The 130,030-nt window shown below is 40.4% G+C and overlaps 2 protein-coding genes across 2 annotated transcripts; both read right to left on the bottom strand.

Annotated features, from left to right (window-relative positions):
- Nucleotides 1–4,757: 4,757 nt before the first annotated feature.
- Nucleotides 4,758–56,119, bottom strand: RBL1 (RB transcriptional corepressor like 1; the record flags this gene model as incomplete). Its single annotated transcript, XM_084246479.1, has 22 exons — nt 4,758–4,928; nt 7,344–7,508; nt 9,530–9,681; nt 13,951–14,038; nt 15,514–15,585; nt 17,598–17,774; nt 21,515–21,726; nt 22,494–22,760; nt 27,043–27,175; nt 29,424–29,588; nt 31,249–31,386; nt 33,792–33,895; nt 34,079–34,191; nt 37,346–37,512; nt 38,235–38,421; nt 39,617–39,666; nt 42,473–42,633; nt 42,749–42,877; nt 42,966–43,030; nt 44,311–44,511; nt 51,119–51,252; nt 55,964–56,119. 22 exons carry the CDS (start codon nt 56,117–56,119, stop codon nt 4,758–4,760), a joined length of 3,207 nt encoding a protein of 1,068 aa, XP_084102605.1.
- Nucleotides 56,120–68,235: 12,116 nt separating this feature from the next.
- On the bottom strand, nt 68,236–122,876 carry MROH8 (maestro heat like repeat family member 8; the record flags this gene model as incomplete). The annotated part of the gene is made up of 23 exons (XM_084246669.1): nt 68,236–68,557; nt 71,188–71,253; nt 71,496–71,595; nt 72,843–72,965; nt 74,107–74,262; nt 75,373–75,537; nt 76,816–76,956; nt 77,285–77,399; nt 77,671–77,808; nt 78,774–78,964; nt 80,972–81,107; nt 84,975–85,135; nt 88,158–88,310; nt 89,088–89,206; nt 90,583–90,718; nt 93,258–93,362; nt 95,048–95,143; nt 96,338–96,482; nt 97,491–97,570; nt 109,432–109,554; nt 115,028–115,173; nt 116,966–117,087; nt 122,590–122,876. The coding sequence occupies 23 exons, from the start codon at nt 122,874–122,876 to the stop codon at nt 68,328–68,330; spliced, it is 3,234 nt and encodes a 1,077-aa protein (XP_084102795.1). The 3' UTR covers nt 68,236–68,327.
- Nucleotides 122,877–130,030: the final 7,154 nt, after the last annotated feature.

A 130,030-nucleotide genomic window follows, 5' to 3' on the forward strand; every position in this document is an offset into this window, starting at 1 on the left:
GTGCTGCAGTGGCTGTTGATAGCTTCATAGTGCTAAGACTTTGTTGGCAGCTAAATGGAGCTGGAGTTTTCTGACGGTACCTGTTTACTCTGCATATGGAGTTCCAGGGTGTTAGAAGTTCCAGTTTCCAGGCCTCCCCTGTGGCACGGCGGTTGAGTGTTGGGTTGCAAAGCTACCTGCAGCCTCTGCAGCACTGGTTCAATCCCCGGCTGCTCCCCTGCCACCGGAGGAGGGTCCCACATGGCGTGCAGACCTCTCCTGCCCGCTGCTCCCCTCAGCAGTGTACTTTGGTCCTTCTGCCTGCTCTGCTCCCCGCTCTGGCTCTGGTGAATTCTCTCACCCTCTCGTGCTTCTGACTGTACCCAGTGCTTGTATAAATAAATAAATAAATCTTTTAAAAAAAAAAAAAAGAAATTCTGGTTTCCAGAATTGACTCCTGTTCTCTGAGGAAGTACTGGCTTAGGTGCATGTTCCCTATTAACCAGAAAAAACTTGTTTTCAGCAATAACTTTTAATCTGTATAAGCAAAAACACAATTTCATGCTATTTTCTTGTTCCTTTGTTCATATCTTTAATAAAAGCTTGGGCTGGAAGAGTGGAAGGCAGAGCTGCTCTCGATGGCACTCTCCCAGCCTCCTCCCTGTTGCAAATTCATTTAGACTCCAAGTCTTCATTAATGGCAAAGAACTTCTTAGGCTGTTCTGACTGCGGCAGTAGCATCCAACAGGGTCATGAACCCTGGAAGCTCAAGGAAGGTATGTGTGGTAGGTGCGTTCTCTGGCTAACCTCTATAGTCATTGGTTGCAACTCAGGGGATTTTTTCCAAGATGGGGTAACAAATGGGGAAGAATTTGGCACATCATAATTATGTAACCCTTTCAAAATGCCTATTAGAACAGAGTGGAGCCACTGTCTCCACGGACAGCTTAAATCAGCTGTTAGAGTGGGTCATTCAGACCTCTCCCTAGTTCCCGGATGAAGGTATTTTGGGCGTAGAAACTTGGAAACAAATTGGTGAAACTGAAAAGGCATCATAAACAAGGTATAAAAATCCCTATTGTATGGGCCTCCCCAGTGGCGCAGCGGTTGAGCACTGGGTTGCGAAGCTGCCCGCAGCCTCTGCGGCGCCGGTTCAATCCCCGGCTGCTCCCCGGCCACCAGAGGAGGGTCCCACATGGCGCGCAGACCTCTCCTGCCACCCACTGCTCCCCTCAGCAGTGTACTTTGGTCCTTCTGCCTGCTCTGCTCCCCGCTCTGGCTCTGGTGAATTCTCTCACCCTCCCGCGCTTCTGACTGTACCCAGTGCATGTATAAACAAAACAAACAAATAAATAAATAAAACATGCCTCTAAAAAAAAAATATAAAAAAAAAAATCCCTATTGTAGATTTTTCAACATGGGCTTTGGTACAAATGGCTCTGGAACCCTTTTGGGAAACTTCAAAAAAGGAAACTAAACATAAATATGAGGTACTTAATATTCCCCAGCCTTCAATACCTTCAGCGCCACTAAATGAAAGGGAAAATTACCCTGAAAGTAAAAGCCCTAAAAATAAATGTTCTCATAATAATCCTTTTCAAAAGGAATTATCCTTTTCATAGCTTTAGCCAAAGCTATGAAAGAACAAAAGACAATTTTTACAGATGATCCAAAAATGGCAACTGTACGATGGCTTTCTGGTTAAAAAAAAAAAAAAAAAGGCAACTTTTAGAGACTATGCACAAGAACAAACCAGGATTAATCAGCAAAATAACATCAATATTCCTTTTAAACAACTTACAGGCAGTGGTGTATAGTCAGATTTAAACCAACAAGTTCTATATGACCAAATTCTATATGACCAGGGGAGCAGTAGGGGAGGCAGGAGAGGTCTGCTGCACCATGTGAGTTAGCTTCCCTAGTAGAGGATCGAATTTGTGCTGCAGTGGCTGATAGCTTCACAGTGCTAAGACTGTTAGCAGAATACCAGCAGGTCGCTTTAGCAGCACGTAGAGCCTGATAGAGCTTGCCTCAACCCGGGAAAACCAGATCATCCCTTCTTGAGTATGTTGTAGGAGCCCAGGCAGTTCCCTTGGTAGATCCAGGCTGAAATTTTAATGATAAAACTCACACGTTCTTACAAATTCACTTTGTGAAATACATGGCTAGGGGTTTGAAGACAGCCAAACAAAAGACACTTAAGTATACTCAAGTTTCTAAATTCACCCCTGCCCCGACCCCGACAAAAAAAGGGGGATGAGAGTCCCGTGGTGTTCTTGGATTGACTCAGGGAGACACTGCGTAAATATACAAAGGTAGACCCAGAGTCCTATGAGGGCCAGACTTTACTAAACGATAAATTCATGCTACAGACAGCCCCTGATATCAGGAAAAAATTACAAAAATTGGCTGTAGGCCCTCAACAATCATTGGAAAATCTCCAAAAGGCCAGTATCAAGGTAGAGGCTCTGGCGGCTGCTCTTACAATTTCAGGGATGGTTTCACGAGAGAGGCAAGGAGATGTCACTGTGGCTGTGGTGCTGCAGTGGCTGCTGATGGCTTCATAGTTCTGAGACTTAACTCCTTGTGCCACCAGGGAGGCCCTTATATCTAGGGCATTTTTAAAAACTGAGGTGAAATTAACCTAAAATCCAACATTTTAAAGTATACAATTTAGTCTCCTTTAGTGTATTTAAGCAACTACCATTTATGTCAACTTTCAAAATAATCTCATCATCCTAAAATGTACCCATTAGGTACTCATTCTCTTCCTAGCTCTTGGGAACCATGAGGAACATTCACTTTCAAGTAACATTAAGGTATTTAAAAGATATAAAGCAGATATTTAAAGAAATATAGATTCTAGATGGCTGTACAATTACAATTGCTTCTAGTCACACAGAAAAAAGCACAAGCAATTTTTCAATCTCAAAAATAACATTTTATTAACCATTTTATGTACATTGATATTTAGTACTGAAAACTATTAAAACATATTCAGAATTCTCATATAGTCAGTGTTCAAATGCTCATTTATGACAGATGAAAGTGACATAATAATAGTTATAGCTACATAAAAATATGTACAAAGATTCAAGACATGTTATTTGGCTTATAATGTGTAGATACTACACAAAAAAGAGTATGCAATTTTCAGAAAAGTAAAATATTACCAAAGTAATTTTTCTTAAAATTAAAAAATAAAATTCCTGATAATAGTAATTACCAATTTACAGTCAAAATTTAGACTAATTCAATATAGCCATGGTTAGACATAGGTTAAATTAAATATTTTGCATTTTAAAAATGTTTACAGTTAAATATACATTTGAGAACATTTTCTCAAAATTAAGAATGGCTTCTCATGTCCTTCCAGTTTCTGGAAACACACTAGAAAAAGTGAATATTGAACACCTGATTGTTTGGAAAGCTATATCCCTAATACTGGGAAATTTCCTAAGGCCCCTCTCCCCCCAGTGATTAAACCATAATGGGAACTTCACAATGTACCAATATAATTAAGAACAAATAGGGGGAAGTAATAAGCAGCTGTTTTACTGAAGGATATTACAATTACAAAGGATGAGGTGATGTTAATGTGATTATAAAAAAGTTTTTTAACTATTCTTAGGGAATCAATTAGCCACTGATAATGACTGACCTTATGACCTCAAAAATAGTATCTCGCACATTATCATGGTGCTACCTCACAAGAAAATTTAGTTTCTTTTTTTTTTTTTTTAAAGATTTATTTATTTATACAAGCACTGTGTACAGTCAGAAGCGCGGGAGGGTGAGAGAACCCAATAGAGCCAGAGCAGGGAGCAGAGCAGGCAGAAGGACCGAAGCACACTGCTGAGGGGAGCAGCGGGCGGCAGGAGAGGTCTGCGCGCCATGTGGGACCCTCCTCCGGTGGCCAGGGAGCAGCCGGGGATCGAACCGGTGCTGCAGAGGCTGCGGGCAGCTTCGCAACCCAGCGCTCAACCACTGCGCCACTAGGGAGGCCCGAAAATTTAGTTTCTTACAACTTTGATTTTATTTCCTTGACTTGAGAAGCAGCTTCCAATTCTGAGAATTACATTATATAATCATACATAGTTAAACATGCATTTGGAAAACAGTGATTGTAGTTTAAAGTAGAAGCAAGCATCCCATTTACTGAGACGTGTAACCAGGCTAAGAGAGCTTAGGGGTTGGCAAGCAAAGAGTGGGGGCAGTGCAAAGGCTCAGGCACAAATCTACTTATGCTCAATGAGAGGAAGGGCATGAGAAGTTGGGTCTAGACAACCCAGAATGGTAATGGCATCTGGATGTGGAATTACTACAGTGGGTCAGAGACAGGCTTGTGCATCACCTTTGGTGCAGGTGCTATGGGAACCAACCTGCAATATTAAATTAAGGACACAAATATCTCAAAGCACACATACTTACCCTCATATTAACAAAGCACAAGAGAGAGATTTGATTCTTTTAAAAAGTAAGCTAAAAAATTACAAGGTTTCTTCTTTCTTCATCTTAAAAACTAACCCAAGGAACAAATACTTAAAAATTCTAAGATTATCAATACATTTAAAAGGCACTTAAAACATTCCTCTCCAATCCAATTCAAAATACATTTCTGTCAACTAGATTCTGGGCTAGTTGCTAAAAAAAAAAGCACTTAATTTTGGTGCAATTTTTCTTATAACCCAGTGATGTTTACCATCTACAGGGCTGAAAGAGCCCCGACTTCCTGCCAACAACTTGAAAGTGCTTTTATTATAGAGACAGGAAGAGCACTAGTGATTTGCTCTTTCACTGACCACATCCTGTAATCGCTTAAGTAAAACATCATCATTTTCTTGACAGAGGCGTTTGGAAGGTGACTCTGTATCACCATCGATGGCTATTGCTCGCTTCTTGGTTCTCTGCTCACCCTGCCTTATCATGTTGTTGATATCTTTCAAACTCTGCAAAAATAGAGGACATGTATAGGTAAAAAGGGAGACAGAGGAAATAACAAATAACTAAGAGGTTTTCTTCTGCCCTATATACTCCATCTAGAGCTAAACACTGAAGGAAAGATTATTTTTTGAATGTATTCCAACCTAAAAAGGGTGATTAGACCTAATCTATTCAGGTGGTTTTAAAATTTGGATCTACCTATGACAGTAATTCTCAAGTGTGGCCATCAGACCAAATGCAGCAGACATCTAGGAACTCATCAGGTATGTAAACTCTTAAGCTTCACCCTACTCCTACTGAATTAGACACTTTGGGGATGGGATCCAATAATCTATGTTTTAATAATTTTTTAAAAGATTTATTTATTTATTTAAAATAGAGGCATGTTTTATTTATTTGTTTGTTTGTTTTTGTTTATACAAGCACTGGGTACAGTCAGAAGCGCGGGAGGGTGAGAGAATTCACCAGAGCCAGGCAGAAGGACCGAAGTACACTGCTGAGGGGAGCTGCGGGCGGCAGGAGAGGTCTTCGCGCCATGTGGGACCCTCCTCCGGTGGCTGGGGAGCAGCCGGGATCGAACCGGCGCCGCAGAGGCCGCGGGCAGCTTCGCAACCCAGCACTCAACCGCTGTGCCACCGGGGAGGCCCAAGATTTATTTATTAATGCATACAAGAGCTGGGGTACAGGCCAGAGATGTGGGGGACAGGGGTGTGTGTGTGTGAGAGGATTCACCAGGACAGAGTGGAGAGCAGAACAGGCAGACTGACTAAAATACACTGCTAAGGGGAGCAGCAGGAGAGATAGGAATGGTCTGCTTCACCATGTGGGTTGCTCTCTGGCCGGCTGGGGATAAAACTCGTGCTGCGGAGGCTGCTTAACCCCTTTCACCACCAGGGAGGCCCTGTTTTATTAATTCTTCAAGATGATTCTGATGCTCCCTTAAGTGTGAGATCTTCCTCCTTGAGCACTATTTTTTGAACTGTAATGTGCTCAATATGATCTAAGATCTTGTTAAAATGCAGATTCAGAGGCAATGGTGTGAAGTCTGACATTCTACATTTCTAGCATGTTCCCAGGTGATGCTGACATTGCTGGTTTATAAATCACTTTCTGAATAGCAAGGCCTTAGAGAAGTGGTTCCTGAGAGCCACGTATCACATCTGTCGAGGGAACTTGGCTACAGAGCTTTGTGATTCAGTAGGTCTGTGAGACAGGTATCTATGTTCAACAAGTCCCCCAGGGCCTCCCTGGTGGCGCAGCGGTTGAGAGCTGGGTTGCGAAGCTGCCCGCGGCCTCTGCGGCGCCGGTTCAATCCCCAGCTGCTCCCCGGCCACCGGAGGAGGGTCCCGCATGGCGCGCAGACCTCTCCTGCCACCCGCTGCTCCCCTCAGCAGTGTACTTAGGTCCTTCTGCCTGCTCTGCTCCCCGCTCTGGCTCTGGTGAATTCTCTCACCCTCCCGTGCTTCTGACTGTACCCAGTGCATGTATAAACAAAACAAACAAACAAACAAACAAATAAATAAATAAAAAACATGCTTCTATAACAAACAAACAAAACAAAACAAAAACAAAACAAAAACAAAACAAAACAAAAAAAACAAGTCCCCCAGATGGTTCTGACCTATGGTTTCAAGATCACTGCCTTAGAAGTCAGTTGGTCCCACCTTAGATTTTATGTGAGAATCTATTCTAAACATCCTTTTAGGAAATCATCTATGAAGAGGAAATACAAATCTGTGAGGTAATGTATTAGTCAACTTTGTTTTCTAAGTGTACAGTGGAGACTTAACAGATGATTGTGGAATTTTATGAGGAACTAATGAGTTTAGGTGCTGCCACTGCCTTTGGTCTGAACTATAATCTGTCTCACTGCATTTTCTTCTAGTTGGTACTGTATCTGGAGCTATACTGAACAGCTCTGCTTGACAGCCCTTGAAATATCTGAAAATAGCAATCATGTCCCTGTCAGAGCATTGTTCTACGGGAATAAAAATGGAGATAACTAGTGCTACCTCTGTAAATAAGGGCAGGCCTTTGTTTTCCAATTTTTCGCTATTATGGTTGCCATCTACCAAATGAATTTTTACTTCCGAGGCCTTTCTTCAAACTTGGTATCTCCTATGTCTGACCACTTGCAGGTAGTGCCTTACTAGTCCCTTTTCAAGATCATGCTTGAGCAAGAAAACACATTGTTCTCTTGCAGAGAACTCCCCAGTACTATGTCAACAGTAGCAATTAACTAGCTCAAATGAACACACTGCTCTTGATCACAGGAAACTTGCCATAGTAATTGTTCATATCTATTAGTGGTAACTTTTCAAAAAAAGAGCAAGAATAAAGATTACTAATTGGTAATATGAAATCCAATTTTTAACATATGTACATATGTTGTTATGGAGTGAAGTTTGTGTGTACGTTACCTTAGAAGGGCTGCCACTGAACTTGTACAGGAGCGCACTCTTTGGTGTAAGACCCGACCCGTTCTTGTGTGGAGAGACATAAATGGAGTGCTGCTGGGAAATGCGACGTGGTGAGCTTGGCTGTTGCTTAATATGTGGAAAAGGAGAGAGTGGTGGAGCTTCCATCTGAAATAACCGAAAGTTTTTTTAAGATAAAACATTTTCTTGCTTTTTTTGAATCCCACCATATTTTTATTCTTATTGGCATTTCCTACTTAGGAGGAGTCAGTTATATTGGAAGAGTTTATTTATTGCTCAAAGAAAAAAAAAAAAAAAGAAATGGTCTACTACCCCTCCTGTTGCTACAGTTGTTTAGAGGTAAACTATTTTCCTGGATATCTTTCAAGAAATCCTTTATAAAGTACTAAGAATTCTGGGCAAGATGCCAGGAATAAGTCCGCAACATAGGAACATTATGTCCATGTTCAGAAAATAAAGAATAATCAATGTTCTAACACATGTAGTAAGACTTTTTCTACACACAAATACCCACAACCAAAGCAGTAGCAGAGAGACAGAGAATTCTATGAGCCAGTAGGAATAGTCCAATATAAAATTAGTCTGTTAATAAAATGGTTAAGACTAATACAAAAGATTCAGAAATAGATGAGCAGGGACTGCACTTTTCTACACTATTTTGTACAATGTTTTTAGTCCAAGAATAAATAAAGATGGCTTTTTAATATTCATCAATTTCACTTAAAGATAACTTCAATTTGTTAATGATAGAGATATTCACAATATAGCACATGATAGGGGGGAGGTGGAACTGATGGAGTAGGATGAGCAGTCATGGCCCCTGAGGATACTCACAGACTATATTCCTTGAGCGAGACAAGGACAGAAATCCAGAGACAAACAGATGCACAGACATGGTTACTGGCTGGATGCAACTTATACTAAGTCCTTCTCTCTTTTTTAAGGTCCCTTTTTCTTATAAATAAAGTCTTGTATCCTGTGAACCAATCTCAGGTTATGTGCTGGTAATACTTTCACAGGCCTGCTGGTACTACCAGTTTTAGGGCCTGCATAAAAGTTTCTTAGTGTTGGGTCTCCCTGGTGGTACAAGGGGTTGAATTTCAGCACTATGAAGCTATCAGCAACCACTGCAGCAGAAGTTCGACCCCTAGCTAGGGAGCTGACCCACAGGTGCAGCAGACCTCGCCTGTCTTGTCCGCTGTTCCCCTCAGCAGTGTGTTTCAGTCAGTCCACCTGTTCTGCTCCCCACTCTGTCTCTGGTGAATCCTTTCACCCCACCCCGTACCTCTGGCCTATACCCCAGCTCTTGGATGCATAAATAAATTAAAAAAAAATTTCTTAATGTTGCCTCTATTAATGATTATTTCCTTTTTTCTTTATCTTAGACAATATAAATCTGAAACAAAAAAAATTACCAGAATAAATTATTTTCATTTTTCCATGTTCTTACACATATGAATACATAGTTTCTAGCAACATAATCATAGTATGGATAAAATTTCGATGATTTGGGCCTCCCCACTGGCGCAGCGGTTGAGCGCTGGGTTGCGAAGCTGCCCGCGGCCTCTGCGGCGCCGGTTCGATCCCCGGCTGCTCCCCGGCCACCAGAGGAGGGTCCCACATGGCGCGCAGACCTCTCCTGCCGCCCGCTGCTCCCCTCAGCAGTGTACTTCGGTCCTTCTGCCTGCTCTGCTCCCCGCTCTGCCTCTGGTGAATTCTCTCACCCTCCCACGCTTCTGACTGTACCCAGTGCTTGTATAAATAAATAAATAAATAATAAAAATTAATCTTAAAAAAAAAAAAATTTCGATGATTTCCTCTAGTCTCGGTTGTATCATATCCTTAATCACTCTGATTACGTGATTTTTTTTTTTAAAGATTTATTTATTTATTTATACAAGCACTGGGTACAGTCAGAAGCATGGGAGGTCTGCGCACCATGTGGGACCCTCGCCTGGCGGCCGGGGATCGAACCAGCGCTGCAGAGGCTGCAGGCGCTCAACCGCTGCGCCACTGGGGAGGCCCAATCACTCTGATTAATTACGAGTATATTTTCTTCTATATAAATCATCCATTAGGTTTTAAATCTGAAGCATTTATCTAGCAAAATAGACCCATAATAATCCAACTAAGACTAAAATATTAATAAAGTAAAACATAAAACATACCACATGGTCCTGATTTGACAAATCGTATTTCAATGCAAATGACTTCACTCTTCCTACATATACTGTATTGTAAAATTTGATAAGATCACCTCTTTCCTCTTTCACTGGTCCACTGGAACATTCAGGTGTCTTTGCAGCATCTTCCAAGTTTGCTGAAAGAATTCAGAGTTATATGTTTTAATATTTAAGTTGGTGATTTGAATTATGACTCTAAAATATAAAAAATTGCTTTATGTAAAACAATTTATGTTTTTATTTATTTTTTAAAGATTTATTTATTTATGCATATAAGAGCTGGGGTGTAGGCCAGAGATGCAGGGGTGGGGAGGTGAGAGGATTGACCAGAGACAGAGTGGGGAGCAGAACAGGCGGACTGACTGAAATACACAGCTGAGGGTAGCAGCTGGTGAGAGAGGAGAGATCTGCTGTGCCATGTAGGTCAGCTCTCTGGCCAGGGATCGAACTCAAGTGGCAGTGGCTGCTGATAGCTTCACAGTGCTGACACTTAACCCCTTGTGCCATTAGGGAGGCCCCAATTTATGTTTTTTGAAGATTCAGAAATTCACCTATATTACATATAATTAAATTGAAATCTAGAGAAATGCAGACATTAAATTTAAGGTAGGTGCCCCATTTCTCTAGATATTACGGCAGCAAGATTTTTTTGCAATTGTACCTTTTGAGCTCACTGTGACTGGTGGCCCTTAGAGGATTACAGTTTAGCTAAACTGAGCTCCAGATATGATTGGCAGAGGCAAACCTTGAGCTTCAGATAACAAAAGGGCCTGCAAATAATCATACTGATTTTTTGTGAAAGTTGGAAAGACTCTAAAAGGTAAAGCTTATCTTCATACGTGGAAAGGAAGAAGAATGATGAATTGCTTGTGTTTATTTTCTGCAAATACTTGGCAGGTGACAGGTATTCAAAGAGTTTTATTTTCCCATGTACAAGAATCCTAATGTTCAGTTTATAGCTAGTGTCTCCCCTCTGGGCCTACATCCTAGTTCTTCTATGCATAAAAAATTTTAAAAAAATAAAAAATAAAAAAAAAAAAGGGCAAGAACTTATTTATAAATCAAAGAGTTATGTTGAGATATTATGGGCTTGACCAGTACAGCAATACTAAAACTTCAGAATTTTTAGACCATTCCAATAACACTTAGGCAGTTTCTCATGACCTCAAAAAGGCAACACTATAAAAATGTGCTCAATTTTTGTCCACTGAGAGAATTTAACTGTTTTTGTGTTGTATGTTATGACCTAGCTTTCAATAATTGAAGAATTTTAAGGAATAAAGTCTTAGACAAATGAGTTTAGAAAAGGTCATTAGGGCTTCCCTGGTGGCGCAAGAGGTTTAGACGCGACCTATGAAGCTATTTGCAGCCACTGCAGCATGAGTTCGATCCCTGGCCAGGGAGCTACACACATAGCACAGCAGACCTTTCCGGACTAGCCTGCTGCTCCCCTCAGCAGTGTATTTCAATCTGACTGCTTTGCTCCCCACTCTGGTAAATGCTCTCACCCCACCTCTGGCCTGTACCCCAGTTCTTGTATGCATAAATAAATAAATCTTTAAAAAAAGAACATTAAAAAATTACTAATTAATAATACCTTTTGGCGCCTTAATTAATAAGGGCCTTTTGGCGCAAGGGTTGTTAAGTCTCAGCACTAACAAGCTATCAGCAGCCACGGCAGCACAAGTTCTATCCCTGGCCAGGGAGCTAGCCCACATGGTGCAGCAGACCTCTCCTGTCTCACCTGCTGCTCCCCTCAGCAGTATATTTCAGTCAGTCTGCCTGTTCTGCTCCCCACTCTGTCTCTGGTCAATCCTCTAGCCTATACCCTAGCTCTCTCTCTTTTTTTCTTTTTAAAGATTAATTTATTTATGCATATAAGAACTGGGGTACAGGGCAGCGGTGCGGGGGGTGGTGTGAAAGGATTTACCCAGAAACAGAGTGAGGAACAGAACAGGAAGACTGACTGAAATACACTGCTGAGAGAAGCAGCAGGTGAGACAGGAGAGGTCTGCTGTGCCATGTGGGCAGCTCCCTGGCCGCCCGGGGATTGAACTTGTGCTGCAGAGGCTGCGAACAGCTTTACAGTGCTGTGCTTAACCTCTTGCGCTACCAGGGAGGCCCCAACCTAGCTCTTGTATGTATAAATAAATCTTTGAAAAAAATGAATGCCAATGTGGGGTGTCTACTAACACAACAATGAACAATGTATTGTCCATGAGTAGTGAGCTGGGTTTTAATCAGAAAGCTCATTCTCTACAGGCTACTGTAAGGGTTACTGTTAGGCAGATCTCAATGACCAATGCTGTGCTAATTAACATACTCAAAGTCAGAAATGATTTTTTATCAATGAAAATAGCGACCATTTATTAATTATACATAATGCTAAAAATTGGCTTATGTTGGAGAAATTAGAAGAATTTAAAATATGATTTTGGTTAAAATATCTGAGACTAACTAACCATAACAGCATAAAAGAGATGAGAGATCCAATGAGGTCTTTGGGGCTTACTATCATGGAAGATGCCCAGCCCTAAACTCTGATGCATATTGTTTGATCCTGGCTTTAAGGTTAAGATAATCCTATATATAGAAATCTTGGAATCTGCCTTGAGTGAACCTTTATGTTAGGTTGGAAAGACTACTAGGATTTTGAGCTACCTGCTCAGGGTCCATAAACTGTGCAGTTTTTAAAATAGTATTGTTTTATACATTGTTTATCTATTTTCTATAAAACCAGAATTGTTCTTCTCAAGGTGACTGTCTTAGGTGTGTACATATCTGGGTTAGAGCAACTAGCTATAGCTCCAGGAACCAGAATATGTGTTATCTGAACAGACTTTTAAAAGAATTGAATTTGGCCTATATATCCTTAAATGAGGTCAGACTCTAGAAGATTATTATTATTATTTTAAAACAATGTTTTTTTTTTTTTTTTTAAGATTTATTTATGTCTACAAGAACTAGAGTACAGGCCAGAGGTGTGGGGGTTGAGAGAAAGTACCAGAGACAGAGTAGGGAGCATAACAAGTAGATCAACTGAGATACACAGCTGAGGGGGGCAGTGGGCGAGACAGGAGATGTCTGCTGTGCCATGTGGGTTAGTTCCCTGGCCAAGGATAGAACTTGTGCTACAGTGGCTGTAGACAGCTTCATAGAATTAACCCCTTGTGCCATCAAGGAGGCCATCTAGGAGATTATTATTAAAGGATTTTGGGGGTAAGATCTTAAGTTCAGGTCCCAATGGATACCATAATGATAATGGATATTTATGTAATTTTATAATGTCTTTGAACAGGGGCGGAACTAGCATAAGGGACAATGGCAATGGCTCATGGGTGAGGTGCTGATGGGAGATTTATGGGGACTACACCTGAGGCGAGAAATCAAATATTGTACAAAAATGAACAACAATGTTAGAAAATTAAAAAAAACAAATTAAAAAAATGACTTTGATACAGTCAGTTTTCCCTAGGAATTTATCCTAATTATGTGGACCAAAGATTACGCTACATGGATGTTCCTCACAAAGTTGTGTATAATTGGAAGCAGCCAAAGTGTCCCACACTGTGGAATTAAGTAAAACATGGTACATACATACATACATACTGAGTAACAGAAAGATGAGATAAGAACAAGAGGAGGAGATAGGCAGAAGAGGCATTTTCAGGCCTCCCTGGTGGCACAGGGGTTAAAGTCTCAGTGCTATCAAGTTATCACCAACCATTGAGGCACGAGTTCAATACCAGGCCAGGGAGCTAACATGGTACGCAGACCTCTGTCTCATCCACTGCTCCCCTCAGCAGTGGATTTCAGTCAGTCTACCTGTTCTGTTCCCGACTCTTTCTCTGGTGGATCCTCTCACCTCTCCTCCCTGCACCACTGGCCTACGCTCCAGTGCTTGTATGCATAAATAAATAAAAATAAATCATTAAAAAAAAAAAGAGGCATTTTCAAAACTTACCAACATAAGAATACTATTTGGTTTTTCTTTCTTCAAAAAATAATTATTAGTGCCTAAACTTTTAGTATGATGGTAGCAACTGGGTGGCAGCCTTGCTGGTAGTGACAGAATTGTTATAGAATAGTTTCATAATTGTCTCCCCAAGCAGATCACTGACTACCTTACTTTCCCTGTCATTCAGATTTATGTGTTTTATTAATGTAAGTAGACCAGGAAATTGCTAAAACACAGTTAAACGGGACAAATTAATTACTGCAGTACAGAATTTCTTTGGAGGGAGGTACTGACCCATACTTTTCTCCAACTTACTTCTTTCCAAAATACAAATGTATTATCCAACCTTACCTACCTCTCTGACTTCATATTACCTGGTAGCCACTTTGTTTGTACAGTATAATCAAAGTTATGTTACACATGATTGTTAAATTGGGCAACTTACCACAATCTGTCATGTCAAAATTACTATGTGTGTTTTTATTGTATGCCATAACTTCTCTTGGAATGCTTTTCAATAGCACACTTCTATAGACCTAAAGGACAGTGAGGGAAATAAAGAACTGCTGAGTACGAAGAGGCATAGGTAAAGAAAACCCAAATAGGGAGACTAAACTATCAAGTCAATTAAAAAGCATTTGTATGGGTGATATCAAGGGTAAAATGTTACTGGCCTGGGAAATGCAGAAGAGGGATACACAAACAGGACTAACTATCTAAAATACGCCATTGTTGAAGTCTGTAGAATAGAAGAATTAAGTATATAAGTAGCATCAAACTTTGATGAGCAGGTTTTACCAAATAAAAGCAACTTCAAAGGTCTGAATCTGTTCTTCCTTCCTTTTATTTCCTTACATGAAGAGTCATTTAATGTCATTGGGGTTTATTTTCCTGCTCCTATCCTATCCTCATCTCCTTTCAGGTGACCACATGAAAATCTGTCACCCTCTCTATTCCTAAATGTTCTCCTACTTCCAAGATAGCTCAAAGCATAATCCATTCACCCTCATTCTATAGGTATTCATACTGAGAAGATATTTAAGAAGTTGTCAGTTGGCTCATTTTTGACCCATATTAATTTTATTTTAATCATCTTTAGGAACAATGTGGACATCTCTAGGCTCTGCTTTTGAGGGTTTTTCTGAAGAGGCCCTGATATTCTTTGATGGATATAACAAACATCTAACCTGGCTTTTCTAATATCTCTAGATCACTATTAGTGAATTTTAGGGCTTAAGTAAAGAAATGAAAACTATTTGGGGGGCTCTCTTAGAAGGGCATATAACTGTCCGTACTGGGCCTGGTATCTGAGCCAATACATCTCTTCTTGTCTACGATGGCATATCACTGGAGCCAGAGAAGAGCCCATTATGCTCCCTTGGAGCAGAGCAGCCAGGCTCTTGAATGGCCAAAGTCTTAAGATAACCTAATCCTGTGTTCTTCAGCTACGGCAGTAACAATAACATAGAGTTAGCAGTCATTAATTCACACTTTATGTCCTGTCATTATACTAACATTTTGCACTTCCATTACTAAAAGACTGTACAGGATTCTCATTATGGCTATTATAACATTATCAGAAATGCTTGACACCTATTCAAAAATGTAGACAATTAAGGTTTTCAGCAGATGGCAAAAGAAGCTGTACTTAAGTTGACAAATCCTCAGATTTTACTGGATTTAAGCATCATCAGCGAATCAAAACTTATATAATCAAAAAAATATTATCATAGGTATTTTTCACTAGACTTTCTAATGAAAAATGATCCACTTAACAAATGAATAAATGGGAGAATTATATGCAAATATATGTGTGAGTCAGATGGCCATATTTCCTGGCTTCTACTCATTCTATCATTTAATGAAATTGTCCAGAGTTTAAAGGCATCCATTAAGCAAAAAAATCTAAAGTACACTAACACTATGAAAGAAGTTTACCTTTTATATGGCTTGTCAGCAGAAAAATAATACAAATCTATTTTTGGACAGGAGGAAAAATAATGTAACTCACATGACTGTTAGCTTGAGGCTGGTTCCTATAACTTTTCATTATTTCTTGAAAAGTTCTTTCTTCTTTTGTTACCTAGGGAAAATAAAAACTGCATTTATAAAATGCTTTTAACAGAAAAATTGTTCTGAATGAAAACTTCAATTTAAGTTAGCATTGAGAGCAGTCTTGCAGAGAGCCATTAACCCCAGGCCAGTTCATGACTAAAAACCACTACCATTTATGATTTTCACTACCTTTAAAGTTCAGGTTTTATGGCCTATGGGGACTCAGCTAATAGTTTCATTAATCAAAAAGCACTGACATTGCTATGGCAGAACTCAACTGAAAATGCATTTCCTTATAAAAAGAATGATTCATGAACTCAAGATCTGCTAAATCCCCTGCAAGTCTCAGGTTTTATTAGTTTTTAAATACTTATTTAAAAGTAAAGTAAATTGGGCCTCCCTGGTGGCGCAGCGGTTGAGCGCTGGGTTGCGAAGCTGCCCGCAGCCCATGCAGCGCCCGTTCGATCCCTGGCTGCTCCCTGGCCACTGGAGGAGGGTCCCACATGGCGCGCAGACCTCTCCTGCCGCCCGCTGCTCCCCTCAGCAGTGTACTTCGGTCCTCTGCCTGCTCTGCTCCCTGCTCTGGCTCTGGTGAATTCTCTCACCCTCCCGCGCTTCTAACTGTACCCAGTGCTTGTATAAATAAACAAACAAATAAACAAATAGATAAATCTTTAAAAAACAATAAAAGTAAGGAGAGAAAATAATGTCTTGTGGTGATTCACAATAAAACTGAGCAGTTATTATAGGATTATGCTTTTAACACTTCAAATGCTTAGATAAAAAGTCACAGTTGTGGCCAAAAGGGAGAAAATGAATTAGAGATCCATAAAGGAATTCCTTCTGGTTTATTTGTTTTAATAAAGTTCACTTTAATTAATCCTTTCCTCTGTTTCACTGTCCATTAGCACTAAACATGTTTTCCATAATGATGAACTAGAAATGACAAAGCCTGAAGTCTCACAGTTCTCTGGAAAATATAGAAGATATTATTACCTATTTTGTTTTGTAATTTTTTTTTTTTTTTAAATAGAGGCATGTTTTATTTATTTATTTATTTGTTTGTTTTGTTTTGTTTTATACATGCACTGGGTACAGTCAGAAGCGCGGGAGGGTGAGAGAATTCACCAGAGCCAGAGAGGAGAGGAGAGCAGGCAGAAGGACCGAAGTACACTGCTGAGGGGAGCAGCGGGCGGCAGGAGAGGTCTGTGCACCATATGGGACCCTCCTCCGGTGGCCGGGGAGCAGCCGGGAATCGAACCGGCGCCGCAGAGGCCGCGGGCAGCTTTGCAACCCAGCGCTCAACCGCTGCGCCACCGGGGAGGCCCTGTTTTGTAATTTTAAAGAAATATTTTAAGAGAAGAGTCACAAAGGAGTTTGAAAACATGTTCTCTGTCTCAAAGAGTTTTAAAAGTTAGGTTTTAATAACTGTATGTCTATTAGGACAGCCAATGTGGCAATATAATCCCAGATGATGTCAGATATCAGTTTTAAAAAACAAATTTAGCAATTAAAACATGTTATAGCAATTAGATAGTAAAATGTTCTTCTAAGAGCAATAAGTCACTGGAAATCAGTCTAGATGTCATTTTATATCAGATTATGAATCAGAAGATTCTAGATTTCCACTTATTATGCAACTTTGGCCAAGTTACTTTTACCTCTGAGCCTCAGGTATTCACCTACAATGCAATGACAATTTTATTTTAAATTACCAGACTAGAGGTGTCGCAGGGGTCAGGGTGGAACTGTTGTTATTAACATTATGTGTTGAGCTATTTTACTACAAATAGTCTCTAAGATCTTTTCTGTATTTTTATAGCCAATGTATTATTCTTATGAAGTGGGAAAACTGATCATTACAAATGGAGAATCTAGTGAATAGATACAGTTGCTGGAATTTACTAGTTAACTAACAATGGTGGGCATAGCTGGCTGTTGACATTTAAAGTAAATTAACAATCAAGTGCAACATATTCTTCACCTCCTATTTCAAATATAATCAACTAGGACAAAGACCTTCTCCCAACTTATACATACCTTTGCCATAATGTAAAAGGCACAAAGAAGTAGCTGATCCAAATGTCTGTCTTTCATTAGATCAGAGCAGTGAACTAAAGTGAATTCAAAACATGTCCATATCTTCCTTCGTAACTCATTTGAAACATCCAGTTTTAAACATAAGTCACGTAAGCGTACACTTGCCAAATGATAGACCTAAGATGGAAGACAGCACAATGATGCAAAAAACTGATACTTGATTTCTCAAATTTGTTTTAATGTGGGTTTCCAGGCCAACATTAACAAACATTTAGGCTGTTGATATACTAAATTACATAAAAATTTCTATTCTGTAGTACTAGAGAACTATACTGTTATAGCAAAATATAGATTAAGATATAAATAGATATAATCTATTAAAATTATTTAATAGATATTAAATTATTTAATAGATATAATCTATTAAAATATAGATTTAAAAAATTAAGGCATTTTTTTAAAAAGATTTATTTATTTATGCATACAAGAGCTGGGGTATAGGCCAGAGATGCAGGGGGTGACAGGATTCACCAGAGACAGAGTAGGGAACAGAACAGGCAGAATGACTGAAATACACTGCTGAGGGGAGCAGCGGGCGAGATAGGAGAGGTCTGCTGCGCCATGTGGGTTGCTCCCTGGCAGGCCAGGAATCGAACTAGTGCTGCAGAGGCTGCAGATTGCTTCACAGTATGGTGCTTAACCCCTTGCGCCACCAGGGAGACCCAAAGCAATTTTTTTTTTTGACAAACCACCTCAAAACTTCTTTTTTTTTATAGATTTTTTTTTTTTTTAAAATAGAGGCATGTTTTATTTGTTTGTTTTGTTTATACATGCACTGGGTACAGTCAGAAGCGCCGGAGGGTGAGAGAATTCACCAGAGCCAGAGCAGAGAGCAGAGCAGGCAGAAGGACCTAAGTACACTGCTGAGGGGAGCAGCGGGCGGCAGGAGAGGTCTGCGCGCCATGTGGGACCCTCCTCCGGTGGCCGGGGAGCAGCTGGGGAATCGAACTGGCGTCGCAAAGGCCGCGGGCCGCTTCACAACCCAGCGCTCAACTGCTGTGCCACCGGGAGGCCCACCTCAAAACTTCTTTATAAAAAGATGTTATCTGCTATTCTGTACTGCCAATTGTGCAATGTAAGAAACAGTAAAAAACAGGATTTAGCTACATCAACACCATTATGAATACATAATTTTTCAAATGTTCAGAAGTTTTTGTTTTAGCTCAGGTAAGAGTGCCCAAAAGGCTAAAATTTCAGGTAATAAAGAACTAAAATGTCTGACTCCAAAAATGACTCAGTAAGTGAAATTACTTAAACAATTTCCCTTATATTCTACATTGTTTTTAAGAGTACATGAAAAATTAAAGTAAATGATACTTAAGTTTTTGTTTTGGTTGTTTTGAAGTACATCAGAGTAAACTCTGATCAATGTCCTGAAACTTTTACATATACACAAATATATGAATTACTACTAATGCAAATGCCCCAAAGGTCCTGCAAAATTTTAAAAGGTTTTTTAACTATTCAAGGACTACTGCATTTTACTGTTTTAAGAACTGGTAACCCTGGTGTGGTAATACTAACCCAGACTATGCTGTTTAAGTCTGTAAATTTAAATGTTCAGGAGGAAAAATTAAAAAGGCATCACTTACAGAAAAGTATCTTTGGCAGGGAAAAAAAGTCCACAAATTAGGTATAAAAACAAGTGTAAGCTATTCAGTAGCTTATATTGGCTAGAGAGACACGTGGTTGACTCTAAAACCACCAGTGATTCATTTTACAGTGAACCAATTTTCTACATCCAATTCTTTGTTTCAGGTCTAGCTGGCCAAACGATAAACAGGAAACAGTGGGAAAGATGCTAAAACTTTACATTTGTGATGAAAGATAAAAGATACAGGTCTAGTTAGAAAGATTAAAAATGTGTAAATAATATTTATATAATGTAATTAAGTAATACATGTTAATTGTTGTTTACAGAGCTAATCTAACACCTTAAAGATACACATACTCTGGAAAACTTTTGACTCTAACAAGAAATTCATTAGACCATTAACTCACTATTATAAAATTATAGTAAATTCTATTCAGGCAAAGAATGCTACTATCACACTAAATACAGAATGGATAATAGCTGCACTGATTCAAGGCATGGCTATATGAAATTTTTATAGACTTTACAATTCTCTTAACATAAAATTTTTTCTACCTTCTAATCTATCTATCAATTCTTTGTTGATATATGGGCTACAATTAAATGGAAGGAAAAGGACAAAATAGATTCTGAAATAGAGAATTGAAAATTCAGAAATACTTATCTTTATCAATCTTAGAATCATTATCAAATGTAGTACACTTTGCCATTTTTTTTAAAAAAAAAAGATTTATTTATTTATACATACAAGCACTGGGTACAGTCAGAAGCGCGGGAGAGTGAGAGAATTCACCAGAGCCAGAGTGGGGAACAGAACAGGCAGACCGATGAAATACACTGCTGAGGGGAGCAGCGGGTGCGGCAGGAGAGGGTGTGCGCCATGTGGGACCCTTGCCAGTGGCCGGGGATCAAACCGGCGCTGCAGAGGCTGCGGGCAGCTTTGCAGCCCAGCTCTCAACCACTACGCCACCAGGGGAGGCCCACGCTTTGCCATTTTGAAAGTTAAAATAGGAAATAAATGGGGAAGATGCTACATTTTGGAGTTGACTTAAAACAGTCCTTAGGCATAAGAGGTGGGCAGAGTTGGGGAACAGAGTAAAGAAGGCAACGGGAAGTGAAAGAAAATGCAAGGTCTCTCAAGAATTGTCATGAAAGAGGTGAGAGGAAGTAAATTTGCATATTGGAATGGACAATGATTTCTTGCATATGAGCCCAAAAATACAAAGCAAGAAAGCCGAGCATACACAAATTGGTTTTCATCAAATTAAAAACTTGTTCCCACAAAGGAAGCTATCAAAATAGTGAAAAGTCGATCCATAGAAGGGGAGAAAATATTTGCAAATCATGTGTCTGATAAGTAATAGAATAAATAAAGGACTTCTACAACTCAGCAACAAAAGCAACTGAAAAATGGGCAACGGACTTGAATAAGCATTTCTTTGAGGAAGATACACATACAAATGGCCAACAAGCACTTGAAAAGATGCTCAAAATCACCATTAGAGAAACGCAAATCAAAGCTTTAAGATATCACTTCATACTTATTAGGATGTCAATTATAAAAAATATAAAATATTACAAATAACACCAAGGATGTAGAGAACTTGGAAACCCTGTGCATTGCTGATGAGAATGTAGAATGGTGTGGCCACTGTGGAAAATGATGTGACAGTATCTCAAAAAATTAAATTTAGAACTACTACTCCGTTTCTGATAATATAGACCCAAAAGAACTGAAAGCACAGACATGTATAGGTAAGTACCCACCAATGTTCATAGCAGCATTATTCACAGTAACAAAAAGGTAGATACAAAATAAATGTCCCTTTTACAGATGAGGGGATAGACAAAGGATAAAGGAAATTCTGACACAAGCTACAAGATGGGTAAACCTTAAAGACATTATGCCAAGTGGAATAAGCCTGTCACAAATATTGTATGATTTTATTTATGAGGTTCTCAGAGCAGTCATATTCATATAGACAGAAAATAGAATGGCTGTTACCAAGCACCCACAGGAAGGAGAGGAATGGGAGTTGTTCAATGGGTAGTTTTAGTTTAGAAAGATGACAGATGGTGGTGAAAGCTGCACAACAATGTAAATGTACTTAATGACATACCTGTACAAAAACTGGTTAAAATGACTAACCTTTTTTTATATATTTTGCCACACACACACAGAGCAGCTAAAGCTGCCCTTTGTTACTCAATCTTTCTTGCACTGATCAAATGGGATTTTTTAAGATACTATAAAAATACATACCTTTCTATAAAACAGTGCTAAGGACCCAGTTCTCTTTGGTTTGTTTATACCTGCTGGATATACGTCTTGTGCCTTAGTCAGATGGGTATGTTTTGGAGAAACATCAATTAACGATTCAGCTGTAAGTGATACAGGACTGTTGACTTTGGGATCCTGAGTTGTATTCATAGAAAGCGGTATCAGTGTGATCTCTCCAGCATCATTTGCAATACCTGAATGTACAAGCAAGATTCTTACTCTTAGAAATAAACTGCATGTGCTCCAGAAAAGCAGCAATTATTTCTTTCTCTGTGTATATGCGTAGGAATATATTAGAAAAGGAAAGAAGAACCACAAACACAGTAATTCTAGGCTGTGATATTCTTTTTCTATTTCTGTAGTGGAAACAACAATATTGTCTTTTCTTGAGTTCTTAAAGAGAGGTTTTTAATCAACAAACAAGAATTTTGCCCAAAACACTTATAAGGTCAGATATAAAATAAATTCTAACAAAGAGGTCAGTAAGTACATAAAACATGAAAATTCAAAAACCAGCATAGATTAAAAAAAAAATCTATAGATTTATAGAATCCAGAGGATTTTAGGGAAGTGAAACTATTTTGTGCAATACTTTATGTACAATACATTAATGGTGGATATGTATCATCAGATATCTGTAGAATCTGTAGACTGTACAATAACAGTAGTCAACTTTAATGCAAACTATGGACTTGGAGTTATAATGCCATATCAATGTAGGTTCATCAACTGTAACAAATATACCAATTCTCATGTTAATGATGCAGGGGGCTGTGTGTCTGGGCAAAGGGTACATGGGAAATCTCTGTACCTTCCATTCAATTTGCTGTGAACCTATAACTGCTCTAAAAAATAAATTTTATAGGTTGAAGAAAGACAACATGATCCAGTCTAGTAAGACATTTCTTAAATTTTCTTATCCAACTCAAAAAATATATAGAAAAATGCATTAAAATGTTACCGTGCAATGGGACTGTAACTTTATGTTCTGTTGTCCCTGTTACTATGGCTGTGGCCATTGTTAGAAGACTCTGCCCGGGTGAAATTGATATATTTTCCGCAGTAATGCTTGAAGAAGGAGCAATTTTCAATTTTGTTCCTTCTGTTATAAATTTATCCAAAAGCATTTCCTTTGGAGGGTCTTCCCCAAAAAGTCTTCTTTTAGCACTTCCTGCAGTAGGAGAACTGTAACGTTCATGGACAGAAATTGGAGACAGTGGCTGCATATCTAATAAAAAGAAAAATAAATTTAAAAGTTTGCTGTATATTACAATAAAGCAGGCTTCTCATTCATTTAACAGATAAGATATTATGCTAGGCACTAGGCATCCTGCAGTGAATAATATGGCCTCTGTCCTCATAGCATATCAAGTCTAGTAAAAAAAAGAGACATGAAATTAATTCATTACAATAAAATGTGAAAATTATGATAGCTCACTTTTCTGGTTCTTGAACCTCTGCCTATGTTAATGGAGCAAAATATCAAGGTAAAATAGAAAATGAGAGATAGAATGAAATCATCACTACATTTAATAAGTACTCCAGTTAGCTTGTTTCCCCATCTTATCTAATAAATAACAGCTCAGAAGGGAAAAAAAAAAAATCAGTGATCTGGTTCATAATTTTGCTTCCTCCACCCCTTCTTATCCCCCTTCAAGAAGGTTAAGGTGGTAGCTATGGTTTTCTGATTTAGTAGATATGGGATTATCTTTTATAAGTCTACTAGACGAAGATGAGCAAAGGTGATATGACTCTGCTTAATTTGCTTTAATATGAGAGTAGACAGTAGTGTGTTGATTAAAAAAAAATAAAAGGGGCCTCCCCGGTGGCGCAGCGATTGAGCGCTGGGCTGCAAAGCTGTCTGCAGCCTCTGCAGCACTGGTTCGATCCCCGGCTGCTGGTGAGGGTCCCACATGGAGCACAGACCTCGCCTGCCGCCCGCTGATCCCCTCAGCAGTGTATTTCATCAGTCTGCCTGTTCTGTTCCCCACTCTGGCTCTGGTGAATCCTCTCACCCTCCCGCGCTTCTGACTGTACCCAGTGCTTGTATAAATAAATTAAAAAAAAAAAAAGGTATGAATAATGTTTTCTTATAGAGCTATCCATCTGCTAGAGCTGACCTCTTTTCCCTCTCCACTAAGTACAAGAATTCCCCTGGACTCTTGCAACCCTCTATCTTTACCCACAATTCTTCCTCACTTGCATTCTGTCTTTTTATTTTTAAGATTTATTTTATGTATTTATACATACAAGAGCTGGGTTATAGGCCAGAGGGTGGGGGGTGTGGTGGTGAGAGGATTCACCAGAGATAGAGCAGGGAGCATAACAGGCGGGTTGAATGAAATACACTGCTGAGGGGAGCAGCAGGTGAGACAGGAAAAGTCTGCTGTGCCAGGGATCAAACTCTTGCTGCAGTGGCTGCTGATAGCTTTGAGTGCTAAGACTTAACCCCTTGCACCAACAGGGAGGCCCACACACATATCTTAACATATCTATATTTGTGTGTGTGTGTGTGGGGGGGCTGTGTGAGTGTGTATGTATGCTTTCAAAGTTAAAGCATTTCACTATTTTTACATTTGCTAGATAATTACAGTCATGTAGTATGTTTTCAAAACATGCTTAAATAGTACAAAATTTACCTCTGGCAATCATTTTAGAGTTCTCTGTATTACTGAGGTAACAGTCATGGTATAAGAAAAATCTCCAGAATTCTGGGGGTTATTAAAACAGCTATCTTCCCATTTTCACTAAAAAAAAAAAAAAAAAAGTAAATTACTTCAGTAGCTTCTGTTACCCCTTAACAGGCATCTACCTGGATGCTTTTTATCTAAAAATGCAAGGCAGTTCTTGAATCTGTCTGTGATGGATGTTCAAACATTCCAAGTAAGGACTGATATTACAGCCATGAAGTTAGCTGCAAACACCCTGGAATGATCTTTTCCTACCAGAGTATTGGAAAATCTACACTGGAACTCAATAAAAATTTAATAAATATACAAATTAATAAATTGTATTTTTTTTGCCAGAGTAAAAGTTTAATACTATTGTTTTCTAAGGATTTTCTATTATTTGCCTCTCTTGCCTGAACTCCTACAAGAAAATAACATTTTCTTCTTTAAAAAAAACAAAACAAAACATATGCCCTGAAAATTCACAGCAGCATTATTTGTAATAGCTAACAAGTGGAAGTAATCCAAATGTCCATAGACTAATGAATGAAAAAGCAGTATGTGGCATATGCATATAATGAAATAATAATCAAGAATGAAATGCTGATACACACTACAATACACAGATGTACCTTGAAAATAAGCTAACTGAAAGAAGCCAATCACAAATGCCATATAATATGATTCCATTTTCAAGCAATGTCCACAAATAGGCAAATCCATAGACAGGAAGTAGATTAGCAATTCAGATACTTGGGGAGGGGTAAAACAGACAGTGAACTACTGCTATAAGATTGGGTTTCCTTTTGGGGTGATAAAAATGTCCTGGAATTATGGGATCTCCCTGGTGGTGCAAGGGGTTGAGACACAGCACTGTGAAGCTATACACAGCCACTGCACCAAGAGTTTGATCCCAGGCCAGGGAAGTGACCCACGCCCTTTTCTGGAATTAGGTAACAGTGATAGTTGTATTGCCTTGTGAATATACTTAAAACCACTAAATTGTACACTTCAGAGTGAATCTAATGATATGTGAATTATACCCTAATTAAAAAAGAAAATGTAAACTATACCAAAAGAAATATAACGAGGAAAGTAACACTCATTCAAAATCCAACCACCGGGAGAGAATTACCTTTTATTTTTATTTTTTAAAGATTTATTTATTTATGCATACAAGAGCTGGGGTGTAGGCCAGAGGTGCAGAGGGTAAGAGGATTCACCAGAGACAGAGTGGGGAGCAGAACAGGCAGTTTGATTGAAAAACACTGCTGAGGGGAGCAGGGGGGAGGCAGGAGAGGTCTGCTAACCATGTGGGTCATCTCCCTGGCTGGGATAAAACTGGTGCTGCAGCAGCTGCGGAGAGCTTAATCCCTTGCACCACTAGGGAGGTCTGAGAGTTCCCTTTTTGTAATCATTCTTCATGATCTCAGTTCTCTTGCTAGGCATATACACATATATATGCAATAGATACATAGAAATTATAGTCACTGACATGCACACAGAGTTCACACTTTGTGCAGTTCCAATATGCATGAATTTCAGTAACTGCAATTTAAATTAAACAGCCCTAACAAATCAGTTCAAATTTCAATTGCTATGGTATATAAACCAAGTAACTACAAAAACTACAAACTTTAGTTCTCAAATCATTATCTGCACCATAATGTGAATCACGATCAGTGATCAATCAATCATGTCATTTCTTTTAAAGTCTGGACAGTGAAACCCAAAGTTGGTCAGGATACATCAATTATTCAATTCATGCAGACAGCAAAGCATATTGTTATGTTGCCTCCTGTCTCTGTGATAAATCCATGTGACATTTCACAAAACCAGATAAATGAGGAAATTGTCAATAAAAAAAATGAAAGTGCAACAAAGAAATGGAAAGTAATAATGTTAAAAGTGAAATTAAATGTGTCAATGAAGTTCTAGAATAAACAGGTTACCATAGGAATACTGAAAATGCTGCTATTAAAGAAATTAAATACGCAGTCAGGTGAAGTTCAAGAAAATGAAACTTGACTACACTATGTAAGTTGTTACGATGAAAAGGATGAAGATGACCAACATGAAAAAGCTTAACATTAAAGGAACTTTCTGAGATACTTTAAAGCACTGAGAGCACAAAGGATAAAATGTTGGAAATTGATCTAGACTTGGAAAGGAACACAACAAAAAAGATACTCACTCAGTATTATAAATCACACAAGAAGGCAACAAGCAGCGTAAGCTATTTGTAAGTTTTTAAAAAAATGAAACATCTTCATTCTTGGTCCTCCCTGGTGGGGCAAGGGTTAAAGTCTCAGCACTACCAAGCTACTGCCAGCCTCTGAGACATGTGTTCAATCCCAGGCCAGGGAGCTGACCCACATGGCGCAGCAGACCTCCCTGTCGCTTGCCTGCTGCTCCCCTCAGCATTGTATTTTGGTGGATCCGCCTGTTCTGCTCCCCACTCTTTCTCTGATAGATCCTCTCACCCCCACACCTCTGGCCTGTACCCCAGTTCTTGTATGCATAAATAAATAAATCTTTAAAAAAAAATAGCTTCCCATTAGCCTTAGAAAAGATTGTGCATGTTCATTAAATAGTGAAAATACTGTATTTCCACAATAGATTAATAATCTATTTAAAAAAGGTACAGTTAAAAAGCCAGAGTGGAAATTTTATTACTTTAATATTAAAAAGTATACAGTGAATCACACAAGCATAAGCATTAAATTCCTCTTCAAATCCTGATAAAAATATCAGATTTCTTAATATATTAGCAGGACTTGAAATTTTCTCTGAAAAAAAAAAAAATCTTTAATTATTTTTCATTATCAATGTTGAATCTACCTCTTCGAAGACTCCCACTGTCAGTCCGAACTTCTTTGACTCTTGGATGCATTAGAGGAGACATTGGCATCATGGGAAGATGTCCCTGTACATTTACCCCATTTCCTGTTTCAAAATTATTTGGAAATATAACCTGTGGAAAACAAAATCCCTCTGCTTTAGATATATATAAATCCACTGATGTAAAATGAGAAAAAAGTTTTAACTACTTCTACTGTTTTGTTTCTCTTACCTTCATAAAATATAACAACTTGCCTAAAGTACTAAATTAATATTGCTTGATATATGTAAAGATTTCACCTCATTTAATCATATAATTAAGTTAAGTTCATTGACCACTAGGAGTAAACCTATGAGATAGGCACTTATTCTCCAAGTAGGGATGAGAAAATTGAGGCTCAAAATATAAAATTTGCCCAAGTATACACTACTACAAAGTAATAAACCAAGAGGTTAAACTCAAATCCTTTTCCTTCAGACTCAGAGCTTTCCATTATTTGGATTCTACAATGAAAATATTGATCAACAGTGAACATCACAATTACACACAATCTACTGCAAAAGATCAAAGAAACAGATGAGGTAGAGGGAAAAAACTCATTTTCTCATATAACACTAAACTGTTAAATGTGTGATTTGGGTGTATTATGCACAAATCTTTGATTTTTAAAAATTTAAATAACTAAATGAAGTATATATTTCCTTATATGAACATTCAAAAAAATTTAAATAATGGGATTAGTGGTTTTTTTGCTATGACATCAAAAGCGCAAAACAGAAGAAAAATATTAACTGGACATCATTAAAATGAAAACTTTTGTGTTCTAAAGGATATCATCAAGAACATCCCATAGAAGGAGAGAAAAGCTCTGCAGTTGTAGCTGAAAATTATAAAGAACTCCTACAATTCAATAATAAAAAAACAAATAACCCAATTAAAAAAATGGGCAGGAGATCTAAACAGATATATCTCCAAAGAAGATATACAAATGGCCAATAAGCACATGAAAAAATGTTGAACATTATTAGCCATAAGGGAAATGCAAATAAAATTACAATAAGATGGGCCTCCCCTGGTGGCACAGCGGTTGAGTGCTGGGCTGCGAGGCTGCCCCCAGCCTCTGCAGCGCTGGTTTGTTCCCTGGCCGCCGGCGAGGGTCCCAAAAAACAAAAAAACAAGTAGTAAGTGTTGGAGAAGATGTGGAGAAGTTGGAATCTTCATACACTGATGACAGGAATGTTACATGGTACAGTCACTTTGGAAAATAGTCTGGCCCAATAGCTTCAGCTGAGTTACTACAGGACCCAACAATTCTACTACTGACAAATACTCAAGAAAAAAAAAAACATATGTCTTCACAAATACCCATTCATAAATGTTCACAACAGCAGTATTAATTATCGCCAAAACGTGCAAAAAGCTCAAATGTCCATCAGTTGATTAAGTGTTAAAAAAGTGGTATACCGGGCCTCACTGGTGGCGCAAGGGGTTAAGGTCTCAGTGCTATGGAGCTATCAGCAGCCACTGCAGCATGAGTTGGATCCCTGGCCAGGGAGCTAATCTACATGGTGCAGCAGACCTCTCCTGCCTTGCCTGTTGCTTCCCTAAGCAGTGTATTTCAGTCAATCTGCCTGTTCTGTTCCCCACTCTGTCTCTCACCTCCTCCTGTACCTGTGAATCCTCTCACCTCTCCTCCTGCACCTGTGAATCCTCTCATCTCTCCGCCTGCACCTTGGCCTACACCCAGGCTCTTTGTAAGCATAAATAAAATAAATCTTTAAAAAAAAAAGTGGTATATTCACGGCGCAGACCTCTCTTGTCTTGCCTGCTGCTTCCCTCAGTGTATTTCAGTCAACCTGCCTGTTTTGTTCCCCACTCTGTCTCTGGTGAATCCTCTCACCTCTCTTCCCGCACCTGTGGCCTACACCCAGGCTCTTTGTATGCATAAATAAAATAAATCTTTAAAAAAAAAGTGGTATATTCATGTAATGCAGTTTTATGCCACAAAAATAAAGAAGTGCTGACATACACTACAACATAACCTTGAAAACATTATGCTAAGTGAAAGAATAACAAAAGATCACATATTTTATGACTTCATATATGCAATGTTCAGAATAGGCAAATCACTACAACAAAAGTAGATTACCACCTACTTATGGCTAGAGGGAACAGTGACATGCTATCTAAAGATTAGTTTCTTTTTGAAGGGATGAATGTTTCAAAACTGAGTGTGCTGATGACTACACATATCTATGAGTATACTAAAACCACTAAATTGTACTCTCTAAATGGGTGAATTGTAGAGTATGTCAATTATTTGTAAAGAAAGCTGTTATTTTACAAAATAACATTAGTTATCAGCCTAGCCCTGACTCACTTCTTCACAAGTAGGAACTTTGTCTGCAGAAGCCTGAAGAGCATCCCACAATGCAGAATTGTGATTCCATGCTAAACTCTCCAAAATCTGTTCTTCAATGCTGTTCAGATGTTTTACCATGTCCCTGGAGAGCCCCTCCTCAGAGCGGATCACCACCTCAATAACCTGAAGAGAAAATTGAGATGGCAATGTGTTCTTAAGCAGTCAATTCTATACCTGGCTTGCGTATATGGCTAGCTCTGGTCATAGTAATAACACAGAACCAAAGATAACTTTGAACCATAATTCCATGGCTTATTAAAAACATTTTAATTTATGAAGGAGTTTTTGGTATCTTCAAATACTTTCATATACATTTCTGTTTTTCATGTACAATTTTATACATGGAAACTGAGACAATGATAGGTAGAAATTGGTCAACACACAACAGTGATACAAGTCAGATCTTAGCATGTCCCAATATAGTGCTATTTTGAATTTATTGCCCCATCTCAGAGTACTCTTCCCAATGAGCTCAAAAGAACAGAATGAATAATGTATTTACAAAAGGAACTTTACTTATATACACTACAATTCTATTTTAATATCTATCCTGCCCAGTGACCAAATAAAACATGCTTACGCCAGTACTACTATTGTCTTGATTTTTAATTAACAGGCTAACTTATACTTAAAACCTCAGTAGACTGGCAAAGAATTGAAGGTAACATGTAACTTGATTTGAGAATAAAACGTAGCATTGGGTGAAAAAAAGGGGAAGGTTTATTAGTTTACATACAAAAATATCAATAATGATTATTTGTAATTACTATTAACTTATAATAACCACATACATTCATCTCTTATTTATAATGATAACATGTGATTTTAATATTTATATTTAACTATATTTTCTGGTTTTCTTCAAGGAATACATATTATTTGCATTATTAAAAATCAAAAGCATTTAGCTTCTTAAATGAAAAAAGGATGTTACAAGTAAAAACAAATTGCTTTAGTTAAGGACAAAATTTAATGTTATCCTTGAATGAAATTATATATATTTCCTAGTGGGAAATCTGAACTAACACATTAACATTAGACTTACTATGTAGAAGCAATTTCCTCTAGGAAACTAAAATCCCATTCAGTCAACAATTCAAACAGATAAGACTTCCAATTATCTGCATTTTCTATAATTTTAGGGAAAAAATTTAACTCTTCAAACTAACTTTTTTATCATTAATAGTTTAAAAGTAACACATATAACAAAATATTAATTAAATCATGCCAATTAAATGTAATAGTAGCATCAGTCTTAAATTCAGACACTAAGGAGCATTAAATGTTATCATAGCAGTAACCTCTATGTTTTATAAGAAAAGTTAATAAAAGCAGTTTTAGCAGGGAAAAAGGGAAAATAAGACTCATGTTCAGCTCAAATTTGAGGAAGGGGCATGATCTGTTATTACAGTTTCATTAGGTAGACCAGGATCACAATTTTAGACATTTTCTTTCTCCTGGGAGAAAGTGTTTTTGCTCTTCATCATGCATCTACTTAACAGACTAATGACTTCCATTTGTAAACACGGAAAGTTCAAAGTTAAATACTTAATTGCTGATAAATTTGCAAGTCAGCAATGGAAAATGAACTGAAGCTATGAGGCTGGCTTTATTACTCTCATCTTCTCCCTTTTGTGCTTGATTCTACCCAAAAGGAATATATGTTTTCAGAATACCTCTGGAAGTATTTTCCTGATATCACTACAGTTAATTATTTTCAGCTCTAAAATAAATAGAATGTTTATGTGAGGTATACCATAACAGAACTTTGCTCTCATCTCACCTTATAAAAATAAAATGGTTGCATATTGAGAGCTTCAATAATCCAGGGAAAAGTGCGAGGTGAGCTATAAGCAAAGAGCACAATTTCCAAACAACAGGCCATCAAGGAACGATGAAATATATCCTGCTCTAAAAGAACCTTGAAGAAGAGAAAGAGCCAGTTTATTATTTTTCAGTAACTTCATTCTTTGCCATTTTATAAAGACTATAGAAATAAACAAAATAACTGTACATTGTATTCTCAAACTGGTAAGGAATGTTCTTTTTTTTTTTAATAATTTTTTAAAAAAAAAGATTTATTTATTTATTTTTATTTGTTTGTTTATTTATTTATTTATTTATACAAGCACTGGGTACAGTAAGAAGTGCAGGAGGGTGAGAGAATTCACCAGAGCCAGAGCGGGGAGCAGAACAGGCAGAAAGACTGAAGTACACTGCTGAGGGGAGCAGCGGGCGGCAGGAGAGGTCTGCGCACCATGTGGGACCCTCACCGGTGGTCGGGGATGGAACTGGTGCTGCAGAGGCTGCGCGCAGCTTTGCAGCCCAGCGCTCAACCGCTGCGCCACCAGGGGAGGCCCTGGTAAGGAATGTTCTTATATAATCTTGCTCCGTGGTAGATCTTAAATTTAAGAGTCACACACAACAATCTGCTTTGAAATTTGAGCAAATAATAAATAGAAAACATTCCCATCAATATGAAAGTACTAAGATTTGTTCCTTTTTTATTATGCCAATTTTATGGTTGCTGTTTTGTCAACATAAGCTTATTAGAAAGCACTAAAATAAAAAATAATGTTGGAAAAAAACAGTAATCATCTGTAACAGCAAAAAGTAATATATGAAGATTGACAGTACATGGGAGAATGACAAATTACTTAGCAGAAAGTAGGATGCTTAAACATAAGGGCCTCGAGAGACATACTTCAAATAAATGTTCTAGGCACCTGGCAAAAACACAGCAATGGAGGGCACAGGCAAAATGGAAAACAGGTTAGGCAGAGGCTGACAAGGCTGGAGGATTTGAAAATCCGCAGTAGTTAGAAGTCCTCAGGTCCCCCCACCCAACCCTCAAAACTATAAGGAGTCAGATGATAAGGCCTCTAGTTCAACCCAACAGGGACCTGAAGAATTATTTTCCACAGAGGCTGAATTAGAGCAATGAAGAGCTTGAGAACACCAGACAGAAAACATACTATGGTTTTAGGTGAGAGATTGCAGACTCAATTTGAGACCAAGTTTCCCTTCTTTGTTCTGCTACATACCACCAACAGATAGGCAAGAGATTAGCAGATGCTTCTCTAAAGAAGTAAAAATATTTCAGAGGGCCTTCCTGGTGGCACAAGGGGTTAAGACACAACCTATAAACCTATGAAGCTATCCACAGCCACTACAGCATGAGTTCAATCCCCGGCCAGGGAGCTACTGACATAGTGCAGCAAACCTCTCCTGACTCGCCCACTGCTCCCCTCAGCAGTGTATTTCGGTCAATCTGCCTGTTCTGTTCCCCACTCTGTCTCTGGTGAATCCTCTCACCCCCATCCCCCCACCTCTGGCCTGTATCCCAGTTCTTGTATATATGAATAAATCTTTAAAAAAAATTTTCAGAAAAGTTTTAAAGACACCAATGGTTGAGACTTCCTAATGCTACCTACATAATGACCTGAGGTTGCTAGACTTACTACCATTCTGTCTTGTTTCATTATTAGCTAGCTGGGAATGAAGAACAAGACTGAAAGGTGGGGCCTTCAAGTGGTGGTGCAATGGGTTAAGATGCAGCACTATGAAGCTATCTGTGGACAATGCAGCACAAGTTTGATCCCTGACCAAGGAGTTGACCCACATGGCACTGCAGACCTCTCCTGTCTCACCCACTGCTCCCCTTAACAGTGTATTTTAGTACATCTGCCTGTTCTGCTCCCCACTCTTGTCTCTGGTGAATCCTCTCACCCCCGTATCGCTGGTCTGTACCCTAGCTCTTATATGCATAAATAAATAATTTAAAAAAAAAAAAAAAAGACTGAAAGGAAAGCATACTTACTAATGGTGAACCAAAGACAAATTTTATGTATCTCACATTTCTGCCCAGAGATGGTAACATCTCCATGTACCAAAGACAACTAAGATCAACTAATATGTCATCTTTTTTTTTTTAAAGATTTATTTATTTATGCATACAAGAGCTGGGGTACAGGCCAGAGATGCGGGGGGTGAGAGGATCCACCAGAGAGAGTGGGGAACAGAACAGGCAGACTGACTGAAATACACTGCTGAGGGGAGCAGTGGGCAAGCCAGGAGAGATCTGCCTTGCCATGTGAGTTTTTCCCTGGCTGGCTGGGGAACTGAACTCGTGCTGCAGAGGCTTCGGATTGCTTCACAGTGCACTGCTTAATCCCTTGCGCCACCAGTGAGGCCCTAATATGTCATCTTGGCTAAGACTGCCAATGATTACTGACCCCTACAATGCCATATATAGCTTCTCAACACACTGGTTTCAGCTTAGGATTTTTGGATTTTGCCAGTGGCTGCGAGAATGAATTTACTTACTGACATATCCATTCCATGTAGTCTTCGTGTTTCTTGAACCATTACAGTCTCTAATATTTTATAATACAAAATTTCTGCAAGTTTTAGTCTGTTTACAGCAAAGTCTACAGGCATAATAAAAGGAAAATATGTTAATGACATGCAGCTATTAAAGGTTGAAAAAACAAAACTTACAAAAACTCAAATCTTAAATATTAAGAATAGTAAAGAAGGGAAAACTTGGATTTCTACTTTGTAGGGGGACAAACTATTTTCAGTGATTGCCAACTTTAGTTTTATCTTCTTACCTATGTGAGATCCTGGTTGTTCATCTGTTGATTGAGTATAGTGTTGGCAGAAAGTCTCTCCTATTCCTTTCACTATTTTCATAATGTTTTCCGTAGGATTACGCATACAAGATCTATAAAATGCAAGAGGAACCTAATTACTTGGGGAAAAAAATCCAGACTACTAACATTTCTTCTTTGAAGAATTAGCATGGTTTTTAGTGACCAAAGGTCTATTCTCAATGATATACCTAGACATGTAAACCTAATGTATTTCAAAGAAGTCTAGTTTTAAATATTATACAATTATTTGGTAGATTGTTTTAGAATTTCAACACCAGAGTAGTCAATGACCTCTGTATTATGTTTCTGCTTATACGACATTCCAAAAATGGCAACACTGTAAGGACAGAAAACATATCAGTCATTGCCAGAGGATGGGTGTGACACAGGGCTCAATTACAAAGAGGGGATAACGGAACTAGTCTATCTTGATTGTGATGGTTACACAACTGTATGCATGTGTGAAACCTCATAACTGTTCAGTAAAATGGATGACTATTATATATAAATTATACTTCAATAAATCTGGATGAATGGGTCTCCCTGGTGGCACAAGGGGTTAAGATGCAACCTATGAAGCTGTCCACAGCCTCTGCAGCACCAGTTTGATCCCATGGCCAGCGGGCAGCAACCCGAATGGCATAACAGACCTCTCCTGGCTTGCCCACGGCTCCCCTCAGCAGTGTATTTTGGTCAATCTGCCTGTTCTGTTCCCCCACTGTCTGTGGCGAATCCTCTCACACCCCACACCTCCAGCCTGTACCCCCCAGTTCTTGTATACATAAATAAAATAAATCTTAAAAATAAATTTTCAAATAAATTTTATGAATTTATTTTCTGTTTCTAAAAAGAAAAAGTCATTGGGGTTTTGACAGAAATTACATTGGGTCTGTAGATTGCTTTGTGTAATACGGTTATTTTAACAATATTAAAACTTCAGGTTCAGGGCCTCCCCTGACTGAGTGCCGTGCTGTGAAGCTGTCCGCAGCCTCTGCAATGTTGGTTTGATCCCGGCCAGCAAGCGAGGGTCCCACAAGGCCCGGCAGACCTCTCCTGTCGCGCCCACGGCTCCCCTCAGGAGTGTATTTCATCAATCTGCCTGTTCTGTTCCCTGCTCTGTCTCTGGTGAATCCTCTCACCCTCCCGTGCATCTAGCCTGTACCCCGGTTCTTGTATAATTAAATAAATCTTAAAAAAAAAAAAAACACTTCAGGTTCATGGATCAACTTCCCATTTATTGGTTCCTAGGTTTTTTGTCTTTTGAATTTTGTTTCCTTCTTTCTTCTTGTTGCTATAAAATGTTTGCAGTTACCTTCCTTAGCACTTCTTTTTTTTTTTTTAAAGATTTATTTTATTTTTATACAAGAACCGGGGTACAGGCTAGATGCGCGGGAGGGTGAGAGGATTCACCAGAGACAGAGCGGGGAACAGAACAGGCAGACTGAAGAAATACACTGCTGAGGGGAGCAGCAGGCGAGACAGGAGAAGTCTGCTTCGCTATGTGATTCTCCCCGGCCAGCTAGAATCGAACCCATGCTGTAAAGGCTGGGGACAGCTTCACAGTGGGGCGCTTAACGCCTGTACCACCCAGGAGGCCCTTTTTTTTTAAAGATTTATTTTATTTATATAAGAGCTGAGGTACAGGCCAGATGCACAGGAGGGTGAGAGGATTCACCAGAGACAGAGCAGGGAACAAAACAGGCAGATTGACTGAAGTACAGTGCTGAGGGGAGCAGCAGGCGAGACAGGAGAGGTCTGCTTGCCATGTGGGTTGCTCCGAGGTCGGCGGGAATTGAACCAGCACTGCAGAGGCTGCAGACAGCTTCACAGCGCTGAGCTCAACTGCCTGCACCACCAGGAAGACCCCCTTACCACTTCTTAATAAATTGATTTTTGGGGCCTCCCTGGTGGTGGAAGGGGTTAAGTGAGGGCACTATCAAGCTATCTCCAGCCACTGCAACATGAGTTCAATCCCCAGCCAGGGAGCTAACCCACATGGCGCAGCAGACCTCTCCTGTCTTGCCCACTGCTCCCCTCAGCAGTGTATTTCAGTGGATACCCCTGTTCTGCTCCCCGCTGTCTCTGGTGAATCCTCTCACCACCCCCCCTCCCCCTGCACCTCTAGCTTATACCCCAGTTCTTGTATGGATAAATAAAAATAAATCTTAAAAAAATAATTTGTGCTTAAATGGGTAATTCAGCACAGACCTATTTATTCAAATACAATAAGGGTAGATCTTCCTGACAGTCTTTCTACCTTATCTGTATATCTGCTTATTATCTGAGCTGTGTCTGAGGCTGGGAAGTCTTCTGTTCACTTTTCTGCAGAATGAAGGTTTGAGTAGTTTATATGGTACTATGCTCCATTTTTGATAGAAGCCCAGGGCTTTGCTTTCTCTTCTGAGACTTTGTTAATTCCCCCACATTCCAGAGTTCAATATACCAGTCAGGGCTATATTCTAGTTCTATGAGAACTGTTTCCCTAATCAGCATGAAATCTTGGAAAATGGAAGCTCCTGGAGTTTTTCATATCTCTGATGCAACCCTGGTGTGGTATATAGGGACTTTCAGTTGAGGAGGAGCTTTTACCTATCTGCCTACTCACCCCATTTACTTCTCTCCACACCTTGAGCATTTTCAAGGTCCTATATACCCTGGGTATACCAGGTTCATTTATTTTCTTTATTTACTACCATTTTGGAAATTTATACCATAAGATCATATCCCTCATTTGATTGTTGCTGGGAAACAGTTTGCTGATCTTCACTACTCTTATTTCATTGGTGTTAGGAAAGATGGTTCTCTGATCTGGCTTCACCCTACCATTTTTATTAGGAAACATGCATTTTCTTAAACAAGTGGATCTAATTCCATTTTATGGTTGCACCATCCATTGCATCAGTTGTATCATTTGATGTACATTTAGACTGAACCCATTTAAAGTCAATGTAGAAAGAAAAACAATAATGTATAACTTAGGGGTATTTATAAGAGTGAACTGCCAGAGCTACACACCTTCAAGATATATAATTTTTAATAGATACTTTAACAGGCATATGATTTTAGATCAACGTGCTTTGTGACTGAAATGTACAATAAAACTTATATATTTTTATGTATATATAAAACGCACTATCTCAAGAATTCTGAATATACTGAAAACAGAATGGTATACAGAATCTAATTCAAATGAGACATTTAGAAAAATAATAGTATTGGACTTACTCAAAAATATTTATAAGTTGTTCACTTGGTGCATTTTTCAGTCCAGCCACTATAGTCTGTAACCGGCTCACACTCTGGGTGGCTGAAGCAACAGGAGTAATAGCTGCTTCTTTTTCTCGTAAATATCGCCGTCCTGTCAGTGGGGTAGAAGGTGCAAATGACGTTTTCTGTTAGAAAAGAAAAATCTGTGAGATTAAAAAAGTCACCACCCCCCTCATTATGTATTTAATATTGTTGCATTTGAGTAACATTTTTTCAAAGTACTTTCTATCTATAATTTCATTTAATCTTCACAACACTCATTTGAAATACATACACTTTCATTCTACATATCAGAACACAGGCATAGTGACATTAGAAAAAAAACCTAAATTGACAAAGGAGAATTTGGATTAAAAACTTCAGTTTTCTATGACTTCTAGATTGCTGAATTTTCCATTAGACTTCATCCTCCAAACCATTTTACACATAAATACAGAATTAAGCCTTTGCCACATATGATCAAGTCCAAAGTTATATGGCCGGAGTTCAGGAAAAACACAGTTTGTGATGGGGAGGAAAACAAACTAAATTTTAAATCAACAGAACAGTGGCTAAATTGATATAAAGAATGGTAAGAAATTATAAATCCTTTGGGTTCAGTGAAACATACCCTACTGAAAAATTCAGGTATTGTGGGAAAATACATTCAAAATATGAAAAAATAGAAAAATAAGGTAAAAATACTAAGTGACATAGTTTTAAAAATTACCTTTTAAGGTTTTCATGGGAAATATGAATTAGTAGAAGAAACTCAAGATTTAACTTGAAAGATGCTTCTGCTGTTAGTAGAATCATACACAGAGAGAAAAAGATTATTCAAGATTGAAGCCAGGCTAGGTTATATTACTTTTTGAAAGTGTTGCTGAAGGTTATACTCCACATTAGCTTGTGCTGTCAATTTCCCTACTGGGGCGTCACCAGTGAACTTTCGAGGCGTTCCAATTTCCTCTTCTGCATCTGCTCCCAAAAAGATCCTCTCATCAAAGTCACCAACAGTTAAGACATACTCTTCATATTCCTTGTTCACTGCTTTGCTGAAAAGAGAATGCTTTTAGGCTGCTAGGATAAAACTAAGTTGCACAATGCATTTATCTTGAAGATAAATTTAGACTCTACAGCGTGGAAAAGTGGATGGTTCTAATTTTTTTGTTAACTCTGCCTATCTAATGATATCAAACATTCCTATCTAATAGGGACATTCTTCACATCCACATACATAAACATTAATAAATTACTTTGAAAAGTGAAAGAGAATATATACTTTATCTGAAAACCAGTTGAACCTAATTAATGATGATCTTATCATTAAGGAGACAGTAGCAGCTTTGAAATATACAAGCACATTCTGAATTTGACATTATTTGATTAAATAAGAATATAAAATCAAACATAGAAGCAGCTACCTTTGGGGCCTCCCTGGTGGTGCAAGGGGTTAAGATACAACCTATGCAGGCCTCCCTGGTGGCACAAGGGATTAAGCACTGCTCTGTGAAGCAATCTGCAGCTTCTGCAGCACCAATTTGATCCCCGGCTGGCCAGGGAGCAACATACATGGTGCAGCAGACCTCTCCTGCCTCGCCTGCTGCTCCCCTCAGCAGTGAGTTTCAGTCAGTCTGCCTGTTCTGTTCCCTACTCTGTCTCTGGTGAATCCTCTCACTCCCCCATCTCTGGCCTGTACCCCAGCTCTTATATGCATAAATAAATAAATCTTAAAAAAAAAAAGATACAACCTATGAAGCATTCTGCAGCCACTGCAGCACGAATTTGAGTCCCAGGCGGCCAGGGATCAACCCACATGGTGCAGCAGACCTCTCCTGACTCGCCCGCTGCTCCCCTCAGCAGTGTATTTCAGTCAATCTGCCTGTTTGTTCCCCGCTCTGTCTCTGGTAAATCCTCTCACCATCCACACCTGGCCTGTACCCCAGTTGTTGTATGCATAAATAAATAAATCTTTAAAAAAAAAAAAAAGTAGCTAGCTTTGCTTGAGTTTCTCAGGATAGCAGATGTATTAAGTACCAAAAGTTTCTTATAAAATAAATGTACTGAAAAACAACAAGGCTTAGTGACATCACACATTCAATGTCACTATCACAGAAGGAACTTGAATTTGGAACAGTTACCTTGGTATGTTACACTTAACAAACTGCAACAAGTTATACTTAACAAAGTGCAACAGATCATTATTGGCAGACTACAATATGCCAGATAACATTAGTGCTAAATACTTACCTATTATCAGTAAAATTGGAAAGGTCCAAGAGGCAGTCACCTTTTAAAATCTTGGAAGAGAAAGTAATTTTGTGATATCATATAATTAAATATATTAACATATACACAAAAACATGACATTAGTCTAATTTTCATATTGGTGGTAGTTATAAATAACATACACAAAAATCAGAAAAACTAAATAATCCATTCAGGACAGTAAAAACTATTTAGCATGTAAACCGATATTAAAAAACACAGTCAAATTTTTGAAAATACCTTGAAGTTTATCGATGGTAGTGGTTTCTAAGTTTTAGCGACCTCAGAATACACTTAGGGGTGAGCTTGGTTGTTTTTTCTTTGAGGCAACACTGGTTTACAACACTGTATATGACTCAGAGACACGGCATCATACCTCTTCATAGTCTATTGGATCTCCTTCTATACTTTGCTCTCCATCCTCTCCCTCTCCCTCTGGTAGCCTTAATTCTATAGATTTCTAGGGTTTGCTGGTTTGGTTTTCTATGATCCTTTGTTTGTCCTCTATATTTCACATAAGTGAAACCATCTGTATTTGTCTTTGTCCTTCTAATTTATTTCGCTTAGCATTATCCCCTCCAGTTCTATTCATGTCGCAAATGGCAAGAATTCTTTTCTACTGATGAGTTGTATTTCATCGTGTATATATATGCCATGTCTTCTTAATCCACTTATCTGTCCGTCGATTGTTTCCACAATGTGGCTACTGTAAATAGTGCCACAATAAAATCAGTGTTTTTGCATTCTTCAGGTAGATACCTGCAATGGAATTACTGGCTTAGATGGTAGATTTATTTTTAATATTTTGAGAAACCGCTATAAATATTTTCCAGAGGAGCCAGAATAGTCAACATTCCCAATAAGAGTATATGAAGGTTCCTTTTCTCCATATCCTCACCAGCACTTGTTGTTTCTAGTCCTTTTGATGTGGGCCATTCTCACAGTTGTGAGATGATATCTCATTGTGATTCTGATTTGCCATTCCCTGATGATAGTATTTTTCTCATGTGCCTGCTGACCATCTCTATGTCTTCTTCGGAGAAGAGTCTATTTAACTCTTCTATCCATTTTTTAATTAGATCACTTGTTTTCATTTTGTTGAGTTGTATGAGTTCTTTATAGGCCTTGGATATCATTTTCTTGTCAGCTGTATGACATGCAAAAATTTTCCACTCAAACTGATGGCCTCAGGCCTGAGTTGAAACAGGATTTTTAAACAAATTTCCCAAGTGATTCTCATAAAAGCCATCTAATTTCAATTAATGGCTTAAGGAAAAGGGAAACTAACATTTACTGAATGATTATGTGATAAGGCAAACAAAATGATTCAGAAATATAGGTACTATCATTGGCAAGGGAGGAAAACTACACTGTTATTAATATTTTATTAATACTATACTTAAATTACTACCCATCACAGGTTGCAACTTCAAGTGCCTTTGGGGCCAAGATTCACTATGGGTTGAAACAGGTTAAAATAAAGAGGACAGAAAGCCCATCATAAAGAGCCATCATTTAGCTCAATGACAGTTACCATATAGAAATTCTAAACCAGTACAGCCATAGCGTCTAAAAGATCTATATAAATTAAAAATTTAACAAAATAAACGAAATAAAGAACATTTCACACAGGCTAAATAAATTACATGTGGCCTATGGGCAGGAAGACCATTGTTCAAAACCAAGACGCTTGTGGAGTACAAGGGGTGTTAATCATAATCATGCCAAGAGGCAAAAACTAGATAATCCTGGCAAACCAAGATGTATGGTCATCATATCCAACAGTCACTAGTATGCTGCTTCTGCAGAACACAGCAGACATAATCCTTTAAAAGTTTAATTTGCTAATACATTAAAATACAAATAAGAAGCCATGATATGTGTGTATATATATTTTTATGCATGAATTAGCTGAATTAAATGGCTCAATATTGGAGAAACAGACGCAAAGAAACAAGGCAATTTTAATTTTAGAAATAGTTAAGTGAATTTTTGAGAAAAAATCCAGAGTGCATGCAGCTAGCCTACAAGTATAAACAAAACTAAAGGGGGGCCTCCCCGGTGGCGCAGTGGTTGAGCGCTGGGTTGCGAAGCTGCCCGCGGCCTCTGCGGCGCTGGTTCGATCCCCGGCTGCTCCCCGGTCACCGGAGGAGGGTCCCACATGGCGCGCAGATCTCTCCTGCCGCCCACTGCTCCCCTCAGCAGTGTACTTCAGTCCTTCTGCCTGCTCTGCTCCCCGCTCTGGCTCTGGTGAATTCTCTCACCCTCCCGCGTTTCTGACTGTACCCAGTGCATGTATAAACAAAACAAACAAACAAAATAAAAATAAAGCATGCCTCTATAAAAAAAAAAAAAAAAAAAGAACCTATTAAAAAAATAATAAAAAAAAAAAAAGATTTAAAAAAAAAAAAACTAAAGGGGATTTTCTGCTCTACTTATATGGAAATAAAACTAAGTTGCCATGTATATTTATTATCCTACCATGTATACCCAGTTATTATCCAGTTATTCAAATTATGGTAGTAAATTAGCATATTCTGACCTGCTTTTCATAATTCTATCAGGCTTATTCTCATGTTTTGTCCTTCATAATTACCAGGATTTCCTAAAGTTGCTTCTGACAGTACACTTACTTAACAGTATATATATGGTTTGTCACATTATTCAACAATTCAATTTTACTCATCACAGATCATAAGGAAATTCTACATCACAACAGAGACTGAAACCTAGGAATCTTGAGCCTGAGTCCTACAATGTTGAGAACTTAAAACACTGTTGTGGGGCTTCTGCTGCTGACCCCTGAAAATGTCAGTCATTTAATTATAAGTACAGTACCTTCCTGTCAAAGAGTTTTGAAATGTATGGCTTAAAGTAGTGCTCCTTTATTCCTTTTGCTTCTACTAGAAGTCCGTCATGTAGTTCACACAGTACAGCAATGATGCAGGGTGGCTCTTCAGAAGCACTATAATCAGCAGTATGGAAATCAGATGGTAAACCTACTTTGACAGGATATAAAGAGCAAAGAAAGGAAAAAAGAACACATGTGATCAACTCTTAAAACTCTTTTTATAAAAACTGATGATCAGTTTTCAAAAATAAATAAGGTCTTGCCTTTAAAGGATGGATTTAACAAATCTCGTCTATTTGGGCACATAATGGCATTGGCAAAAATCAGATCCAAGCAGCACAGAAGTAAATGATAAGAATTTACTAAATCATCTCCAATCATACGAAAATTACCTTTATAAAAAAAAGAGAAAACCAGAAAGCAGGTTAATTATCACTAAATTTCCACAGGAGAAATACAAATACTGATGTGTCACCTTACCCTTAGTATAAACAAAGAGCGTCCAACAGAAATTAAAGAGATCCTTAACACTGCAAGGAATCCTCCTAAAAGGGGGGAAAATGTACGTTTTATCTGATTAACTTGTTAAATATTATTCCATATATTCCTTTCAAATTGAAACAGCAAACAAACAGCAAATAGTGAAGTTAAATTACATTTAAAGTTCCATCCATAAAGGACAATCTAAGATTCATTTTTAAATAAGTAAGCCTGGGCCTCTCCAGTGGCGCAGCTGTTGAGTGCTGGGTTGCGAAGCTGCCCGCAGCCCATGCAGCGCCGGTTTGATCCCTGGCTGCTCCCTGGCCACTGGAGGAGGGTCCCACATGGCGCGCAGACCTCTCCTGCTGCCCGCTGCTCCCCTCAGCAGTGTACTTCCGTCCTTCTGCCTTCTCTGCTCCCCACTCTGGCTCTGGTGAATTCTCTCACCCTCCCGCGCTTCTGACTGTACCAAGTGCTTGTATAAATAAATAAAAATAAATCTTAAAAAAAAAAAAAGTAAGCCTTCCCAATCTGTGCAAAACAATCAGAACATAGGAAAAAAAAAAAGTAAAAAGCATTATCCTAAATTTTCAGATATGGGTAATTATAAATGGATTTAAAAGGAAATGTAAGTTTTTTGCAGATGAATACTTCTGATAAAAATCTGGCTTTAAAAATGCCAATTCTGGGCCTCCCCTGGTGGCGCAGCGGTTGAGCGTTGGGCTGCGAAGCTGCAAGCAGCCTCTGCAGCGCCAGTTTGATCCTCGGCTGCCGGGTGAGGGTCCTACATGGCGCGCAGACCTCTCCTGCCACACCCACTGCTCCCCTCAGCAGTGTACTTCGGTCCTTCTGCCTGTTCTGCTCCCCACTCTGGCTCTGGTGAATTCTCTCGCCCTTCCATGCTTCTGACTGTACCCACTGCTTGTATAAATAAATAAATAAATCTTTAAAAAAAAAAAAAAAGAAAAAATACTTAAAAAAAAAAAAAAAAAAGCCAATTCCGGGTCTCCCCTGGTGGCGCAGCGGTTGAGCACTGGGTTGTGAAGCTGCCCTCAGCCTCTGCAGCACCGGTTCGATCCCTGGCCACCGGGTGAGGGTCCCACATGGTGCGCAGACCTCTCCTGCTGCCTGCTGCTCCCCTCAGCAGTGTATTTCGTCAGTCTATCTGTTCTGCTCTCTGCTCTGGCTCTGGTGAATTCTCTCAGCCTCCCGCACTTCTGACTGTACCCATGCTCGTATTAATAAATAAATAAATAAATAAATCTGTTAAAAAAAAAAAGCCAATCCCTTTAATAAACTTATATCATGATTTTTACATCACTATGTAAGGATTAAAAAGTCTTACCTCTGCTTTCTGCTTCGTGGTAACTTTGGTGGCTCTTCATATGGATTTTGAAATACATCTAAAAAAATTGGCTCAAATTTTTTGAAAATAACAGTAGACACCTCAAAATTTCTTTCTAATCTTTCTATACGTTCACGAAATTCTTGTGGCAGATTTGACATGTCCATCCACTTCTTCATTTTACTAAAAAACTGTATTAAGCTAAACAAATAGAGAGGAAAAGCAACTTTAAAATGAATCCATATAATGGATGGATAAAGAATATGCTATTTATGCCTAAGAATGTTTATTTAAATCTGAATTTATTTTTTAAAAAAGAGCAAAAAGCAAAAATACCTCACTCTCAAATGCCATGAAAATATTCTGGTCCCAGAATCACCGTGGGAATATAGAGTTTGACTTAGTGGTCATTATATAAAATGTATTCTGTGCAGGGAGTGACAGTACTTACCACTTTTTTGTTCCCTACAACAGCAGCTACACAATGCTCTGCATGTAAACCATTAATATAATTGTTATTTAAGGATAAATTCACAAAATGAGCTAGAGGGAAGACAGAATCTCCCAAGTAGAGGATTCTGGAAGTTAATCACAAAGCACCTGTGTGCATTTCTACCATCAAACATAAACCAAGATGGTAGTACATACCCAGAAAATTATTTAATTAAATCTACCTTTTTGGCTAATTCAATTATAGGCACTTTTTTAAAAACATTTATTTATTTATTTATACAAGCACTGGGTATAGTCAGAAGCGCGGGAGGGTGAGAGAACTCACCAGAGCCAGAGTGGGGAGCAGAGCAGGCAGAAGGACCGAAGAACACTGCTGAGGGGAGCAGCAGGCGGCAGGAGCGGTCTGCGTGCCATGTGGGACCCTCCGCCGGTGGCCGGGGAGCAGCCGGGGATTGAACCGGCGCTGCATGGGCTGCAGGCAGTTTCGCAACCCAGCGCTCAACCGCTGGGCCACCGGGGAAGCCCTAGAGGCACATTTTTTATGTTCCTGGTTTAGTATGGTCTTAGACTGAAAATGTGTAGTGTTAAGCGCATTTAAGTGTCTACCACTATATAAAGAAAGACACTTGCAATATTTTTTTAAAAAGTGATGGAAGACATTAAAAGGTAACTGTCAGGGCTTCCCTGGTGGTGCAGGGGTTAAAGTCTCAGCACTATCAAGTTATTGCTAGCTTTTGGGGCATGAGTTCAATCCCCTGCCAGGGAGCTAACCCACATGGCACAGCAGACCTCTCCTGTCTCACGCACTGCTCCCCTCAGTTGTATATTTCAGTAGATTTGCTTGTTCTGCTCCCCACTTTGTCTCTGGTGAATCCTCTCACTGCCCCCCCACCTCTGGCCTACACCCCAGTTCTTATATGCATAAGTAAATAAAAATAAATCTTTAAAATAAATAAATATATAAAGGTAACTATCAAAAAGTATTGAAACTTCAGGCATGCTGACTATAACCTGAGAATCTAAGTGTCTCTTGAGTCTTGTTAATAGTAGCAAAAAATAATAATTTGGGTCCTCCCAGGTGGCGCAGGGGGTTAAGTACAACACTGTGAAGCTATCTGCAGCCTCTGCAGTACAAGTTCAATTGCCAGCAGGCCAGGGAGCTATCCACATGGTACAGCAGACCTCTCCTGTCTTGCCCGCTGTTCCCATAAGCAGTGTATTTCAGTCAATCTACCTGTTCTGTTCCCCACTCTGTCTCTGGTGAATCCTCTCACCTCCCCGCACCTCTGGCTTGTATCCCAGTTCTTGTATGCCTAAATAAATAAATATTTAAAAAAATAATAATTTCCAGATTACTAAAGATTTTTTTGTCTGACAAATTATACTACTTTATAGAGGGTTTTGTTTTGAAGGTGGGAGATGTTCAGCATGTCAAACTCTTTCCTGTGAGGAATACCCTTCTTTCAATTCTTGCCATCTATTATCAATAGACATATCAGCTTCACAGATATTTGATCAGATTTATCTCCTTAGGATTTTAAATATGAAACTGGCGGTTTAGTTAAGTAAGGAAGTAGTAATTCTTATAACAGGATCAACAGCAATAATTTTGCCCATGGGAACAAACACAATGGTAAGATCCACTGCTGATCACACAAGCTATGTCCTAGTTAGACAGATTCTGTGATAAACTTTTTGGCTGCATAACCAGGGTCCTTTTGTTCCTGGCATTTTCCAAGCCTAATTAGTCAAGTCCATAGGATCTGACAATACTACATATATGTATATATCCAAAAGAAAATAAAAACTTGTTCACAAATGTTCATAGTAGCATTATTCATGATAGGCAAAAGATGGGAACTAAGTTGCCCATCAAATAAATAGATAAATAAAATGCATAAATGGATAAATAAAATGTGGTATATTGATGCCAGTCACCAAGGCCTGCTGGCTACAGTCACTGCTGAGTGCCTAACTGGCCAGCAACTTCAGCCAACACAAAGTTCTCAATATGCCATCATTCCCCACAGTGTTTAGCCAGTGATATGGTAGGTGGTTGAGTACACTGCATTTTTTCCCATCATGGAAGGAACACTGTTTTTTTCATACTGGAATAGACACTTTCTCTAGATATGGATTTGACTTCCCTGCATGAATGCTTCTGCCAAAAATATCTACTATGGAAAGCTGTGTGGAGGTTCCTCAAACTACTAAAAATGGAGCTTCCATCTGACCCAGCAATTCCACTCCTAGGAATCTACCAAAGGACACAAACACATTAATTCAAAAAGATACCTGTATCCCTGTGTTTGCTGCAGCACTATTTACCGTAGGTAAGATGTGGAAACAACACAAATGCCCCAAAATAGATAATGTTGTATATATACACAACAGAATACTATACAGCAATCAAAAATGATAAACTCATGCCATTCATAGCAAGATGGATGGATCTGGAAGGGATTATGTTCAGTGAAATAAGTCAGAAAAAACAAGAAAAATATTTGATGGTTTCACTTATAAGAGGAATGGAGGGGAACCAAATAAGGGATCAGGAAAAAAATTACAATAAATTAAAAAACAAAATTAATAGGCAACTATTAATCAAAGGTACTCTGCAGGGGAGGGGGAGGGAAAGGGATCAAAACAGGGAAGGGAAGAAAACAAGGGACTAGAGTGACAGTGCATGGGTGAATTGGAATTTTACGGGGACTACACATGAGAAGAGAAAGCATGCAGTGCACAAAAAGGAAGAATGATGTAATATATATAAAAATATAAAAATATATAAATATAAATACATATAATAAAAAAATTTAAAAAAAGAAATGTTTTTGTGTGTATCTTTGATTCTTTCCTCTTATCCCCTTGTCATGTAACATAGTATGTATAGATGAAAGATCTCTTTCAACTCTTCTGTATTATTTAAAAAGTTTCAAACTTTTTATAAAAGGCAAAAGTACATATAATGTAAAATTCATCACTGTAGTCATTTTAAGATGTATAGTTCAGCGGTATTAAATATATTTATACTGTGAAACCACCACCATGACAGACTTTCGAACTTTTCATTATTTGAAATTTTTATCTGAATATGTACTACTCTAAATTTTAAGTTTTCCTTTTTTATTTAGTTTTCCAACAACTATTTCTAAGATTTAAAAATTTTTGTATGGTCAGTAAGAGAAATGTTGATAGAAAAAGATCATATTGTTTTATAATACAGTGGATAAAATTTATCTCAATTAAAAAAAAACTACCAGGGATGGTGGAGGGTGTCTCCCTGGTGGCCTAGGGGTTAAGTCTCAGTGCTATCAACACTATAGCCTGAGTCCAATCCCTGGTCAGGGAGCTAACCCACATAGTACAGGAGACCTCTCCTGCCTCAACTGCTGCTCTCCTCAGCAGTGTATTTCAGTCAGTCTGCCTGCTCTGCTCTCTACTCTGTCTCTGGTGAATCTTCTGACCTTCTGCACCTCTGGCCTACACCCCAATTCTTCTCTGTATAAATAAATATTTTTAAAAAAATCTACCTGAATTATAACAATCTTAATTATACTTTCACTTTATTTTTATCACCATGATAAAACTGTTATTCTGAAGATTATTTAAATTGTGTGGACTTTTTTATTTTCCAATTTATAGAAATGAAAATCTTCCTGAGAAATTTTTTCTAATTTAAAATGAACTTAAACCTAATTACCTCCCTGGATAGAGTTATAAAATATGTTCTCTTTTGCCCTACAAACCCAGAAGACCAAATAGACAACAAATTCAAGTTGTTCTGTCATGGGTAAAAAAACCCTCAAAACAGAGAACATTAGCATCATGCAAATATGAATCACTCCATTTCTTTTGTTTTGTACCCAGACCAACAGTTCCTTATGGTTGATAGCTGATTAAGTAAAAGCTATACCTTACACCTACCAAATGTTTACCTGTTGCAAGGAAAAGCATACTAACTATACAGCAGAGAAAAATGAAAATCCTTTAAGCAGGTGATCAAAAGTAACATCACCAACGAGGGGCAGACAGAGATCATGAGTCTAGTCTCATCTACCGAGGACACAAAATCATTTTTATTTTTATTTTTTTTATTAAATAATAAATTTTATTTTTATATTCCCCCATACAACTGCACATGCCCCATTCTGACCCCAATCCCTCCCCTCCTGGCCCCCACCCCCCAAAAAGTGTCTCTGGTTCATAGTTTTTTGTTGATTTTGATTTTCACTTTCTTATAGTTATTCATTTTCCTGGTCCCTTATTTAAGTTTTCTAGATTCCTGCTATGAGTGAGACCATCCGGTATTTTTCTTTTTCTTTTTGGCTTATTTCGCTGAGCATGATCCCTTCCAGCGCCATCCATGTTGCTGCAAATTGCATGTGTTTATCTTTTTTGAATGCTGAGTAATATTCCATGGTACAAAATCATTTTTATATAGTATTCCATCTGGGAATGTATAAGAAAGCAGCACTGGACAAATCCAAAGTGAGAACTATTTTTTTTTAAAGCGGTGTGGGTGAATTTTAAAATTATTACATATTTTTATTAATTAATTTATTTTGTAGAAGTACTAGGATGTAGGCCAGGGGTGCAGAGGGTGAGAGGATTCACTAGAGACAAGGTGGGGAACAGAACAGATGGATTTGCTGAAATATACTGATAAGTGCAGCCAGCAAGACAGGAGAGGTTGGGCCTCCCCGGTGGCGCAGTGGTTGAGCGCTGGGTTGCGAAGCTGCCCGCAGCCTCTGCAGCGCCAGTTCGATCCCCGGCTGCTCCCCGGCCACCGGCAGAGGGTCCCACATGGCGCAGACCTCTCCTGCCGCCCGCTGCTCCCCTCAGCAGTGTACTTCCGTCCTTCTGCCTGCTCTGCTCCCCGCTCTTGCTCTGGTGACTTCTCTCGCCCTCCCGCGCTTCTAACTGTACCCAGTGCTTGTATAAATAAATAAATAAATAAATAAATCTTAAAAAAAAAAAAAAAAAAAAAAGACAGGAGAGGTTTGCTGTGCCATTTGGCCGCAGCAGTGTTAGTGCTAAGACAACCTGCAGGCCACCAGGGAGGCCCTGGTGTGGTTGATTTAAACTACAGTCATCAAAAATTTCAATGTCCAAAAAGACAAAGGCTATGACAAATGTTCCTGATTAAAGAAGACTAAAGAGATATATGTGACTGCAATGCCTAATTCTAGATTGGAGATGGTCCTTAAAGAAAACAAATGCTATAAGGAACATTATTGAGGGGCCTCCCTGGTGGCGCAAGGGGTTAAGACACAAACCTATGAAGCTAACCGCAGCCATTGCAAGCACGAGTTCGATTCCCTGGCCAGGAAGCAACCCACATGGTACAGCAGACCTCTTCTGACTTGCCCGCTGCTCCCGTCAGCAGTGTATTTCAGTCATTCTGCCTGTTCTGTTCCCCACTCTATCTCTGATGAATCCATTCACCACCACCCCCCACACTTCTGGCCTGTACCCCAGTTCTTGTATGCATAAAAATAAATCTTTGAAAAAAAAAAAAAGAACATTATTGAATAAATTGGAAGAGTTGATATATTAAATTATTCTATCAATGTTAGCTCTGCTGATGTTGATTAACTACCATAATCAAGGAAATACACACTTAAGTATTTAGGGGTAAAAAGCCAGGATGTACACTACTTACTTTGAAATGGTTGAGGAAAATATATTGCATAATAGATAAAGTTCTATACATTTAAGGTCAAAGGCAAAAGCAAATGGGGTAAAATACCAATAGGTGAATCTGGGTCAAGTGTATATGGGTATTCTTTACTTTTTTTTTTTAAAGATTTATTTATTTACACATACAAGAGCTGGGATACAGGCCAGAGGTGTGAGGGAGAGAGGCTTCACCAGAGACAAAGTAGGGAACAGAACAGGCAGACTGACCCAAGTCACTGCTGAGGGGGAGCAGCGGGCGAGTGAGGAGAGGTCAGCTGCACCATGTGGGCTGCTCGTTGGCCGGCTGGGGATAGAGCTCGTGCTACAGAGGTTGCGGACAGCTTCAGAGGTTGTGTCTCAATCCCTTGCGCCACCAGGGATGCCACTGTGGGTGTTCTTTATACTTCTCTTATTTTTGCAACTTTTCTTAAAGCGTAACATTATTTCCAAATTTTTAAAAAATGAAAAAAATTATTAAGATTTAGTATAGAGGTCTCTGACTGAAGTCAGAATTTGAGGAGGAATGGCAGAGGAAGAATATGAGAATTGGGAAAGGATACCAATCAAGATAAAAAACACAGAATGAAATGAGTTAAATGATTTAAAATAAATTAAAATGTAAAATTAAATTTAGGACTTATAAAATAATGTTTGAAAAACCAAAGTGCTTTACCTTAATTTAGCTGAACGTAGTATTCTAGTAAGTGAAACACAATTTCCTTCCATGATTCCTTTTCCAACTGTGGGAATAATGCTTTTGCGACACGCAACGTATAATGAACATGCTAGCCAGTGTATAACTTCTCCCTGGCAGGTAAAAAAAGAAAGACAAAAATGGAATATATTATGTTAAAATGCTTGCATTCTAGAACTAGAGTTTTATCTGGTCCAATTTTCATTATGTATGTAACAGACCAAAGAGGTGATATTTACCCAAGGTCACAAAATTTAGTTAATTGCAGTAATGAATATAAAACTCCTTATTCTCATTCTGCATAACATGATAAATTAGTATTAATCTAAAGACAGATCTCTCACCTATATCCCATATCTAATATTATTGGAAGAATTCTGTTAAAATTTTTCAGTATTAGTTTTCTTGATTTTAAACTACCAGTCATGGCCTTGATGATGCTTAAGTTCTTTTCTACCATTTTAGTTTCATTTTTTTTTTTTTTTATATAGAGGCATGTTTTCTTTCTTTCTTTATTTGTTTGTTTGTTTGTTTTGTTTATACATGCACTGGGTACAGTCAGAAGCGCGGGAGGGTGAGAGAATTCACCAGAGCCAGAGCGGGAAGCAGAGCAGGCAGAAGGACCGAAGTACACTGCTGAGGGGAGCAGCGGGCGGCAGGAGAGGTCTGCGCGCCATGTGGGACCCTCCTCCGGTGGCCAGGGAGCAGCCAGGGATCGAACCGGCGCCACAGAGGCTGCGGGCAGCTTCGCAACCCAGCGCTCAACCGCTGCGCCACCGGGGAGGCCCTCATTTTTTTTTTTTTAAAATCTGTTTGGTAGAAAAGGGAAAGAATAGAATAGAAACATAGCAAGGGAGTCAGGCATAAAAAATTAATACCTATCTTGCACAACATCTGAGACTGTAACTTAGGTGAGGTAAAGATTTGGGGAATTATTTACCCTAATCATTAAAATAGCAAGTATGGCTCTATGGTTTAGAGAATATTTCAATTTATAATGCTATAAAAAAACATGCTATTCGGGAATTTGATACAACTCTCCATTTTAGACTTGAGTTATCTACAAGCTGGAATCACTTCATGACATCACCGTGGAATTATACCTGAAATTTTAAGGATTAAGAATTAGACATAAATCTCATAGCACACTATAGTACTGTTTCTATTCACCATTGTGCAGATGCTCTTTTAAGATCAGACTTTGAAATAAGCCAAAAGGGGTTAGTGGTAAGGGATGGCAACCAATAAAGCTGCAATCCAGTGTTCCTAAAGTAGTGAGATATCTTATTTGCTCAAAGCATTAAAGCAGGTGAGATTAAAGTCAAATGTTTTTACTAGCAACAACAAATGCTGGCGAGGATGTAGAGAAAAAGGAACTCTCCTGCACTGCTGGTGGGATTGCAAAATGATCCAACCACTATGGAAAACTATGTGGAGATTCCTCAACCTACTAAAGACAGCGCTTCCATATGATCCAGCCATTCCACTCCTAGGTATTTACCCAAAGGACACAGAAACATTAATTCAAAAGGGCACCTACACCCCTATGTTTAGAGCGGCACTATTTACAATAGCTAAGCTATGGAAACAACGCAAATGCCCAAAAATAGATGACTGGATCAAGAAGATGTGGTACATATACACCATGGAATATTATTCAGCAATCAAAAAAGATAAACTCATGCAATTTGCAGCAACATGGATGGAGCTGGAAAGGATCATGCTCAGAGAAATAAGCCAGAAAGAAAAAGAAAAACACCGGTTGGTCTCACTCATAGCAGGAATTTAGAAAACCTAAATAAGGGACCAGGAAAAAGATTATAATAAAGAAAAATAATTATAATAAAGAAAAAATCAAAATCAACAAGTAACTATAAACCAGAGACACAGGGGGGGGGGGAGGGGATTAGGGCCAAAATAAGGGGGGAGTGGGTGGGAATTGTATGGGGAATATAACCAAAATGAAAATGCATACATTGTGCAAAAATGAAAAATGATTTAAGAATTATATAAAATAAAATATATAAAAAATAAAGTCAAGTGTTTTCAGAAGCCTTGATTAATGAATTGTTTGGGACTAGCACCCTAAAATTAGAAGGCCCCCTGGACACAGACTAGATGAAAATACCACTAAAATGTAGAAAATTTAAGTCCTAGGATCAGTGCTTTAATTTTTTTCCTTAAAAATAAAAACCCGGCCGGGCGTGGTGGCGCGCGCCTGTAGTCCCAGCTACTCGGGAGGCAGAGGCAAGAGGATCGCTTGAGTCCAGGAGTTCTGGGCTGCAGTGCGCTATGCCGATCGGGTGTCCGCGCTAAGTTCGGCATCAATATGGTGACCTCCCGGGAGCGGGGGACCACCAGGTTGCCTAAGGAGGGGTGAACCGGCCCAGGTCGGAAACGGAGCAGGTCAAAACTCCCGTGCTGATCAGTAGTGGGATCGCGCCTGTGAATAGCCACTGCACTCCAGCCTGGGCAACCTAGCGAGACCCTGACTCGGAAAAAAAAAAATAAATTAAATAAATAAAAATAAATAAATAAATAAATAAATAAATAAAAACCCGTATTATTCTAGTTTTTTGATGCTAGGCCCCAGAAATAAAAAGATGGTTTCTGACCTCAGCAAACTCCAAGTCTAGAGCGCAGAAAAGATTGATTACCTATAATTGGTGAGATACGCTATAAGAAGAGAAGACGGCAAAGTGTTGTGGGTGAATATAGTGTAGTGATCAACTTAATTTGACTGATTCAAATGTAGACTTAAAACTGGCAAATAGTGAGTGGAGGGAAATGAAAATATAAGGAGATGTCTATCAGGTAGGAGCTGGTTAAAATAAACACGGTATCTTAATTCACATATCTGTAATTTCTAAATCAAACACTTAAGATGTCCTGATCTACTCTGCCAAATTGAGATTTCCTCCTTTAATAATATTTCCTACTCTATAAGAATATTTCCTTCTTTTCCTGGAAAAGTTTCCAGGCAAGGGGGAATAGCATGTAGAAAGCACACAAGGAGGCATATTCAAGAATGGAAAAAGGTGCATTTTTAGACCCTATTTTTTTTTTTTTTTAGAGGCATGTTTTATTTATTTATTTATTTTGTTTATGCATGCACTGGGTACAGTCAGAAGCGCGGGAGGGTGAGAGAATTCACCAGAGCCAGAGTGGGGAGCAGAGCAGGCAGAGGGACCGAAGTACACTGCTGAGGGGAGCAGCGGGCGGCAGGAGAGGTCTGCGCGCCATGTGGGATCCTCCGCCGGTGGCCGGGGAGCAGCCGGGGATCGAACGAGCGCCGCAGAGGCCGCCTCCCGAGTAGCTGGGACTACAGGCGCGCGCCACCACGCCCGGCCGGGTTTTTATTTTTAAGGAAAAAAATTAAAGCACTGATCCTAGGACTTAAATTTTCTACATTTTAGTGGTATTTTCATCTAGTCTGTGTCCAGGGGGCCTTCTAATTTTAGGGTGCTAGTCCCAAACAATTCATTAATCAGCTTCGCAACCCAGCGCTCAACCGCTGCGCCACCGGGGAGGCCCCTTTAGACCCTATTTTAATACCTGACTACAGCGTGCACTTCATAAATACCTATTCAATGAGAGACCATATGCGGACCTATGACGTCAGAAATGCTTCCTCAGGCTTTTAAAAATCTGTTTTCAACTGAGAGGCCATAGTTCATAATCTTCCTTACTTTCTTATTCCCTCAGCTTTCCAGTCATGCCAATCAGTGTCCATTATCCAGTCTTACTCTGGAGAAATACAAGTTTTGCTCTCAGATAAGAATCTCCCCTTCCTATACAGACATACTCCAAATACCCAACTCCAAATACCCAACTCAACTCCAAATACCCAACTCTATGCCTTCGAACCTAGCAACTAATTATTTCACTAGGTGGAGTGTCAGGCGCGCTCTCGGTGTGAGTCCAGTGGATGTCAATTTGGGTGAGTCCAGGAAAGCCTCTGAATACACGCACACTGGAATGCTATGTTGAAATACATTCCATCACACGTCTGTCTCTACAACTAGGCTTATGATTGTCTGGCTCCATATAATAATTATGTGAAGAATCTTAGGCCTTGATATTATTGCCTGGGAAATAACACTCCCAGTCAAGCTGACAGTCGTGTTTTATTCAGGACCAGACACTGTGCTAAGAATCCGGAAAACCTCAGACCCCCAGGTCACAGGAGGAAGCTGGGGCTGAGAAGCAAGCAAGCAAGGCAGCACACTCACAGGCTTCGCTCCACCTGTTGTGGCGTGCTGTGCTATCACACCTGAGCGACCCACACCACCTCCCTGGTGAGGCTGACCGTGCTTACCCTTTGGGGGGCTCAGCTGCCTCATCTGAGGAATGGGACCACAGAAGGTGTTCGAGAGGTTGCGGGGGAGAGAGAGGTGAGATGACATTTAACGCTCTGAGCAGCGGTGTCCAAGCACACGATTGGACTTACACCATTTTCGAGGTTTTTAAACAACAGATGTAAGGGCCGCCCCAAGACGTCTGCGACGCCTCGGCGGGCGGGAAGCCCAGTCTGGAAGACGGGAGAGTGGAGGACTCCCGAGCGGCCTGCGGCCCGGACCAGCCGCTCCTCTGACAGACTTGTTTCCCGCCTCAGGAAAAAAAAAACAACCACAAACCCAACCCACCAACGTATAGCTGGGCTCATCCACACCCGCCCTTCCAGCTCCGCGGTCGTCCGAGCCAGGCGGGCCGCGACCCTACCGGCGGGCGAACCCCCCACCCAGGCCGCGGGGCCGGGGCGGGGCGGGGCGAGGGTGGGGCCTAGCGGGGGTCGGCCCGGCAGCCCCACCTGCCGCCGCTCACCTCCAGGCTGTAGTTGCCCCGGATGGCGGCGAAGTCGTCCAGGGCCTCGGCCGCGCTCCCCTCGTCCAGGTTCAGCTCCTGGCACAAGGCTTGCAGCGCCTCGCCGGCCGCGGCGACTACCGCCGACCCCTCGGCGTGGGGCTCGTCCGCGAACATCCCCTCGGGCCCCGCGGCGGCACCGTCGCAGCCGCGGCTCCTTCCTCAGTCCCGGGCGCGGTACCCACAACCCCCCGCGCCAAAGCGCGCGAAAAGCGGCCCTTTCGGTGTCATGTGGGTTTTTTTGCGTTCGTCTGCCTCCGCGCGTCTCTTCAAAAAAGTCCATTCCTCCTCCGGAGCCGCCAGCCGTCTTTCGGCGGAAATGTGAGAAGATGAAGTCTCGGGTCGGAAAGAAAAAACCGCGGCTTGCCCCTTGGTGGGCAGCTCTGGCGCAACCGGCCGAACAAAATATTGGCAGCGGAGTGATTCTCGTACGGCGCGGAGTCTTCTGGGAGTTGTAGTTCAGGCCCCGTCTTGCTGCCGGCGCACAGGTCTTCTCTGGACTGCTTTTGGGGCTGGTTTCCTGCCTTTTGCCAGGTGGTGTCCTTCATCTCAGTAATAACTCTGCCAGCCTGTGAGGTCCGGGTTTGTAACTCCCGCGGTGTGCCAAACTCAGTCTGACTGAGATCTGTGCCTTGAGTTCTGAGATGCAGGAAAGAACAGAAAAAAGTTACTCCCTGGAGGCTTTGGACTCTATCTTCATAGCCCCAGTGAGTGATCATTTGAATGGCTGAAGGATATTAGGGGTTGTTGGGGGAAGAGCAGGGTGAGGCTGGAGGCGCGGGGGTGAAAGAATTCACCGGAGACACGGGGAGAACGGAACCAGGTGGATTTATTGAAATAGACTAAGAGAAGCAACAGGTGAGGTGGGAGAAGTCTGCACCCTCAGTAGGATTTGAGACTTTTCTTTTTAAAGATTTATTTATTTTTATACAAGAGCTGGGGTACAGGCCAGATGCGCAGGAGGGTGAGAGGATTCACCAGAGACACAGAGGGGAGCAGAACAGGCAGACTGGGTGACATACACTGCTGAGGGGAGCAGCAGGCGAGACAGGAGAGGTCTGCTTCGCCATGTGGGAATCTCCCTGGCCAGCGGGAATTGAACCCGTGCTGCAGAGATTGAGGACAGCTTCACAGCGCTGTGCTCAACCCACTGCGCCACTAGGCAGGCCCCTGAGACTCTGTTTTTGCGGGCTTTCTAGCCTGGGGTGCCAGTTTGCACCAGTTATCTGTTGGGATGTCTGGTCTCTGGCCTTTGACACAGAAACATGTTTTGGCTTTTGCTTCTGCTTCTACATTCCTGCAGCAGGGCTGGTTTTTCTCATCATAGTGGTCAGTTTCATGGTCTTGTCCTTAACCTTAGTCAGTTGTACCCCAGCATTTCCCCCCTCTCCTGAGAGGACAATAACAAATATTTGGAAATGGGGCAAAGATCTAGCTTCTGTAGTTGCTTCAGGCTGAATTTTGGGGCATAGCACTGGCCCTACCTAGCTTATTGTCAGGACAGGGGATGGGCTGTGAAAGGGAACTAGAAGGCTGCACTTTGGGCTTTCAGACCAGAGTCAATTTTAGCTGTTAATGTGTTGTTTTGAAGAGCTATCCGTGGTGCAGGTTGTCCAAAATGGGATGCCCAAGCATCCAGGTCCAAGAATTTTGTAGCTGTTTGTGCCTCTAGGTTTCAATCCTCTGTGACTGAAAGGAATAAGCAAGAAGGCAAGATCACAAAATGAATGTATAAACATGGCCTTGTAGTGAACAGGGCAGTGGTACTGTTTAGGTTGGCCATCAATACCTGTGAGGAGGACATTTGAACAGTAGGTTGGTCCTGGAGAATTGGAGCAAGGCAGAGCAAGTGGTCCCTTTCTACCAAGAATGTGATCTCTTTGCCTGCCACTTCTAGGGTTAACCCAGGGCTTACCCATAGAAAAAGTAAATAGGGGGGCCTCCCCAGTGGCACAGCGGTTGAGCGCTGGGCTGCGAAGCTGCCCACAACCTCTGCAGCGCCAGTTCAATCCCTGGCCACTGGGCGAGGGTCCCAAATGGCGTGAAGACCTCTCCTGCCACCTGCTGCTCCCCTCAACAGTGTAATTTGTCGTTCTGCTCCCCGCTCTGGCTCTGGTGAATTCTCTCACCCTCCTGTGCTTCTGACTGTACCCAGTGCTTGTATAAATAAATAAATCTTTTTTAAAAACAGGAAGGAAAAAGTAAATAGGGGAGGCTGTCTCACCTCTGGACTTCTTCAGCGATCTTCGCCTGCACTGGCTTCATAGTCAGAGGCAGCTAGTGGTCAGTTTGTCCTCCCATCTAGCCTGTGGTTTGGGCTGGCCTCCCTCTTTTGGAGAATGGTCCTGGGGGCAGCTTCTTCAGACACTCATGGCTGAGGTGTCCCAATTTGTTGCAAATTTTATGTGATTGAATGTGGCAGTGGAACTAGGCTGGAAGTCCATTAACAGGTTCCAAATGCCATGGGATCCATGGGACCTTGGGTGAGTCTGAGATGGCAGGGTGCTGGCAATGGCAGCTGCTATGTTACTGGGCCCTTCTGTTGTCCTCCCTTTTCTTTTAGCCTGGCTGCCCCACTATGTGTCATTGTTGGCCTTAAAGACTATGTCCAAAAATATGGGGAAAGGGGCCCGAGGCCCTTGATTCCATCTCTGGAGACTGTGCCTGATGTCAGGGCAAGACTGGCTAATGAAGTGCACAGCTAGGATTGCTTGTCCTTCTACAGTCTCTGAATCCAGATTAGTGTACTTTTTCATAGCCTCAGCAAATCTAGCTTGAAATAGTGCAGGATTTTGGGTCTTCTGAGTAACTTCCCTCAGTTTTTAAAATTGACCAACTTAACGATTGCGTTCTGCATGCCCTGAAGGAGGCAGGTAATCATGTGATCCTTGCTTTTATGACCAGAGTCTTAGAATTGTGAACTCCACTAGAGTCAGTGTTAGGGACCTACCAAAACACATTAGGTTTTAAGAAGTCTTTGTATTTTTTAGATCATTCCCATTAGTTTACATTTATGTTGAAAAGGTGTAACAATTTTTATGACAATGATACCTATGAGGTATCAATATGTCATATGATACCTGTGAGGTATCAATATATCCAAATAGACACAACTGGTTTTTCACAATGAAATAGATTTTATCAGGTGTCTTAGGAATCCTTTTAAGACAAAAACTTTACTAGTTTAGAATTTTTTATTTCAGAGAAGATGTGTAAAATGCTTAATTACTCAGAGTGACAAAGATTTTAAAGAACAGATATTTGACAAAGCTCGGCAATGCTCATAGGGTAAGATTTTTCTCAGGTAATCTGAGGGTAAAAGAGCACCACAATTTTCAGATCAACTATTTTATTTTATTTTTAAAAAGCTTTATTTATTTATGCATACCAGAACTTGGGTATAGGCCAGAGGTGCGGGCTAGGGGGTAAGAGGATTCACCAGAGACAGAGTGGGGAACAGAAAACAGGCAGACCTACTGAAATACACTGCTGAGGGGAGCAGTGGGTGAGACAGGAGAATCTGCCATGCCATGTACGTTAGCTCCCTGGCCAGGGATCAAACTCCTGCTTTAGAGTCTGGTGATAGCTTGATACTGCTGAGACTTAACTACTGTGCCACCAGGGGGGCCCCTAAACAGTCTTTGTTATGGGAAGCTAGTGAAAGCAGCTTTGAAATACCTTAATTCAACAACAACAACACCTTAATTTTTTCATATGCAAAAAAAGGACTAACTAATATTTAAGTTACTAAATACATAGTAGTATACTAAGCAGTATACTAAATTACTAAATACATAGTAGTATACTAAGTATACTACTAAGTAGTATACTAAGTATACATAGTAGTATACTAAGCAGTATACTAAATTACTAAATACATAGTAGTATACTAAGTATACTACTAAGTAGTATACTAAGTATACATAGTAGTATACTAAGTATACTTAGTATACTACTATGTATTTAGTAACTTAAATATTCTTTTGCAGCAAGTCATTCAAGCACAAAAAATTTCTTTTCCTACCATACCTTTCTCAGACTTTTAATGGTGTGATTTTTCATTCTTTATGATTTTATTTCAATGATAACCATTTCATGTTGACACTAAATCCTTCTCAAGCCTTTCAAAATATCTATTTCCAATACATTCCTTCCTTTTTAAACACACACTTTACATCCAAGTTTTTAATCTTTTGATTGTAAGACATTGCAATAGCTGTTATACTATCATCCCTTTAGACTAGACAGCTTACCTAAACACATCCTTTAATTACCTTTTAGGTGAGATTACATTAAATTTTAGCTCGTTATAGGAAGGAGCAAAAAGTAAATCTGAAAATTCAGTAATTTCAGATAAAATGACTTTAGTCAACAAATTCTCATTATTAAATTTAGCAAAACCTTAGTTTTATAAGATTTAGCCACTATTTAAATAATGATTAAACAGATTTAAGTATTAATACCCAACATTAAAATCTCAAGGCATGCCTGCTTCAAATTTATCCATTAAATTTTGAACTAGTTTTTGTTTAATCAAAATTCCAGATCACAATCTCAAAATTTGGGTTTTTCTATTAGAATGTATACAGGCACCCTCTGGAGGCAAAAGACAATGACAGACACAGATATCTCTTGATTTACCTTTAAAATTTTGGCCATGTGTACTAATTTTACATAGAAGGAAATATAGGCGACATGATATGCACATCAAAGACATCTTTACAGACACATCACCCAAAGCAGTGATAGTGAAGGCAAAGATCAACAGCTGGGACTACATCAAATTAAAGAGCTTATGCACAGCAAAAGAGACAATAACAAAAACAAAGAGAAACCCCACCGACTGGTAGAACATTTTTGCATACAACACTAATGATAAAGGACTGATCACAAAAATCTACAAAGAGCTGATAAGACTCAACAAAAACAAACAAAAAAAATAATCCAGTCAGAAAATGGGCAGGAGAGGGCCTCCCCGGTGGCGCAGTGGTTGAGCACTGGGTTGCGAAGCTGCCCGCGGCCTCTGCGGCACCGGTTCGATCCCCGGCTGCTCCCCGGCCACCAGAGGAGGGTCCCACATGGCGCGCAGACCTCTCCTGCCACCCGCTGCTCCCCTCAGCAGTGTACTTCGGTCCTTCTGCCTGCTCTGCTTCCCTCTCTAGCTCTGGTGAATTCTCTCACCCTCCCGCGCTTCTGACTGTACCCAGTGCATGTATAAGCAAAAAAACAAACAAACAAATAAATGAATAAATAAATTTAAAAAAACATAAAAAAAAAGTAAAAAAAATGGGCAGGAGAGCTAAAAAGAAACTTCTCTGAAGAGGAAATGCAAATGGCCAACAGGCATATGAAAAAATGTTCAACATCACTTGTAATCAGGGAAATGCAAATCAAAACTACCATGAGATACCATCTTACACCAGTGAGAATGGCACATATTAAAAAAACTAGCAACAACAAATGTTGGCGAGATTGTGGAGAAAAAGGAACTCTCCTGCACTGCTGGTGGGAGTGCAAACTGGTCCAACCACTATGGAGGGCTGTGCAGAGATTTCTTGACCTACTAAACATAGAGCTTCCATATGATCCAGCAATTCCACTCCTAGGTATTTACCCAAAGGACACAGATATATCAATTCCAAAGAGCACCTGTACCCCTATGTTTATTGCAGCACTATTTACAATAGCTAAGCTTTGGAAACAGCCCAAATGCCCAAAAATAGATGACTGGATCAAGATGTGGTACATATACACCATGGACTATTACTCAGCATTCAAAAAAGATAAACACATGCAATTTGCAGCAACATGGATGGAGCTGGAAGGGATCATGCTCAGCAAAATAAGCCAGAAAGAAAAAGAAAAATACCGGATGGTCACTCATAGCAGGAATCTAGAAAACTTAAATAAGGGACCAGGAAAAAGAATAACTATAAGAAAGAAAATATCAAAATCAACAAACAACTATGAACCAGAGACACTCTATGGGGTGTGGGGGACGGGGAAAGGAGGGATTAGGGTCAAAATAAGGGGGTTGCAATTGTCTGGGGAATATAAAAATAACATAAAAGAATGTTATTTTACCAATATTTGTGAAGACACTGAGAACTTTTATTAGTTTCTAAGTTATTACTAACTTCTTCAGATAAGAAAACATTCCTTAACTTTGCAATACTAAGATGTGATCCTTTGCCTTTACTTTGTTTGACCTCACTGAGACCAAGTACATTTTAAGACAAAAAAACACTTTTTATGGACCAGGCATAGGGAGGATAGCAGAAGAGGTAGATTAAGATCTTATTTTGCAGTTTGTCTGATCCTATACTCTTTTTTTTTTTTCAGATTTATTTATCTATTTATACAAGCACAGGGTACAGTCAGAGGCACAGGAGGGTGAGAGAATTCACCAGAGCCAGAGCGGAGAGGGGAGAGCAGAAAAGACAGACTGACGAAGCACACTGCTGAGCGGAGCAGTGGGCGGCAGGAGATGTCTGCACGCCATGTGGGACCCTCGCCCAGTGGCTGGGGATTGAACTGGCGCCGCAGAGGCTTCGGGCAGCTTTGCAACCCAGCGCTCAACCGCTGCGCCACCAGGGAGGCCCTGATCCTACACTCTTATCAGAAATCTAAGGTTTGGAATTTAGTTCAGAGAAAATTGCATTTCCTCTTTATAGTTTTTATCAGGTTCATTACTTTTAATAAGAAAATTAACTTTTTGGGGCCTCCCTGGTGGCGCAAGAAGACACGACCTATGAAGCTCTCTGCGGCCTCTGCAGCATGAGTTCTATCTCTGGCCAGGGAGGTGAACCACATGGCACAGCAGACCTCTCCTGACTCGCCCGCTGCTCCCCTCAGCACTGTATTTCAGTAGATCTGCCTGCTCTGCTCCCCACTCTGTCTCTGGTGAATCCTCTCACCCTCTACACCTCTGGCCTGTACCCCAGCTCTTGTATGCATAAAGAAATCTTTAAAAAAAATTCAGGAAGCAGATTCTTTACCCTCACAGTGGGCTTCTACAGTAGTCTGGGGAAGATTTCACTGAAAACTTATGTGCTAGGAGGAGTCAGTAAGGTTGAACCCTATGTTTGATATCCCTTCCATATTGTCAGTCTCATTCATAGGAGAACGTAACAGGAAGCGATTGTTAATTATCCTTTCTCATCCTTTTAACTCTGTGTGTTCCGAGGAAGTTTTTGAAAGAAAGCAGCTGCTTTTGTCATAAGGTTTGGAGGATGGCAGGAAAATCTCTGTTCCCCAAATCATCTCCAACCCCATCTCCAAGTACTTCTTGTCTCTATCCTGCTTAGTAAAGCATCCCAGATTTTCATGTTTTTTGGCCTTAGAATTCTATACCTTGTTAAAAAGCAAAACACTCTGGAAGAGTTAACCTCATTAAGTCTTGCATTAAACACACTAACAGTGAGTTCATCAGATCCTTTCCTGAGGGAGAGGTAGGAAAGGAACTACCAAGAACCGGAGAAGGAAGGGGTGGGGGGAGTTGGAAGGAACAGAGAGATTGGGCCTATTTTTTTTTTGAAGATTTATTTATTTATTTATTTATTTATTTATTTATTTATACAAGCACTGGGTACAGTCAGAAGCACGGGAGGGTGAGAGAATTCACCAGAGCCAGAGCGGGGAGCAGAGCAGGCAGAAGGACCGAAGTACACTGCTGAGGGGAGCAGTGGGCGGCAGGAGAGGTCTGCGCGCCATGTGGGACCCTCCTCCGGTGGCCGGGGAACAGCCGGGGATCGAACTGGCGCTGCAGAGGCTGCGGGCAGCTTCGCAACCCAGCGCTCAACCGCTGCGCCACTGGGGAGGCCCAAGATTTGGCCTATTTTATAATTTAACCTAGCAGTTTTACTTCTCAAGGCTGTTGCCTTGTCAGGCTGTTGCCTGAGAGATTCCCCAACCTTATCCTTTACTTCCATGATAGTTTAATCTTTTAGTAAGAGGGAAAAAAATAATTTATTATAAAGCATTTATCTCAGTATAAGAAGGAAAAGCAATTCTCAAAGTAAAAAAAGTGAAAATAAAACCAAAATGATATTCAATTATAATGAACTTTTATTTCAACATAACAAAATTAAATGTCCAAAATTTTTGTTTTGTATACTTTTAAAATCCCTAAAATACAGATCTATTTCTGGAGATAACCTTGCATAAAAGTATTGGAGATATTTGGAATAAACAGACTTTAGGTAGTCCTTCAGTCCTTCCCAGTACTACCTCAGTCCTGCTGAGGTAGTTCAATAAAGTGCAGTCAGTCCTCTGTCTCTCAAAGGATGTTTCTCTGTGAATTTTAACACAATATAGCATAATTAAAAAGAGAGTAAGTATTGTGCTTGCTACTCTAGTCCCTACTGGTGGTATTACTTAGAAAATAAAAGTCTACCTGGAGGTAAAGGGACTCCAGCATAAATAACATTATTTTATTTTATTTTTTTAGGGTTTTTCTATTTTTTTTATTTTTTCTATTAATTTTTTTTACATCATTGTTCATTTTTAAACAATCTTTGCTTCCCCCCATGCCCTCAGGTGTAGTCCCCATAGAGTTTCCTTCATCAATGCACCCGTGCACCGTCACCTCAGTCCCCTGTGCTCCCTCCTTCTCTCTGATCCCTGTCCCTCCTCCTCCCCTGCAGGATGTCTCTGATTTATAATTGTCCGTTTTTGCTTTGTTGTGTTTTGTACTGTTATTATTTTTTACAGTGATGTCTTATTTGGTTCCCCTATATTTCTGCTATAAGTGAAACCATCCGATATTTTTCTTTTTCCTTCTGGGTTATTTCACTGAGCATAATTCCTTTTAGCTCCATCCACGTTGCTGCGAATGGCATGAGTTTATCTTTTTTGATTGCTGAATAAAATTCCATTAATGAGAAAGGATCCATTCACCCTCTTACAGGTCACTAGTGATATAAACTGCACCCCAAAACTAGATCTGTTTTCTGCTGTGAGGTAGGAATTGTTTGAGATCAAAACAAAGATTCAAAAATATTGCTTAAGAATGCCACATTTTGCTCTAGTTCATTTTTGTACAGTGTGTACTCTGTCCCACTAAAAAAATAAAATGGGGTCTAGGTAGACAATATCAGTTGAGACAAAAACTATATGATCTCATATGTGGATTCTTTAAAAAAACAAAACAAAACTATCTTCATGATGTCATTGGTTTGTTTCACCATCCTGTGTACATGATTCACTCTTGGTGATGTTGAACTAAAGCCAATGAATACATCTTCAATCTGGTAAACGCATAATATGAAATGAGGTGGGATAAATAAATGCCAATAATATAGTAGTAAACGTAAATGGGTTAAAAATCAATTTTAAAAAATATAACAGAACTAAAGTCATAGAAAAAGAGATCAGACTTGTGGTTACCAGAGGTGGAAGGTGCGGAGAGGGAGAACTGGAGGAAGGTAGTGAAAAGGTATAAATTTACAGTCAAAGATAAATAAGTACTAGGGATGTAATGTACAACATGATGACAATAGTATCCCTTCGTATCTGAGGGGGACTGGCTCCAGAATCCCCCTTCCCCCATGGATGCTCAACTCCCTTACATAAAATGGCATAGTATCTGCTTATAACTTATGCACGTCCTCTCATATATCTCATCTCTAGATTTCTTATAATACCCACTACAACATAAGTGTTATATAAATACTTGTTATCCTCTATTGTTGAAGGAATAATGACAAGAAAAAAAAGTCTACGTATTCAGTAAAGATGCAACCAAAGCAGACCTAACCTCATAGTATGTATTTTCCACCCTGGTTGGTTGACTGCAAATGGGGAACCTAACTAACACTGCTGTATGATATACAGGATATTTGTTAAGAGTAAATTCTATAGTCATCACAAGGATAAATTTTCCCTTTTTCCTTTTCTTTTTTTATTGTATCTATATTGGAGATGGATGTTAGCTGAACCTACTGCTATCATGCAGTATACCTTGGACACATGCTATATACCTTACACAGTGATATATGTCAATTATTTATCAATAAAACTGGAAAAATATTTAAAAAGATAAAATTAGGTACAGTAACTTCAGGTAAGAACTGTTCAAACTTTCTATTTGATAAATTAAGACTCAATATCACCTTACATTTGGAACATTTGCTTGATTACATGTTCTGTTCCTTAGCTTCCCCATCTGCAAAATGGAGATAATAATAAATATAGTGATTGAGAATTTAAAGAATTATATAATGCACTTTGATCCTGACTCATTGTGTTAGTCATTTTTTTAAAAGATTTATTTATTGATACATACAAGAGCTGGGGTATAGGCCAGAGGCGTGGGGTGGGGCGGGTGAGAGGATTCACCAGAGACAGAGTGGGGAACAGAACAGGCAGATTGACCAAAGTACCTTGCTGAGGGGAGCAGTGGGCAAGTCAGGAGAGGTCTGCTGCGCCATGTGGGTTGCTTCCTGGTTGGCCGGGAATCGAACTCGTGCTGCTGTGGCTGCGGATAGCCTCATAGGTTGCATCTTAATCCTTGCGCCACCAGGGAGGGCCCTGTGTTTGTCACTTTTATTGGATAATCCACAAAATGAATAGTTCAAAAGTGGCTGCATGCAGTCAACCAAGGAGAAAGCAGCAAGGAATGCATGTAATGCAAATGTACTTGCTGCACTGAAGTTTAACATCTAGTGGCCATCCTCAAGGTATATTATAGGCTCTGCTCAAGGGAGATTTCCTGCATCAGGCAGCTGGAGCCTGCATTTTGGCTCAAAAACTCCTGACTTCTAGTTTCAAATATGACAGTCTCTCTTGGGCAGGGATCTTCTTAAAGCTACATTCCTTTAAAAAATCCAGTTGACCATGAATCATGGAGAAACTTGTTCCTAAATTTGTTCTATTTTGGCAGAGGGATGGGGTTGAAAGCAGGAGTCAGGGAGATGCAGAGGTAAAGATTTATACTGCTTACTTTACAAAGGTACTTTCCATCCTACCTCCAAGAAGCCTCGCCATGGCCCTAGATAGTTCAGTTCTAGCTGTCCACTATGTTCTTTAACAAAACAAAAGCCTGGGAAATAGACCAATAGTGACCATTTCTAATTAATCCAGCATCTCACTGGGGGTTTCCCACCCTGCCCTGTGCAGCTTATCAACACTTTACAACAGAAACTAATCTCTTCCTCAGGAAATTTCTGCTTCTGAGATAATTTTCTCCATCTATGTTTAAAGCTGATAGTGGGTACTCAACAAATAATAGACCCATGTGAGGACCTGAGAGTTGTAGGAGAGTTGTAGGAGAGTTGCATATATTGGAGAGATTTAGTATGACACTGTTTCAGACATTTTTTTCTTGCTTTAAGATTTTTTTTTTAATATCCAAAAGGGCAGGTTTATTATTAAAAGGGAGAGAAGAGTAAAGGACACTTGCACAGACACAAGCAGGCAGAAAGAGCTGCCCCTGAAAGGGACAGGTTTGTTAAGAGAGAGTCCTGCATTGTCACAGGCCAGCAGCCCTGGGAGGAGAGCTGCCGCTGCTGCCCTGGAAAGGGAGAAGGTCAGTGACAAGGAGCACCTGCAAAGGCCCAGGAGGGCAGGAGGGTGGCTGTCTGGCTTTAGGATTTTTAAGAGAAATGGAAAAGGAAAGAGAAAGGTCATAAAGGATTTATAAAAATAAATCCCTTATCGGCCTCCCTGGTGGTGCAGGCAGTTGAGCGCAGCGTTGTGAAGCTGTCCGCAGCCTCTGCAGCGCCGGTTCGATCCCGGCTGGCCAGCAAGTGTCCCACATGGCGCGACAGACCTCTCCTGTCTCGCCCACTGCTCCCCTCTGCAGTGTATTTCATCAGTCTGCCAGTTCTGTTCCCCACTCTGTCTCTGGTGAATCCTCTTACCCTCCCGCGCATCTGGCCTGTACCTCAGCTCTTGTATAAAGAAAATAAATCTTTAAAAAAATAAATAGATCACTTATACGAAACTATAACAACAGATTGTTTCTTAATTCTTAGAGCTTCTGATAAGTAGAGTGGGCCTTGACAAAAGACCCAACAATACTAACACTGCAACATTAACATTTATTTAGAATACTGGAGTGGGACTGGTTTAACGAGACAAGAATATGGATATTCTGGTATGCCTCAAAAATTCACTACATTTTCACTATTTCTGAAAACTGAAAACAAGAGCTGCCCCCCTTTGTATATTCTCATTCCTTAAATGTTCTGAGGTAATTAAATGGGAAGAAGTAGTTTGCTGCTGGCATTGCTTGAAGCTGGAAAAAACCCCAAAAAGCCGCACTGGTTGCTTCTGTGGTTTCTGAAAGGATTCGTTTTTACCTGACATTGCTTAACTTGCATTTCTAGGTAGGAAGACAGCCCAGGAGCTTCCTCAACCAACAAACTGTCGGCCCAGGACTTGGTTCAGTCTGCATCTTCTGGATTCGGAACAGAGCCTGGGAAGCAATGACACGCAGAGAGGGCTCAGGGTCATATAGCAGCTCTTTCAGATCTAAGGGGAAAGAAAATCCAGGTTGGAGGTAAAAAAATCTATGGAAATGATCTTCAGGCCACAGGCTAAACAGCCAACAACCTACAGCAAAAGAGATGAAGGGCTAACTTTTTCCAAACCTCTGCTTGAAAGCTTATATGTGTGTAGGCCAATTCTAATTTTGACTTAGAAAACATGCTCCTCAGTTGCCAAATATTTTACTCTTTTACAATAATCATATTCCCAACTACTGTACATAAAGTCAAATTATCTGGACCTGTTAGGTCATATTTAATACTGCTAATTCCTAAGTTTCTGTGTTAGTCCTGGAGGGTACTCTCATATCATCATTCCCTTTAAACTGTTCTTAAAATACTTAGTTGTTGTTTTCTTATTCCAAAAGAAATACATGTTCATTGTGTAGAAAATTAGGACAATACATACTAAGCACTAGAAGAAAAAAATCACTATAATCCTACTATCAGAGAAAGTCATTGCTATTTTTCTGGCCTGTTTTTTATTCATTTATTTACACATGTATACTTTTATCTTTTGTCCAAATGGAACCATATTATACATATTATCTAATAATTGCTTGCCTTAATATAGCATCATCATTTATCCACTATATTATAAATTTTTTTTCTAAAATATTTTTCATGGATACTTTCTTTTGAGAACGCAAAGAATTTAAGGATATTGTTTAAGGATATTATCATATTGCAAATACATCCCCTCAGATTTCCTGTTTACTCTTCAGTTTTTTCTGTTTCCTTTTTTTTTAACAAAGTTGGTTTTTAGGGCCTCCCTGGTGGCACAAGGGGTGAGGCACAGCACTGTGAAAGTATCTGCAGCCTCTGCAGCACAAGTTCTATTCCCGGCCAGCCAGGGAGCAACCCACATGGCGCAGCAAATCTCTCCTGTCTCGCCTGCTGCTCCTCTCAGCAGTGTATTTCAGTCAGTCTTCCTGTTCTGTTCCCCACTGTCTGGTGAATCCTCTCACCCCTGAACCTCTGGCCTGTACCCCAGTTCTTTATGCATAAATAAATACATCTAAAAAAAAGTTGGCTTTTAAAATTTTTATCTAAACAAAACTATCAGTCTTTTGTTTTATGGATCTGTCTTTGTAATTATACTTAGGATGGACTCCCTTTTTAATTTTTAATTATTTTATTTTAATTCTCTAAGGTCTCAAAAATGTTCAAAACCGCTTCATAAATTAGAACTTTTAATTTTTTAAGGAACATTTTAGCTTTTAATTTATCAGTTATTTCCAAAATGGAATAATACATCACTAGACTTTAGTGTCTTTCTGTTCTTATGTTAAGATGTCTACGTATTCTACAGAATACATAGGAGAGAGTGCGCCATGTGGGTTAGCTCCCTGGCTGGGGATAAAACTCATGCTGCAGTGGCTGGCAAAAAGTGATAGAGCTGAGACTTAACCCCTGCGCTACCAGGGAGGCTCTATTTTACCTATTTTTAAGACAGATAGGCCACTGTTAGAGAATGAAGAGGGTGGCATTATTTCAATAGGTTAAAACACATGAAACAGCTGATTTTTTTGTTCTGAAGAACAGCAATTTCATATGGTTCACCCCAATCTATGTATATATAATCTTATATACATATTTGAGATCCACTACTTCTTCAGTGGGTATAATTCTTTGAATACCACATCCTCAAAGTTGTATAATTATAGAAAATTTTCACTCAATGACAGTTCAAAAAGCCATTTGCATGATATTACCTTATACAACTATAAAACATCTCTATTACCACGTCCTACTATAAGGACATGTCTATAAGGACAAACACCTATAGAAAACAGTGCTGCACCTGTGATACTTGTAAGGTGTCAGCAAAATTAATTAAGAGTGTATTTGGGTGGGCCTCCCCGGTGGCGCAGCGGTTGAGTGCTGGGTTGCGAAGCTGCCTGCAGCCTCTGCAGCGCCGGTTCGATCCCCGGCTGCTCCCCGGCCACCGGAGGAGGGTCCCACATGGCACGCTGACCTCTCCTGCCACCCGCTGCTCCCCTCAGCAGTGTATCTCGGTCCTTCTGCCTGTTCTGCTCCCCGCTCTGGCTCTGCTGAATTCTCTCACCCTCCCACGCTTCTGACTGTACCCAGTGCTTGTATAAATAAATAAATAAATCTTTTAAAAAAAAAAGTGTATTTGGGGGCATCCCCTGGTGGCGCAGGTGGTTGAGCACAGCACTGTGAAGCTGTCTGCAGTCTCTGCAGTGCCGGTTCAGTCCCTGCCGACCTCGGAGCAACACACATGGTGAGCAGACCTCTCCTGTCTTGCCCGCTGCTCCCCTCAGCAGTGTATTTCATCATTCTGTCTGTTCTGTTCCCTGCTCCATCTCTGGTGAGTCCTCTCACCCTCCCGAGCATCTGGCCTGTACCCCAGTTCTTGTATAAATAAATAAAAAAAAAAGAGTGTATCTGGGTAACATCTTATTTCCCGAGGAAGTCCAGGAATTGTTCCTGGAACACTCAACATGTTAAGCCTGTTTTCACACAAATAGGGTCCTGTTCTTTCCTAAAGGGAGAACTGGACTGGGATGAGCTTATCATTCAGTTGAAGTTTCCAAGGGCTTTCTTACTGCGAAAGTCAGATTTTCTGGATCTCAGAGTCTTAACTCTGCCACAGCGTCTACCTACCATCACTGTGTCTCAGACACCTTTCAAAATATGAGGCACCCCAGCCCCAGTGATGTTATCACTTACCATTCTCTATCCAGCCAGTACCCTTCATCCTGAGTTCACTGTGATCCATGTATTGTGACAAAAGCCCTAGATGCAGGATAAAGTCAGTGAGTCTGTGATCTGGCTTCAGCTGGCAGAATTTACCTTTTGATAGACTGATTCCAAAAACCCAACTTCCAAGCACCTGATTGTTTACTATAGATAATATAACCCTTTCTCCAAAGAAGTATTTTCAAGGTCATCTTCATAAAGAAGGGGATACTCAACAACACAATTTGGTAAAGTACAGGATAAAAGTGACTGTAGGAATGAAAGGATTTTCTCTGTACCTACAAACAAGACTGCTGTTCTTCTGATGGGGAGTTTTGTATTCTTGGAGAACATCAATGTTTGAGCTAGGATGTTAACTTTCCCCTGGCATTTCTTTCCCTAAGTGGGGAAAAAAGAGTGTAAAGTCGCAAACAGCACTATTTATATCAGTCTCATCATAGTTTCCAGAGTTAGGGTCTATGGTAGAAATACATATAGAGTACAGGGCTTAAAGTAACTATAGTTGCCCAGTGAATATTATGCCACAACAATAAGCCCCTCAACAAAGCTAAATCCCGAGTACACCTGCTTCATACACACTCATGCTGCATACTGTGCATGGAGTGCCTTTAAAGCCGTCTTCACTTCTCTGTATATAAGAGATACACTTTTCCTGCTCTGTGAGCTCTGCCTCCCTATTAATTCTTCCCTGACAGCTCCTGCCTGCCCTGAGCATTCTGCTGGTACTCCTTGAGTTTCTATTTAATTTTCCATGGAGGTTTTATTTCTCCTGAGGAAGTTTTAATCCTGGCCATGTTCCTCTCTAAATACTGTCATCAGTGCATCACTTTGGTTAGAGGTTAGAGAGAAAATCCCCAGTGGGAAGCCTAATACTAGGGTACTACGGGGCGTCCTAGCCTACTAGAGGAACTCATATTGGGTCCTAAATAGGCCACATATATGGAAGATGCCTGAGAATAGTCACTCCTAGGGTCTTGATAGTAGAGACTGGTTCTAGAGATAGTTGTCTAGAAAACCTCCTGGGGAAAAAAAAAGAAAACTTCCTAGGACTCTCTGTAGCTGCCTGGCCCAAGCCTGGCTCTGAGATTGGCCACAGTATCCTTGTCAAATTTTAAAGAGAAAGGATGCCATCGAAGTCTTGGCAGAGTCACTGGCATGTTGCCTTCATGCTGCATGGCCTACAACAGCATGGCAGACCTTGCTTGAGTTCTCTGAACATGGTCTGATGAAGGGTAAAACCATCCAAGATATCAGAGGGAAGGATTAGAGATCACTGTAAAGGCAATACAAAACACTATTTCAATTGAGTCATAAGTAATTTTTGAGCATGTATTATCAGCCTGATCCTGAAAACTCTGGCTCACATTAGAGTCTCCAGAATCTAAGAGTTTACCAGTCTTTTTTATGAGGAAAGGTAATAATAGAAAGTGAATTTGTGACTTGGGAGAAAATGTAGAAAAACAGCTTTACAGTTCAAAACAGTTCATAGATATCAACTATTGATGTAAAAAGAGATGGGAAATGCTTCTTTTATTTATGTTCCTCCATTTACAATCCTTGTCTGATAAAAATCAGTACATCAGCTTACTAAAGTTTAAATCATGAAATCATTATAGCCCACATACAATGAATGTGCAGATTTTTCCAACTTCATTAGGTCTGATATACCAGGGGTCTTTGGAGTACACTTCCTGTGGCAGCTTCCACTTCAGGAACTGGGCACATATAGTTAGGACTTGCCTACTCTCCTGTGAAAAAGATGAACATAGGTGGGCATTTTCAAACATTTCTTAACTGGGGTAAACTTTTTTGAAATAAAACTAATACTAAATCCAATATGAAAAGCTGATAAACTCAGAATAATCCTGGTTGAAGCGAGGAGAGGGGTGGAAAGGAGCCAGAATTCCGCCCTTCTTCAGCATCCCCAATTAGTCCCTAATGTGGATCCATAAAACCTTCAAGTATCTGGGAGGATGTAGAAATCATTGCTCCAGGGCATAAGTGAGAGCTACCAGGACTAATACTCAGAACAGAGATTTGGGCAGGAGTTCCCAAGACCCCATGCTCTAGAGATAGATGTTTCACTTCTGGGTTTATGGCCTTCAACTCTTACATACATATCCAAGGAAATATGTACTAGAATATCCGTAGCAGCATTGCAATAATGAAAAAATTGAAAATAATCTAAATATCTAGAAATAGGACAAGTTGATATGTTATAGAATATTCACATGATGGAATTCTCTATAGCAGTGAAAATAAATGAACTGGAGCTCAGCCCAGGGTCTCAGCTGCTCTACAGTTGCCTGACTGTCAAGGGCTGACAGAGGCACTGGTGTGGTATCAATACCTCCACACATCTGTAACCCCTACAGGGCACAGAGCAAACTTCACCATCACTTGGTTGGGAAGTTCTGCTCAATACTTTATTGGCACCTGAAATATTTTATATTTATGGCTACAAGGTCATAAAACTTTCTTTATAACAAGGTGTCAGGACCCACCTTAATCTTAAGGCCATAAGACATTTCTTAAAAATGAAAGAAAATAGCTAATAGAAGATTAACATTGTCATCAACAAAAGTTTTTTGAAATGGGTACTATATTTAAAGCTCTATTAGGCTGATCATTGGGGCAGAGTTATATAAAGTTATAATATATTGTTCTTACCCACAAAGGGCAGTCATTTGCTGTACACCAACAAGGAGTGAGATTTTTCATACAATTTCATTCAAGCAAGATAATTGAAATGAAGACTGTACAAGAGGAAGTAGGAAATAAAGATGGTTTCACAGAGTCCCTGCCATCATAGATATGAACTCTTATGTGCAGATTTGGCATTGGATTTGAAGCTTTTCAGGGCTGAAAGCAAGTGACAGTAGGCATTACCTCAGCTATAGTATCATTTTCATCCTGAGAATATAGCAGCAGTGGGATTAAGCTGTCCAGGACTTGGTTCTCTGCACCTTTCTTATCTGCGTATTTCACAGACTTTATGGAAGCTCCAAAGAGGGTCATGGAGAAACGATGAACATCAGGTCTCACCTGTGAGGAGAGTATCCAGAGGGAAGCCAGTCACTGAAAATGTTCATGCTCGACATGAGCTCTGTGTGGGATGAAACACTAGTCTTAGCACGAGGCTATCAGCAATAGGGTGTTGAGGGCAAGACACCAAATCAACTTGGAGACAGTAAGACCTGCTGCTTGAGCATTCTGTGTTGTTCACCCCCTTCTACAAATGAAATGTGGGCACAGTTCCACCTGTAATTACCACAGCTCGTGCCTTGTAGTGGTATAACCATCCACACCAAATTCAAAATATCAGTCTTCGCAAGTTTGAACCTTTCAAGGATGTAGTTCATTGTGCTCCATACATTTTTGAAAAATCTTTGGGATTTGGGCCTCCCTGGTGGCGCAGTGGGTTGAGCTCAGCGCTGTGAAGCTGTCCACAGCCTCTGTAGCACTGGATCAATTCCAGCCTGGCCAGGGAGATTCCCACATGGCACTGCAGACCTCTCCTGTCACGTCCGCTGCTCCCCTCAGCAGTGCTTTCGGTCTGTCTGCCTATTCTGCTCCCTACTCTCATCCTCCCGCGCCTCTGGCCTGTACCCCTGCTATTGTATAAATAAAAAAAAAAATCTTTGGGATTTGGGAGAGGAATGAATATATGTACAGTTTACCATCTTGACCCAGTTCTGATTGTTCCTTGAGAGGAAAGACAATGCTTTTTCCTAGACATACTCCCTATCTCATAAAGCTGGATTACATCTTTGGCAAGTCTCTATGTCTCGTTTTTTTTTTTTTTTAATCTGAAATATGGCAATAACACCAACCCTACCAACATCACTGGTTACCTAGAAGGGTCTTGTTTTTAATTTAAATTTTATTTTTATATTCCCCATACAATTACAACGCCCTTATTTTGTCCCCAATCCCTCCTTTCCCCGCCCCCTACCCCCCATAGAGTGTCTCTGGTTCATAGTTGTTTGTTGATTTTGATATTTTCTTTCTTAGAAGGGTCTTAAGAAAGTTAAAGTGCTATAAATGTAAAAGGCACCATATCAAACAGAGTATATTTATTACTATTACGACTTTTACTTGCTATTATGCTAATTACTCTCTCCTAGGAAAATGTCTCCTCTCTCAGGGTCTTACATCACCAAATAAGGAGAAGAGAGTCCTCATCATGTCAGTCAGGGTGGTGAAATCCATTGTGCTGACGAACTGCAGCAGTATCTGGATGGCCAGCAAGACTATCTTCTCATTGGTTTCATGCAGGAGGTCTAAGATGCTCGGCAACAGGCTTCTGATGTCTTCCCTCTGTATGCCAAAAAGGGATCTCATTATCACCTCTTCTAACAGCACTCGAGCTGGAGTAGGGAGTCCCACCTTTTTTTACTCAGCACCTGATGTTTGTTGAATTTTTGGTCATGCTGGCAGTCAAGAGCAGAGAAGTAAAGAGGGCGTGACTGCTCTCTCTCAGTATTGGCAGGGCTAATATGTAAAGTGGGAGAGGACTGTTGTGAGCTGCTTCACAAACCAGATGTAGGGACAGTCCAGGGAGATGGGTTTGGGCTTAATGTAAGGAATTGCTCTCCTAACAATAAGAGAAAGTGAAATATGGCCAAATCAGGTCACAGTAAGTTCCCCAACATGGAAGGTATCCAAACAAAAGTTAAAAGATTCCTTTGTAGGAATTTAAGAAGAAATTAACTTATGGGATTCTGCTCTTATCAAAACCCTCCAAAGAAGCTCAGGGTTTTAAGGCCTCCCTGGTGGTGCAAGGGATTAAGCACAGCACTGTGAAGCGATCCGCAGCCATTGCAGCAGGAGTTCAATGCCCAGCCAGGGAGCTGCCCACATGGTGCAAGCAGACCTCTCCTGTCTCGCCCTTTGCTCCCCTCAGCAGTGTATTTCAGTCAGTCTGCCTGTTCTGTTCCCCACTGTCTCTGGTGAATCCTCTCACCCCCTGCACCTCTGGCCTGTACCCCAGTTCTTATATGTATAAATAAATAAATCTTTGGAAAAAAAAAGAAGCTCATGGTTTTAGAGCTTAAAACATTAATGTAAAATGTAAATAGAATAAGGCATATTATATGAACAAATATTCATGTATCCAACCAGAATTAACTTATTAATCTTGCCATTTTTGTTGCAGATAGATACATATATTTTTATTTTTATTTTTTAACTCTTTTTTTTTTAAGAGGCATGTATTTTATTCATTCATTTATTTGTTTGTTTGTTTGTTTGTTTGTTTATACATGCACTGGGTACAGTCAGAAGCGCGGAGGGTGAGAGAATTCACCAGAGCCAGAGCGGGGAGCAGAGCAGGCAGAAGGACCGAAGTACACTGCTGAGGGGAGCAGCGGGAGGCAGGAGAGGTCTGCGCTCCATGTGGTACCCTCCTCCGTTGGCCGGGGAGCAGCCGGAGATCGAACCGGCACTGCAGAGGCTACGGGCAGCTTCGCAACCCAGCGCTCAACCACTGCGCCACCGGGGAGGCCCTAGATACATATATTTTTAAATAAAATAAACTCAAGTGATAAATCTAAAGCTCTCTGACTTAAGAATCAGTGGTCTGGGGTTCCATCCTACCATCTCCTGGTGTCTCATAAGATAATACAGTCCTCTCAGGGCAAGAACTTTAAAAATAGTATTTTCATGATGTAGCCAGTCTTTCAAGCGGGCAACAGAGTATATGCTGGGCAATCTCCTAGCCAAAGGACTCTGGAGAAGCTGCAAGAACAAAGAAATAAACAAGTTACATTTAAATCCTTTTTCATGAAAGAAGCCACCTTCCCACCAACACCAAAATATATATTTTCCTTTGAAACCTCTACTCCATAACACGTACATTACAGGGTGATGCTTACACTGCAGGTACACGAGGAACAAAGAATAACGAATGTAGGCAGAAGCAATTCAATAGGCTTGAATCTGAAATTATTTCTATCTCATGTCTGAAATGCATCCCCATCTAACAGCAAGTTGGTTAGAACCTAGGAAGGCAAGTACTGCTGTTCTATAAGCTTCCTGAATCCAACTTCCAAAGAAGAGGTCTTACCTCCACGAAAAAGCCTGCAGATGTGAGTTTATGTTTGTCATCCCCTCGGTTAAGAAAAGGGACTAACAGGTACATAATCTTATGTGCAAGGACATGATTTTTTTCCAGCAGTGCACTGCAAAACAGAACACCGAGAGAACAGCTCTTAGAGATGCTCTTGTCCAGAGGGCACTGTGCCCAGGGTTGGGGATCCTTTAAAGTTTTGCCTGACCTCAGGTATACAGGAAGGTATGACAGGGCCAGGATCCCTGAAAAATCTTCCTGGCATTATGTTTATTTGTACACTCTTCGATGAGAAGATTATTATGACAACTAAAAGGGAAAAAAATACCCAAACCAATACTGATTTAGAGCAGGTGGGGATAATGCATGCAAGGAAGCCTTACTTGGCAAGGAGAGATACTCCCTGAAGATGGCAATCTTCTCCTTCTAGGAAGACCCATCCTTTATTCTTTTCCATGATGTTGAATTCATGCCAGCACCATGTTCTGAGGAGGAGTGTCTTTGTAGCCTGCATGGCAAAACTAAATTCCACAAAAACAGTACAAGTGAGTGAAGAGAAAGGATCTCTCCACTGACCAGCACACAACCACCCTGTTCTCACTGAGGAGGGTCATGAACTGACAGCTACTAGCTAGTGATTCTCTCCTTTCTCCTTTCTAGATTTCCCTTAAGACTCTTAATGTGCCAATAACTTGAAAGGCCCTTCTGAGAAAATTCTTAGCATAAAGAAATCTAAACAGATTTTGCTTTTCTGGGAGTTTGGAAAGAAATCTATGAGAAAATATATGGTATAGGCTGCTGATCTGATATCCACTGCTACCCCATAAAATTTACCTCCACTGCTTTTTAAAACTACTTACTGAACCAGTATCCTGGACATAACATCAAAGAATCTTAAAGCTATAAGGGTCCTCGGAGAGCACCTAATGTTATTTACATCTAAGGAAACTAAGGCACAAAACAACAGAAAGATTTGCCCACAAAAAACAGCTAGTTAAATCGATGAATGAGAATTCAGTTCTCCTGACTCTTACTCAGGTGTTCTTAAATATTCTACATTGTATAGCACATCCTCTGAAAGAAATCCACAGTGACACCAAGACATTTCTACAGAGAAACGGAGAAATAAAAACAACTTTTCATGCAAAAAAGCAGAAAGGAAGTATTGTTCAACCATGGATCAGCACTATTTTGGAGGTGGGTTTAAGGATGTGTTGCTTGTTGCCATCTCTACTTGATTTATCAAGAAAGGGCTAGAATGATATCATATATTATTTAGCAGGTTGCCTTAGCACCAGCAAAACCAAAAATAACCAATGAGAGCCCGGAATAATTTCTGGGCATTTTATTTTGCTGTCTCATGAGGTAAGCAGACCATCAGCTCCCCCCACAGTTGGGAACCACATCTTGGCTATTCTTCTGTCCAACACTGTGTTCAGAGCTTAGCAAGGGTTGGCTAAGGTAATGAAATCACAACAGGTATTACCACAAAGGGGTGACCTCTGAAGACATTTTCTGCTCTCCGTACAGGCCACTTGGGATGGTGACATCAGACATGGTGAGGTTGATGCTGTGGTGAATCTGGATGAGCAGAGTCATGAGAAGCTGAGGAAAGAGTCGGAATGTAGCTGCTCGGAGCCTGTTTCCAATAAATAGCTCATAAAGGGCATCTGTTGCCTGTGGTAGAAAAGGTACACAGCAAACCTGAACATCGCTTAGCCCAAATCCTGACTTTTGCTTTACTTCTTCCTGTGTCAGAACATGCTTTCTGGTTCTACTAATCCATAGGCAGAATGACAGAGGGAATCAGTGCTAGCACATGGAAATGAGGGGAAAAAGAAATAAGAGTTGAAGTGGTCATTAAAAGTTACCAAAGAGTGAAACCTAATAGTTATAAAAGGAAACTATTAACATACAAAGAAGACAAATAACCTAGAAAAGAATTTGCATCAATGTGATGTTTCTAATATATAAAATTCTCTTACAGATCAAGAAATAGAAAAAGGCTTACTACCTGCTGTACTGGCATGACCTGAGAGCTGGTTAGAGATGGAGACTCTTAAGTCCCACCCCTCACTTTCTGCATCAGAATTTGCATTTCAGTAAGATCCCCAGGGGATCATGGTTTGTGTGCATATTGAATATTAGAAGGACAGGTCTATAGGACATGAGCAGTTAAGTCCCAAAAGGAGAAATATAATTGGCTGACCAAAAAAATACAGTTTCATCCTCACCAAAATAATGATGAGATAAATGGATAAGGTAAATGGATCTGTGCCATATAAATGTTACCTATTTTCAAAAAGGTAATTAAAATAAATAAATTACTATGCAGCCATGAAAAGACTAGTAGAGAGCCCATATTGATATGGAAAATAATTCATATAATGTTAAAGGAAAAAAAGCAGGTCAAAAAGTTTTTGTAGTATAATCCTGTTAATATATGTGTACATATAGATATATACACACAATTTTATAGACTAAAATGATTATATATATACCTTTATCTGCTCTGTTTACTAAAACTACACTAAAATGACATCAGAAAGGATTTTAAAAACAGCATAAATTCACAAGAACAGAGAGAATAGGAGATAATTAAGATGTCAAAATAATTTTGGAAACTAAGAAGAAATGTATGGTAACTTCGGCTAGAAAAAGCTGAACCATAAACTTAGGGGAGAAAATTAAGCAAAAAATATATATTGATAGTAGGGAAGACTATGCATGTTGGAAGAAGGACTATATAGAAATTCTGTATACGTTCTGCTCAATTTGGCTGTGAACCTAAAACTGCTCTAAAAAGTAAAGCATTTAAAAGAAAAAAATGTTGGGGAGGACACATACTAAATACATAGACAAAAAGTTTATATGTGGCCTCCCCGGTGGCGCAGCGATTGAGCACTGGGCTGCGAGGCTGCCTGCGGCCTCTGCAGCACTGGTTCGATCCCTGGCCGCCAGCGAGGGTCCCACAAGGCGCGGAGACCTCTCCTGCCGCCCGCTGATCCCTTCAGCAGTGTGCCTTGGTTCTTCTGCCCGCTCTGCTCCCTGCTCTGGCTCTGGTGAATTCTCTCACCCTCCCGCGCTTCTGACTGTACCCAGTGCTTGTATAAATCAATCAATCAATCAATCAATCAATCAATCAATCAATCTTAAAAAAAAAAAGTTTATATATCTATAAACACTTCTAAAAAGTTTATTTTTAGAGAGATGGCACAGTCATGAGTTATAAATGGTCTTTAGATATTTAAAAGATTGTTAAAAAAATAATCCAAAGATTATGTGATAGAGACTATATGGACCCGAAACCTAAAATATTTACTGATTCTTTACAGAAAATGTTGCAGGCTTCTGCTCAGGCAGGACCTTTTCTTTATTTTATACTCTTCTGTATTATTTGACTTTTTCCCCCCTATTAGTTAATATTACTCTTAATGGTGGTAAATATTTTTTTAAAGGACTAGAGAAGGAATGTTTAAAATACATCACACCATACTGATACTTTTACTCTCCCCAACCTTCTCCATGTCAACCCCTTGGTAGAGATACTGTAGCTTTATAAATGGATAATCGAAGTAAACTTCAAGAGATGAAAAGAAAGGCTCTCCAGTCGGGGTGTTGGGCCAATTATTCCAGAGGGGAGCATTGTGGCTGAAGAGGGAGGGGCAGAGCTCAACGGCTTACAGCAACAGCTACGTAGGCCATCTTCTCCTGGTTGGGCATATTGTGGCATTTCTGTAGCTTCCTCAGGAGTCTCCACAGAACCCAGGTTGAACTGGAAAGCTCTACCTCCAGAGTTCTCCACAACTCAGTCAGATGCCTAGAAATTCCAAAGAGTAAGAGGGCTCAGAAGAACAGCTTATCTTAGGCCTCCCATGACCACAACCTTCCTAGAATCTGTCTGGAATCCAATCTAAAAGAGGTTTTCCTCTCTGCTTAGTTCTTCAGGGTGCCAAAGACTTACTATCTGATTTTGTAACAGGAACTTTCAAGGTTTTATAGAATCCAGCTCCCATTGCCTAAGCATGGACTTCCAGACCATTCACAAACTGTCCTAACATCTTTTTAGCCTCACAACTTCTCTATCATATACCTTGTATTCTAATTGCCCCAGACCATTCATTTCACCAAACATGTATTTGGAAATCCTACACCTTTGCTAATATCATTTCCTTAAACTATGAGGCTTGCCTAAAACTCAGAATTCTTCAAGGCTCAACTCTAGTGTCATCTCTTCTATGAAGCCTTTGCTGCTGCTTCATCAGGTCTCTCATGAGAGGTCCCATAACACTTTTAAAATTGCTTCTTTATAGAGGTTGTTTCAAACTTATCTGTCAGGTCTCTGTATGTGTGGCTATTTGTTCCCTCTGAGGGAAGAGGTTATGTCTGGTTTTTCTCCCACGAATTCTCAGAGCTTACCACAATGTCAGACTCATTTATAACCATATTTAATAAATCCAGTCCATGGCTCTTGAATTTTGGTTAAGGTCAAGCCCCAAAGTAAAGCTTTGAGTCCTCCTTAGATGAGACCTTTCCTTAAAGTAGTAGATAATAACCTCTATCATTGACTCAAAGGTAGGGCCTAGGGCCTGAGAGTTATATAAACATCATGGAGGAACACTACAGGGAAAGGTTGGGGAGTTACTTATGCTTTTAATTCATTCTCTTATTTTCAGAATCTACCTAGGTAATTTTGCATGCTTAAAGCCAGTGATTTTATTTTATTATTTTTTTAACTTTTTTTTATAGAGGCATGATTTATTTATTTGTTTGTTTGTTTGTTTGTTTTGTTTTGTTTATACATGCACTGGGTACAGTCAGAAGCGCGGGAAGGCGAGAGAATTCACCAGAGCCAGAGCGGGGAGCAGAGCAGGCAGAAGGACCGAAGTACACTGCTGAGGGGAGCAGCGGGCGGCAGGAGAGGTCTGCGCGCCACGTGGGACCCTCCTCCAGTGGCCGGGGAGCAGCCGGGGATCGAACCGGCGCCACAGAGGCCGCGGGCAGCTTCACAACCCAGCGCTCAACTGCTGCGCCACCGGGGAGGCCCAAAGCCAGTGATTTTAAAAGTTGATCTTCCAACTATATGCATCAAATCACTCTAAATGCTGAAGGATTTAATATTTCAATATTTCACTCCCTATTCTGCTAATTCTAATCTATGAATAAAGCAAAGAAGGGATGGTCAAAAGGGCAATGTGGAATGCTAAAAAGGCTCATGTGGGGAAACAGACTATAGAATATGAACATGCATTCCTGGGATCAAATTATGAAATTCCTATATTCACTTACCCTTGATTTTTTCTCTGAATTCTGGAAGGGATAAAAGAAGTGTTTGAGAAATTGATTTTTGTGAAAAAAGTTCCAAAAATGCTTTGGTCTCCATACATTTTTATATATGCTGGGAATGAATCTGAGTTAGGAAAGCACACACATTGGTCCATAAATCAATAGTTCACAAATTTAAGTGTGAAAAAATTCTGAAGATTTTCATTTCTTAAAAATATGGAACAGGCCTCACCTCCAGTGATCCTGATTCTGTAGATGTGACATGTTTTTTGTTTGTTCACCATCCCTTTGAGAATGAGCATTCATCAAGCAGTTTCATACCCTCCCTGGGTATTTTTGCTATTTCTTCAGTCTAAAACACCTTTTCCACTCCCCCTATTCATGTTCCACTTGGCTAATTTACACTAAAACTTAGGCTGGTGCAGCCATTCTTTTAAAAATTCCTCTCCAATGTATCATCTGATTAACTCTCTTATTATTTTGTTTTGGAATCCTCGGTTATTCATCCTGTCTGTTATTAGCACATGTACTGCTTGAGGGCAAGGTCCATGTCCAGTTCATTATCACCCCAGTGCCTGACAGCACCTTGCACACATCAGATGCTTTGAACAGAATCTTAGGAATGACAACTCCAATCTTTACGTTAACCGACTAATGGGCTTCATAAGGTAGATACTCAAAAATATGATCAGGATGAAGTTTCCTGACTAAGTCATTTCCATTTCTAAGAGTTGCTGTACGATCTAAAGCAGAAGTTCTTAAAGTCCTCCAAGAGTTCAAATAAAAACAAACAATAAAATTATGCTAAAGTTACACTTAAAATAAGTAGACGTATTTAACATTTGCACTAACATTTTATACAAGAATCTTGTATAGAAAAGCTGAAGAAAGTAGCTGAGATTTTTAAAAATCTATTTGAGATATATGAAATAATAATTCAAAAATCTGTATTAGTTCATTTTTCCTCTGAATGGGTAAAAGTCCTTAATTAGATTTAGCTTGTGGCAGAATGTCTACTAAGTTCATCCTATAAATACCATCAGCACTACACCAAGGCACTGTGAGAACCCTTCATTTGAAGTGGTTCTCCATGCTTTTAACTCTGAGAAATCTTTTCTTCAAATACAATTATTACTCAGAATCACAATATACAAAGCAGATAAAGTGGGTGTGGGCCTGGGGATTTATCTTAATGAGAATGAGTCTAAAAAGTTAAATTACTTTCAGAGCCTAACAGCACAAAAGAAAAAATAAAACATGCATCTAAACTTTTTTTCTGAGAATTGGTTTCACAGAAACAGCAAGTCTGGAGGCTTATCAACAACCTTGAGCTGAGCTCCAAGATCAACTGGGAACTGAGAACCCAAAGGAAGAGGGGAGCCTTAACAGAAATTCAAAACTCCAGTCATCTGAGGAAAAAAAACCTCTTTTCACTTCACGAATTAAGTGACTGTGACTAGCCAATGAACTTTAGCCAAGCCCATATTTCTTTGTCCCATCCTGCTTATCAGCCAATAAAATTGAACTCCTTTGTTCTCAATCCTGGTCCCCCAAACCTGTAAAACTTCATTCCCTTTCTTAATTGGGGAGATGATTTCTTAGGACAGTAGTCAAGTCATTTCCTCTGGGTACTGGTCTCTGAACAAGCCTTTGTTATCCTAACACCAGCCCTTGTCCCTCACATTTCAGCTTCCAGTGACAAGTAGTAGTATCACTAATGTCTCACTTGCCTTTCCCATAAAGCATCTGGAATTTCAGGTGCTTCCAACTCTGAAAACCACTAGCGTAAAAAAAGAGCAGTCTGTTTGTTTCTCTCTCTAGTTTATTCTTATTTATGTATATATTTATACTCCCATATATAAAGCATATATACTGAGATATATATATATCATTCTCAAGTGAATTGAGAAATAACTTCAATATCTACATCTCCTAAGAATAAGGACATTATTTTGTATAACCATATTATCATTTCACACCTAATAAAATTACATTGATTTAATAATCTGGCATAGAAACTATATTTAAATCTCAAAATTTTCTTTTTTAGTTTTTGTTTTTGATTCAGGATCAATTAAGGTCTGAAACATATTGCACTTGGTAATGTGTTTTTAGTGTCTTTTTATCTAGAACTGCCCCCAGCACCAATTTTTCCTTCACGACATTAACTTTTTTGAAGAATGTAGTCTGACTATCCTGTAGAATGTTCTTTACTCTGGATTTGTTGGATTATTTCCTTATGTTAATGGTCTATATTATGATTTATATTGCAGGAATCTGTCTATATCTTATCTTCTCTACAAGAACATCATTAGATTTTTGAAGTCCAGCAAGTTCCACAACATTCAGAGCTGTGTCATATATCCTAATTCAATTCAGAGGAGAGCCTAGGTTTTGTTACCTGCTGTATGGTACTGGATGACACAGAAGATGGCTGATCACTATATCTGTATACTTGGGCCTGGAGATAAACAAACTCACAGTATTTATGATTTGTTGGCGGACTCTACGGTGGCTGATCATAGATAATTGGGCACAGATAACTCCCATAATTTCTGGCACCTGAGGAGAGAAAAGAAATTACAAAGATTTTAGGGCCTCCCCGGTGGCGCAGCAGTTGAGCGCTGGGTTGCGAAGCTGCCCACTGCCTCTGCAGCGCAGGTTCGATCCTCAGCTGCTCCCCGGCCACTGGAGGAGGGTCCCACATAGCGCACAGACCTCTCCTGCCGCCCGCTGCTCCCCTCAGCAGTGTACTTCGGTCCTTCTGCCTGCTCTGCTCCCCGCTCTGGCTCTGGTGAATTCTCTCACCCTCCCGCGCTTCTGACTGTACCAAGTGCTTGTATAAATAAATAAATCTTTAAAAAAAAAATGTTATGTGGCGTCCCCTGCTCTGTGTTCATCACATTAAAAAAAAAAAAAAAAGAAATCACAAAGACTTTAATCCTGTGGGACATTGATGGTTATTGAGGATATTGTGGCTAATTTTGAAATGTCCTGGGGTGTCTTTTAAAATAAAACGTTTAAGCTAAGCTATGGAAACAACCCAAATGCCCAAAAATAGATGACTGGATCAAGAAGATGTGGTACATATACACAATGGAATATTACTCAGCAATCAAAAAAGATAAACACATGCAGTTTGCAGCAACATGGATGGAGCTAGAAGGGATCATGCTCAGCGAAATAAGTCAGAAAGAAAAAGAAAAATACCAGATGGTCTCACTCATAGCAGGAATTTAGAAATCCTAAAAAGAGACCAGGAAAAAGACTAATCAATACAAAGTAAAAATCAAAATCAACAAGCAACTATAAACCAGAGACACTACGGGGGTGGGGGGGGGGAAAGGAAGGACTAGAGTCAAAATAAGGGGGGGTGCAATTGTATGGGGAATATAACCAAAATGAAAATGCATACAGTGTGCAAAGATGAAAAATGACGTAAGAATTATATAAAATAAAATATTTAAATTAAAAAAATAAAATAAAACGTTTATTAATTTTTTAAAATTTTTTTATTTTTTTTTTTTGTGGGACCCTCACCAGCAGCCAGGGAACGAACCGGCGCTGCAGAGGCTGCGGGCAGCCTCGCAGCCCAGCGCTCAACCGCTGCACCACCAGGCGAGGTCCAAAACGTTTATTACTTTTAAAGATTTTTTTATCAAAGCTTTCTAAAATATATCTGTATGTATATATATATATATATATATATATATATATATATATATAAAAGGACTTGGAAAAACGTATACACAAAGATGGTAATAATGTGTCTTTGAGTGACAGGATTTTTTTGTTTATATGCTTTTTCTAATTTTCTCAATGATTATATATTGATTTTTATAAAGCTAAACAAATAAAAGTGCTGCAAGGAAGCAGGGTTTTTCCCCCAGTCTGACACTAAGAAAGGCAGAGGGTCAGTATCTGAGTTCCTCCCAGAGATGTCTGACATGCTCAGATGAAGGAAACGGGAACCAGTGGGCTTTGGTCCATTTGTGCTTGGACTACCCTTCCCATTCAGAGACTCAGGGCTTCAGGTCTCTGTGGAAATGTCAGTTTCTCAGAGAGGTAGCCCTCAACAACTTTACATAGGATGGCTGTGACTATCACCAGTTGCTAAAAACTGGTTCGAGGGTGGGGAAGTCATGCAATTCTGGCCAAAAGAACATGAGAAAAAATCTACTGGAGGTTTTGGGAAAGATTTTTTTTTTCCTGATTAAAGGGGAAAAGGCAACGTCATCTTTCTTTGCTGGATAGTCTTAACTGCTCAAAGTCTGAAACTGCAGCAACAATTTCATGACTAAGGAACAGGCATAGTGGAAAGAGAGAAAAGGGTCTCGGCTGGTTGATAGCACTGCTGAGTCACTAGAAAATATACTTTACTTCCAGATTTATTAGATGGAAATAGCTTCTCACACTTGGTCATTTTTTATACTTGGAAGCATACAATTGATAGAAGTGCCCATCTCTCCATGTTCTCATCATACTGTTCTCTTTGCATCTTTTCTACTTTAATAGCTCAAAATAGATTTTAAAATTACATAATTAAATATTTTTATTTTTTTTAAGTATTTTTTTTTAAGATTTATCTATTTATTTATACAAGCACTGGGTACAGTCAGAAGCTCAGGAGGGTGAGAGAATTCACCAGAGCCAGAGCAGAGCAGGCAGAAGGTCCAAAGTACACTGCTGAGGGGAGCAGCGGGCGGCAGGAGAGGTCTGCGTGCCATGTGGGACCCTCCTCTGGTGGCCGGGGAGCAGCCAGGGATTGAACTGGTGCTGCAGAGGCTGCGGGCAGCTTCGCAACCCAGCTCTCAACCACTGCACCACCAGGGAGGCCCTAAATATTTTTATCTTTATGAAAGTGTCATATGCATGCAATTTTATAAGTCCAATGGTCTGTAAAGGTTCCCTCCTGCCCTCTTTTCAGGTTTAGTCTGGAGAGACAACTACTTTCATCCCTTCCAGAATATATTTCCATATTTCTAAGAGATATATTGTTTTTCTTGATGTATCAATTTCAAATACATTTAAATAAGTCTCTTAATTTGAAGCTTAAGTCAGCTTCCTTCTAGGATGACTTATGTCTTGCTTTTTAAAAATATGGCACCTTCAACTAACTTCAACTTGGATAAAGAGCTAAATGAAGCTACCCTTCTCATGTGTTAATTATATTTTCTCAGGAAAACTATATTCTTCTGAAATATAAGGATTATACCTTAGATTTAAAAAAAACCCTCCCCATAATGGACCATAGAGGAGGACTACCAATGTGTTGGTGGTGGGTGTGGTGTGGTAACAACACTGAAGGGGAGATCCTAAACCAGTATTACCTCAAAAAAAAAAAGCCTGTTGGTAAAATATCAATAAAAATCCCCCTCCCTAGTTGTGTACACGAGATGTTCGCTATCTGCTTGTTGAATGGATGAATGTTTAACATTGATTAATGGTCTAAGGCTCTGATGCTGTTCTCCTTCAGTGGTTGTTCTCAGCTGGATAGGAGCAGCAGCAGAGACCTCAGCAGCTGTAAGAGGGGAGCAGTCTTGCTGGTATTTCAAACCCAGGAAATGGCCACTGAACTTTTTACCTTCTCAAATCGGGATTCCGCATTTTTCACTAATGTTATCAGTAATTCTCCTGCTGATCGCTGGGTGCAGGAATATTTCAGATTTTTCAGGCCATCCAATATAGTCATTGCAAATTGGCAGAGCTCATTAGAATTGAGAAAAACTTCAAAGACCTGGGATGATTAGGGGAAATGAACTTTCAAGATACAATAGAAAGGGTTTTGAACATGAAAAAGAGTCTATGTTAACAATCATACTCTGTTAATGACCATAGCAGACAATATTTAAAAGAATGTGTCATTCTGCTTCTCACTACACTTGGCAGTGTAAAGTCCATCATGTGATAATATCACCTACAGGACATTCACTATGTGAAAGGCACTAAGCAGAACATTTCCACACAAACTCTCATCTACCCCTTACCACAACCCAGCTTCCCAATTTTCACAGATGCCCACTGCACAGATGGGGAAACTGTTACTTTTGATCCTACATGAGTAAGATCTGTAGGCTTTCTTTTTCCCCCATTCCTTATTGTAGTTTCTGGTGCCTAGTAGATGTTTAAATATCTGTTGAATTACTATATTAATAAGCACATGACTTGTTGGACCAACCACTGTCTTAAAGCTCCTTTTGGCGACAAGGGTTTACATTTGCAAGAGACTGACCATGGTTAGGAAACAATCAATGGAAAGGGAGTTTGTCTGGGGAGATTTCCAAACAGTGGTATAGAGGCCCATGGACAGGTTGGCCTAAACCACGGAACTTGAACAGGGCAAGGTGTTTGAGTCACCACTATAACACCTTGTCTCCAAACAATGAAGTCCTGTATGTTTGGTTTTATAAGAAACTAACAGAACTTCTCCCAAAGTGGCTTTGCATTTTACATTCCAATGAACAAATCTATGAGATTTCTGGTCACTTCCCATCCTCTCCAACATACTGATTACCTGAGCAATCTTTATAGGGCAACTGTAGAACTGTTTAATATTGTAGGATTCTAGGAGTTCTTGGCATTTTTTCATTGCTTTTTTTAAACTTTGGTGATTTTTCTTGTCATGAGTAACATCTAAGAAGAAAATACAAAATATTAATAGTTTTCAGCTTATTTCTTCTTGATTTTGCAGGTCTGGTTCATTTTCAGTTGAAGCAGATGCCAGCTTTTTGATAGAGCAGAGTTTGTTAGTGATTTGGGGGTATATTTCAGGTATGCTAAGTCATTTCCCCATTGGTAAGGACTTTTGAGGGCTCTCCCTCTGAAGCTTAGTGTCCCACAAAAATTTTATAATTTTGTGCTGTGTTTGGTAATTTTGATATGAGAACTCTTCGTGTGTCCAGTTTTGTGATTCATGTTCACTGGAAATTTATCTATGGGAAGTACTTGAGCACTTGGCTGAGGATACTGTCTCTCCAGCTAAGAAATAAACTCTTTTGGGGAAGGGACTCTGTCTTGTTTATCACTGCATGCCTGGAACAGTAAGGGCTTTATAAATATTTGATGAATGAATAATCAATTATGCTTCCTTGGCTGTATATCTTGGTAGCTATTGTTCACTGCTGCTTTGGGAAGTGCAAAGCATCCATATCTTTGGAATGAGCAAACCGAAGTGAGGAACTACTTGGTGAGAATAGAGCAGACTGAGATTCAAACACTGGAGAGTGAGAGTGGGGGTGCTGGGTTAAACATCTTCTAAAGTCTCTTCTGAGGGACTCAATGATTCATTCATTGATCTTCGTGTTTTTCAAATTCCTCAAGCTCGCACCTGCCAGGGCCCTTGCTCAGGGTGCTACTTCTGCCTCAAATGCTCCTTTTATCTCTCCCCCTGGCCAATTGTTTTATATTTTTCAGGTTATCTTCAAAAAGGTCTTTTCTGAACCCCATAGGTAGATGTGATTCTTATTAATGGCTCCTATAATCTCCTTTCATAGCAGTTATCTTTGTTTATATAACAGTTATTTGTTGATTCTTGATTTTCTGAACCTCACCTCCCACCCCCAACACACACACACACACACACACACACACGGCAATAATGAAAAGACTGGACCATTTTGTATCCTGGTCACTGGAACTTGAGGAAGTTCTTGATAAACACTTGTGGAATAAATAAATGAATGAAGGCCCAAATAATGACAAGAATCTCTTCTACTTCTGAACAAACCAATCACTCAATTTGTTTACATGGCCACATGTTCAGCCATTCTAACTCCACAGTCATGCAGGCGGTTGATACTGATGGGTCTAATCCAGTACTATGATTCTAATTATTGTTAGTGTTGTTTCATCTCTGTCTATGGACCATGGAGCTTTCTCCTTATGAACTATTGTAAAACACCTTTCTAGAACATGGGAGAGATGAGGATACAATGAGTTGTGCTATGTGATATTCTTGCATTGTGCTAGAAATTTTATTCAGGACCTCACTGCCTTCAGCACAGTCTTACACTTCAGCCTCAGTGTGATATGTAGCAGGTAGTGTGTGCCCTCTGCAGCCTCCTCAGCCACCTCTTTCAGTGGGTCCACACACAGCAGTGCCATCAGAGCCACAAGGTGTCCAAGTCTTTGGAACTGCAGTGGAAGCTAGTTAGGAAGAAAAAGAAAAATGTCATTAGAATGCATTTTAAGTTATTGAAGAGGTTTAAGTTATTGAGAAGAAATTCCACTTGCACCCCTTACCCAAAAGAAGTGAAAGAGTGGGCCTCCCTGGTGGCACAAGGGGTTAAGATGCAACCTACAAAGCTATCCACAGCCACTGCAGCATAAGTTCGATCCCCAGCCAGGGAGCTACCCACATGGCATAGCAGACCTCTCCTGACTCACCTGCTGCTCCCCTCAGCAGTGTATTTCAGTCACTCTGTCTGTTCTGTTCCCCTCTCTGTCTCTGGTGAATCCTCTCACCACCTCCCCAACACCTCTGGCCTGTACCCCAGTTCTTGTATGCATAAATAAATAAATCTTTAAAAAAAAAAGAAGTGCAAGAGTCACACTGGATCTCTTTAGGTTTAACATTTCACATGTGTAGATATAGTATATCCAGCAGATAGTATTGAATATTAGGGCAGGTTTCTAACCTAAGTAAGCAATCTGAAAAATGAAAAAACTTTGTATAAAAAGATGATCACTCTAGTACTGTTTTGTTTTCTTTTTTTTACATTTTTTCTAGAACCATTTTTAATGATTCTAGAAATTATATCCTAAACATGGTATAGTCACTCTATGAATGTAATCACCAGGTATCAAGTATCTTTGGAATTTAAAGTAAGGTAGGAAAATGTGCTAGTTAGCTAAGTGAAAAAATTGGATGCAAAATTGAGGAATATCATTTAACGCAACTTAAAAAATTTGGTTGTCAATATCCTGCCTTATTAAGGGAAAAAAAAAGGTAAGGTAACTGGCAAAAAAACTATACCAGAAAAAGAAATATAATTTAAAATAAATAGTGAAGAAAGAAGGATAATTTGAAAATAAAGGTAGAAAAAACAAACGAATTTAAGAATTTGGTTAGCATGCAAAATATCCAATCTTGTAAGCAGGCTAAATTATAGGTTGGCTGGAGCAAAGTAAGTACAAAGAAACAGAAGGTAGATGGGATTGGGTCAGATGCTATAGCAACTTACAGAATATTGTAAGGATTCTAGACTTTATTTTGTGTGAGATAAGAAGTCATTGGAGGGTTTTGAGCAGAGAAAGGACATGAGCTGCCTTATATTTACTCAAAAAGCATTTACTTGAGCATCTGCTATGTGGCAGATTTTGTGTGTTACTGGGGTGATGAACAAGAGAAACATAATCAGTGACAGAATCTGAGAGGTGAAAACTAAAGAATAAGGAGGGGGCTGGCTATTGAGCAGCTGGAGAAGGTCATTCCATGCAGAGAAAGTAGCAAGTATAAAGGCATGAAGCCAAAAGAAATTTATATGGTAAGGAATGTAAGGTAGGCCAGTGCAACTGGAGTAAGTCTGGGGTGTAGACAGGCAGGCTGAGGCTAAATCATATAAGGCCATGTATTCTCAAAAGAGTTGAAAATAAATAGATCAAAGGAATGATATGGGTTTGAAGAAAATAAGTTTGGTTACATGTAGAGAAGAAGCCAAAAAGAACCGAAGAGAAGGTGTCCACCCCAACTTCATGCACCAAAAAAAAAGAACTTGGAATAAATAAAAATGTTAATGGTGGTTATTTCTACTAATTTTTCTATTAATTTTTTACCTTTTTAGGTAGATTTGAAAATATGAGGGCCTCTCTGGTGGTGCAAGGGGTTAAGCACAGCACTGTGAAGCTATTCGCAGCCTCTGCAGCATGAGTTCGATCCCTGGCTGGCCAGGGAGCTATCCACATGGTGCAGCACGCTGCTCCCCTCTGCAGTGTATTTCAGTCAATCTGCCTGTTCTGTCTCTGGTGAATCCTCTCATCCTCTGCACCTCTGACCTATATCCCAGTTCTTGTATGCATAAATAAATTTAAAAAGATAAATTAAAAAAAGAAAGCATGAAAAAAAATTAGGGATCCAGGGAATACACATTTGTGAAAATTCATTGAATTTCACACTTAAATTGGATGGATCTCATTGTATATAAATTACAACTCAAAAAAAGTTGATTTAAAAAAAACAAGTATGGGCCTCCCTGGTGGCACAGCGGGTTGAGCGCCGCGCTGTGAAGATGTCAGCAGCCTCTGCAGCTCGGGTTCAATTTCCGGCCAGCCAGGGAAATTCCCACATGGCGTGGCAGACCTCTCCTGTCTCACCCACTGCTCCCCTCAGCAGTGTATTTCTGTCATCTGCCTATTCTGCTCCCTGCACTGGTCTCTGATGGAATCCTCTTACCCTCCATGCCTCTGGCCTGTACCCCAGCTCTTGTATAAAAATAAATACATCTTAAAAAAAAAAAAACAAGTATGGACATTCCTTAGAAAAATCCAAAAGATTGTACCAACAAAATTCTGCATACAATTGTCTGGGTGTTCACAGACCCCGCTGGCACTAATGTACATGTATATTGCATATAATAGCTAAGTGCCATATTAAGTGAGCCCTGAAGAGTCACCAGTAGGGGAGGCATAAATAGGAAGGGAACCAGATGACTTTGGTGCCTTCCTCTGTGACTGAAGGGCTGCTTACCGTCAAGCTGAGGTGTTTAGATAAACATTTTAGGACCCGAGCCATGCTGGCTGCAGCCCGTTCCCGCTCATGGTTTTTTATAGACTGTAACCAGGGGGCCATGTGCTGTGAAAAATAAAGGGAGTCTACATGATTTATCAGGAAGATCCTGGATAACACCCTTATTTTGTTAGGAAGAAAATGTGGAGATGGAAAACCCAAATGTCACTACTGTATCTGAAGATATTTCCTGAAATTTAGGTTGGAGATGAAAGAAGTGGGATTACAAATAAGGCATAAAGATCTATGGTGACTGGCTTCTGCTGGACTGTTTTTCAAGACTTATTTTCCCTTCATCCTACTTTCTTCAATTATTTTATTCTAGTCTTCTGCAATTTTAAGTCTTCGGAAATCTTTTTTGGGAAGAAAATGACGTGCTATTAAAGCACTGAGAATGAAGAATTACACCCGTCTGCATTGTCAGGCAGGGATTCATGAGAAACCAATGTCTATGAGGAGACGCTTCATAAAGAAGGTGGCATTTCAGGAAGGAAGAATGACTTGAATTAAGTTGCGAAGACAGGGAAGTAAAGGGACAGCTAGATAAAGGTGAGAAACACAATCTAGCTGGAGTGTTAATGCACAACTAGAAGAGAAATGAGAAATAATAATGTCAATTATGGCAAGGATAAATGTCCATTTGTACTTAGGCACAAAGGATTAATAATAGCTTGAAGAAGGCCTCCCTGGTGGCATAAGGGGTTAAGTTGCAGCACTATGAAGCTATCCACAGCCACTGCAGCATGAGTTTGATCCCCAGCCAGGGAGCTAATCCACATGGCGCAGCAGACCTCTCCTGCCTCACCCGCTGTTCCCCTCAGCAGTGTACTTTAGTCAATCTGCCTGTTCTGTTCCCCTCTCTGTCTCTGGTGAATCCTCTCACCACCTCCCCAACACCTCTGGCCTGTACCCCAGTTCTTGTATGCATAAATAAATAAATCTTTAAAAAAATAGCGTGAAGAGTTACTTTTCTCTGATATCTACATCTCAAAATAGGTTAAGAGAGCAGTATGTCTGAATTGCAGTGAATGCACACCAATGCATACATCCCTGATGAGGATTGGCAGCTACTGGAATGGGTAGCAAGTGGTCATTAATGACCTTTGAGTCCTACCTAAAAGGCAGGCAGCAGCCTTCTTACTCATGAGGCTGACTGTTCTCTGGTCATTGACTGAAAGTCCCCTAGAGTAGTAAGCAATAATAATTCAAGGAATAATTACAGCAACAGTTAAACCATTTATTGAAGACTATTTATTTAAAGTTCACAGTAATTATCTACATTTTAAGTTTGGAGAAACAAGACCTGGGATTTCATTCGTGGCTAAACTTATAACCAGTCCTGTCTGATTAAAAACTGATAGCCGATACTCCTGACTATGATACTGCCTCCCCAAATTTAATCCTCCCACATTTTCTTCAACTTTCCCCAGTTAATAGGAATAGTGTTCCATTTTCCCCTTAAAGATGATTTACCTTGGGGCCTCACTGGTGGCGCAAGGGGTTAAGACGCAGCCTATGAAGCTATCTGCAGCCTCTGCAGCAAGAGTTCGATTTCGGCCGGCCAGGGAGCAACCCACATGGCACAGCAGACCTCTCCTGACTCATCCACTGCTCCCTTCAGGTGTGTACTTCGGTCGATCTGCCTGTCTGCTCCTTGCTCTGTCTCTGGTGAATCCTCTCACCCCCCACACCTCTGGCCTGTACCCCAGCTCTTGTATGCATAAATAAATATTTAAAAAAAAAAGATTTACCTTAAAAATGGCATCAAGATTTTCCAAATGTGGGTCTTTTACCACCAAACTCTGGAGCATCTCAGAGAAACTCTGAAACGTCTGCCTGTAGAGACACTGAAAGGGCACAGGAACAGGAGTACCCTGAGAAGTTCTCCAATACTACACTTCTAAGGCTCTCCTTGTTATCTTGAGCGTTTACTCAAAGCACAAATCTAATGCAAAATACTGGTAGGTAATTTGTGATGAGGTGAAACAATGAGCCTTCATTTCAAATAGATTCGTGAGCATTAACTCCATAGCTAACTGATTCTAACTACATTTGGGAACTATTTAAGGATCATTAAGATCTTTTTAAAGTTTGGGCTTTTATTTTTGCCTAAAGTTTGCCTTGTGACTCTTTCTAATATCTTGAATTAAAGGAAACAAAGTTCCCTTTGGCAACTGCTTTACCAGACAGTTTACTAGCTACAGAAGAAAATCAAGCCTTTGAGCTTTTTCTTCTTCTTCCTGAAAGCTTCTCCTCCAGAGCTACCCATACCCTCTCTCTTCTATTGTCACCTTATCAGGAAGGCTTCCCTGGTTACCCAATATTAAAAAACAAAACTCTTGGGCCTCCCCTGGTGGTGAAGCGGTTGAGCGCTGGGCTGTGAAGCTGCCTGCAGCCTCTGCAGTACTGGTTCGATCCCTGACCGCTAGCGAGGGTCCCACATGGGGCACAGACCTCTCCTGCCGTGCCCGCTGCTCCCCTCAGCAGTGTATATTTCGTCACTCTGCCTGTTCTGTTCCCCGCTCTGGCTCTGGTGAATTCTCTCACCTTCCCGCGCTTCTAACTACCCAGTGCTTACATACATAAATAAATAAATCTTTTAAAAAAACCCAAAAAACTCATGCCTATAAACCACATTACTTTTTCTGCTTTTCTTTCCTCATTTTATTTTTTCTCAAGGCAGCACCTGCTAGCTATATTTATTTATCAGCAGTTTGTATCTATGCACTGGGATGTAAGCTCTCTGGAGAGTGTATACTGCTATATTTCTGTTGCTTAGCACAATAACCCTAAATATCTGCTAACTGTATAAACACTTACCTCATTTTAAAGCCAAAAGAAAGAAAGAAAGAAGGGGTAAAGAAGACCAAAAAAAAAGGGGCAGGGGAAGCAAAGCTACTCAATTTAACCACCTATTTTATTCATCTGACTTGTCTTAAATGGTATTTGGCTAGTTCCATAAAAATCGAATGCACTCTCTTAAAGGGCCAAGATGAGCAGACACTCTGGATGGCAAGTTACTAAAGCAAAGCATAAGTTACCTCTGAGTTGTAGGGTTCACTTGGGGCAATTTCCTGCAACTGGATAAGAGTCTTTACAGAGGGCAGAGTGATTATACTTGTGATGATAAGACTGAACAAGTCAACTCGATCTTTAGAGCCGTACAGCAAATGGACATCTTGGTAACTAAGAAAAGACAGTATTGGAATAACAACATGGGAGAGTTTTATTTGACATTGATAAGCAGGGATCAAGGCAACAATAAAAGTTAGGGTAGAATGACTGGCATATCATTCTGATGGAAGATAAATGTCATAGCTTGTCAATCTGTTTAGCTAAATCTCACAGGTGGTTAGGGAAAGGATTTCAGGTTTAGAGCCTCCATCCTTCTCCCTTTATCCTCTTCTCCTCCTTAAGAGGTCACCAAAGTGACATGCCTCCAGGCTTTCCTCCAGTTCAGCCATCAAGGGAAGCCTGCTATAGTTTGATATAGTAAATCATGGTTTTCTAATGTGTGGTCTCCTGAATGTTTGTTAGTTTGGGGAACGATAGGTTGAATCAAGTTAAAAAAGATATTTTAACTATCAGAATTTCTTGGAGCCTTCAACCAGTTAATGTGCAGTCCATATCTCCAAAAAGGCAAGAAGCCATTAAATTTCTTAGACTGTGGAACTCTACTGTCATGAAGCATATGTGGCAATAAGTTTGCACTGAATATGCTTGGACAAAGCTGAACTCCAGGGGCCTCCCTGGTGGCGCAGGGGTTAAAGACAGCACTATCAAGCTACTGCCAGTAACTGCAGCATGAGTTCGATCCCCAGATAGCCAGGGAGCAACCCACATGGTACAGCAGACCTTTCCTGCCTTGCCAGCTGCTCCCCTCAGCAGTGTATTTCAGTACATCTACCTGTTCTGCTCCCCACTCTCTCTGGTGAATCCTCTCACCTCCCCCGCACCTCTGGCTTACACCACAGTGTAAGCACATAAATAAAACAACAACAACAACAAACTGAACTCCAAAGTACAAATGGTAGCATATATGAAATCAAAATTCTTCTCCCAAAACATGAATTTGGCCTCACCTTCCCCAGCTAAATACATTTCAAAAGTTAAAGATATGTAATATATCAGTGGACTCTGGTATGGCCCTGAATGAGGATCTAGGAAATATGTGTAGGGACATGTGGGTGTCACCTGAAGTGAGAGATGGTAATAAAGAGCTCCCGGAGCACGGGGCTGAAGATCAGATGCAGGGACTCCTCTTCCACGAGCACCTGAAAAGAGGGACAGAACTTTAGAGTCAAAAAGTGCCAAGTCAGGGCCTCCCCGGTGGCACAGCGGTTGAGTGCCGGGTTGCGAAACTGCCCGCGGCCTCTGCGGCGCCGGTTCGATCTCCGGCTGCTCCCCGGCCACCAGAGGAGGGTCCCACATGGCGCGCAGACCCTCCTGCCGCCCGCTGCTCCCCTCAGCAGTGTACTTCAGTCCTTCTGCCTGCTCTGCTCCCCGCTCTGGCTCTGATGAATTCTCTCACCCTCCCGCGCTTCTGACTGTACCCAGTGCATGTATAAACAAAACAAACAAAACAAATAAATAAATCATAAATAAATAAAAATACATGAAAAAAAAAAGTGCCAAGTCATTAGGTCAGATATTCAGAGATGTGGGTGGCCTATAAGAACAACATGGCAGGTCCTTCAGTAGCTGCTCCTCAGCATTGCAGGACAGTGGCCTGCCTAGGAATTTATTCTTTGGAGCCAGAAGCTGAGATCTGGGTCATCTTACTAGCTATCTGAGGTGACACAAGTTATCTAACCTCTTTATCTTAGTTTCCCCATTTATAAAAAAAAAAAAAGGAGGCAGCAGTACTAGTTACCTTCATGGAGTAATTGTGAGTAGTAAGTGAGCTAATTAATACCTCAGAGCAGCCCTCAACAACTATAAGATAGAGTCTGTTATCCATTATTTTATTACTAATGATTATTTCCAGTTTAGGAATTCTAAAATCTCCTTCCTACTAAACCAGCTATCTCTGCTATAGCACCTAATATTATTCTAAGTTACCTGCCTTGGAAAAGGTATAACTTTCCAAATTCCAAATTGTTAAGGGAAAGCTGCCTCATCTTCCTGGGAAAATCTGCAGAATGATAGAAATAAACCCAGCTTGACAGAACCTGGGTTTGAGTTTGGCTCTGCCACTTACTCATTGTGTGACCCTGACTGTATAACTTAACTTCCCTGTGCCTGAGTTCCCTTCTCTGTATAGATGAAATGAGATGTAGCTCAGGGAGGGGACATAAAGAGCAAAGGTAAACAGTTGTAGTGGGAGACTTACAGGATTGTCTACTCAGCCTCTTTGGAAACTGCCCCGGGCTGAGAGAAACAGGCACTTCAGAGTCACTTTTTTGCTAAGTCATTCTGTCCCACCAACCATAGCTCATCTCTCCGGGAGTAGACACCAGGGACAATAAATTCTCTCTCTCTGAAATATGGAATTGGGACAGAGTGCCTCAGTCTCAGTCTGGCTGGTCTACTAAAATGAGAAAGGTGAAAATTTGGGAGCAGTGGGCCCTATGGACAATGTCACATAGAGTTATGGTGGGGGGGTGAGAGAGGGAGGAAGGGAAATGAGTACAAATAAACAAAAATAAGAAATGAAGAAAAAGTTGTGAGTCTATGGAAATTTTTCTTTTTTCCTTCTAATTTTATTTCTTTCCTGGAGCAGGTTGCTCTTCCTATCATAGAATTCTGGGGAACAAATCTTCCCTTTTGTGTTTTGGCTGCATCTAGGGGGATTTCTTTTATCTGCAACCAAGAAGACGGACACTACTATCTCCATTTTCCTGGTGGAGTTAGCTGTCCAGTGAAGTTGATTTGCTTAAGGTTGAGTTGTAGAACTGCAACAGGGTGGTCCCCAGGAAAGGGGGAGGTTCCCTGCCCCACCCAAGGGAGGGTGGAGCTGAGCAGGAAGAGGAGAAGCTGAAGAAGAGACTGAGGAAGGAAGCAGGATGGAGCCAGGAGACCTGGAGGAGGCGCATGGAGCCTAGAGACACGTGAAGAAACTGCACTTGTCTTTTGGTCGTGGACTGGGTGACACAGATGTGGGTGAGACCCGTGGGGAGGTAACCATGGCAGCTTTCATCTGGATGTTGATTTTGCTCTTTTCCTTCCGGGCTTGTCTGGTTGTTTGTGACCCTTTTCTGTGGGTCCCCACTGGAAGATGCTTTAGACTTGTGGCAGGCTTTGGGGCCTTGTTCTGGGCCGATCCCATTTGGATGGAGTTTTACCCACGAGGGGACGGGTAACTTTGGGTGCTTCATTTAGAAACTAGACTCTTTGCCTTACCTGGATTGTTTCCTAGTTTTATTAAAGTTCCTTCCCATTAAAGTCTCCTATGTTTTGTGTTGATGCGGCGGATGGCAGAACCCATTTAGAATAGGCAGGTTTGCGGGGTTTGGGCTGCCCCTCTCCCTGTCCTATAACAGATTTGGCGACCCAGATGGGACTTAGGACAGAGCCATCCGTGGTTAGTCAGCCCCATGGGGAAATTGGGCTTCCCTATGGCACTGACTACCATAAGCGCAAATGTGATTTTTGGTTTCTCCGGTGTGTTTGTTTCATATGTCGATTTGCTGTTGAAAAACTGGCTTGGGCTTTGTGAAGATTCTGTGTGTTTGTATGTAATTTGTTTGTAGTGACTTGCTAAGACATTTGATTTTGTGAAAATTGTTCTGTGCCAGTTTTACTCAAAAGATTAGGCAGTACATTGTACCATGTGGCCAGATCAAAAATGGCGTCTGAGGCCACTTGGTGTTTTCTTCTTGTTGCTAGGACTTTGAAACTTTTTTTTTCTTTCTTTTTGCAATCTCTGCTGTCTCATTAGCATTTCTAAAGGCAATAATGGTTCTTCAGTGGTATGTAGCTTTGTCTTTGGCTACTTCCTGCTCTCTTGCCTAATGAATTTTGCCAGCCAATTGTGGAGCAGTGGTGTTTAAATTAGCAAATGTATGCCTGGGTGTTAAGGAAAGAGTAGCCTTAAGCAGTAACTGGTAATCGCTGGTATCCTTGATGGATTCTTGGAGATAACTTGAATTTTTGCAAAGTCTGGATCAGAAAAATTAACAAAATTTTGTCTGAGTCTGAAAGGATTTGCTGCTGTGAATTTTGTCTACACAATTTGTTTTGGGCATGTTTGCCATTTTGAATCCTGAATTTGTTCAATTGCTGGTGTAAGACAAGATTCTAAGTTTCTGCTTCCTACTGAGGAAGGTCTGTTGTGGAAAGCACTCTTTAGGGTGCATCATGTAACTATACCAGGTTTTCATACCTGTGTTGTTGTTGTCCCTCCCTAGTGTGGGGGAGGTGTAATCTATGCTTAAATGTTTAATCTGCTCTTTCAGCTTCTGTCCCAGAGTGGCTAACAGAAGTAAGGAAATGACTCCTTTTAATTAAAAGTTAATTACTAATATTTTGATTTTGCTTTTTCAGGTTGTATTCCAGGAAACCCAAGGAGTGCCTGCTTGGTGGCTAACAAGAGATGACTCCTTTTGCTTCAAAGTTAACTTTTATTCTTTCAGTTGCTGTACAGAATACCCCAGGATTGACTTCTAATAAAAAGTCTTCAACACTAAAAACCCTAAGGTGATAAACAAGGTCATGTAATCTTGTGATAAATAAAACTTTTCCTTCCTATTTCCAAAGTCTTAGGTTTGTAGGATGACAACTGGAAATTTTTCTGCCAGCAACACTCCACATTTTTTTGGACTTTGACATTTTTTTTCTGAGCCTATGGAGTAAAACTGCAGTTACCTAACATATTCCACGTGGCATAACTAAAAAAAAAAAAAAAAAAACTGTCTTTGTCTATATGTTGTATGTCTGTATGTCCTTGTGTCTGTCTTGGCCTAAAGAGGTTGAAAAATTGGTATACGTGGTGCCCATAGAGGTAAAAAAAAAAAAAAAGTCTCCAGTTATGAAAAAAACTAAAGGTTATGGTTTGATTGTCAACATTGTGCTACTAAACTAAGCCGGTGCCTTCATAGAAATTAAAATATTGTTGTTTCTGTTAATTTTCTGATATTTATGGCAAAACTTCCCAGAAATCTAAATTCAAGTACAAATTTGGTAGCCTGTCATTTGACTGATGCAAGAAAATTTTGTGGAACCTCAGTAGAGCTCCTAAGACACTCCACGAAGTTTCTCCTTTTCCTCCTGGGAAAGCATTACATGAATTTGTTCTATTTCGCTTTTACCTAATGAAGTAAAACTGGAAGGGAAGCATTGCCACTTGGGAAAATGGTAAAACTTTGGTATGTACAATATGTTAACAGTAGTATCGGGTATGTATGTAAATTGTCAATGGTAATTGTCACCTTGTAATATTGTATAATTCAATTGTTTCACATCTATAGAAATTGTTTCTGGAAATATAGGGAGAAAAGGTCTCAACAGATTCCTATTGATGGAACTGTTGAGAGTAAAAAAAACTTTCCTACAAAGGACTCAATAGACCTAAAAATACACCTGACATTTACTAAGGTTTCTTTGACATACTGGAACTTTTTTTTATGCATTTCTGTCCTGACTCCACGAAGTTTTTTTTTGTTTTGTTTTGTTTTGAGTAACCAGGATCTGCAAAAAGGTTGTAATTTTTTTTCCAGCAAAACTAACTTGTCACATTTTCTCTCCCCTTGATACCAACACAGCATACAAATAGGTGGTAGTAATTTTTGCTACTTATCTTAGAGTCTGTTTTTTGCATAACTTCCATAGGGATTTTGTCTGTTTTAACAAAAAAATTAGACGCGAGTTTGATTGTGTGGCTTTGTGTGGAGTTCTTCCAAAAAGTTGAAACAGAGCTGAACCAAAAAGAGGAGAACCTGTTTGCCTTGTTTGTAGGGTTCCAGAGACCTCCAAAGAAGGTGAGGAAGCTTGCCTCCATTGGCAGGACTGGACAACCCAGCCAACGAAAATGCCCTGGTACCCTCAAGAAGAGGAAAGCCCAGGTGGAGTCTGATGAGACCAACTTTGTACCTGAAGCCTGCATCGACCGGATGCCAACGGTTCGCTCTGATCCTATATGGAGTATTTCAACAAAGCCAGCTAGAAATTACTGTTGGTTGTTTCTGCCCTGTGATTTTATGCAAAAATGGAAAAAATGGTTTAAAAGTAAATTTAATTTACAAACTTTTGCTATGCTGTTAAAGTTTGGGATCAAGGTTGAGAAAATTCGTTTTTGCATAAGTTGAACCATTTTAACATTTTTTCCCTGTGATTTTGATATATTTGCTGTCTTGTTTTAGCTAACGCTCCAATTTTTTTTTCTTTTGACTGGTATAATGGACTATTTTTCAGAATGAAAAACTGTCATACTGGACATTCATAGACAATGCTGCTGACTAATTGTTGCTTCTCTTACACACATTGTAACCCTAAAAAAGACTGTCTCCTAAGATTACACCATAAAATCTGTGCCACCATAGATATGGTGGAATAAAAATTAAAAGGGGGGATTGCAACAGGGTGGTCCCCAGGAAAGGGGGAGGTTCCCTGCCCCACCCAAGGGAGGGTGGAGCTGAGCAGGAAGAGGAGAAGCTGAAGAAGAGACTGAGGAAGGAAGCAGGATGGAGCCAGGAGACCTGGAGGAGGCGCATGGAGCCTAGAGACACGTGAAGAAACTGCACTTGTCTTTTGGTCGTGGACTGGGTGACACAGATGTGGGTGAGACCCGTGGGGAGGTAACCATGGCAGCTTTCATCTGGATGTTGATTTTGCTCTTTTCCTTCCGGGCTTGTCTGGTTGTTTGTGACCCTTTTCTGTGGGTCCCCACTGGAAGATGCTTTAGACTTGTGGCAGGCTTTGGGGCCTTGTTCTGGGCCGATCCCATTTGGATGGAGTTTTACCCACGAGGGGACGGGTAACTTTGGGTGCTTCATTTAGAAACTAGACTCTTTGCCTTACCTGGATTGTTTCCTAGTTTTATTAAAGTTCCTTCCCATTAAAGTCTCCTATGTTTTGTGTTGATGCGGCGGATGGCAGAACCCATTTAGAATAGGCAGGTTTGCGGGGTTTGGGCTGCCCCTCTCCCTGTCCTATAACAGAACTAGAACTAGAAATGTCATCTTCTGAGCTCCCATTCTTTCCCATCTTTCTGCTTCAGGGAACTCAGTCTCACTAGGATCACTTTTCATAGTGAGCTATCCTCTGAACTCCTTCTGCATTTATTATAAATTGTCAGTGAAGACTCTTCTGAAATACCATTCTCAGCCATCTCCTGCCACATTGCCCAAATAATACAGTAACTTCTCAATGCTGAGTGTATCCTTTAATTAATTATTTAATCAAACAATTAACATAGTAGGGTTTTGTGGAGGACTCCAAATGCAGAATTAGGGCAGAGTTGCAAGCTGGCAGAGTTAAAAGATTCTAAGGACATAGGTATTTACCCAAAGGACACAGAAACATCAATTCCAAAGAACACCTGTACCCCTATGTTTATAGCAGCACTATTTACAATAGCTAAGCTTTGGAAACAGCCCAAATGCCCAAAAATAGATGACTGGATCAAGAAGATGTGGTACATATATACCATGGAATATTACTCAGCATTCAAAAAAGATAAACACATGCAATTTGCAGCAACATGGATGGCGCTGGAAGGGATCATGCTCAGCGAAATAAGCCAAAAAGAAAAAGAAAAATACCGGATGGTCTCACTCATAGCAGGAATCTAGAAAACTTAAATAAGGGACCAGGAAAATGAATAACTATAAGAAAGTGAAAATCAAAATTAACAAAAAACTATGAACCAGAGACACTTTTTGGGGGGTGGGGGGTGGGAGGGGAGGGATTGGGGTCAAAATGGGGGGGTTGCAATTGTATGGGGAATATAAAAATAAAATTTATTATTTAAAAAAAGTAAATAAATAAAACAATGAAAAAAAAAAGATTCTAAGGACAAGTCTGCTGTATTAAAATTCCACTGTTACAGGTCTTGGTCCACTCTCTACTATTGTACTCTACTAGCATCTAAAAATTTCTACTCTCCACCCTCTCTACTGCAGTCCTCTCTTCTCTCAATCCCATTTATCAGATCTTCGAGACTTAGGCTAGGTGATATTCCTGGATTAATTTCACCCCAATGATATCATTAGTGTATTCTATATCCCAGTTGCCAGTGAATATTTTTTGATTAAAGTTCTCAAAAGATTTTTCTGGTTTTTTTGAGTTAAGACATAGAATAAACCGTACATATTTAAAGTGTACAGATGATCTGTGACATAAGTATATACCTGTGAAACCAGCACCGCAATCAAGATAATGAAAATATGGTTCATTTCCAAAAGTTTTCTTGCTCTGCTCTCTATTTCTCCCTCTCTACTCTTTCCCACTCTACTTTTATGTCCAACAACCATTGATCTGATGTCACCATAACTTGAATTTTCTATAAATGAAATCATACAGTATATCCCTTTTATTTTTTTCTGGCAGCATAATTATGTTTTTTAAGATTTATATTTATTTATGCATATAAGACCTGGAATGCAGGCCAGAGGTGCGGGGGCGTGAGAAGATTCACCAGAGACAGAGTGGGGAGCAGAACAGGTGGACCTACTATGATATTCTGCTGAGGGGAGCAGCGAGCAAGGTCTGGTAGCATAATTATCTTTTTTTTTTTTTGAACAGATGTGAGATTTATTTTTTTTAATTTTTATTTATTTATACAAGCACTGGGTACAGTTAGAAGCGTGGGAGGGTGAGAGAATTCACCAGAGCCAGAGCGGGGAGCAGAGCAGGCAGAAGGACTGAAGTACACTGCTGAGAGGAGCAGCCGGCGAGGCAGGAGAGGTCTGCGGGCCATGTGGGACCCTCCTTTGGTGGCCGGGGAGCGGCCGGGGATCGAACCGGCGCTGCAGAGGCTGTGGGCAGCTTCGCAACCCAGCGCTCAACCGCTGTGTCACCGGGGAGGCCCTAGCATAATTATCTTGAGATGAATCCAAGTTGTAGCATATATTTTGTTGCCGAGTGGTATTCTATTATATGGATATGCCACAATTGTTAAATTCATCAGTTGATGGATGTTTGGATTGTTTCCAGTGTTTCGCTATAAGAAACAAAGCTGCTACTAACACTTGTGTACATATTTATCTGTGTGGACATATGCTTCATTTTACCTAGGAGTGAAACTGCTGGGACATATGGTAACTGTATGTTTAACTTAAACAGCCAAACTGTTTTCTGAAGTAGTTGTGTCATTTTACATTCCCACTAGCAGTGTATGGGAATTTAGTTGCGCCACATCCCCATCAACATTTGGTACTCTGTATAATTGCATCTCATTGTGGCTTCAGTTTGCTTTTCTCTAATCACAGTGGTGGAACATATTTTCAATTACTAATTTATAAATCTTCTTTGGTGAAGTATCATAAAATATTTTTCTCCTTCCTTTCCACGTTCTTTTCCTAGTTTCCTTGGTTCTTTTAATTTGAATACCAAAGAGTCATACACTGGGGTAGGTCATGAGAAACTGACTATTGACTTAAAAGTCTTCTTTATTGGGCCTCCCCGGTGGCGCAGCGGTTGAGCGCTGGGTTGCAAAACTGCCCGCAGCCTCTGCAGCACCGGTTCGATACCCGGCTGCTCCCTGGCCACCAGAGGAGGGTCCCACATGGCGCGCAGACCCTCCTGCCGCCCGCTGCTCCCCTCAGCAGTGTACTTCGGTCCTTCTGCCTGCTCTGCTCCCCGCTCTGGCTCTGGTGAATTCTCTCACCCTCCCGCGCTTCTGACTGTACCCAGTGCTTGTATAAATAAATAAATAAATAAATCTTTAAAGTTCCAGTCTCTTTAAAAAAAAAAAAAAAAGTCTTCTTTATTATAATGACCCTGGACTTTTCTTTTTTTTCATTTTTTAAAAAGATTTATTATAATTATTTATGCACACAAGAGCAGGGGTGTAGGCCAGAGGTGTGGGGGTGAAAGGATTTATCAGAGACAAAGTGGGGAGCAGTACAGGCAGAATGACTGAAATACACTGCTGAGGGGAGTAGCGTGTGAGACAGAAATCTACTGCACCATGTGGGTTAGCTTGCTGGCCAGGGATCAAACTTGCACTGCAGTGGCTGGCTATAGCTTGATAATGCTGAGGCTTAACCCCTTGCACCACCAGGAAGGCCCTCATTTTTTCATTATTTATTTATTTATTTATTTATTTTAAAAGATTTATTTATTTATTTATACAAAAACTGGGGTACAGGCCAGAAGCACAGGAGGGTAAGAGAATTCACCAGAGACAGAGCAGGGAGAAGAACAGGTAGATGGACCGAAGACACTGCTGAGGGGAGCAGCGGGCGAGGCAGGAGAGGTCCGACACACCATGTGGGTAGCTTCCTGGTCGGCGGGGAATCGAACCAGCGCCACAGAGGCTGCAGACAGCTTCGCAGCACGGCACTCAACCCGCTGTGCCACCAGGGAGGCCCCTTTTTTCATTTTTAAATTAGGTTTAAAATTTTTATTTTATTTTTGAAGTTACATTTTTGTTCTTTCATATATGAACATGTTCTACTCACCCTGCACCAAATCATCCATACCAATACCCCCTCTGCCTCTCCCAAACCCTAGTTTTTTCTTCCTTGAGGGTTCCTCAACAAAACCGCTATTCCTCTTGAGTATCTTTCCTCCAGGTTGTTGGGAGGGACACTTAACCCCTGCACATGAGCTTGGAGGGATTTTATATACTTGCACAATAATGCAATAATTGCATTTGTCTTATGGACACCAACTGCACTTAACTCTTCTAGGCTGAAATCCTAGCCAATCTGAAGATTGGTTGGGACTTGCAGTAGATATCTTACTACTGGCTGGACAGATCCACATGAACAGCAAAGGGAAATTCAATGTACTTTTGCTGCTTGAGACTTGCATTTGTAGATCTTCTGATCTGTTTGGTTGAGCTAGGTGGCAATTTGCTGCTGTCAGTTCTCGTGGATGTGTACTCTGGAATCATGCTGTTTTGCTGGGTCCTGTGGTTTCATACAGTGCTCTTCCCCAAGGAGCTAAGTCAAGTAGAAAATTGCATTCATACTTGAGTCTGCATTATATCATTCTATTCCTTTTGATGTACTATCTAAATGGTTGTCAATCTATTCATGAGGTGTGTGATCACTTCCAGATCGATTGTAAACTCTTGGAAGGCAAGGAGTAAATGAACACTTTCAGGAAATTTGGATAATTTATTGAAGCACCAAAGTGTTCTAAAGACCTTCCCTTGATAAATTACCTATCATTTAACAAATCTGTTAACTGGTTACTCTTCAATTCTGCAAATTACTAATCAATCTAATCAGATTTACATATCCATGGTAATGAAAAACAACTTTTCATTTTCCTGGAATATACAAGAAATCTCAGATTCAGAGTTTTAAAGCTTTAGTGAAACCAAAGGGAATGTTTCACAGATGAGGAAACTAAAGTACCAAGAAGTTAAATACTTGCTTAAGTGCCTTCTTTGTCAAGCCCTTCTGGATCTTTTGATATAGAACTGACTGTTCACGACTCCTCTGTGATCTCACTATACTATACATATTGAAACAAACTCTTATTATAGTCCCTGTAACACTCGTTTACACCTTACTTGTCTTCAGGAATATGAATTATGTTTTCTTTGTCCTTCTAGTCCCAGTACCCAGGAAAGTGCCTAGAACTGTCAAGTACTTAATAATGCAATGCAATGAATGAGCTAGTGGAAGAGTGTGGCTGAAGTGAAGCACAATTAGGACAGAATACAATAATAAAAGTAATACAACCGCAATTTTTTAATGCAAAATATATTAAGTACCATACTATGCGGCTTATTCTTCTTATTTACTATTCTCAACAGTTCTGTGGAATAGACACATCCACTATTCTCATTTTAGAGATGAGGTAACTGAGGCACTAAGAAGTTAAGTCATTTTCCAAAGTTCCATGGCTAGAAAGAGGCAGAGTTGTCACTTGAAATTAGGTATTGGATCACACAATCTGCCTCAAGACTACTACTTAACGAGAATGTAGAATCATCCTTACTGAGAAATTTAAATGCTATTCTTCTCCTTTCTACTCCTCTTCTTTTTATTGCTTCCTGAGAGTTACTGTGTTTGTGCAGTCCCCGAGTATTTCTCCTCCATGTAAAGATATTGATATGAGAAGAGGCTAAGAGAAAGGATTGCTGCAGGGGGCTTGTTGCCCCAGCCAGATAGGATACTGACAAGCAGCTAAGAGAAAGGGCCTCACACCGTGGGGTTGAAGATCTGGCATCCCTTTGCTTTTTATTCTTGGTCATAGAGAGAGAAAAATTTATTAGAGAGTATATTGGGCAGTGGATTGTACACGTCAGCAGGCTGTAAGTAAATGGCACAGAAAATTATCTGTTTAGAAATTAGTATTAAGCAATTTGGCCCACTTGACAATGGGAGGCAATTTATTGTACATGCCTGACAAGCAATCCAGCACAATAATTCTAGTAGGTCCTTCTTTTGCCTTCTTTTGAAGTTTCTTGGGAAAGTTTTTAAATGAAGCTATTTGAGTTAAGGAGTTTCTAGGTAAAAAAAGTTCTGATAGCTGAGTAGCAGCCGGTCCCCAGCTGAAGGCCATGTGAATAAGAAAAGTCTTTTCTTGCTTAGGCTTTAGCTGATAGGGATGTACTGGCGGCTATCCACAGTCTTAGGTAATTGTTTAGCTGAATCAAGGAGTTCTAGTGTAAGGCTTAGTTTTTTATTAACTTTGAAGTTTTCCTTCTTACTGAGAGCACGTAGTAGCCAAAGGTCTATGGGAAAAGGGATGCACTGATTGTTTCTATGCATATGATGATGTAATCTCTCGGCTTGCTAAAAAAGTATAAATAAAGAACCTGCTGAGCCCCTCAGAAGAAGATACTAGCACCTCAACAAGTGTCAGTGTCTCCTCATTCTAACTCATCCCCTTCCCCGTAGTCCTTTCGTTTTCGCCGACGCCGTCTCATCCTTTCAGGAACCCCTGACACGACATTTTGCCGGAGGCTGGTCTCCAGCAAAGGATAATATGGGTGAAGCCACTAAAACTTTTGTTGACCAAGTCACTGAATTTGCATGGTTCCAATAATTCAAAATAAGGTCACAATACTTACATTTAGGGTATGCACAATATCTTCTATGTTACTGTGAATGAATGATCCTGTGGTTTCATCACAAGGTAATGTTTGGCTGAGAGAAGACAAAGATCTTAGGAATGACAGCTTCTCCTGCTCACTCTAAATTTGTGGGAAAAGGACAAAAACACAACTGTATGTTCTGATTTCATTTAGTAATTATAGAGGGCTTTTGAAAAATATATTGCAATGTTTGAAATATGTAACATCTCATTCAATGCAATGGCAATCTTTCATTAGGAATGAATAAACTACAGAAGAATTTCTGTGAAATTCCTTCTCTACTGGCCCTACCTTTTCCCCTCTCAGCTAGAATACTGAGTCCTCCACCATGGCTCACCCCACCCTTTAGTCTTGGCTTCCTTATCTACCCATTCAGTACACTGCTGATTGATTAAGCTTCCTAAAGGTGACCTCTGACGCTATTACTTGTAGCACTTTGGATGTCATTAAAGACTCATTGTTTTGAGTCTTTATGGTTTCCTATTAAAATGCAAATTCTGATTTGAACAAATTCTCTTTTGTATTATTTTTCTTATAAAAGCAATATCCATCATAGCAATGTTGAAAAAATGAAGTATAAAGAATAAAAGGCACCAATAATTCTACCATCTTAGGAGAATTTTGTCCCATCTTCACCCTCTGTAGATCAATCATATGAACAAGTATAAGCTCTCTGGTAAGTATGCAGCAATGTACAGCAAGAGGCTGACTTCATCATCTGTTTCTCTCTCACCTGGATTATAACAATACAACAATGGGTTTCATGCTCTAGTGTTGTCCCCTTCAACCTACTTCCCCAACGATTACTGGATTCATCTTCCCCAAATGCAAATTTGATAAAGTAACTCCTTATCAAAAATCTTTCAATAGCACTCATGGAGGTCAAGGTTTACCCAATGTGACCCCAGACAGCCTCTTTATATATATATATATATTTTTTTTAATAGAGGCTTTTTTGTTGTTGTTTTGTTTATACATGCACTGGGTACAGTCAGAAGTACGGGAGGGTGAGAGAATTCACCAGAGCCAGAGTGGGGAACAGAACAGGCAGAAGGACCGAAGCACACTGCTGAGGGGAGCAGCGGGCGGCAGGAGAGGTCTGCGCACCATGTGGGACCCTCCTCCAGTGGCTGGGGAGCAGCCAGGGATCGAACCGGCGCTGCAGAGGCCGCGGGCAGCTTTGCAACCCAGCGCTCAACCGCTGCGCCACCGGGGAGGCCCCCAGACAGCCTCTTCAAGTTCACTTCTTGCCTTTCTCTCCCAGCATTCTGAGTGCTAATCAAATTAACTTTATGCTGCCTTTTCTTGCTTCTGGACCTTTGCATTTTCTGTGCTCTCTATGCTAGTTAACTAACTAAAATCTATACATCTTTTAAGACCTAGATCACTCATTATCTAAAATAATAGATATCTGAAATAGGGTCAGGCATCATGCTGTGTATTCATACACCACATGAGTATATTATGGCATCTGTGACAGTCTGACAAAATTAACTTCTTATTCATCTATTTCCCTGACCAGTTGTGAATTCAGGTCAGGGCAAGGAGTAGACCTGTTTATTCCCAATTCATGCAGCAATCCAAGCCCTTTATTAATTACACAGAAATCCTTTATATAAAATCCTCTGGGGGGAGAAAGATAAAGAATAGTTGAAGTCAAAAGTCAAGGCCATTTTATGCTGTTGCTATCCAATATGTCAAAAGGAAAGAAGGCCAAGGGGAAGAAGGTGGCCCAGGCCCCTGCTGTCCTGCAGAAGCAGGAGGCAAAAAAGGTGGTAAATTCCCTGTTTGAGAAAAGGCCCAAGAATTCTGTCATTGCACAGGACATCCAGCCCAAGAGGCACCTCACCAGCTTTGTCAAATGGCCCCACTAGGTGAGGCTGCAGCAGCATCTGTAATGCTTCCTGCCATTAACCACCTCACCCAGGCCTTTGACAGCCAAAGAACTACTCAATTGCTTAAGCTGGCCCACAAATACAGACCAGAGATCAAGCAAGAGAAGAAGCAGAGATTGTTGGCTCAAGCTGAAAAGAAAGTTTCTAGCGAAGGGGATGTTCCCACTAAGAGGCCACCTATACTTTGAGGAGGGGTTAATAATGTCACCACCCTGGTGGAGAACAAGAAGGCTCAGCTGGTGGTGATCACGCATGATGTGGACCCTAGCGAGCTGGTCATGTTCCTGCCTGCCCTGTGCCGGGTGACTGGGGTTTCCTACTGCATTATCAAGGAGAAGGTGAGGCTGGGGCGACTGGTCCACAGAAAGACTTGTACCACTATCGCCATTGCAACGGTTAACTCAGAAAACAAAGGAGCCCTGGCCATGCTGGTGGAAGCTATCAGGACCAGTTACAATGACAGATACAGTGAGATCTGACATCACTGGGGAGGCACTATCTTGGGTCAGAAATTGGTGGCTCACTTCACCAAGCTAGAAAAGGCAAAGGCGAAAGAACTTGCCACTAAAATGGGCTGTGTATGCTGTCACTTCTTCTGTACATAAAAATAATAATAAATGTCCTTCTCCCCCTCCTCCAAAAACATAAAGACCAACATGCTGGCCTTAAGTGTTTCTTAGAAATTATATTGGCATTATAGACAGAGAAAAGGTAAAGTCTGATGATTTTTCACAAACCAAAAAATCCACGTATACATAGCATACTCTGATTAACATTTGTCAATGACAGATCACATTCACAATGGTGGTCCCAACAGTCCACACCACACGGCCTCGGTGTGTAGGAGGCTATTCCACCTATTCATGGAATTGCAGTGTATGATGTTCACACAATGACAAAATTGCCTAACCACACATTTCTCAGAATGTATGCCTGTTGCTAAGAGATGAATGACTATATCCAGAGGAAATGAAGTCTGGATTTCAAAGAGATATAAGCACTCTTTCCATTGCATTTTTATTCACAATAGCCAAGATATGAACACAAATATCAATTGATGGAGGAATGTGTAAAGAAAATGTGATATGTATACATATAATGGAATATGGTTCAGCTTTTAAAAAAAAGGAAATCCTCTCATTTGTGACAACATGAATAAAAATGGGGAAGGTATGTGAATAAGTCAGACACACAAATACAAAAGTGGCACAATCTCACTTATATGTGGAGTCTAAAAGTCAAACTCATAGAAACAGAGGATAGAATGGTGGCAGCCTGGGGCAGCGGTGTGAGTGTAATGGGGAGATGCTAATCAAAGGATACAGTTTCATTCATGCTAGAAGAATGAATTATGGAAAACTAAGGTACAGCAATGGTGACTACAGTAATAGATACTGTATTAAATACCTGAAATTTGCTAAAAGGATCTTAAATTTCATCACACACATACAGTGGCAACTATGTAGATGTGACAAATAAATTATTCTAGATTGTGGTAATCTTTTCACAATGTATACAAATATCAAAACATCAAGTTGTAGATATGATATCTATACAATTTATACATGTCAAAGCTATCTCAATAGTTGTTTAAAAAAAAAAAAAACACACCAGGGCCTCCCTGGTGGCTCAAGGGGTTAAGATACAACCTATGAAGTGTTCTGTAGCCATTGCAGCACGAGTTCTATCCCCGGCCAGGGAGCCACCCACATGGCACAGTGGAATTCTCCTGACTCGCCTGCTGCTCCCCTCGGTGGTGTGCTTCAGTCAGTCTGCCTGTTCTGCTCCCCACTCTGTCTTTGGTGAATCCTCTCACCCTCCATACCTCTGGCCTGTACCCCAGTTCTTCTATACATAAATAAATAAATCTTTAAAAATAAAGAAAAAAACACCATATAATCAGTAAGAGATTACCAGCAATCTAGAGACCCTCCTCATCCTCTTTTCCAAGGCTATTTTTTTACACTCCACATGCTAAAATTTACCTTTTAAGGGGGAGAGTGAAAAATACGTGCATAAGTCCTAATAACATGCATAAGTCCATGTAACTATTACTACCATCAAGATATAGAGCAATTCCATTACCCCCAAATTTTCCCTCATGCAACCCTTCTGAAATCATACCCTCCCCCATACCCTAATTCCTAGGAACCACTAATCTGTTCTTGATCATGATAGCATTTGTTTTTTCTTTTTGGAATGCCATGTAACTGGAAACATATCATCTATAACCTTTGGGGATCGTCTTCTTTTGGTCAGTATCAGTCTTTGAGATTCATCTAACTTGTTGACATGTATCAGGAATTTTTGCCTTTTATTGCTGGATAGTATTCCATGTGATGGGTGCACCCTGGTTTGTGTGCTTGTGAACACTTTTAATCTTATCACTCCAACTTCTCCCCAGTGTTTAATACAGTATCTTATTAACAGTAGATGCTCATTCATTATTTGTTGATTGACTGATTAAAATTTAAAAGACATATAAAAGGTGACTTCACTGGAAACACAAACTAGAGAGATGTTACTGCAATAATTGCCTCTCATAAAGATCCAGACCAAGCAAGAAACTACACAGCAGGATGGGCCATGTCATGAAATAAAGGAAATAAACAGATATACTTTTTTTGTTTATTAGACAAAATTAAAAACAAAAAGTAATACTGATTTTGGACAGTTGTACATAACCGGGCATTTAATATATTCTGCCAATGAGAATACATATAGGCTTAAGATCGCAGGGAATAATTTACTAATATCTATTAAAAGCTTTAAAAGAATATGTATCTGTTGATTCAGCAACACTACATCCAGGAATTTACCCTGGAGAATCATTTGAGGAGTACAGAGAACCACATATAAGATTATTTGTCAAATAACATTAAGAATTAGAAAGGACCTCACTGGCTAATGGTGGGGGTATTAGTTAAGTAAATTAGGATGTTCATTTTATTGTTCTTAGGGTAAAAAAATCTTATCTTATTTTCAAGGACCTGTATGGTCTCACTCTACCTACCTCTTCAGCCTCATTTTGTCACCATGATTTACAGAAACCATGCCTTTTCCAATTCCTCAATCATACTCTGTTCCTTTGAGCCAAGAGTTGTTAAAAATACCATTTCCTATTTCCCTCTGATTCTACCATCTCCTAGTTTCTCTTATTCATTACTCAGATCTGAGTCATTTCCTCAGAAATATCTTCCCTAATAAGTTCTTCTGTTATGTGCTCTTCATTGAATGAATGAATGAACAAATGATTCACCCAAACAATGGAATACTGTACAATTAAATAGGATAATAGAGATATAGTTATTAATGTTGAAAATTTTTTCTACATATAATTTTCTATAATTACATGTATTTTTTCAAATATATGTTTTTCTATAATTACATATGTTTGTATGCATAGAAAAAAAAATCTGAAAATACATACACCAAAATGTTAACAGTAGTTATCTCAGAAGAGTAGGATTGGAAGGCTAACTTTTTAAATTATGGTTTTGATTTTATAGAAATTTGATTATTTTTATAAATATAAAGACATTTTACAAAAACATGTAGATGAAAGTATAAATATTAATTTCACAGTCTGTAAAATATTTTCAAATTAAATAATAAATGTGTAAAATATTTATATAAATGGAAGGATAAGATAACATGTAATGATTGTTTGTACATACCTTTAATTCCCTATTAAAAACTTCCTGCATGGACTGGATCAGCCTCTCACTGGTGATATTGCTGAGGGGGACCTGGTGGCTCGGGTGCTTGAGGTTATCTGTGAGGGATTCCTCAGAGAGTCCAGGGAGGTCAGTGATGTCTAAGTCTAATACCAAGAAAAAGTCACTAGCTGACATGTCTATATGAAGTTACATAGTTTAATGGGGAGAATCACTGACTATCAGGGTAGACTGGTCCTGTTTTCACCTTTGCTACTTGCTGTATGACCTTGACTAATTCCCTTCCCTTCTCTGAGTCTCATTTTCTCAATTACAAATTCAGCATTCCCTAAGGGCTTCCTAACTACAAAACCCTTTAGGATTAAGCTCTCTTGAAGTAGTTATGAACAGCTCAGTTTGAGACTTGTTTGAATCCTGGCTCTACCTCTTATTTGTGTGAGAAACTGTAACTTTATCAAGTTAGTTTGCCTTCTGGAAGTTTAGTTTCCTTATCTGTAAAATGGAATTAGTGGGAACATTAAGTGAGATAATAGTTACAAAAGGCTTACCCTGGTATCTTGTCTGTACTAAGCACTTAAACAGCAAACATTACTATTCCAGCTCAAAAGGCTGTGACTCTATGGTGACAAAAGCTAAAAATAAAGTACCAGCCTCTTGCTGATACTCCTTTCTTTCCAGTGGGCCAAGCTATAGCTGGAGCGCTGGAGGTATCTCCTTTCCCACCTCGGGCATGTTGATTTCGAGCAGACTCCAGTAGTATTCCAGAGGTGGTCTGCTGAGGCTTGATCCTTGCTCTGCTGCTTTCTAGTGTTCTTTGTGTGGCCTTGCTTTTTCTGGGCCTATTTCTTCATTTCCAAAATGGGGATGATAAAAGAACCCACTTTAACGGTTTGATAAAGGCCTAGTACCATGAGTGTTGGCAAATACTATTCTGGTGCTAACTGAGTGACAAGGATTATGAGGGCATCATTTTCCTTTTTCTGTAGAGTTATATCCTGACCACCTCTATTTGTCAATACCCAGCCTCTTATTTTTATTGGACAAATAGTCTTACTATTTTCCCCTTAACACAGCTATCATCTTATTACACTTTTTGTGTATTCCTCTTGGTATCCAGAATTATAGCTTCTGCAAATTCCTCTGATTCCCTTCCACATTCTTGTTATCCACTAAATGCAATTATTGAAGCCATGTTCTTATTCACTACTGATCCTTGCTAGCACAGGCTCTTCCTTCTATGTGTATGTTTCTCCTTCCTCTCCTCCACTTTCTCCCACCTCTTTATTTAGCTAACTCCCACTCATCCTTCAGGACTCAGCTCCAGGATACCTTTCCTAAATCCCCTTTTTGCTCACTTTGGCGAATTATCCTCCTAAATATTATTAAAGAAAGAACGTAACCATAACTTCCAAAATTCTCATTTGAGTCCTGCCCATTCTATCTCATTCTATCCCAGTTGCTCGTAGACTTTCATAGTGCTTACTTATATAACCTGTTTGTCTACTTTTGGGGGGTCATTTTTAGCACTATAATGTAAATTTGATAAAGGCAGGGACTATATAAGCCTTGTTCATTTTGCATGACCAGCATCTGGTACTCAACAAATATTTGTAGAATAAATGAAAGACAGTTTTCTGCAGCCCAATTCAGATTCCACTCACATCTATGTTTCCCGTCTCAGAATCCTTGTTGCACTGAAGCTTTGTGCAAGTTTGCAGGATTATCTGTTGCAGGGCCCAGTTTAATTTCCTATATGTCTACAACAATGTATTTCATCTCACTTTGCCATCCATATTTTAAGGTCTCAAAGTCAGGAACCAAATTCATTGTCAAAATCTAACTAAGGTTTGGTCACCCAGCGACTTGATTTGAAAAGAGTTTCCCCTTCCCCCGCTCCCTCCTTTCATTAAAAAAAAAAAAATCCTTTCCCCTTTTTACCTGTAAGTTCAAGACTACTTGGATCTTTTTTAATTTCCTCTAAATTACTGAGCTGCAAATCCACACTTCCTGAATCACTGTCAGAAGCACAAGGGATCACTACTTCTTCCCTCCTATTAGTCCTAGGAAAGAAGGGATTTGAAAAATTAGTTTTTTAGGACTCCTTATCTTATCAGTCAAGTGAAAGTTTAAACCTCACCTCTCAGAGAAATATATATATATTTTTTAAGATTTATTTATTTATTATTTATACAAGAATTGGGGTACAGGTCACATGTGCGGGAGGGTGAGAGGATTCACCAGAGACAGAGTGGGGAACAGAACAGGCAGACTGACGAAGTACACTGCTAAGGGGAGCAGCAGGCAAGTCAGGAGAGGTCTGCTGCGCCATGTGGGACCCTCGCTGGCAGGCCGGAATCTAACGTCGCTGCAGAGGCTGTGGACAGCTTCCCAGCGCAGCGCTCAACTGCCTGCACCACCAGAGGAGGCCCACAGAGAAATATTTATTAATAACCAGTCTAGGCTAAGTGGCTCCTCTCCATCCCAGCTCCAAGTTACGTTCTCATTTTCTCCTCAGTTTTTAACCATTACTTACAATTATTTTATTCATTGTGTTTATTGACTATCTTCCATTAGACTACAAGCTCTGTCAGAGAAGAAACTCTGTCTACATGGTCATAGTTGTAGTCTCAGCAACTAGCATATTGTCAGCCTCATGGAGAGTGAATGGTAAGAAGTTCTATGGTACAGTTAAAAGAGACTTCCTTTAATTCTCCTGTTTCCCGCTTTTTCTACAGCACACACCTTCTAATAGACCATTCACTTATTTGTTCATCTTTTTATCATCTATTTCCTCTTGCTAAAATCTAAGCTTCATGAGGGCAAGGATCTTTGGCTATTTTGTTCATAAATGCATTTCAAGAGTAGAGAATAGGGCCTCCCTGGTGGTGCAGGGGGTTAAGATGGAACCTATGAAGCTATCCACAGCCACTGCAGCACGAGTTCCATCCCCGGCCAGGGAGCTACCCACATGGCGTGGCAGACCATTCCTGTCTCACCCGCTGCTCCCCTCAGCAGTGTATTTAAGTCAGTCTGCCTGTTCTGTTCCCCTCTCTGTCTCTGGTGAATCCTCTCACCCCCCACACTTGTGGCCTGTACCCCAGTTCTTGTATACACAAATAAATAAATCTTTAAAAAAAAAAGATAGAGAATAGTGTTTGGCACATGGTAATGTCAATACACACTGAGTGAATGACTGAATGTTTAGCATACATTATTGAATGAAAAAACAAGTTGCCAAACCATGGCTATGATTCCATGTTTATTAAAAGAAATCAGTGATTTCACAAAAGCTATTAAGTGTGTGTGAAGCTATAAGTGTGTGTGTGTGTGTGTGTGTGTGTGTGTGAGAGAGAGTGAGCGTACAGATACACACAGAAAAATGTTGGATAGACATTTTGGCATAGGAAACTTAAACCTAACATCAGTGCAAGAGACTTGTTGATAGAAAAATTTAGTTTTTGAATTTCTGTGTTGTTTGACATTTTTAAAATGTGGACATGAGCATCAAATTTGACAAAGATGTGGAGTAAATACAATTCTTAGAAATTGCTGTTAGCAGTGTGAATTGGTACAATCACTTTAGAAATGATTTGCATTATATAGTAAAGTTGAAAATGTACATATACCATGCCTCACTATTCCATTCCCAACAATGTATTTCAGTGAAACTTTTGTGCACCAGAAATATATATATAAAAGAATTTTCATAGCAGTAGTCATCATAGAAAAAAACTGGAGACACCCGGGCCTCCCTGGTGGTGCAAGGGGTTAAGACACAACCTATGAAGCTCTCCGCAGCCACTGTAGCACAAGTTCGATCCCTGGACAGGGAGCTACCCACATGGCGCAGCAGACCTCTCCTGACTTGCCTGCTGCCTCCCTCAGCAGTGTACTTCAGTTAATCTGCATGTTCTGCTCCTCACTCTGTCTCTAGTAAATCCTCTCACCACCCTGTACCTCTGGCCTATACCCCAGTTCTTGTATGCATAAACAAATAAATCTTAAAAAAAAAAAAAACTGGAGACACCCAATGGTCTAGCAAGAGTAGAGTAAAATGTAGTATATTCAACCAATGAAGTACTACATAGCAGTAAAAATGAGTTTTAGTAATGTACACTGACATAGATAAATCTAACAATGTTGAGAGAAAAAAGAAAGTTATGGAAAAACTATGCAGTAAATTCCATTTATAGAAAGTTAAAAATATGCAAAAGTAAACAAATACTGTTATAATATAAACATAAATAAATATGAAACACCATAAACATACGTACTAATACTGTGAAGAAAAGTAAAGAAACAGGGCCTCCCTGGTGGCACAGCAGTTGAGCTTGGGTTGCGAAGCTGCCCGCAGCCTCTGCAGCGCCAGTTAGATCCCCGGCTGCTGGGCAAGGGTCCCACATGGTGCTTGGACCTCTCCTGCCGCCCGCTGCTCCCCTCAGCAGTGTACTTCGGTCCTTCTGCCTGTTCTGCTCCCCGCTCTGGCTCTGGTGAATTCTCGCACCCTCCCACGCTTCTGACTGAACCCAGTGCGTAAATAAATAAATAAATAAATCTTTAAAAAAAAAAAAGTAAAGCAACAATCTGACCTGCAAGACGGGGAAGTCTGAGGGCAGGGGAGGGAGGTAGAATGGGGTAGAATGGGATAGACTGGGTAGACCCAGAAAGAACTTCAGGTACAGTTTCACTGAATCATTATTTTTCCTTACAAATATTTTGTAAGTATTCATATTTTCATTTAATCAATACTAAATACAACGATTTCAGGGGAAAAAACAATCCAATGAAGTTTGAATTTTTTCCTGTGTGCCCTTATTACTTTAACAACTTAAAAAAGTAGTTAAGGCCTCCCCCGGTGGTGCAGTGGTTGAGTGCTGGGCTGCGAGGCTGCCTGCAGCCTCTGCAGGCCACTGGCGAGGGTCCCACAAAAAAAAAAAAAAAAAAAAAAAAAGTTAATTAAAAACAAACCACCTAGGAGTTTCAGTTGCTTCACATTCTTGTCAACTTCTAGTATTGCTGGACTTTTTTTATATTGATCATTTCAAGGTATGTGCAACAGTATCTCACTATGGTGTAATTTGCAATGTTATTGATCATCTTTTTATATGTCTACTTACTATATATGTATTTTTTTTTTTAAGATTTTATTTTTGTGCAGAAGAACTGGGATGTAGGTCAGAGGTACAGGGGGTGAGAAGATTCACCAGAGACAGAATGGGAACAGACCAGGTGGATTTACTGAAATACACTGCTAAGGGGAGCAGGCCAGGCAGGTCTGCTGCTCTGTGTGTAGATTGAACTCTGGCCTTCTCAAGGTGGGATGTCACTATGATAGCACTGAGACTTAACCCATAGGCCACCAGGGAAGTCGACCCCATATGCGTATCTTTGTTAAAGTGTCTTTTGCTCATGTTTTTCATTGGACTGCTTAAAAGAGTTTGTTGGTAAATGTTTAACAACAGAGTCCCCACGTGTAGTTCTTAAATGAATGTTAGCTGGTATTTCCATTTCTGTTAACGAGTAAGATGTCATTGAAATTTCAAAGTGACTTCTTTTTTAAATTGGATGTCTTCAAACACTAGAAGAGTATTTCCTCACGATTTTGTTCTATTCATAATGTAAAGTATACAGACATGACCCACTTTTAGGTCTAATTTCTATTAACATTATCTCTATCATTAAGTTGATAGAGAAATAAATCAGACTTTGTGTGAGAGGATAGGGTGGAATAAAAATTAAAAGGGGGGATTGTAAGAGGATGGTCCCCAGGAAAGGGGGAGGTTCCCTGCCCCACCCAAGGGAGGGTGGAGCTGAGCAGGAAGAGGAGAAGCTGCACAAGAGACTGAGGAAGGAAGCAGGATGAAGCCAGGAGACCTGGAGGAGGCGCATGGAGCCTAGAGACACGTGAAGAAACTGTGCTTGTCTTTTGGTCGTGAATTGGGTGACACAGATGTGGGTGAGACCCATGGGGAGGTGACAGTGGCAGCTTTTTTCTTGATGTTGATTTTGCTCTGTTCCTTCCGGGCTTGTCTGGTTGTTTCTGACCCTTTTCTGTGGGTCCCCACTGGAAGATGCTTTAGACTTGTGGCAGGCTGTGGGGCCTTGTTCTGGGCCAATCCCATTTGGATGGAGTTTTACCCACGAGGGGATGGGTAACTTTGGGTGCTTGATTTAGAAACTAGACTCTTTGCCTTACCTGTATTGTTTCCTAGTTTTATTAAAGTTCCTTCCCATTAAAGTCTCCTATCTTTTGTGTTGATGCGGTGGATGGCAGAACCCATTTAGAATAGGCAGGTTTGTGGGGTTTGGGCTGCCCCTCTCCCTGTCCTATAACAGATTCACCAAAGAGACAGTGGGGAGCAGAACAGAGAGAGGTACTGAAATATACTGCTGGAGGGGAGCCGCAGGTGAGCCAGGAGAGGTCTGCTGCGCCATGTGGGTAGTTCCCTGGCCAGCCAGGGGATCGAACTAGTGCTGCAGAGGCTGCAAATAGCCTCACAGGTTGCGTCTTAACCCCTGGGCCACCAGGGAGGCCCAGAAGAATTCTTTATATATTCTAGATAAGAACTGTCGAACAGAACTTTCTGTGATAGTGGAAATGTTCTGTAAGTCTGTGCTGTCCACTACCTTATCCACTATCCACTGTGGATAAAATTTCAACGTTAATTTTCAACTTTAATTTAGTTCCATTCAAACTTAAATACTCACATTCACCTAGTATCTAAGATACTGAACAGCACAATACCAGACACAGAAAGAACTAACTCTCCCTTATTTGGAACAGTAATAATGGTAATAAGACTGACCGTACTATGCATATTTTTGTGTGTTCACAATAGTTGGGAGGCGTGGATTATAGTCACACTGCTTGGGTTCAAACCTTTACGGCTCCTTCTCTTTAAAATGAGAATACCTATCAGCACATGATTCACACACTGGTGGTGAGTAAATTAAATAATCTACTCAGGGGCTCAGTTCGCTGTCGTGTTATCCAGCAGACTCGGTAACTGGAGTTCTTAGATAAGTCACTTCCATTGTTGAGCCAGTTACTTCTTCGGTAAAGCTGCCCTAAATCGCTCCTCACAGAGCTAAGTGTGAGGAATCATCGAGTCCACACCGATGCTTCGCAAGTCCGAGAAAACATCACTCGCTGGCCAGTTATTAACAACTGAAATAATCTTTGGGGGAAATTGCCACAGTTTTCTAAAAACAAACAAACCTCTTTATTACAGCTCACCCTGCCCACCGGCCCCCTCCCGCGCCTTTAAATCTGGCCGGGCTGCAGAGCCACGGCTGAGTGACACCGCGATCGGCCAATCAACGCGACGGGCCAATCAGCGGGGGCCCCGTCTCGGGCCTACCCCGAGGCCTCGGCCAACCGCGTCCCGGGAGCGGCCGGAATAGGACCGTTGCGAGGCGGTCGGTTCCAAGTGGGCCACGACGCCGGGGGGCGGTGAAGAGCGCCTGTGCGGAAGGACCGCGGGGCCTCGCGGGCACCGGGCCTAGAATCCCGGCCAGGCCCGCTCGAAGCGGCCCGGCCTAGTGGAACGGCGGGGACTGACCTGTGCTTAGACCCCATCCCGGCACGTAAAGCCTCCTTCGAATCACTGACGTCCCCTCCGGCGCGCTCCTGGAGCCACTTTCCTGAGCGGAAGTCAGCCTGCGGCTCGGACCCTGGTGGGACCTGCTCGGAGGAATGGCGCCGCCGGGTGAGGCGTTGCGCATGGCTCAGTGAGGGGTCCCCGCGGCCGGCTCGCCTTGGGCAGTGGGCCGTCGCTCGCGGGGGGCTAGTGCTGACCACTCGGGAGCCGACCAAACGGGATCCCCTTCCCCTGCGGGGCAAGGGCATGGGCTTTCTCGGGTTCTAGGGTCTGGCAGCGGGGCGGCCAGCGGGTGGGAGTGCCTGCGACCGGAGGGGTGGGGGTGTGTGTGGGGGGGTGCGGTGGTCTACGGGTCCCCCCGAGGCCCAGCCGCCGGACCGCGACCGCGCTTCACCCTGGGGCGGGCTTCACTCATTCATTTGGCTCGTCCGGCCTCCCGGGCCAGGCGGCCTAAGTGAGCTTTTGGGCAAATTGTCCTTTGGCTGTAGCTTTCTCTTTAGTGAAAGGAGCAAAAGCTTCTCTCTCCTGGGGCTTAGATTTTAGAGCGAAAGTTCTGAAGTTAGACTCACGGGGTGCACATTTGTAGGCTGCCACTTATCGGTTATGTGACCCGGAGGGTTACTTAAGCCCTCTGCAACTCTGTCATTTGTAAAATAGGTTTGTTATATTATTTGCCTCGTATACGGTGCTCCGAGTATTAAATGAGATGGTGTGTGAGCATAACTTTGTGCTTGGCGGTAAGCTCTCAGTGAAGTTACCTGCCTTACCAGTTATGGAGTGCGCACTGTGCAGAACGCAGACGCATCACGACTTGGGAAATATGTGCTTTATTTTTATTTGGCAGGTAAGAGGCTACTCAGAGAAAGAAAGTAACTTGCCCAGGGTAACTTAAGGAATAAGTCAGTGGCTCACTGATTCATTTGAGAAGTTGGAGGTAGTAGAGGGGTTAAAAACTGACATAGGAGTCAGACTGCCTGCTTCTAGTTATGTGTCTTAGGGCAAGAAATTACATCTGAGCCTCAATTTTTTTTGGTCTGTAAAATGCAGATAATGGCCACCTCGCTTGGCTGTTGTGAGAATTTAATGACCTAATGCATGCAGAGTACTTAGGGTAGTATGAGCATACCTGACACATACCAAGTGCTCAAATTTCAGCCAAAAAAAGTTATTAATAAAAAAGTGGGAACATTGAGATTCTGACACAGATGCTGTGTTAGGGGAATTTACAGTCTGAGTGGGAAAATGCTAATCAGCATCATTCACTAAATCTTAATATATTGTGTACATGCATGGACACAAGATACTGGAGATTCAGTATCCTCCTTTCTCTTTTCTTTCTGGCTTAAACTGAATTCTAGCCCGACTTTGACCACTTCTGAACACTCCCATTGCTGTCACCTTGGCTCAAACCATCATCACCTTTTTACTTGGATTGTGAAAATAGTCTTCTAACTGATATCCTAACTGCTGTCCCTGCTCCTACGTAGTCTCAACACAATATTGTTTATTCTCAACACAGTACTTCTGTTAAAATATAAGTCAGAGGGCCTCCCTGGTGGCGCAGCGGTTGAACGCTGGGTTGTGAAGCTCTCTGCAGCCTCTGCAGCCCCCGGTTCGATCCCCGGCTGCTCTCCAGCCACCAGAGGAGGGTCCCACATGGCTCACAGACCTCTCCTGCTGCCCGCTGCTCCCCTCAGCAGTGTACTTCGGTCCCTCTGCCTGCTCTGGTTCTGGTGAATTCTCTCACCCTCCCGCCCTTCTGACTGTACCCAGTGCTTGTATAAATAAATAAATCTTTAAAAAAAAATTAAAAAAAAAAATAAGTCAGATCACCCAGCTCAAACCAGTGTCTCCCATCTTGCTCAATAAAAGCTAAGTCCCTATAGTGGTTACAGGGCCCTCTGGATTTGGTCTCTGCTACCTATCACCTCTTCCCTGCCTCTCTTCATGTACTCCTCTCTGCTATACAGTCTTGTGGTTGATGTGAAAAAGCACCATATACACTTCTGATTCAGGGTCTTTGCCACTTTTCTTTTTGTCATAATTTCCCTCAAAATCTTTGTGATTTGTGTTTTCTTATTTTTCAGGTCTGTACACAATATCTTTGTTTAAAATTGCAGCTTTCCACAGGGCTCCCTTCTCCCCAGCAGTATTTCTCCATAACACATTTCACTTCTAATGTGGTAACCTGTATTTCTTATTTTGTGTAATGTCTTTCTTGTCCTAAAATGTAAGTTGCACGGGGTTGAGAGTTTTTGTTTTGTTTTTTGCTGTACCTTTCACACCAAAAAGTACTTGGTACATAGTGGGCATTTAATATTTGATGAATATTAAATTATAGCTCTCTTTCTAGTGTTTTTTTTTTAAAGAACTTTCACATTCTTTAGGTTATTTAACATATACATGCACTAAAGTAAATTTATGCCCTTAATTAGACATCCACCAATATTTTTCAAAAAATAAGAGTGTGAACACTATAGTTAGACCTGGGTTTAAGATCAATATTGATTATGTGCAAGCTGTTCGGCCCTCAGTTTTCCTATTTGTAAAAAAAAGGATATATTAATGACCTTTCTTAGCAGGTTCTAGTTCAAACTAAATTTGACACTGTGGGCAAAGGGATTTGGACCATGGTTAGCCTTGTGCTTACTATTACTTGGGTGGCAGACAATTCGTAAAGCAGCTTTTTCAAAACTTTTTTTTTTAAATGAAAAGTAGAAATGTACCACTCCTATAGCTTTTTCATGTCCCCTGAGGCATAATAGAAAAAGGATTTTTTTTTCCATTCAACAAATATTAATTCAGTACTATTTTGGAAATTCTGGGATGAACAAGAAAAACTATCCTTGTGGAGCAGAGTTATCAGATAATTATCAGATAATTATCAGATAATTACATCATTGATTTTAATTGTAAAAAATACTGCATAGGAGAAGTACAAGTTGCTATGAGTGGATATAAACAACAGCAGTAATCATGGTATTAGAAATAGTAGCTAAAAATTAGATAATGCTATAACACTTACTAAATGCCAGTCACTAGTCTAAGGTCTTTCTGTATTTACTTAGGTAATGCTCTTAACAACCCTGAGGTAGGTATTATCATGATCTCACTTTACACTTGTGGAAACTGAGACGCAGAATAGCCACATTTTAACTGCTTTGGTCACACGGCTAATCATGGCATAGTAAGGATTTAAATTTGGCCCCAGAAGCCATGTTCTTCAGTATTTTACAGTACTGGGGGCCAAAGCTAGGGGAGAACAGTTGGGAATCTTTTGAAGGAAGACATACTTGACCTGAAAACAGAAATCAAAATTGAAGCAGGAAAATCTTAGAGGTGGGCAAGGCCCTGATGAGAATTCAGCATCAGGTTTTCTTGAGGGGCATAGGAATGTCTGATGGGTGCTCTGCTTGAGATATGTGAGCTGCTGGGGTGTCCCTCAGATAGTTGAAGACAGGACCCCCCCCCCTTGCACCCAAGTCTTCTTTCCAGGTTAAACCTCCCAGTCGCCTCACCCTTCCTCACATGATATGATTCCCAGACCTTGGTGTGCATCATCATTGGAGTTGTGTATAGAACTCTGGAACAGTATGGCATGTGTTTAATAGTCGTTTCCTCCCAAGGTTCAAGCACTGTCTTCCTATTGGCCCTGACAATCATAGCCAGCATCCAAGCTCTGACGCCCACTCACTACCTCACCAAGCATGACGTGGAAAGACTGAAAGCTGCACTGGATCGCCCTTTCACAAGTTTGGAATCTGCTTTCTACTCCATTGTGGGACTCAGGAGCCTTGGGGCCCAGGTGCCAGATGTAAAGGTAAGGCTGCTTTCAACTTGGTGGCCTCATCCCTTTGCTGTGCTCCTTCTGTGTACTTAATAACTCATTTGAGAATTACCAAGGTTAAAATAAGACATATTTTTGCCAATTAGACAGATTTTTTGTTTGTTTGAAATGCCTAATGTATGTTTGGGACTCTTTGAAGTGCTTGTAGCAGAATATAAAGAAGAGTCAGTGATCCTTTAAGAACTGTTACTGTAGCTCTGAGTGAGACTGTATAATACCACATGTGGTTGTTAATTGCTCTGTGTGTGGCTACTGAATATTGAAGGAATTCAAGATTGGGGATATTCAGATTTATTAAACAGTGACAGTCATTGCATCAGGCATTTTTGATATCCTTGGACCTTTGATAAAGGAAATGCCTCATGATTAACCTTTCCTGAATTTTAGAAGTCTTTTTTTTTTTTTTTTAATTTTTATTTTTGCATAGAAAAACTAGGATGTATAGGCCAGAAGTGCAGGGGGTGAGAGGATTCACCAGAGACAGAGTGGGGAGCAGAACATGCGGATACACTGAAATACACTGCTGAGGGGAGCAGTGGGCGAGGCAGGAGAGGTCTGCTGCACCATATGGTTCAGCTCCCTGGCTGGGGATCGAACTTAGGCCATAGTGGTGACAGCACTGAGAGTTAACCCCTAGGCCACCATGGAGGCCCTAGAACAGTCTTGAGTGAATTATTCCTCAAGACCACCTGCATTTCTTCTCATGTGGTCTCCCCTACCCCATATCAGTCTGGAATGGCAAGTCGAGTCCTTTCTCTTCAAATCCCTCTGACTTTCTTTTCTGCTACCAACTGGAAAAAAAATACTATTAAAGGGCTTGCCTGTTTTAGTCAGGTCTGCCTGGATAATTTGAATTCTGAGGTCAGCTGAACTGGGGCTTTCTTTCCACTTGTAAAATTCCTTCATAGCAGTTCTTAGATTAGTGTTTGAGTGAATAATCAGTGAATAGAAATCTCAAGATAGCATCTCCAGAATTCTGCCCACCTTTTCACATGTTATCATAGAAATGATCCAAAGTCTCAGTGACTTGTGACAACATCTGATATTTTGCTCATGTTATGATGGCATGGCTCAACACGGGCTTTGCTCCCTATTTCTTCCATCCAAGATTTAGCCAATGGAGAACAGTCTCATCTGAAACTTAGGCAGTAGGCAAATGAAAGCACGATAGTTAAAACTTCTGCTTATAGCAGAGATATGTGCCACTTCTTTTTCTCATTTTGTTGCCTAAAGCAAGTCATGTGGGTCATACCTGGGTTCTACAGATCAGGGTGGTATAATCCTCTTCCACACAATGCGTTTTAGTGAATGATAACTTGTCCATTTAGTCTCCTGAGTTTCTTTGCCTTAAGCTGCCCTGTGGCCCTCTCTGGCTCTGGTTTCAGAGCTCCTGCCCTTTGTTTCCTTCAGAACTAATGGTTCCTTTTCTGTGGAGAGTGGTGAGCTGTCTGCATCACTGGATCAACAGTATGAACTACATGTTCATTGGGCACTTGTTTACTGAGCATCAGGGCTAGGCCCTGGGTGAGTCACTCTCCCTTTGACCAGAGCAGTACCTTTTTACTTCTTGATTTGGAGTTCATCATGGATTTAGAGATACTTACTCCTCAAGATGTTCTCTGCTGATGGTCATGAGTTTGAAGGTACATTGGTCAGGATTTGAAATGTAGATTAAAGCCATCCCGACAGTTGCAGCGCAGTGATAAGGCCAGCTTTGTGTTTAAAATACAGACTTTAAAGTTAGGCTGCTTGGCTTCAAGATCTTGACTTCATGGTTGTACAGCTAAGGGCCTGTGCAGCTTATTGAACTTCTCCTTGTCTTTGTTTTCTCATCTGTAAGGTAGAGATAAGAATGGTACTTAGCTCATAGGTGATGTTTATAGGGCAATTAGCATAGTGGTTGCTTGTGCTAAGTATATAGTGAGTAATGGCTATTATTAGTAGCGCTATATTGTAGAATAGTATTTAATGCTCTTTGACTTTTTTCCCTCTCTCAATTATCCCCATTGGTTACATACAAATAGGTGTTGAATGAGTGAATTGTAAACTTCAGCTGAATGGAAATGGAGGATCTCTAAGTGTGCCCTTTTAATCAGAAAATAAATGGGTTACTCATACTTTGTCTTCAAGTCACTTAGGAAATGTGATGTGGTGATTTTGTGGTGTGTGCATTAGAAGTAGTGGAAGGAAGGGAGTGGTATGGCAATTTCAGACCTGTTAAATTTTCATTAGGTGCCAAATAAACCCATTGAGTGAAGTCTCCATTACTGCCACATGTTCTGCTTGACTTTTTTTTTTTAATAGAGGCATGTTTTATTTATTTATTTGTTTGTTTGTTTTGTTTATACATGCACTGGGTACAGTCAGAAGCGCGGGAGGGTAAGAGAATTCACCAGAGTCAGAGCGGGGAGCAGAGCAGGCAGAAGGACCGAAGTACACTGCTGAGGGGAGCAGCGGGCGCAGGAGAGGTCTGCGCGCCATGTGGGACCCTCCTCTGGTGGCCGGGGAGCAGCCGGGGATCGAACCGGCGCCGCAGAGGCCGCGGGCAGCTTCGCAACCCAGCGCTCAACCGCTGCGCCACCGGGGAGGCCCTCTGCTTGACTTTTATTTTCAGCTGATTGGAAGAGCTCCTTCAGCCATGCTAGATGCTCTGATTTGGTTGCTCTCACAGGTAGATCCTTAGGGGAGATTTTGGTTATTTTGTCACAAGAGATTTTAGCAGCAAAAACTGGGTAGGTTGGAGTTTAATAAGAATATGAGAATTGAAAGCAGCTGTGGGTGTTAGGAGTGAACATCTTTCATTTTAGATGAGAAAATAAGTATGAAGTGCTTAGTTCGTTGTCTGACATAGGGTAAATGCATATAGAGGGAAGTATATTTGTTTCCATTGTACAAGTACTGAGTGCTCTTGAGGCCCAGGCACTCCGGTAGTTGCTGGGCATAGCATAGAATCAGATACACCTTCAGACAGTAAATAATGTAAGGAACACCTGCTCTGTGCCAGGCATTATCCCAAGTGCAGAAAAGACCACAGAGCTCATCTAGAGAGAGTCAGGCATCATAGGAGTGAGACCAGGTGCTTATGAAGTATATGGAAAATCCTGTGGAGTCCAGCAGAGAGGGCAGCTCACGTGTTTTGTCTGTTGAGAAAATTTAGTATAAACCCCAACCTCCTGCAGAGGAAGTTGCCATCTGTGCTGATTGCTGCTGAATCTTTTAGTCACTCAACAGGTATTTAGTGAGTTTCTGGATAGTTTCTGTGTACTAAATATGGTAGTAGGTAGGCTCTGAAGATTTAGTGTTGAACAGAAAAAGAGTCTGTGCTCTACTGGAATGTATGCTGTAATAATGGAAGTAGTTGTCATATAATAAAATGTATACATGGATCTTTGTAATAGTGATGAATTTTATGAAAGTGAAATATACACTGTTATAAATAGTGGACCTTTTTATTTGTTGTATGTCTCCAGTGCCTGGAATAGCACCTGGCATGTGGTAGGCACTCAATAGCTGTTTATAAATGAAGTAAGATATGACTGATCTAAATTCTAAAGA

Source organism: Talpa europaea (assembly GCF_964194135.1).
Source record: "Talpa europaea genome assembly, chromosome: 11".
In the NCBI taxonomy this organism is placed as follows: Eukaryota; Metazoa; Chordata; class Mammalia; order Eulipotyphla; family Talpidae; genus Talpa; species Talpa europaea.